The 144,179-nt window shown below is 45.1% G+C and overlaps 1 protein-coding gene across 4 annotated transcripts; it reads left to right on the top strand.

Moving 5' to 3' along the window:
• Positions 1-75,602: 75,602 nt before the first annotated feature.
• RHBDF2 (rhomboid 5 homolog 2) lies at positions 75,603-143,728 on the top strand. 4 transcript variants are annotated; one of them, XM_040435513.1, is made up of 20 exons: positions 76,035-76,100; positions 85,039-85,134; positions 107,755-107,857; positions 114,871-114,986; positions 116,302-116,426; positions 117,465-117,660; positions 119,391-119,603; positions 119,757-119,885; positions 119,978-120,102; positions 120,896-121,099; positions 124,657-124,768; positions 127,219-127,293; positions 129,565-129,726; positions 131,819-131,925; positions 134,225-134,288; positions 134,366-134,460; positions 135,024-135,099; positions 135,332-135,432; positions 136,414-136,567; positions 140,581-141,000. In XM_040435513.1, exons 4-20 carry the CDS (start codon positions 114,873-114,875, stop codon positions 140,998-141,000), a joined length of 2,472 nt encoding a protein of 823 aa, XP_040291447.1. In that variant the 5' UTR covers positions 76,035-76,100; positions 85,039-85,134; positions 107,755-107,857; positions 114,871-114,872. The 4 variants fall into 4 exon arrangements, with proteins under 4 accessions (XP_040291449.1, XP_040291446.1, XP_040291447.1 ...); XM_040435512.1 differs by lacking the exon at positions 85,039-85,134 and having other exon boundaries at positions 75,604-76,100; positions 140,581-143,728; XM_040435515.1 differs by lacking the exons at positions 85,039-85,134; positions 107,755-107,857 and having other exon boundaries at positions 75,603-76,100.
• The last annotated feature ends 451 nt before the right edge of the window (positions 143,729-144,179 follow it).

Here is a 144,179-nt window from a genome sequence, read left to right as displayed (position 1 = left end):
AAGATTTTAACAGAGCATGTTCGACCAGCTCCGTGAGACGGACAAAAAATAAGGAAAAGAACAAACAGCAGGTGGCGCTATACAGGTACATTTTATTGAATAACTCACTGGCTATACAACATTTTTTATTACATGCAATTACAAAAGTATTCAGATTCAGGTTGCTGGTTTGAAAATGTAGAATCTGTTTCATGACACAACCCCTTTAAGCTTTATTATTACCAGAGTGCTGCACCGTAACTCTCAGCCAGGGGCGTAACCATCGCGGTTGCAGAAGGTGCGACCGGGCCCGGTGGGGGGAGGGGGCCCGCTGCGCTCACATGTAAGGCTACTTTCACACTAGCGTTCGGAGCGGATCCGTCTGATGTTTCATCAGACGGATCCGCTCCTATAATGCAGACGTTTGCATCCGTTCAGAACGGATCCGTCTGCATTATAACTTAGAAAATTTTCTAAGTCTGAAAGTAGCCTGAACGGATCCGTCCAGACTTTACATTGAAAGTCAATGGGGAACGGAGACGCTTGAAGATTGAGCCATATGGTGTCATCTTCAAGTGGATCCGTCCCCATTGACTTCCATTATAAGTCTGGACAGATCCGCTCGCCTCCGCACGGCCAGGCGGACACCCGAACGCTGCAAGCAGCGTTCAGGTGTCCGCTCACTGAGCGGAGCGGAGGCTGAACGATGGCAGGCTGATGCATTCTCAGTGGATCCGCCTCCACTGAGAATGCATTAGAATGGGGGGGAATGGGGGACACTACTGGGGACATTATTGCGGGCAGTGGTGAACACTACTAGGGGCTGTGGGGGACATTACTGAGGGCAGTGGGGTACACTACTAGTTATGGAATAGGCACATTCATATCAATGCTGCTGTCCACATGTACTTTGTCCTATAAACACCCTGTTGATGTTTGCTCGTCACACAAAGTGTACCTTGCACCTGAAGAACTTGCACAGTGTTGGCTGCACTCGCTGAAATGACTTAATAAATAATTGACTACAACTAGGGCCGTCTAGATCAGCGATTCTCGACTTGTACTGGGAATTATATAACATTATATCAGTTCTGGCACGTTCCAGCATCGGTCACCTTATAGTAAAACTAGGCCGTATTACCACCGCAACAGGGTTAAACACTAACCCACAGACACAGTTACTGCATAGAATACGGTCTTCTTTGTAGGTACAAGGCTGATTACCAGCCCTCTTACAGACTGTCATGATATGGGCTTGTGGGCTTCCTAGGAATAGGGACCAGTTGTGATCGTAATCTCATCAATGTCTAAGGCTACTTTCACACTTAGAATAAAAGCACAAAATCTCTGTATAGGAAATAAGTCCCCTCAAGCGCTGCAAATCCTAAGACAATGTGGGAAAAAAGTCAGTTGAACAAAATGATAAAAGAAAAGATTGCGCTACTAGAGAAGATTCTTTTGAATGTTCCTATTTTCTTATATTCGGAAAAATCTTCAGTTAGATGGACCACATTCAATCATTAGTTTTCAACAGTTGCATGGAAACCTGAAAAGCAGTGAAAAAAACGCACTATGGTGTAGTATGTTCTTAACACCTGTCGCATCGGATGTATGCGATATACTCACAAAGATCACTCGTAATGCGCATAGAAAGAGACCGGTAGTCTTCAATCAAGGGGCTCTAGTTGTAAAGCAGGCAAGGACCAGGAACCGTCAATTCAGGAGATCTTAGTCAGAACAACGATCCTACCAGGAGAGCGTCACTTCGAGATATAATCCGTCTCACACTTCCATAGGACTCAGAAAGGAAGGAAGGCGCAGAAATAGTGAAGTACGTAACGATGGTTGCGGATGAAAATGGTTTATTGTACTTACAAAAATGCAGGAATAAAATCGTGTTAAAAACAATGTATGTTGCCCGACCCGGGTTTCGCCATAATGCTTCGTCTGGGGCGTTAATTGCTGAGTGGAAACAGCTGAATTTAAGTTCACAGAGGTACCTCCCTTCTAGTATACAGCACCGTAACCTCTCAACATATTTTAAAACATTTCATTGTGATTCATTGAAAAAGGGGGGGGGGGGGGGGAAGGAAACCAAAAGGTTCCAACCACACATATACATACAAAATCGGACAGCGATTAAACTGGGACTCCGATCGGAACTCTCGGCTGCCACCAATGATGGGGGGGATTTTAATTAGGGGGGGGAGGGGAGGCCGCACTGGCCACCAATGAGTTAAATACAGGGGAGGGAGGGAGGGGGGCCGCACTGGCCACCAATGAGTTAAATACAGGGGAGGGAGGGAGGGGAGGCTGCACTGGCCACCAATGAGTTAAATACAGGGGAGGGAGGGGGGCCGCACTGGCCACCAATGAGTTAAATACAGGGGAGGGAGAAAGGGGGGCCGCACTGGCCACCAATGAATTAAAAACTGGGGAGGGAGGGGGGTCTGCCCCCTTCTGCCTGGCAGCACCTGATCTCTTACAAGGGGCTATGATACGCACAATTAACCCCTCAGGTGCAGCACCTGAGGGGTTAATTGTGCGGATCAAAGCCCCCTGTAAGAGATCGGGTGCTGCCAGGCAGCAGGGGGCAGTCATGTACACAGTTCTTAGTATATTCTAACTTGAAGCGTCCCCATCACCATGGGAACGCCTCTGTGTTAGAATATACTGTCGGATCTGAGTTTTCACTATATAACTCAAATCCGATGGTATATTTTAACATAGAGGCGTTCCCATGGTGATGGGGACACTTCAAGTTAAAATATACCATCGGATTGGAGAAAACTCCGATCCGATGGTATAATAGGGACTCCTGACTTTAGCTTGAAAGTCAATGGGGGACGGATCCGTTTGCAATTGCACCATATTGTGTCAATGTCAAACGGATCCGTCCCCATTGACTTGCATTGTAAGTCAGGACGGATCCGTTTGGATCCGCACGGCCAGGCAGACACCAAAACGACTTTTTTCTTCATGTCCGTGGATCCTCCAAAAATCAAGGTAGACCCATGGAAGAAAAAACGGACACGGATCATGGAACTACGGAACCCGTTTTTGTGGACCGCAAAAAAAACGGTCGTGTGCATGAGGCCTAATTGAGAATGAAATAATGAAAGAATTGCCCACACCTGCCTATGAAAAAACAGCCTTTAAGTCAATTGTCCAATTACTTTTGGTCTGTTTAAAAACAGGGCGCCACATGTAAAGGAGCTGAAACTCCTAAACCCTTCATCCAATTTTAATGTAGATACCCTCAAATGAAAGCTAAAAGTCTGGACTTTACCTCCATGTCCATTATATAACTATAACTTGAATATGTTTTAGTAAACAGGTAATAAAAACAAAATTTGTCTCAATGTCCAAATATATATGGACCTATCTGTATGTATAATGGTGTCTCAACTTTCCCCCCACAATAGCAGACGTTGGGAGAAGAAGGGTCGGACATGATGGATTTCAACATGTCCTATTCTTTTGCTCTCACAGGTAAGAAGGTGTCTGACAGGGGCTGACTCCCCTCTGTTTACAAAGAATACATGCCGAAGAATAAACAGCCAAGCATGCATGTGTGGGGAGGGAGTGGGAAGTACATAGCCAGCTTTACACCTGCAGAGGTACATTGATAATCATGTCACAGAACAGCGATAAAGTGCAGTGTGATGTCACAGAACAGAGATGATGTGTTGAGTGATGTCACAGAATAGTGAAATTTGCAGAGTGATGTCACAGAACAGGGATAATGTGCAGAGCAATGTCACAGAACAGGGATAATGTGCAGAGTGATGTCACAGAACAGGGATAATGTGCAGAGTGATGTCACAGATCAGGGATAATGTTCAGAGTGATGTCACAGAACAGGGATAATGTGCAAAGCGATGTCTCAGAACAGGGATAATGTGCAGAGTGATGTCACAGAACAGGGATAATGTGCAGTGTGATGTCACAGAACAGAGATGATGTGCTGAGTGATGTCACAGAACAGGGCTAATGTGCACTGTGATGTCACAGAACAGAGATGATGTGCTGAGTGATGTCACAGAGTAGGGATAATGTGCAGAGTAATGTCACAGAACAGGGATAATGTGCAGAGTGATGTCACAGAGCAGGGATAATGTGCAGAGTGATGTCACAGAATAGGTATAATGAGCAGAGTGATGTCACAGAATAGGTATAATGAGCAGAGTGATGTCACAAAGCAGGGATAATGTGCAGAGCGATGTCATAGTACAGGAATAATGTGCAGAGTGATGTCACAGAACAGGGATAATGTGCAGAGTGATGTCACAGAACAGGGATAATGTGCAGAGTGATGTAATAGTACAGGGATAATGTGCAGAGTGATGTAATAGTACAGGGATAATGTGCAGAGTGATGTCACAGAACAGGTATAATGTGCATAGTGATGTCACACAACAGGAATAATGTGCAGAGTGATGTCACAGAACAGGGATAATGTGCAGAGTGATGTCACAGAACAGGGATAATGTGCACAGTGATGTAATAGTACAGGGATAATGTGCAGAGTGATGTCACAGAACAGGTATAATGTGCATAGTGATGTCACAGGACAGGAATAATGTGCAGAGTGATGTCACAGAACAGGGATCATGTGCAGAGTGATGTCACAGAACAGGGATAATGTGCAGATTGGACGCGGCCTAGGGTGTTTCATTTTGTAATGGAAAAAAATAAAATGTTATATTTTTGCAGACTGCTTATATTACAACCCGAGTCTCAGTGATGTAAAAGATATACAGTATATGCCAAATTTTAAGAAGATTGGATAATATTTAAAGGTTGCACACTTTGATCAGTTTTGTAAAAGTAGGCAAAAAATAAAAATTTTCAATGTTAAAGAAGACCTTTCACCCGAATAAAGTATCTAAACTGACTATATAGCCTGGCTATGAGCTGAGCGCTGCGATTGGCCAGCGCTACAGCATAGGAGAAGGAGACCGCAGCAGGTTCCCCTGGGTGGAGCCTAACTATGAACATACCGGAGGCTATAACCGGAGAACGGAGCGGCGCCCGGGGATAACAGTAAGTGCAGGGGGATCCCTGGGCGCCGCTCTACATGTCTATATAGTCTGTTTAGATACTTTATTCGGGTGAAAGGTCCTCTTTAATTACTTTTATTGGGAAAACTAGAAATCACAAAGTTAAAATAATATTAAAACTAGACACTAAGATTAATAGGTAGTATGATAGGCAAAACATGTGTTATATTAATCAACTTTGAACTAAGCAATCCCTTCTTTTGTTAGTTTGGTAATGACTTTTCTGTGATGCTCGACTACCCTCAACAAGAATTGTTTTTGTTGTTCGTCACTGACCGATTAGTAAAACTTTTTTATCAGAGCAATTCCTCTTTCTGGGATATCATTGACCACCTTAAGAGCGTTCACATGGCTTCTTAGAGAATCACTGCAGTATTCTGTCACGTCGTGGATCCCAAACAATTCAAACAACGTCTTTGTTTTATTAGTAACTAAATGGCTCAGGTCTTTTCCTTCAAAAAAACAGGTTTTTACCCTCGTTTCATTTCCTTTTTCTTTGCAGGTTTAGTTTCTAAATTTTTAGTCATATTTTCCTTAACAGCCTGAGTAATACGTTTGTCCAAAAAAGCCAATCTGACAGATACCAAAGGTGTCTCTTAGCAACTGTGAGAGCACTTTTTTTGACGTCTGCATCTGGGTAAGTGCTCAGAAGCTGTAGCATATCCAAATCATTCTTTGGAGCCCATTGACTTACAATTGCCTCGTGCAAAAAACAAACATATATGAGGCTGACAAAATGTGCAACCCGTTTCATTCCTTTTAATTCTCGTTCAGGAATATTCAACTGTTTAGTGAAGAGAAAAAACAGAAAATTGTCCTTTTACACAATCAAAAAAATGCATGTGGGGGTAGGACGCTAAAACAAAATAATGAATACTTTATTAATTTGTCTTGTTAAAATATAGGGGTATCTACCCAACACTGCAAAAAAGAAGCACCCCTATATTTTAACAAGACAAATTAATAAAGTATTCATTATTTTGTTTTAGTGTCCTACCCCCACATGCATTTTTTTGATTGTGTAAAACAGCCATGCTCAACCTGTGGCCCTCCAGCTGTTGCAAAACTACAACACCCATCATTCTCTGACAGCCTACAGTTATCATCCTACAGCAGGGCATTGTGCGAGTTGTAGTTTTACAACAGCTGGAGGGCCGCAGGTTGAGCATGGCTGGTGTAAAAGGACGCACACCCATTGCTTCTTTTTTGCAGTGTTGGGTAGATACCCCTATATTTTAACAAGACAAATTAATAAAGTATTCATTATTTTGTTTTAGCGTCCTACCCCCACATACATTTTTTTGTTTAGTGAAGAGGACAATTTTAAGTGCATATATTGCCTTTGCCATCCACCTTGCTTGATGCAGAGCCCCTGGGATCCTGAAACTGAAGTCGTTTTTAGACCAACCTCCTAGGTACAGGAGTGAGTAATAAAAGTGATCAATGTGTGCAACTCCTAAATATTATCCAATCTTCTTGAAATATGGCATATATATCTTTTACATCACTGAGACTCGGGGCGTAAACAAAGTCATATGAAAATCACATCTTTGGAAAAATGAAACACCCTAACGCGGCCGCTGAATTTCAGCACAGCTGTCCTCACCAAAATTTGGTGGAAAAATACGCCTTATGAACTGACCCTAAAAGGCTACCTGCACACCATGCAAATTTCAAGTTATGGCCAGACTGGGGGGCAAAGCCTTTAGAGGAGGCCATCATGAGGGGGGTTTGGTTCAGGGAGACCCCCGGGGGACAGGGATAGGCACGTGAAGTAGTGCATGCTTTACCTTTGAGATGGAGCAGCTTGAGGAGACCATTAGACAGCTGAGGGGGGCAGCGGAGGTTTGCAGTGTCGGCTGGATACAGGAGCAGGTGCAGAAGATGCTTCGGGGGGCAGCTGAGGCACCAGCTTCGCCTCAGCCCATTGCCATCCCACCGCGGAGGGCCAGGCAGCGGGCGCGCTACAGCCCACAGACTTCCCAATTTCTCCGGGCTAGCGCCGTATACGGAGCCCCTCCAGGGACCCTCCATGCAGGGGGTCTGCGGGTCAGCTTCCTCCCGTACTCCTCGGCGTGGGAAGAATCCTGCATGTAGGTGGAGCCTGCGAGGTGGCGGGGCTCGGTCACCTCAGTCTTCTGTGAGGAGCAGCGTGGGAGCAGGACCAGGTACGGCGGGCACCTTCCCAGGGCCGGGGGAGGAAGATGCCCCCCAGCGTGAACAGGACGTTAGGAGGAACGGGGCTGCTGCAAGTCCAGTGGTGGCATGCAGCAGGCCCCTATCACCATCATCCAGAATACAGCACGAAAGAAGCTCAGCCCCCTCTGAGCAAGCCCGGGAAGAGAGCAGATCTAACGTCCCTGACTTGTGCCTAGCCAGGGGACTGGATGGACATGCAGGGTCTGAAGCCAGAGGGTCATCGCAGAGGACCGGTTAACTGGATTCAGGATCTTCAGCTTATGGTGTCACAGCACGCAGGCAGCCAGGTGAGACCTCGTGGGGACCTTTAGCGCAGTTAGCGGCAGGTGCTGGGGTGGCAGGGGGCCCCCGGTGCATTTGGGCAGGGGTCTATGGCAGTTATTGGTGGCTTAGCGGGTTTGTTAGCGGGATGGGGTATGGGGGGGACATCCCAGTTGCTGGCATGGGGGGTGTCGGGGCCCCAGGAGGATCTGGTATGATTGGGGGGAGGCAGGTTAGGGATAGGGTCCACCGTGGCATCGGTACAAACGCAGGCTGGGGGCGCGGCGGAGGAGGAAACGGTGCGGTTGGATTACAAGGCGAGAGGGGAGGTTTATGTTTGTTTTGAGGGCTCGTTGGGGGCACATTTAAAGCAGGAGGTGAGGGAGTGGATTTGGAAAGGGGAATACGTAGAGATTTTTTCCTTGCTCCAGTTGGATACGTTTAATCTGGATAGGGTGCGAAGGGAAGAGGGGAAGAGGAAGGAGGAAGAGAAGCGGAGATATCGGTTGATACCGCGAACCTACACAAATTGGTTGCCAGCGTTTGCGATATTGGCAAGACCTGGAGTGCTGTTTGGCTCTGTTCTGTTACTTGGAAGCAATTGGCGAGGCCTATAGGGTGTATGGGGAAATAGCATGGTTGCGTTACGATGAACAGTTCAGGCAGCGAAAGGTGGTGCGTCCAGAAATGAGGTGGGACCATAAGGATATAACTTTTTGGTTGAAGGTGACTGCGCCTGTTAGGCCGGGCCAGTCCTTTCGGGGGGAATCAGGAGGCGGGGGGCAATCCAACATCGCGGCAGCCTCAGCGAAGGGTTTGTGCTTCGTGTTTAATGACGGGAGCAGCAAATTCGGAGCTAAGTATAAATTTAAGCACGAAGGCTCCATCTCATGGAGCAGCGCGGTGCTTTAGGGGCAATAGACAAAAAGGAGGGGACTGTATGCGAGATTATGGGGCGAAAGGGAGGAGTGGGGTTTTACCGTTGTTAGTACACATGGTTGGGTCTGTCCCGTTTTCAGTTCACAGCGGTTTTTTCAAAATGTTTGGATCATTTAGGGTTGGGTCATGTGGGGTATTCGAGTCATTCCTTCAGGATCGGAGCGGCGACGGAGGCGGCTAAGTGGGGGAAGGGTGATGAGATTATAAAGCGGATTGGGCGTTTTAAATCTTACATACGATTAACTTAGTTGTAATGGGGGAAAGTCGGAGTCGTGGGGGGGGGACTTTATTGGGATAGTTGGGTTTCTTAGAGCAGGATTGTTCTTTGTTTTGGTCTTCTCGTTCCAGGTGCAGTAACAGCCCTAGTGTGGATCCTTGGACATTCTCATGTCTTCTGGGGGGCTGTCCGGGCAGTGGTTCAGCCGGACGTCTGCAGTCAGGGTTTCCACGGTCGACGGCGATGGTAAGGTGGTTGGGTCGCAGAGGCATGGTTTGGGCCGGGGTGTTGCCGGAGATACATTGGTTTGTTAGGCAGAATAGGGCACCAATGTGTTAGTGCTGCATGTAGGTGGCAATGATTTGGCAGCACGGCCTTTTCGGGAGTTACTTCGGGATATTAAGTTTGACCTGCTGAGGCTATGGGTGCTGTTTCCTAAAATGGTGACGGTATGGTCGGATATAGTCCCGAGGATGGTTTGGAGGGGTTCCAGATCTGTGGAGGGTGTGAACAGGGTGAGAGTTAAGGTGAACCAGGCAATGGGTCATTTTATGGCCAGGAATGGGGCTATGGCAGTGAGGCATATGGAACTCGAGAAAGGGGTTTGGGGTTTTTGGAGGTCGGACGGGGTGCATTTAAATGCAGTCGGTTTGGATATGTGGAGTCTGGCGGTACAAGACGGCATCGAGACGGCCTTGAATTTATGGAGGGACGCGCAGACTTAAGGGGTCAAGTCTGTGCGTCGGTGGCGGGGGGAGGTCCTTGAAGTTGGTTATATTCACAGGGGCTCCATGGTTGGGGCTGGATTCCCAGTTGTGGCGGAATTAAAAGGGGCCATTCAGTGGTGCTTCCGAGCTTGTGGGAAACGACTGGAGGCAAGATGGCTCACCCCGGTGTGGTAATTTCAGTTGTTTGGGGCTTCAAGGACCTTCCCTTGGAGGGAATTATTATTTAAAAGTGTTTATGGTTTATATGTTTTTATGTTAATAAAACGTCTGCTGTGGCCGATTCATTCCAAACTGGTGTCCGAGTTTTATTATGATTAAAGGGAGACCGAACACTGGGTGGGGGAATTTATCGGTGGGGATGGGGTCAGATGAGGAGCAGGAGAGGATTAGAGGGGTCGGACGGAAGGTAACCAATACCTTCGTCATGTGTGTTTTCTGGCAGATCTGGAGCAAATACGCAACTAAATCTGCAAATAATACATGCAGATTTTGGTGCAGAAATGCACTGATACCTGCACAAAAATCTGCATAAATGACACTTCCGTGTGCATGTACCCTAAATAGCACATGGTAGGCTCGGGCCCTTGCGGTTAAGGCTACCTCTCTACTGTGCATGGTTTTCCGTCACACAGACTGGCAGTACATGCGGGCTTCTTAGTCTTCTTAAGGTTTCTTGAGCTATATCCAAGTTTATCTGCTTGCCCTAGCCTACTGGACTGGAATGACCGTGCACACAGTAGTGCGTTGATAACCTGCATATAATGGTGTGGATCATAACATAATCCTATCTTCATTCGCCACGATGCAGTATATATATCTAGGACAGAGGAGCCTGTAATAAGCTGCTGCGCACGTCCCTCGCTTGCCTCCCAGGCAGGTACACCCTCTGATCTGAGCCTCGTCTCCCCCTCTTGAGATTGTGTCTGTGTCAACAGCGAGGCCGGTAATTAATCCCTTGCTGGCAGAGCCGCATCATGCCAGTGTCACCTTCATGTCCCCTTCTCAAAGCATGATTAGAGGCAGGGAGAGGTATGCAGGGAGGGAGCGACAGGGACATATTTTCAAGGGCAAAATATAGCACAGACACATCTAAGAAGACATTCTTCTAGGAGGTTATCTACCGTTATATAGAGAGGTAGAGCGAGATAGATGTATTATTGCATAGCCTGGTCCTTCATGAGATGCTTTCCTCTGAAATACCGCCATAGTGCATAGGAGCGTGGGGAAGAATAATCCCAAACTGAGCTCAATTATGGAAAATGTCTCACGTGAGCAGCAAAATTATAATCACTATTCCCATGTCCCACTTCCATTATCAGAATGGTCTAGGTGGGAGTGACCTGACGATGGAGCAGAGGAGCCAACGGGTGAATAAATTCCTTGTGGCTCCCATGGTAGTCTTTTAGGACAGGCTTCGCCCCCTGCATGTACTTAACGTCTCTACTTACTGGTTTATACATGGGAGGCCTGAGCGTATGACCCTCTAGATGTCAATACACCCTAAAGGGCGATCTTCACGAGACGACCCTTTTATACTTGCATCGGCTCTGGCATTAGTATTCTTTTGGAACTATTAAGGGGGTTGTCTCATGAAGAATATGCACTGTTAAAGGGGTATTCCCATTTGGACATGTATGACATATCAATAGGTGAAGGTTCCGCCTCTAAGACTTAAAGGGAATCTGTCACCGGTTTTTAACCATAAGAATCATTGGCATCCTGAGATAGTTCTCCCCCACCCTAATCAGCTTAGGGTTTGTTTGTTTTTTAAACACCTCCAAGTATTTATTTTACAGTCCACTTTAGCTTTTTTCAAGTAATGTAAATTAAATACTTACCTCATCCCTTCCCATTCCTAACCCCACCTCCCGTTATAGGAGTGACAGATTCTAAAGATCCTACCCTCCTCCCGAACTCACGTCCCAAATCCCGCGCATGTGCAGAACCAGTCACCTCACCCACTGATAAAAAAAAGATCTAGAATATTCGCGATTACGAAGATATAGCACCACATTCTAGAACTTCGCGAATTCTCAAAGTGCCGATATTCGCAATAAAAATTCGCGGTTAGAATATTCACGATCAAAACTACTACTGATCATATAATATATACTGAGCGGCTGCGAGGCTTGGAAGAGAAGGGGTGGAGATGAGCAATCATAGACGGTGTGTCTTATTCGTTTGTGGCTGCACTCCAAGAGTCAGAGAACGCTGGACTCATCTCTGAAGCATGGAGAAGAGAGGACTCATCTAAGGTTAATTTACATATATGACGGGAACATTTATTTTAGGTTTTCCTCTGAACTGATAGTTCGTTCAGAATTTATTTTAATATAATTATTAATGTATTAAAAAGTATTTATAGAAAAGTGAGTCGATAAATAGGGTTAGAAAGTGATGACAGGTTTCCTTTAAAGTACATCTGTCAGCAGATTTGTACCTATGACACTGGCTGACCTGTTACATGTGCGCTTGGCAGCTGAAGGCATCTGTGTTGGTCCCGTGTTTATATGTGCCCGCATTGCTGAGAAAAATGATGTTTTAATATATGCAAATGAGCCTCTAGGAGCAACGGGGGCGTTGTCATTACACCTAGAGGCTCCGCTCTCTCTGTAACTGCTGCGCCCTCTGCACTATGGCTGACAGGGCCAGCCAGTGAAAATATCATCACAGTTTCATAGGTACAAAGCTGCTGACAGATGCCCTTTAAAGATATCAATATAAAGCACATCACACATGCGAGAGCATGGAAGTCCCACAGTAGCAAATGGAGAAAGCTGTGTAGACCGCCTTGTGAGAGCTGCATTATATAAGTGGTTCCCATTCTGGCGGACTTTAACCATTCTTGTATTACAAGGACATGTGAACGGCCGCCATGTGATACTACACTTCACCTGTAGTGGCCGTGCAGGGAAACTACCTAGCTTGCAAGGCTTCTCCTGGCACATTCACTGAATCTTTCGCTGGGGGTGTCGGGTGCAGGACCCCTGGCAAACAGATGATCACCCTGGGCCCGCATTGTCTTTGATGAGCTGTATCTTTTAAACAGGTTGTGCCACAAAAAAAAAAATCTGAATACTTTTGTAATTGCATGTAATTAAAAATTTTGTATAGCCAGTGAGCTAGTCAATAAAATGTATTTGCACAGCGCCACCTGCTGTTTGTTCTTTTTCTTATTTCTTGTCCACCTTAGGCCTCTTTCACACTTGCGTTGTCCGGATCCGGCGTGTACTCCACTTGCCGGAATTACACGCCGGATCCGGAAAAACGCAAGTGTACTGAAAGCATTTGAAGACGGAGCCGTCTTCAAAATGCGTTCAGTGTTACTATGGCACCCAGGACGCTATTAAAGTCCTGGTTGCCATAGTAGGAGCGGGGAGCGGGGGAGCAGTATACTTACCGTCCGTGCGGCTCCCGGGGCGCTCCAGAATGACGTCAGAGCGCCCCATGCGCATGGATGACGTGCCATGCGATCACGTGATCCATGCGCTTGGGGCACCCTGACGTCACTCTGGAGCGCCCCGGGAGCCGCACAGACGGTAAGTATGCTGCTCCCCCGCTCCCCGCTACACTTTACCATGGCTGCCAGGACTTTAGCGTCCTGGCAGCCATGGTAACCATTCAGAAAAAGCTAAACGTCGGATCCGGCAATGCGCCGAAACGACGTTTAGCTTAAGGCCGGATCCAGATCAATGCCTTTTAATGGGCATTAATTCCGGATCCGGCCTTGCGGCAAGTCTTCAGGATTTTTGGCCGGAGCAAAAAGCGCAGCATGCTGCGGTATTTTCTCCGGCCAAAAAACGTTCCGGTCCTGAACTGAAGACATCCTGATGCATCCTGAACGGATTTCACTCTATTCAGAATGCATTAGGATAAAACTGATCAGGATTCTTCCGGCATAGAGCCCCGACGACGGAACTCTATGCCGGAAGAAAAGAACGCAAGTGTGAAAGAGCCCTTACTGAGGCGGTCACACATGCTCAGTTTAAATCTTCAACTGCCACTATCCATATCTTGTTAGAAGCTGTGACAAAGAAAGGTAAAGAACTGCAGCAGAAAGGACAGCGGTCAGTCTGAGATAAATCTAGCAGAACGATAGGAGCAATGAATGGGGACATCTTTGGATCCATGTGAGGGCTGGTTATAGCTTTGTTAGAAAGGGATTGTCATGTACCATATGATGTCTGAAATTCATTTTTTGCATCAGTCAAGGCATAACCCCTTGAAGCCTACCATCAGACGGCAGGCATGACATGGAAGTTGCCTGGTGCCAAGGCTGCCCCGGTAGCTACAAAGATATTGTCTGAGAATTAGTGACTAGTACATGCATTTATAAGAAAACACACATGGAAGGGGACACCACATTCCTGAACCCAGAAGTGAACAGAAGTGCCAGCTCCTCTAAATTTCCTGAGTTAGATAACAGCTAAATGAGCTTCTCATGAGCGCCATACGTGAAGAAAAACAGGAAAGGTTCAGTGATGGAGGAAGTTATAACACGGAGGTAGGCTTTGTGAACCGTGTCTCTTGGAAGCAAAAGACTCAAGGTATGAAGATGGCGCCAAGACGTTGACGTGGCACAGTTAACTCTATGGAAGCTGCAGTAAGTGCCTACACCTCGTTTAATACGTGTGACATCATTCTGCAACTTTATTTCTAAGCTTGATACAAGCTGGGGTACGTCAGGTTGCCTAGCAACCACTTTCCCTCTTGCCTGAGTGACTACCATTTAAGAACGTGTAGTTACCTGTAAGGAAATGGTGCTACAGTATCTGCTGTACGGGAGACTTCATGCCACACAGTCTTTCTGTTTCAATAGTTTTTATTGAGTTTTTCATTTCAAACGGTTAAAAAAAATTGCCAGAAGCAACAATTCCCCTAATAAATACACAAAAAAATTGGACACCATGGTCTTCATCGAGGTATGCCACACAGTCTTTCTTTAGAAAGCATAAGATGTTTGAAGACATTTGGGGTCATTTATCAAACTGGTGTAAAGTAGAACTGGCTCAGTTGCCCATAGCAACCAATCAGATTCCACCTTTCATTTTTCACAGCTCCACTGAAAAATGAAAGGTGGAATCTGATTGGTTGCTCTGGGCAACACAGCCAGTTCTACTTTACACCAGTTTGATAAATTACCCAACTTGTGCCTCTTTAAGATGAACTAACGATTTAAAACTTAAAGGGGCTCTCTGATACCTGGAAACGCCTTGTCACGCAGCCAAGCAGAGTGTAGGGGTTAAATAAGACTCACCTGTCACCCGCGCTCCAGCTTCATCATGGAGCTCATTCTCCTCCATTTCCAGTCCCCGCTGGACCAGTATGATGCACATCACTGCTGCTGACCAATGAAGGGTCTCAGGGGTGGCATGTGCAGGTACAGCATGTGACCACTGCCACCTCTGAGGCCACTGACCAGCAGCGGTAATGTTTTTGTAGATGTACGTCACACTTCCAGTCCAATGGAAAGCAGAGGAGGAGGAGGAGAAGGAAACTGGGTACTGAAACCGGAGTGTTGGCGACAGTCTATTTTTTTCATGTTTGCACCCTGCCTGACCATATGAAAGGGGGTTTCTGGTCTTAGAAAGCCCCTTTATAGGAAATGTGTCACCAAAAATGTTATCTGCCAGTTAAAATCAAATAGTGACACATCTCCGTTTTTATTTTCTGATTGCAGAATTTTTTAATTCTATTTCTTGAACATGATTATGGGGGCGGCCATCTTGCCTTAGGTGTTCTTAACAGCATTTAGAAAGCATTAAGAAAATTGCTTTACGGCAGCCCCATTGGCTAAAGACACAATGGTCAGGAGGGGACTTCATTGACTTCTATGGAGAGTTTTCTGGCCATGCTCTGTGACCTGTGCAGAGGTCATTGTAGAAGGAAAGAGCAGATAAGATTTGATAATCACCCATTGTGAATGGAGAATCATGTCTTATCTGTACACAGAGGTGATATCATTACAGGCAGGATTAGAATGACAGATAAGCAGATAACTGCAGTAAAGTGATCTGTACATACCAAGAAATGGCGCCTATTAGACATAGTGGCCAGTGTGAAAACTGCAGGATTTTATAGTTTTTGTTTAGATATAGATACTGACATGGAAAATGAAATATAACATCACCAAAAATTATAAAAAAATATGTTAAACTTAAAAAAGTGATTTAAAGAACAGGTCATTTTCTGATGACACATTCCCTTTAAGCTATAAGAGAAACAAATCGACAGTTTCACACTTGTGTTGCAGCATTCCAGTTTTGAGATCTATTAGAGCAGGCATGGCCAACCTGTGGCTCTCCAGCTGTTGTAAAACTACAATTCCCACCATACCCTGCTGTAGGCTGATAGCTGTTGGCAGTCCGGGCATGCTGGGAGTTGTAGTTTTGCAACATCTGGAGAGCCTCAGGTTGGCCATCCCTGTATTAGAGGATCTCAAAACCCAAAATGGATCAGTTTTGTCTCCAATGACAATGAATGTGATCAAGATGCATTCTGTTCCGTTTTGTCACTTTTTTTTACCAGACACAAAACCACTGCAAACTGTGGTTTTGTGTCCAGTCTGCGAAACGGAACAAACCGGATCTGGCATGAAAATCAATGTAAGTCAATGGTGCCAGATTCGGTTTTAATGTAAGCAACAAAAAAAAAATGATCCAGCGCCTATTGACTTACAATGATTTTCATACCAGATCCGGTTTGTTCAGTTTTGATTTAATACAACCAGATCCAGTTTAAACGGATGCATCTAAATGTATTAAATGGCACAGATCCATTTAATTCCGGTTTTGAGATCCTCTGCCAGATTTCAAAACCGGAATGCCACAACACAAGTGTGAAACAGGCCTAAATGATTGTAGTCCTGAGCCATCCCAATGTGTAATCTGCGGTCAGGACCAGTAGAGTCTGTTGCCGCTAAGGCCCCATTCACACAACTACATTTTTTGCGGATCGGATGTGGACTCATTCATTTCAGTGGGGCTGCAAAAAATGCGGACAGCATACTGTGTTCTGTCCACGGCCGCATGTCTGTTCTCGCAAAAAAGATAGAACATGTCCTGTTTTTGTCCATTTTGTGAACAAGAATAGGCAATGTTACAATGGGTCCACACAAAAAAAAACGGATGCAACATAGACGTTCTCCGTATTTTTTGCTGTTCCATGTTTGCGGACAGAAAAATACTTACTGTCCAGTATGGTAGTGCTTCTTAAGACTTCATGGGCCTTAGGCCTCTTTCACACGTCCATGATGACATCTGTGACAAGATGTTCATGAAGAATCCATGTTTGGTTCATGTGTCTGTTTTTTTCCCTCCGTGTGTAATCCATACTCCACAGACACTGCTAGGTTGGAAATTCATTTCTAAAGCACCTCCTAGCAACGATCTATGAAAAACACGGACCAAACCACGGTCCGTGGTTTTGACCGACCCATAGACTATAATGTGTGTGACAGACAAAAAAAAGGCATGCTTCCCTGGCGTCACCATGGACCATGTGTAACACCCCAGAGTTGTGTTACTACACTCCTCTTTCCCGCTACTATCTCCTAGGAGCCTTTATACTGTCATCAGATATGATTTTGCTCATGTCTTCCACAAATGTGCATATAAATCTATGTTAAATGCATTTGTTCATGTAATTTGCCTGGCTACCAGTAGGTGGCAGCAACTCATTGGCAAGTACAGCTTAGTGTTTAGTGCATCTAAGCTGGAATGGTTTATTCCAGCTTAGCTCCCCCTCTGTGGAGAGGTGGGCTGGTCTCACATCCTGCAGTATGGGTGGAGAAAGAAGTTAGAGTCAGTGTACCAGCCACCCCTGTTGGGGAAGACTGTGTGATAGTGTTCAGGAGAACCCCTGCATAGGGAAAACAGAAAGGACCTAGTCTCAGCTGAGACTTGACCATATACCCAGCTTGAGCACCTTCAGCTCAGCTGGATGAGGAAAGCAGAAACTACAGACAATCTCCAGAGTTCCAGGAAGAAAGCATCCCCTGAGAATCCATCTGTGAGATAAGTCCAGTGCCTAGGAGAAGCCAATTCCTCCTCAGCTAGTCTGTCCCCACACAGCAGAAGGTACCAGATAAGTGCAGAAGCTAATCCTGCCACAGTTACAGAGCTACCAAGCAGATGTTTTTTCCTGCTGCCACTGCATTATAGTGGCGTCAGCGAACCCGTTCGTGATCACTGCACATGGAAATCCACTGATGTGTGAATGCACATATTAAAGTCAATGGATACGTGAGTGGTTCGTGGAGAACACGGACAGCACATGTCCGAGAGTCACTGAAGTGCGAAAGGGGCGTTACTGCTTTGGTGGCCTCTCGGTTTTTGAGGATGTACAGACCCTTCTCTGGCGGCAGCAATCTGCCAAACGGGAATTTGTTGGGCAGCTTCGTACATTTATCTTTATTTCCGCCAGCGAAGGAAGAAAATGAAATGTCATCCTTCAAATACACCAAATATATTATTATTAGAGAAGATCTGCCTGGGTTGTCACTGATGCCAAGCTATACATTGGATGTAGATCTCGCATGTCAACTATGTATATGCTGAAATAGCAATTTTTATATTCGCACGTCAGTTATGAAAAAAACAAACAAATGAAAGGTATGGATCTCATAGGCAGAAATCCATGCAATCTTCCATGCTAAGAAAATTGCATCACAGTCCAATTGGTCGCCTTGTTGGAAAACGGATGCCATGACCATAGTGCTGCAAAGCCTCTGTGCCCTCCATGGACCCCTATCTCAAGGGCCACGTATACTGCATCCCCAGCACTGTGAATACGAAGCAGGAGAGCACAGTAAGCCGGGATCTAATCCTTCTTATGTGTGCGGGGCCGGGCGCCTGTGGTTATATATAGATGTATATATTATATATATGTCTGTGCTTGGGGAGATCCTTGCACGTCTGAGAATAGCAGCTGAAGGAGGATGTGCGACTTCCTGAGACGTGGGTGCAGACAGAAGGAACGATCAGACCTCCCTCCCACCACAATTTGAGAGGCAGGTGCCAGGATTTTCAGAAAGTACGCTTCGAATTAAACACACAAGCTATGGATGGGAATTTAAGTGTTAACAGAACTGGGCCGGCTGCATTTCTCAGAATCCCATTAGTCCTGTAATATCCCCCCAACCCCATGTGGAATCACAGTGTTGCTCATCTCAAAAGCAATTTTCATTCCGAAGATGGATAACACGGCCTATTGGACAGAGATGATATGATGGAGGCGGGGGGCACTGAAGGGATATATGATGAATCTACCTCCTTCAGGTAGATGTGAGAAGAAAGAGAGAAAAAGAGAGAGAGAGAAGGAAAGAGAGAATAGATAGATAGATAGATATGTAGATAGATAGTTAGATAAGAGATAGATAGATAGATAGATAGATAGATAATTATGATAGATAGATAATGTTTATTTATATGGTGCTAACATATTTTGCAGTGCTTTACAATCAGAGGGTTCGTGTATTAATAAAATCATAGATAGATATGATAGATAGATAATAGATAGATAGACATATATGAAATAATAGATAGATAGATAGATAGATAGATAGATATGAGATAGATAGATAGATAGATAGATAGATAGATAGGACATATATGAAATGATAGATCGATAGATAGATAATAGATAGACATATAACATATATGAAATGATAGATAGATAGATGAATAGATAGATAGATATGAGATAGATAGATAGATAGATAGATAGATAGATAGATAGACATATAACATATATGAAATGATAGATAGATAGATAGATAGATAGATAGATAGATAGATAGATAGATAGATAGATAGATAGATAGATAGATAGATATAAAGTTTAATACTTTCTCTCCCGGACCAGGAGTCATCTCTCTCACCGCTCACACTCCCGTTTTACACTCATTTACTCAGTGTTTACTTCTCTGTCTCCGCTGCCAACATCCCCTGATGCCAAGATAGCACCGGGCAATCAGCAAGCTTCTGTGAAGGACCTCATTGTTTACTCCTTTTCCTTCCACTCCTATAAACAGAAACATATAAATTGGCTCCTCCAGCTAGGATGCCTGTGCGCCCGGCACTTGCACACTTCACAGCGTGCCGCTGCCCATTTTCTGTGAATCTTTAACTCCATCCTTCCTCCTTTCATGGTTTCTTCTGTATTTGCAGCAGCGCACCCCTTCCATACTGTCTGGTGACCGGCCGCCCCCCTCACTCCTTCATGTCTCCTGCTGATCCATGGTGACACAGGTCACATATTACTTTAATTAAGAGAATAAATAAGAAACCACACACTTAGCTTTGGATAAAAAGGCTATGTTGATTTATTCAGGGTTACCCAAATTAAATAAATAAATATTTAATGAATAAATAATGAATAAATAACCATCAATAAATTAATTAATCAATAACCAATAAAATATCGACCAATAAGTCCACCCAGCATTAGCTAGGTGACAATATCCCCCAAATAAGCAACACGACTATAAGGGCTCTTGCACACGACCGTATGCCCTTCGAGACATACGGTCTGTGAGCGGGCCATATGTCCCGGAGCGGCATACATCGTGCGCACGGGAGCGCACAGCATCATAGGTTACTATGATGCTGTGCGCATCGAGCCACCTGATGGACTACTGTCCTGCACTCATATGATCATATGAGTGCAGGACAATAGTCCCGCGGGCGGCCCGATGGGCACAGTATCATAGTAACCTATGATGCTGTGCGCTCCCGTGCGCACGATGTATGCCACTCCGCAACATATGGCCCACTCACGGACCGTATGTCTCGCAGGGCATACAGTCGTATCCATGACTGAGCCCTAAGGGAGGGAGGACGGGGCGCTGGTCCCAGTCTTCGTCAAACTGCAGTATCTAATGGCCATGCACTTTCTTTTAAACCCACAGGTTTCGCGCTGCAGAAGGCTTCCTCCAATCAGCTGAAGATCATCTTCCCGCTGCTGGACATCTGGACCAATGGACAGCTGACCCAAGAGAACTTGTCACTGGGCAGAAACAGAACCTGGACCAGATGTAACCTGATTTTCACTCCAGGTAAGCCCTGTAGCAAATAACAAGGGGGGAGGGGGGGAGAACACCACATACCACAACACAGACCAAAACAATAACCACCAAAAACCAAAGTGACCGTGTCTTCATGCGTCCTTCAAGCTGAACGCTCTGGGGGGCCCCTTCCATGGTGACACAGGTCACATATGTAACACCCCAGAGTTGTGTTACTACATGCCTCTACCTCGCTACTATCTTCTAAGAGCCTGTATATTGTCATCTGATGTAATTTATATTATGTCTTCACAAATGTGCATATAATACCATGTTAAATTCCATTGTTCCTGTAATTTTTCAGGTTCACCAGCAGGTGGCAGCAACTCTTTGGCAAGGTACTAGTCCCAGTTTAGTGTATCTAGGCTGGAATGTATTATTCCAGCTTAGCTCCCCTCTGTGGAGAGTGGGCTGTTCCAGGAAGAAAGCATCCCTTGAGAAATCATCTGTGAGTTAAGTCCAGAGACCTAGGATAAGCCATTCCTCCTCAGCTAGTCTGTCCCCACAAAGCATAAGTTACAGAAAAGTGCAGATTAGTTCCTGCCAAAATTACAAAGCTACCAAGCAGACGACTTATCCTGCAAGCTCACATTTACAGCAGAAGTATTTATTCCTGCCCATGATTGCTTAAACCTGCTGGGACTAAGAGACCAAGGCTGTATACTGCTTGGATACAAGTTACCTTCAATAAAGAAACGTTTGAACTTTATCTAAAGGTCTGGACATCATTTCTGCTGCAAAATTCCTCTATTACTCCTACTATCACTACACTCACATTTATTGCAAGTGAGCCAGGAGTCCAGCCGTACCCCAGTACGACACACCGTTGACACAATTATCACCACCCTACAGAGACATTATAGGTCATTACGCCACTTTGGCATTCCTAATCTGGCAGGTGCGTTATAACACCTTGGAAGGGCCCTGGGGTAGTACCCTTCGCACGCTGCAATTGGCGTCACGACAAATACAGAACTTTAACAACACGTATCCTGACCATTGAACATATTACTTCAATTAAGAGAATAAATAAGAAACCACACACTTAACTTTGGATAAAAAGGCCGTGTTGCTTTATTCGGGGTTACCCAAATGTAATAAATAAATAAATATTTAATGAATAAATAATTAATAAATAACCATAAATAAATAAATTAATCAATAAAATATCGACCAATAAGTCCACCCAGCATTAGCTGGGCGACAATATCCCACAAGCCATGACTCTAAAGAGGCATGGCTTCCTTCCCCAAAAGCAACACAGGCACTTTTCAAGGGCATTTTGCAAGCCCAAATTAAAGATATCTAAACTGACGTCTGACAAATGGACATTGTCAGACCTGTACAATTCAGGAAAGAAACCCTCAAGATCTATGTGCCTATAACTAAAACCACCTAGTATTGGCATGAATTTAGCCATGGCCCTGTTTAATCTTTTTCAAATTTTATCAAATACCAGGCACTCCTCAGAAGACCAAACCAGCCTCTGTACAATTTCAGAATAAACCCGAATAGTATCTGGAAATGAACACTTTAACAAGGCCATGTCTCTTTTCATTCTCCATAACATGTCTAAAGTCTTCAAACGACCTATATAGTTTCCACCAACATGAATAATTAATACGTGTGGTGAAGGCCATTTAAGTGACAACTTCTTAACTTCATTTAAAAGATCCTTCCATTTTAAACCACTGACCCCAAACCAAAATATATGCATTTTATTGGACTCAAAGGATAAGTTTTCAGAGTAATGTCTCTTCCCGGCTCCCTTCTGAGCCCAATAAACAAAGGAATATCAAATAACCCATACTATTAATTGGACACCTGAAAAACATAAAATATTAATCTAACAACAAATCTGGTCTACCGTATAATTTAAATCTATTAGAAGACCAGCGACCTATCCTCCTAATGATTGTATCCTCCAATCCCAACCTAGCTGCTTCAGTAGCCGCACCTATACGGAAAGAATAGGAGGATATCAGGAGATGACTCATTTGCAAAACATAAAAAAAAAATTTAAGCAAATAATTAAGTTTTCATTTTGTTAAAGGACTTAAATTACTATGAATTAAAAACGAACCTTGAGCATGTGGTCTGAGTTGCAGCCAAGCTATAACAGCTCTGACTGGACACAAAAAGGAATTCAACCAGCTGTTTAAATAAATAAATTGCCCACGACCCAAATGATCCAACTTAGAACGTCTAATTTTGATTTTTACCATACCCTTCACCACCATCACATCTGAAACAAGAAGATTAGAACCCAATTCACTGATCCTAAATGCCCCGAAAAAGGCTAAGATAAAAGCTGTCCTAAACAAATCAACTTCAATCTGATCCCTTGCAACATTTGGAAGGACACTTAAATTTTTTTCTAATAACTCCAATGAAATAGGACGTCTCAAATCCGAATTAAAATTGGCCTTGCCATGCCCCTTTAAACCTTGTTGAATGAGAAACATTCCAGACAAAAGTAACTGACCAAATAATTTCTGAAAAAACAAAACTCTGGCAACCGTCTTCGCAATATATGAAAAAGAAGATTTTTTAGCCAGGAGAAAAGAGACAAACAAAAGGCCTAAATTCTCTAAACCGCTAGACGGATCATATTGCTCAGACTGGATAAACGACAACCAATTATTCCATGCAGCTGCATAAGCAGCCCACGTTCTAGGAGCAACAGAATTGCGGATACTATCAATAATTAAGCCAGCAGCAGGTCCCATAAATGAGGAGAACAAGGTGTCCCTACTTGATCTGCCGATGGAACGAATTCCCGAAACCTCAACCACTGGAAACGAGACCAAGGGTCGGCTATGTCATTATTCCTACCAGCAATATGTTTTGCTTTTAACCAGATGTTAAAAGTCATACAACACAACACTAAATGTCTTAAAAGGCGCACTGTCCTATCACATTTGGATGATAAAGTATTAATGGCAAAAAAATCAGCTCTTTATTGTCTGTAAAAAGACAAATTCTCTTATTTTTTAAGTACGAACCCCAAATTACAATTGCCACTAAAACCGGGAATAACTCTAAAAGCACAATATTAGAAGTCAATTTATTCTCTACCCAAAAATCCAGCCAACTCTCTGCACACCATTTATTATTCCCGAAAGCGCTAAGGCCAAAACTAGCTGCTGCATCAGTATACAACTGCAACGAATCTGAATCTTGAAACTCTTCCTGCCAACAACTCCTGGCATTGAATTTACTCAAAAATTCTAGCCATATCTTCTTTCAAAGGTCTCGTTAATCTAAGATGAGCCTTAGGCAACCGCAGACCTCTTGTAGCAAAAAACAAAATTTTTGAAAAAAAAAAGCCTTTTGGAATAATTCTACATGCAAAATTTAATGAGCCTAACAAAGACTGTAACTCCCTCAGTGTGCATTTGCTTTTGGCTAACAAGGACACTAATAATAACCTTATTGAATCCAACTTAACCTAAGATAAACGAAACTCCATCTTAACACTATCAATAACTATACCTAAAAATTCTAAACTTCAACAAGGGTAAACTGTCTTTTCTTCTGCAATCGGAATACCAAACTGACTAGCCATACTAATAAAACACTGAAATAACTGAGAACACAATTTATAACCAACAAACAAAAAATCATCTAAATAATGTAGTACGCCACCTTCAGGAATATTAACTTGAACAACCCAATGTAAAAAAGAGGAAAAAGATTCAAAGTATGAACATGACATAGAAAAACCCATAGGGAGGCATCTGTCAAAATAAAACTTATCATCAAAACTAAAACCCAAAGAATTAAAACCCTGAGGCATAACCGGCAAAAGCCTGAATGCTGATTTAATATCAGCTTTTGCCAGCAAGGCCCCACGGCCAAAACGTTTCAGTAAATCCACTGCTTGATCAAAAGATGCATAGGAAACTGTAGCCTCCTCCTTAGAAACCTCATTAAGTGAACTATCAACAGGGAAAGACAAATGGTGAATTAACCTATACTTACCAGGCTCCATTTTCGGAACAATACCCAAAGGGGATACACGGAAATTCTCAAATGGTGGCGAATCAAAGGGACCTGCAAATCTACCACTATCTAGCTCCTTCTTAATCTTAGCGCGTACAACATCTGCAAATCTCAAAAGAGATTTTAAATTGTCAACTAGCAAACAGACAGAACCCTTGAATTCAGGTACTGCAAAACCTTCAGAAAACCCACCAATAATTAACTTGGCTTTCACTTGATCTGGATAATGCCTTAGCCAAGGCAGCATTTCTGACTTGACTGGAGTCCACGCTTTTGGAAAGTTGCTCCTTAACTGATGGTAATTGCAAATTCCCTTGACCACTCCGCTTAAAGCATTTTGATAAGGGATGAGTGCCCCCACAAAAGGAGCACTCATGCTTATAACGACAATTGGAAAACCATTTACATGTACTTTCATTAAAGGCAAAGCAAACCCCCTTTCTCATACCTTGAGGAGAAGAGGTCTGCTTAGGTGGAGCGGTTCTTTGTGGAAGCATCAGATTAATCCACAAATCAATATCCTTAACACCCCATTTCAAAGATGGGTGAACAGCCAATTTCTGTCTAAATAGTTCATCATAATGGAACCAAGCCATACCACCAAAGTTACGGGATGCCTCCAGTACGATGTCCAAGTGCTGGAAAAGACAACAGCACTTATCCGGAAACTTTTCACCTAATACTGCTGCATAAATACAGAAAGCCTGCAGCCAGTTGTTAAAAGAACGCGGCTGACTACGCCTTCTATATCCTTTTTATCATCACGTACTAAATGCTCTTTGTTGGAAGGTAATAATGCCATCAAATCAACAAACTCTAAACGCCAAATGCGTTCTTTAAAGTTTAGTTGTAAATAAAAGCCCAGAGGCAATACCTCACAAGATAACGCCTCTTTAACACAGGCTTCCAATACACCAAAACCCTTATCAATGACCGGAACATTAGAAACCAATTGACTTTCATTTAATGCCACTGGCTGGCTAACCCAGACCTCAGATGGCGATAAAATATTCCCCTTCTGAATAAAATCAGAAAAAAGGGGATACAGACCTGAAACAAATCGGACTGAACATTGAATTTCTCACCACTAGACGGAGCCTCCTGACCAGGACCAGAGGAATAAGGAACCTTCCTCTCCAGCTTCGTGGGATCCTCACAGCTGGCTTCAGGTAAGCTTGCAGAAGCTGCTGTCCCACTGAAGGCATCCTTGTTGCTGGCCGGTAGGCTGAAGATCCATTGTGGGTCAGCGTCTACGATATCCTCCGCTTCCTGCTGCCATTCTGAAGCTGCGCTCCTGCCACTCACCAGCGCTGCTTGTCGCCGCTGCCCTCTCTCAGATGCCGCCTTCTAGGCTGGTTGCCGGAGACGCCACCTTCTGGAGCTCGCCGATGACGCCACCTCTTCATCCGGCCTCTGTGGGCGGAGTGTAAGCGGGCCTTGCCCTACATGCTCTTTTGCTGTGCAGCACTTCCAACTCCGCCCCCATCAGCTGTTCATTCTCCGGCGCCGCTTCCTGCCCTTCCTCCGCCGGCAAACGCCGCTCCTCTTCCTCCGCTGCCGCTGTAGAAGCTTCAGGCTGGGTGAGGCATCGCCACAGCCACTCTTCTCCTCCCGCCGACTCGGCTCTCAGGATCAGCTGGCGCAGCATCTCTTCCATCTTCAGAGCTGGTCCCGGTCTTCTTCAAACTGCAGTATCTAATGGCCATGTCCTCACTTTCAAACCCACAGGTTTTGCGCCACAGAAGGCTTCCTCCAATCAGCTGAAGATCATCTTCCCACTGCTGGACATCTGGACCAATGGATAGCTGACCCAAGAGAACTTGTCACCGGGCAGAAACAGAACCTGGACCAGCTGTAACCTGATTTTCACTCCAGGTAAGCCCTGTAGCAAATAACAAGGAAGGGGGGGACACCACATACCACAACACAGACCAAAACAATAAAACCACCAACCATAACCACCAAAAACCAAAGTGACCGTGTCACCATGCGCGCTTAGCTAATTAGATGTGAAATGAACTTTCTAATGGCGTACAGCACCAGTGTAACCTTTCTCTAGCCCGCCTCTTTCTACTACACAATCTGATAGACAGGGGGTTTGCGGTAGGAAACGAATGGGCACACCCCGTGAGAAAGGACTCGCCTACTGAGCTGTGAGAAGAAGAGAGCCGCAGCAGAAAGAACACACCTCCCTGAGCTGGCAAGAAAATCTAGCAGAGCAACTGTAGTAAGGAATCGGGAGATTTGTGGCACACATTCCGGATATGGCGCGTGCGCAGGGAATTGTTCCTGCTGCAGCGTACTGTATAGGCGTTAAGGTATGTTCACTGCGCATGCGCCAGATCCAGTCACGTAGACATGAGATTTCAGTGGCAAGAAATATTTTATAAAGGGGCACTGAGCCATCCATTGGTAATAAAACAGCCAGGACACTTCCCCGGCAAGGCAATTCCCGGCGAACACTTGCCAGCTTATGTGCATACGGCGCAAGCCAGAATTCAACTAAGCAGGTTATTTACGATCAGAAATACCCAGAGGAGTGCACCTTATCCATAGGGGGTTCTGGGGTGAGCCGCTTAATTGTTTCTCTAGTCATTTACGATCAGAAATACGCCTATATTGAGCGTATTTATGGCACAGATTGCAGCGCAAAGATTATTTGCTCTGCAATCTGTGACTTTACGATGGGGCATGAAATAGGCGGGGATGGGCCGCCACGCCAGCGCAGCGGCTTATTATGACCCCCTAAGTGTTTTCAGGTATGCTACTGCAGTGTCCCACTTACGTGACCGTGGGCACCGTAAATGTATCTTAATTATGTATTCATGTCATGTAATATGCCTGCATTTTGTATTTTATCTCCTGTCATATTCTCAATGTCACAATGTGATTCTATATGCAAAGATCCTTTACACAGGCCTAGTCAGGGTGCACTACACTTGTTTCTCCACAAGATGGAGCAGTGTCAGTGTATATATAGCTTAGCTCAGACCTAAGTTAGGCAGTTGAGTTCAGTTCAAACCAGCTCAGGTCAATCCAAGTGAGAGTTCAGTTCAAAGCAGTTCTCTCATGAGCCTACTCAGAAAGCAACAGCCATGTAGCTGAATATCTGGAGGGAGGCCTCTTCCTAGCCTCTCTGCTCTGTCCCTGTCGGTTTCACAGTCCAGGGTTAAAGCCTGCAATTATTCTACCTAGAGGTGAGCAATCCACTACTATAGATCGCTCATCCAGGGTGACCAATGTCTAAACTGTATGCAGCAGAGTATCTAGGAAATTATCACGTTTATGCAAGACAAAGGATTAGCAAGATAGTCATTACCTGAGGACTTATTAAGCACCTTTGTAGTAGGTGTAGGAGACAGCAAGAAGCATCTACATCTTCAGTTCAAACTCTGAGGACAGTCAGGCCAACTGTCAGAACTGCATTGGAATAGAAGTTTCAGGATTCAGAAAAGCACCTTTTAATTCAAGGATTAGAATCACTTTCAGTTGTAAAATTTTGCAAAAAAAACGAGATCCATATAGAAATTTTGCTCTAAATTTATTGTTCTACATATCTTTGATTAAAAAAAAATGGTTTGGGTAAAAGTTATAGCGTTTACAAACTATGGTACAAAAATGTGAATTTCCGCTTTTTGAAGCAGCTCTGACTTTCTGAGCACCTGTCATGTTTCCTGAGGTTCTACAATGCCCAGACAGTACAAACACCCCACAAATGACCCCATTTCGGAAAGTACACACCCTAAGGTATTCGCTGATGGGCATACTGAGTTCATAGAACTTTTTATTTTTTGTCACAAGTTAGCGGAAAATGATGATTTTTATTTTTTTTTCTTACAAAGTCTCATATTCCACTAACTTGTGACAAAAAATAAAAAGTTCTATGAACTCACTATGCCCATCACGAAATACCTTGGGGTCTCTTCTTTCCAAAATGGGGTCACTTGTGGGGTAGTTATACTGCCCTGGCATTCTAGGGGCCCAAATGTGTGGTAAGGAGTTTGAAATCAAATTCTGTAAAAAATGACCTGTGAAATCCGAAAGGTGCTCTTTGGAATATGGGCCCCTTTGCCCACCTAGGCTGCAAAAAAGTGTCACACATCTGGTATCTCCGTACTCAGGAGAAGTTGGGGAATGTGTTTTGGGGTGTCATTTTACATATACCCATGCTGGGTGAGAGAAATATCTTGGCAAAAGACAACTTTTCCCATTTTTTTATACAAAGTTGGCATTTGACCAAGATATTTATCTCACCCAGCATGGGTATATGTAAAATGACACCCCAAAACACATTCCCCACCTTCTCCTGAGTACGGAGATACCAGATGTGTGACACTTTTTTGCAGCCTAGGTGGGCAAAGGGGCCCATATTCCAAAGAGCACCTTTAGGATTTCACAGGTCATTTTTTACAGAATTTGATTTCAAACTCCTTACCACACATTTGGGCCCCTAGAATGCCAGGGCAGTATAACTACCCCACAAGTGACCCCATTTTGGAAAGAAGAGACCCCAAGGTATTCGCTGATGGGCATAGTGAGTTCATGGAAGTTTTTATTTTTTGTCACAAGTTAGTGGAATATGAGACTTTGTATGAAAAAAAAAAAAAAAAATCATCATTTTCCACTAACTTGTGACAAAAAATAAAAAATTCTAGGAACTCGCCATGCCCCTCACGGAATACCTTGGGGTGTCTTCTTTCCAAAATGGGGTCACTTGTGGGGTAGTTATACTGCCCTGGCATTTTCCAGGGGCCCTAATGTGTGGTAAGTAGGTAAATGACCTGTAAAAATCCTAAAGGTGCTCTTTGGAATGTGGGCCCCTTTGCCCACCTAGGCTGCAAAAAAGTGTCACACATGTGGTATCGCCGTACTCGGGAGAAGTTGGGCAATGTGTTTTGTGGTGTCTTTTTACATATACCCATGCTGGGTGAAAGAAATATCTCGGCAAAAGACAACTTTTCCCATTTTTTTTATACAAAGTTGGCATTTGACCAAGATATTTATCTCACCCAGCATGGGTATATGTAAAATGACACCCCAAAACACATTCCCCAACTTCTCCTGAGTACAGCGATACCACATGTGTGACACTTTTTTGCAGCCTAGATGCGCAAAGGGGCCCACATTTATTTTATGAGGGCATTTTTAGACATTTGGATCCCAGACTTCTTCTCACGCTTTAGGACCCCTAGAATGCCAGGGCAGTATAAATACCCCACATGTGACCCCATTTTGGAAAGAAGACACCCCAAGGTATTCAATGAGGGGCATGACGAGTTCATAGAAATTTTTTTTTTTTTGGCACAAGTTAGCAGAAATTGATATATTTTTTTTTTTTCTCACAAAGTCTCCCTTTCCGCTAACTTGGGACAAAAATTTCAATCTTTCATGGACTCAATATGCCCCTCACGGAATACCTTGGGGTGTCTTCTTTCCGAAATGGGGTCACATGTGGGGTATTTATACTGCCCTGGCATTCTAGGGGCCCTAAAGCGTGAGAAGAAGTCTGGAATATAAATGTCTAAAAAATTTTACGCATTTGGATTCCGTGAGGGGTATGGTGAGTTCATGTGAGATTTTATTTTTTGACACAAGTTAGTGGAATATGAGACTTTGTAAGAAAAAAATAAATAATTTCCGCTAACTTGGGCCAAAAAAATGTCTGAATGGAGCCTTACAGAGGGGTGATCAATGACAGGGGGGTGATCAATGACAGGGGGGGTGATCAATGACAGGGGGGGTGATCAATGACAGGGGGGTGATCAGAGAGTCTATATGGGGTGATCACCCCCCTGTCATTGATCACCCCCCTGTAAGGCTCCATTCAGATGTCCGTATGTGTTATCAAAACAGCGTCTAATATACCTGTTAGGGGTTAAAAAAAACACATCTCCAGCCTGCCAGCGAACGATCGCCACTGGCAGGCTGGAGATCAACTCTCTTACCTTCCGTTCCTGTGAACGCGCGCGCCTGTGTGCGCGCATTCACAGGAAATCTCGCGTCTCGCGAGAGGACACGCCGGCGCGTCCACCCAGAAGAGCAGGGCCGCCGCAAAGACGCAATCCTGCGTACGGCGGTTCTGAGGAGGTTAATGGGGGATCTGGGGATGGCACTGTTAATGGGGGATCTGGGGATGGCACTGTTAATGGGGGATCTGGGGATGGCACTGTTAATGGGGGATCTGGGGATGGCACTGTTAATGGGGGATCTGGGGATGGCACTGTTATGGGGTGGAGGATCTGGGGATGGCACTGTTATGGGGTGGAGGATCTGGGGATGGCACTGTTATGGAGTGGAGGATCTGGGGATGGCACTGTTATGGGGGATCTGTGGATGGCATCCACAGATCCCCCATCCTATAACAGTGCCATCCACAGACCCCCCCATCCTATAACAGTGCCATCCACAGACCCCCCACCCCATAACAGTGCCATCCACAGACCCCCCCACCCCATAACAGTGCCATCCACAGACCCCCCCACCCCATAACAGTGCCATCCACAGACCCCCTCACCCCATAACAGTGCCATCCACAGACCCCCCTCCACCCCATAACAGTGCCATCCACAGACCCCCCTCCACCCCATAACAGTGCCATCCACAGACCCCCCTCCACCCCATAACAGTGCCATCCACAGACCCCCCTCCACCCCATAACAGTGCCACCCACAGACCCCCCTCCACCCCATAACAGTGCCATCCACAGACCCCCATCCTATAACAGTGCCATCCACAGACCCCCCTCCACCCCATAACAGTGCCATCCACAGACCCCCCTCCACCCCATAACAGTGCCATCCACATACCCCCCTCCACCCCATAACAGTGCCACCCACAGACCCCCCTCCACCCCATAACAGTGCCATCCACAGACCCCCCTCCACCCCATAACAGTGCCATCCACAGACCCCCCATCCTATAACAGTGCCATCCACAGACACCCCTCCACCCCATAACAGTGCCATCCACAGACCCCCCTCCACCCCATAACAGTGCCATCCACAGACCCCCCTCCACCCCATAACAGTGCCACCCACAGACCCCCCTCCACCCCATACCAGTGCCATCCACAGACCCCCCTCCACCCCATAACAGTGCCATCCACAGATCCCCCATCCTATAACAGTTCCATCCACAGACCCCCCTCCACCCCATAACAGTGCCATCCACAGACCCCCCTCCACCCCATAACAGTGCCATCCACAGAGCCCCCTCCACCCCATAACAGTGCCATCCACAGACCCCCCATCCTATAACAGTGCCATCCACAGACCCCCCCACCCCATAACAGTGCCATCCACAGACCCCCCTCCACCCCATAACAGTGCCATCCACAGACCCCCCATCCTATAACAGTGCCATCCACAGACCCCCCCACCCCATAACAGTGTCATCCACAGACCCCCCATTGCCGCTCCAGTACAGTTATAAAATGTGTAATTAAATGAATAATGATTCATGCTGCCCCCTCAGTAGTATAACTTTCAATATATTGTACTCACAGGGCTACTGTTATCGTAATGCAGGCCGGTCGGGCAGACGAGCGGCAGTGTCACTGACTGACGTCACGTGCCTGCGCCGCCTGCTTTATGAATGAAGTAGGCGGCGCAGGCACGTCACGTCAGTCAGTGACGCTGCCGCTCGTCTGCCCGGCCGGCCTGCATTACGATAACAGTAGCCCTGTGAGTACAATATATTGAAAGTTATACTACTGAGGGGGCAGCATGAATCATTATTCATTTAATTACACATTTTATAAGTCTCTACTGGAGCTGCGGGGCCGGAGCACAGTGAACGCACCGGCCCCCAGCTCCTCCTCCCAGTCCCTCCCCGCTGATACATCGCAGGCTGCGATGTCAAAAGGTGGCGGAACGCCGTTCCGGTGCGTTCCGCCAGAAAAAAAGCCCAGCAGACCACCAAGGGCACCTCGAACCACCATCTTGCCAGTGTCCCTTACACCAGAGTGTGCCCCAGAGAATCCTTGTGCCGTTCTCCTTTTCACTTATGCGAGCCTGCCCAGGGACGACGTAACCGTGAGTAACCAGAACTGTATTTACCTCGGCCCACCTATTGCCCACACCGTGACCTCACACAGAATTCCCCTGCAAGGTCTGGCATACCGCACTACCACTATGAATGCCAACATAGGTATGCATAGACTCGATGTTGTGTAACCTGTGCAGCGGTATGGGGTACGTTGTGTTTGACAGACAAATGGGATGGGGCCTTTATAACTCTAGGCCCAGGGCCTCTATTTGCAGTATAAGGGCAGGATCCAGGGCTACCTCCCATTTTCCAGTTGTTATTTTATTAGGTACGTTTGGTAGGCAATCGAGGGAGGATGTTTCGGGGAAGATGATAACATGAAAGTATAAATAATAAAGTCATAACTTACATTTTGTGGAGGGGGACAGAAGATTAATTGGAGTCTGCAGGAGCCATTTTGCATGTTATTACCTATTAAATTGGACCAACCAATTTTCCACAAGGCTAGTGCGGCATGTAATGATTGTCGAAGCGCTCATGTTGCGGCACACAATCTAATGAGCAGGGGGTGCACCTAGCCTTTCTGCTGCCTGAGGCGAAAATTGTAACAGCGCCCCAACCCCCAATGCCAATTTCTAAACCTAACCCCTTCCCTCCAGCCCTACTGTTGAAGACATACTTGGAAAACATTACATCTAGAGCTACAAAACATACAGGGTAATACACCGCCACATACTGTGCCCACTGTGCTTCCCAATACTATACTGGAGAAATAGACAACCCCCTTCTGCTGCCCCCCTCTTGCCCCTACCTGGTTCTGCCTGAGGCAATTGCCTCACCTCGCCTCATTGGTGGTGCACCCCTGCTAATGAGACCACGGGTGTTACCAAAAATCCTGAGCTGCCGGTCGCAGGTCACAAGATGCACACAGCTTTGCCATCGCAGACAATCTGGTCTGGTCTTTTTGAACGCCCATGTGCCTATGTTTTTATGCTGCCCTCGCCACTGGGGCGTGGTGGGGGCGTTGCCAAAGCAGGGCCATTAACCCTGGCAAATTCACTAACATTTGTGCTTGGCATAAATGACAACTGAAGTCTATTCCACCTTGGGGCTGCATCATAAATTAAAGGGGTTGTCTGGGAATTAAAGGGGTTGTCTCGCGTCAGCAAACGCCATTTATCATGTACAGAAAGTAAATACAAGGCACTTACTAATGTATTATGATTGTCCATATTGCTTCCTTTTATGGCTAGATTAATTTTTCCATCACATTATACACTGCTCGTTTCCATGGTTACAGACCACCCTGCAATCCATCAGTGGTGGTCGTGCTTGCACAATATAGGAAAAGGAACCAGCCTATTTGAGCATTGTCCTGGCCACCAGAGAGGCCTGCACTTTTTTTCTGTATTGTGCAAGCACGACCACCACTGATGGATTGAAGGGTGGTCATAACCATGGATACGAGCAGTGTATAATGTGATGGAAAACGGAGTCAAGCCAACAAAGTAGGCAATATGGACAATCACAATACATTAGTAAGTGCCTTGTATTAACTTTCTCTACGTGATACGTGCTATTTGCTGAAGTGAGACAACCCCTTTAATAGTCATGACCTGTCCTTAGGATATGTGATCATTATCAGATCAGCTGGGGTCCAGCACCTGGGACCCCCGCCGATCCGCTGTTAGGTCATGTGACGTCACCATACATCAGTCACAAGACCTAGTTGCAGCTCAGCCCTATTGAAGCACAGCCGCTATACAAGCTCTGTTGAGCGCCGCAACTTCCCGAAACAGCTGATCGGCGGGGGTGCAGGGGCTAGCCCTCGCCGATGTTATATTGATGATGACCTATCCTATGGATAGGCCATTAATATTATTTACTGGATAACCCCTTTAAGTGCACCCTCCTGCAGCACAGGGGATATCAAAGATCAACATAAAATGCTGGTCTTTGATAAATGACCCCCAATATCTTGCTCAGTTGGCGTCATTGACTTTCAGTCTTCCCTGTACAGACTGACTCATGTCTGCACCTTTAGCATAAGCAAGTAAACCTTTTCCTGACCCAGGGTTACGTAATATTTTCTTACTTTTTCTCATACAATCACTGGCGGCTCGATAATGAGATCCTTTTCCCCCCAGGCTGCTACGAAATTCGGCACATGATCTTAGCTTCTCTACAAGTTGATGCAGGTCATTGTAAAGGGCACGTTCCTCTTTGCCAAGCTTGTGTGGTGAACGCTCGTGGCATGATGAGACACAGCATTCTGGCACTCAGAGGTGATACTGACACAAACAAAATGATATGATGTAATACATACTGTACTTTAATGTGAATATCTACCGAGCAACACTATGTTATCTAAATAGGGCCAAAATTAAGTGCCGATTAATATCCTAATATATCATTATAATGGTCGGAACTCGGTTTCTCCAAATATACTACATAGACATAGAATTCCAAGATAAAATTTTGCATGCCTGCAGGCACCACTAGGGGGAGCTCACTGCAATGTTATAGGAATGATATACCTGTAGTAAGCTCCCACTCTCCCACTAGTGGCGGCAGGTTCGAACAAAGGGAACCTGTTGCCTACTTTATGCTTTCCCCACTGAGGACACTATAAAGTAGTGATGGACATGCCGAAATCAGCAGTCCATCTTTATCTGCTCCGACAATAACTTACCGTCACATGCTCCCAGAGTCTGGCTTATTCATGAGCCCGTCTCTTGATGATTAGGCCTCTCCCTAGGAGAAAACTGTCAATCATCAGCGGGTAGGTGGAGTGAGACAGAGCTCATGAATAAGCCGGACTCTTTCCTGGCAGCGCGTGACTCTTCTCCACCATTAGGCAGTAAGTTCTTAGCAGTAACTTTACATTAGCAGATAAGTGACAGATCATTTTTAATGGGAGGCAGCGTTGACGCGTTTTATCTTCCGCGACCACGCCAAGAAAGGACATGTGCAAAAACAGATGTGGATCCAAAGATAAATCATAAGAATGTCACCCCATGGTGCAACCAATGGCCATGTGACTTTGTGCTAAACTCATGGCTTCCCACAGGTGAGTGTGGCCTGTGGCAACGTGGGGGTCGCACTTTTACAGGCAGATTCTCCTTCTCTTTTGTGAATATACACCTGGTTTAGCCTCAAAAACTGCGCTTAAAAATGTGAACAAAAAGTGATCAAAACCTGAATGTGCGCAGGCAGCGAAAACATACTTAGGCTCTATTCACACTACTGCATTTTTGGGCCACATTTTTTGCAGATCGGATGCAGACCCGTTCATTTCAATGGGGCCGCAAACACGCGGACAGCTACAGCTCGTTTTGCATCCGTTTGTGTCAGTTCTGTCGGAGATCCGTTATTTTTGACGGGAGAAAAATCCTGACGGTTTAGAAGAGCGGAAAACAAAACACTAATTTGAATGACGCCTAAGGGTACATTCACACTAGTGTTATTCTTTTCTGGAATTGAAATCTGGTAATGGGTCTCAAACCCGGAAAAAATGCATCAGTTTTGTCCTAATTCATTCTGAATGGAAAGCAATCCGTTCAGTATGCATCAGGATGTCTTCCGTTCCGTCCCTTTTACGGTATTTGACCGGACAAAATCTATCCCACATTTATGGCATAAATGTCCCAGATGGGAATACCCCTTTACATAGCAACATTTCAGTATTTTCACACAGACGATGCCTTGCACATACACTCACCTAAAGAATTATTAGGAACACCTGTTCTATTTCTCATTAATGCAATTATCTAGTCAACCAATCACATGGCAGTTGCTTCAATGCATTTAGGGGGGTGGTCCTGGTCAAGACAATCTCCTGAACTCCAAACTGAATGTCAGAATGGGAAAGAAAGGTGATTTAAGCAATTTTGGGCGTGGCATGGTTGTTGGTGCCAGACGGGCCGGTCTGAGTATTTCACAATCTGCTCAGTTACTGGGATTTTCACGCACAACCATTTCTAGGGTTTACAAAGAATGGTGTGAAAAGGGAAAAACATCCAGTATGCGGCAGTCCTGTGGGCAAAAATGCCTTGTGGATGCTAGAGCTCAGAGGAGAATGGGCCGACTGATTCAAGCTGATAGAAGAGCAACGTTGACTGAAATAACCACTCGTTACAACCGAGGTATGCAGCAAAGCATTTGTGAAGCCACAACACGCACAACCTTGAGGCGGATGGGCTGCAACAGCAGAAGACCCCACCGGGTACCACTCATCTCCACTACAAATAGGAAAAAGAGGCTACAATTTGCACGAGCTCACCAAAATTGGACTGTTGAAGACTGGAAAAATGTTGCCTGGTCTTGAAAAATTGGTTTCTTGAACATGACAATGAGTTCACTGTACTAAAATGGCCCCCACAGTCACCAGATCTCAACCCAATAGAGCATCTTTGGGATGTGGTGGAACGGGAGCTTCGTGCCCTGGATGTGCATCCCTCAAATCTCCATCAACTGCAAGATGCTATCCTATCAATATGGGCCAACATTTCTGAAGAATGCTATCAGCACCTTGTGGAATCAATGCCACGTAGAATTAAGGCAGTTCTGAAGGCAAAAGGGGGTCCAACACCGTATTAGTATGGTGTTCCTAATAATTCTTTAGGTGAGTGTATTTTATGCTATGTGGCGTCTTATTTTATGGAGCTGAATGTAAAGTGGATTAAAGTTACAAAGCTCTTTCTTTTCTCCAGTCTTTTGACCTCATGTCTGTATCGGAATGTGGAACATTTCTACCGCCACATGTTCGGTGGCTGACCGCATCTTTCCCATTGCTGCTCATTTTTCGGTTTTGGTAAGTTGTAGTTATCTGTTCAATCATGAATCGCTCATGACAGAATGTGACAGTCCAGGTGCACCCTCTACTGGTGGTTGAGAAGAATGCAATGAACTAACTGCCCTGGATTTACACTGGATTCAATAGGTACAGATTTCATATTTGTACATCTTCTAATTAGAAATATACAAAACCTTTTCTCCAACAGCTACATTTTATATACTAATCCATATTAAAAATGCATGGCACATATATCTCTAGAGAAGAGCAAATCTTTCAAACTTGTAATCTCCAATATGCAGTGGCATAACTATAGGGGGTGCAGATAGGTGGCTCACCTACCATGGCGGCAGACCATGGCCCTGTTATGGCACCCATGGGGAGGAGGGGCCATGCACTAAACTACTCCTCCTGTTTCCGACATAAACCCATGCATTTTCCAGCAGCCGCAACTCGGGGGATATCAGTGCTCAAATTTTACAGCTTCCATTGATATCTGAAGTAACTGTATAAATTCCTATGCTCCCCTAGTAGTGGCTGCAGAAAGATAGTTTTATAATACACTAGCAGAAGGACCCAGCTTCACATGGGTATATTTCATCTATTTCATTTAATGTGTGTCATTAAAAGATATCAACAGTATCCCCCTTAACAGTGACCTCCAAAGACCCCCAACCCTTACCATTGACCCCCCCCCCCCCCCAGTGCCCTGCCTCCTTAAAATGGGACCTCCACAGCAGCCCACCCCCTTAACTTTGACCTTCACAGCAGCCTGCCCTTTTAACAGTGAGTTCCACAGCACTCCACCCCCTTGACAGTGACCTCCACAGGGATCCGCCCCCTTAACAGTGACCTCTACAGCACCCGCCCCTTAACACTAAACATAGGTTACAGTCCCCTTAACTGTGACCTCCACCATTCCCAGCCCCTTTGACAGAGACTGCCCCTTTAACAGTGACTGCCACAGTACCCTGCTCCCTTAACAGTGACCTCACAGTACCCCACTGCCTTAATAGCTGCCCCTTTAATAGTGGCCTCCACAGTCCCCTCCTCCCTTAACAGTGACCTCCACAGTGTCCTGCCCCCTTAACAGTATCATCCACAGCGCCCTCCCCTTTAACAGTGACCTCCACAGTGGCCGCCTCTTTATTAGTGACTTCCACAGTACCCTGTCTCCTTAACAGTGATTTCCACAATAACCCACCCCCTTAACAGTGACCTCCACAGTCCCCCGCCCCCTTCAGAGTAACCTTCACAGTGCCCGCCCCTTTAACAGTGACCTCCACAGCGCTGGCCCTTTATTTGTGACCTCCACAGTACCCAGTCTCGTTAACAGTGATTTCCACAATAACTCGCCCCCTTAACAGTGACCTGCACAGAGCTCTTTTACCTTAAAATGTGACCTCCATGACACTCCATCCCCTTAACAGTAACCTCTACAGCACCCTCCCCTTAACACTGACCTCCATAGCGGACCGTTCCCTTTACTGTGACCTCCACAGTTCCCTGCCCCCTTACCAGAGACCTCCACAGCGCCCGCCGCCTTAACAGTGACCCCCAGAGCATCCAGTACCCTTAACAGTGACCTCAACAGTGGCCTGCCCCTTTATTAGTAACCTCCACAGTACCCCATCTCTTTAACCCCTTAGTGAACACGCGCATTTTTAAAAATTGCATTAAAACAGCTATAACTTTTTTGTTTTTTCATCAATGTACAGTCATGGCCAAAAGTTTTGAGAATTACATAAATATTGGAAATTGGAAAAGTTGCTGCTTAAGTTTTTATAATAGCAATTTGCATATACTCCAGAATGTTATGAAGAGTAATCAGATGAATTGCATAGTCCTTCTTTGCCATGAAAATTAACTTATTCCCCAAAAAAACTTTCCACTGCATTGCATTGCTGTCATTAAAGGACCTGCTGAGATCATTTCAGTAATCGTCTTGTTAACTCAGGTGAGGATGTTGACGGGCACAAGGCTGGAGATCATTATGTCAGGCTGATTGGGTTAAAATGGCAGACTTGACATGTTAAAAGGAGGGTGATGCTTGAAATCATTGTTCTTCCATTGTTAACCATGGTGACCTGCAAAGAACCGCGTGCAGCCATCATTGCGTTGCATAAAAATGGCTTCACAGGCAAGGATATTGTGGCTACTAAGATTGCACCTCAATCAACAATTTATAGGATCATCAAGAACTTTAAGGAAAGAGGTTCAATTCTTGTTAAGAAGGCTTCAGGGCGTCCAAGAAAGTCCAGCAAGCGCCAGGATCGTCTCCTAAAGAGGATTCAGCTGCGGGATCGGAGTGCCACCAGTGCAGAGCTTGCTCAGGAATGGCAGCAGGCAGGTGTGAGCGCATCTGCACGCACAGTGAGGCGAAGACTTTTGGAAGATGGCCTGGTGTCAAGAAGGGCAGCAAAGAAGCCACTTCTCTCCAAAAAAAACATCAGGGACAGATTGATCTTCTGCAGAAAGTATGGTGAATGGACTGCTGAGGACTGGGGCAAAGTCATATTCTCCGATGAAGCCTCTTTCCGATTGTTTGGGGCATCTGGAAAAAGGCTTGTCCGGAGAAGAAAAGGTGAGCGCTACCATCAGTCCTGTGTCATACCAACAGTAAAGCATCCTTAGACCATTCATGTGTGGGGTTGCTTCTCATCCAAGGGAGTGGGCTCACTCACAATTTTGCCCAAAAACACAGCCATGAATAAAGAATGGTACCAAAACACCCTCCAACAGCAACTTCTTCCAACAATCCAACAACAGTTTGGTGAAGAACAATGCATTTTCCAGCACGATGGAACACCGTGCCATAAGGCAAAAGTGATAACTAAGTGGCTCGGGGACCAAAACGTTGACATTTTGGGTCCATGGCCTGGAAACTCCCCAGATCTTAATCCCATTGAGAACTTGTGGTCAATCCTCAAGAGGCAGGTGGACAAACAAAAACCCACTAATGCTACTTTCACACTAGCGTTCGGAGCGGATCCGTCTGATGTTTCATCAGACGGATCCGCTCCGATAATGCAGACGTTCGCATCCGTTCAGAACGGATGCGTCTGCATTAAAACTTAGAAAATTTTCTAAGTGTGAAAGTTGTCTGAGCGGATCCGTTCAGACTTTACATTGAAAGTCAATGGGGAACGGATCCGCTTGAAGATTGAGCCATATTGTGTCATCTTCAAGCGGATCCGTCCCCATTGACTTACATTGTAAGTCTGGACGGATCCGCTCGCCTCCGCACGGCCAGGCGGACACCCGAACGCTGCAAGCAGCGTTCAGGTGTCCGCTCACTGAGCGGAGCGGAGGCTGAGCGCTGGCAGGCGGATGCATTCTCAGTGGATCCGCCTCCACTGAGAATGCATTGGGGCCAGACGGATGCGTTCGGGGCCGCTCGTGAGCCCCTTCAAACGGTGCGCACGAGCGGACACCCGAACGCTAGTGTGAAAGTAGCCTCATTCTGACAAACTCCAAGAAGTGATTATGAAAGAATGGGTTGCTATCAGTCAGGAATTGGCCCAGAAGTTTTTTGAGAGCATGCCCGGTCGAATTGCAGAGGTCCTGAAAAAGAAGGGCCAACACTGCAAATACTAACTCTTTGCATTAATGTCATGTAATTGTCGATAAAAGCCTTTGAAACGTATGAAGTGCGTGTAATTATATTTCACTACATCACAGAAACAACTGAAACAAAGATCTAAAAGCAGTTTAGCAGCAAACATTGTGAAAACTAATATTTGTGTCATTCTCAAAACTTGTTTGAGGTCTTATTTTTTGCAGGACAAGTTATAGTTTTTAATGCGCCATTTTAAGTACATGTAATGATTGATTAAAGCAAGCTGTTTAGTTAAAACCCCCTTTGTTTACATCAGTAAAAAGGCGTATTAGTGGTCACTAAGGGGTTAACAGTGATTTCTACAGCAATCTGCCCCTTAATACTGACCTCCATAGCGGACTGTCCCCTTAACTGTGACCTTCACAGCACTCCGTTCTTTTAACAGTGTCATCCACAGCGCCCTGCCCCTTTAAAGTTGACCTACAGCAGTGAAGAAAAATGGCTAAGTTGTTATGAAAACCTGGTGTAAAACTGTGCGTATGTGGAGACTAAGGGCCTGAGAGCTTCTATTGGCTGATAAGGGTCATGTGACCAGGATTCTATTGGCTAAAGCATTTTTTTGGGAATATCTTAGGAACGGTACGTTCTACAGAGCTGAGACCCGGTCTAAAACCTTCCCGGACATCTGATGTACCTGTGTGCCAAATTTCGTGATTGTAAATGCGACAGTGCGTATTCCTTTAGCGGACATACACACATACACTCATCTTTAAATATTAAATGGTGTGAGGGTAAGCAGGAGACATTGGTGGGAATGTATCAGAATAGCACTTTTTAAGGCCCCTTGCAGACGAGCGAGTGTCTCGCTGTGGACTCTCAGCGCAGCTCCCGGCCTGAACTCCTAGTACTGCTGGGTTCAAATAGCATTATAGTGATTTATGATGCTATGTAACCCTTACAGTTCCGGAATGTATTGCATAACAGTGACATAATGCTGTCAGTGTCATCTAATACATTACAGAACTGTAAGTATTACATAGCATCATAAATCAATATATAACGTGGTAAGTGGGGCCCTTCTACATATTTTGTATCAAGGCCCTGGAGCAACTACCTGTTTTCTGCAAAATTTGCGGTTTTGGTGAGTTTTAGTTATCTGTAGAGATGGCCTTGCGGTTCGCCCAGCGGTCGTTTCACTGCAAACTTTGCTAGTTTGCGATTCGCCGAATATGCGAACATATGGCGAGGTTCGCATGCGCCATATTCTTTTGCATTGCGCTGAACTTTGACCCATGACACATCCATCAGGTTGGACAGGACAGCCAATTAAGACGTTTCAACACATGGACACACCCCCACCCTATCATAGAACCCGATCTGGCAGCCATTTTACATTCTGTGTTTTGCCAGTGTAGGGAGAGGTTGCTTTGTGGAGCAGAAACAAACTGTTAGGGACACCAAACGCTAACTAATAGGGCCCCAAAAGTCCATTTATCCGACTGATATAGGTGTGCTATCGATAGGTCTGATATACTGAAAGGTGTGATATACTTATAATATACTTTCTAACATAGAAAGTATATTATAGTGCATTTGTATTGTACAGCAGTTGTGTGCGGTTCTGCTGCGATACCGCAGCTATATAGAGGGACAAACGCTATTGCAATAACTAATTGCAACTGGTGTGATATACCTGTTGCCCCAAAACAAACTGATTGAGGAGTGTGATATACCTATAATATACTTTCTACCATAAAAAGTATATTATAGTGCATTTGTATTGTGCAGCAGTTGTGTGCGGTTCTGCTGCGATACCGCAGGTATATAGAGGGACAAGTGTTATTGGAACAACTATTTGCAACGGGTGTGATATACCTGTTGCCCCAAAAAAAAATGATTATGGTGTGCGAAATACCTGCTTCCACAAAATACTGATTAAGGGGTTTAATACACCTGCTTCCATAAAATACTGATTGAGAGGTGCGATATACCTGCTTCCACCAAATATTGATTCAGGGGTTCTATATACCTGTCTCCACATAATACTGATTGAGGGGTGCAATATACCTGCTTCTACAAAATACAGATTAAGGGGTTTGATATACCTGCTTCCACAAAATACAGATTGAGGGGTGCGATATACCTGCTTCCACAAAATATTGATTCAGGTGTTCTATATACCTGTTTCCACAAAATACTGATTGATTGGTGCGATATAACTCCTCTCACAAAATACTGATTGAGGGGTTTGATATACCTGCTTCCACAAAATACTGATTGAGGGGTGCGATATACCTGCTTCCACGAAATATTGATTCAGGTGTTATATATACCTGTTTCCACAAAATACTGATTGAGGGGTGCGATATATCTGCTTCCACAAAATACTGATTGAGGGGTGCGATATACCTGCTTCTACAAAATACGGATTGAGGGGTGCGATATACCTGCTTCCACTAAATACTGATTGAGGGGTGCGATATACCTGCTTCCACAAAATACTGATTGAGGGGTGCGATATACCTGCATCCACAAAATACCGATTGAGGGGTGCGATATAACTGCTTCCACCAAATATTGATTCAGGTGTTCTATATACCTGTTTCCACAAAATACTGATTGAGGAGTGCGATATACCTGCTTCCACAAAATGCTGATTGAGGGGTGCGATATACCTGCTTCCACTAAATACGGATTGAGGGGTGCGATATACCGGCTTACACAAAATACTGATTAAGGGGTTTGATATACCTGCTTCCACAAAATACAGATTGAGGGGTGCGATATACCTGCTTCCACCAAATATTGATTCGAGTGTTCTAAATACCTGTTTCCACAAAATACTGATTGAGGGGTGCGATATAGCTACTTCTACAAAATACTGATTAAGGGGTTCTATATACCTGCTTCCACTAAATACTGAATGAGGGGTGCGATATACCTGCTTACACAAAATAAAGATTGAGGGGTGCGATATACCTGCTTACACAAAATACTGATTAAGGGGTTTGATATACCTGCTTCCACAAAATACTGATTGAGGGGTGCGATATACCTGCTTCCACCAAATATTGATTGAGGCTTGCGATACACCGGCTACCACAAAATACTGATAGAGGGGTGCGATATAGATGTATCCACCAAATATTGATTCAGGTGTTCTATATACCTGTTTCCACAAAATACTGATTGAGGGGTGTGATATACCTGCTTCTACAAAATACTGATTAAGGGGTTCTATATACCAGCTTCCACTAAATACTGATTGAGGGGTGCGATATACCTGCTTCCACAAAATACTGATTGAGGGGTTCTATATACCTGCTTCCACAAAATACTGATTGAGGGGTGCGATATACCTGCTTCCACAAAATACTGATTAAGGGGTTTGATATACCTGCTTCCACAAAATACAGATTGAGGGGTCCGATATACCTGCTTCCACCAAATATTGATTCGGGTGTCCTAAATACCTGTTTCTACAAAATACTGATTGAGGGGTGCGATATAGCTGCTTCTACAAAATACTGATTAGGGGGTTCTATATACCTGTTTCCACAAAATACTGATTGAAGGGTGCTATACACCTGCTTCCACCAAATATTGATTCAGGTGTTCTATGTATGTGTCTCCACAAAATACTGTTTGAGAGATGCGATATACCTGCTTCTACAAAATACTGATCAAGGGGTTTGATATACCTGCTTCCACAAAATACTGATTGAGAGATGCGATATACCTGCTTCCACAAAATACTGATTGAGGGGTTGGATATACCTGCTTCCACAAAATACTGATTGTGGGGTGCGATATACCTACTTTGTTTGCCTTTGAATGCTTGGGTTTTGGCAGTTCATGTGCCAGGCATTGCTGATGGAGTGGCTGATTCTCTTTCTCGGCTACAGTTGGAGCGGTATCGTCAGCTGGCGCCAGAGACGGAGGGGTTGGAGTGTCCGGTTTGGCTCTGGGATCTCTTGGAGGTACCATAGCGGGTTTGTTTAGACAGTCGTTGAGTGCGGGTACGTGGTTGGATTACGGTAAGGCTTGGCGTTGTTGGGAGGAATGGTGTGTTAGTTTAGGAGTGGGGGTGGATGGGGGTGAGGCTCCGTTGGTATTGTTTTTGGGTCATATTGTTGAAGAGGGCTGGTCAGTGGCAAGGGTGAATAGGTGTTTGGCCGGTTTGGTTTTTGGCTTTAAATTGCGGGGCCTTCCGGACGTTACGAAGACATTTTTATTGAGGCAGGTGTTAAAGGGTTTTAGGCGTGGTGGGCGATAGGCCGACAGTAGGAGGCTGGTCTATTTTGATATGTTGTTGAGAATGGGGGTTTGTGTTGGTTCGGTGTGTAGGTTGGCAAGTAAGGTGCGTTTATTTCGGTTGGCGTTTTCGCTGGCCTTTTTTGGGGCGTTTCGTTTGGGTGAATTAGTGAGCAGGAGTGTGGGCAGTCCTGGGGGTTTGGGGGAGAGGATGTAGATTTGTATGGGGATAGGGTGGTGGTACGACTTCGGGTATCTAAGACTGACAGGGAAGGCAGGGGTTGTAGTGTGTCGTTGTATGCGGTGCCGGGTTGCTTGGTATGCCCGGTCAGTTGTTTGAGGGATTATAGGGTGGGTCCTCTATTACGGCATGAGGATGGGTTGTTTTTGTCAAGGTTTCAATTTGTGGCAGTTTTCAAAAAATGTTTGGCAGCGTTGGGAATGGACTCTAAAGGTTTCACGGGTCACTCCTTCCGGATTGGGGCAGCGACTGAGGCAGCACGACTGGGTTTGGGTGATGAGGTGATCAAGAAGATTGGGAGATGGGAATCTGTTTGTTTTAAGTCATACGTGCGTTTAGGGGGTTTGTAAAGCGTTGTTGTTTATTAATGCCGTGTCTTGTCCCCTTTTGCTTTTCTCCTTTATGTTTCAGGTGGTGCGGCTGCGTTAGTATGGATTCTGGGGCACTCGTTAGTTTTTTTGGGGGGCTCTTCGGTCAGACGTAAGGCCGAATGGGCGACAGTTGGGGATTCGGAGGGAGGCGGCGATCATAAGATGGATCGGGCATAGAGGTATGCTGTGGGGGAATGTTCCCCTGATATCCTGGTGCTGCATGTCGGGGGCAATGATCTGGGTGTTCGGTCATGTAGGGAGTTGATCAAGGACATCAAATTTGACCTTTTGAGTTTGTGGTCATTGTTCCCGGGTTTAATAACCGTTTGGTCGGATATTGTATATCGGAAGTCGTGGCGGGACGCACGGTCGGTGGAGCGTGTGAATAAGGCGCGGATTAAAGTGAATAGGGCGGTTGGTAAGTTTGTGGCCAGGAATGAGGCTGTGGTGGTTCGGCATACTGATTTGGAGGCAGAGGTTTTTGGAGGGCTGATGGTGTTCATTTGAATGCAGTGGGGATTGATTTGTGGTCCTTGGGCCTGCAGGGGGGTATTGAGAGGGCGCTAGGTGTTTGGAGGAACGCGCAGGCTTGAGGCGCATGAGTCAAGCTGCGCGTTGTTGGCGGTGGAAGGTCATAGAAGATGGTGGTATTGGATGGTATGGAAAATGGGAGGGCCTCCAGGATGGGGGGCTTGACTCTCATAGTTGAGGCATTTGGTTGGTTCAGAGAGGCGTCCATCAGTTGGTGTCTCCGAGCTGGAGTTTTGCGGCTGGAGGCAAGATGGAATTGCCGTGTTGGGGTATGTTACTGTCATTTATATATACTGTACATGTTATGTATTTATTTATTTATTTTATTAATAAAACGGCTGCTGTGGCCGATTTAATCCAACCCTGGCTGTGAGTGTTCTTTGGGTAGAAGGGTTGGGTTCAGGATATCTTACTTAGTGATGTGAGAGGCCCTGGGGAATAACCAATAACCCAATCATGTGGTCTAGGGCTGCAAAGAGGTCAGTGTGATAATTCCTTGGGTCTGGGGCAGTGAAAAGATTAGTGTCAGTATCCTCCTGAATGGAAAAGGATCCGCTCAGAATGCATCAGTTTGCCTCCGTTCAGTCACTATTCCGCTCTGGAGGCTGCCTGCAGCGTTTTGCTGTCCGCCTGACGAAGTGGAGCCAAAAGGATCCATCTTGACACACAATGTAAGTCAATGGGGGACGGATCAGTTTTCTATTGTGTCAGAGAAAACTGATCTGTCCCCATTGACTTACATTGTGTGTCAGGACGGATCCGTTTGGCTCCGCTTCGTCAGGCGGACAGCAAAACACTGCAGGCAGCCTCCAGAGCGGAATGGTGACTGAACGGAGGCAAACTGATGCATTCTGAGCGGATCCTTTTCCATTCAGAATGCATTAGGGCAAAAGACATAACACAACCGGATCCGTTCATGACGGATGCATGCGGTTGTATTATGGTGATGGAAGCTTTTTTGCAGATCCATTACGGATCTGCAAAAAACGCTAATGTGAAAGTAGCCTTATCTAAAACCGAGTTGCAGCTCCCCCGACATGTTTCGTCGCAGCGCAGGCGTCCTCAGGGGTTAAGGAGCTACTATCAACACGATCGCTTGGGTAAGTGGTGATTTAAATAGGTAAGGCAAGCTCTCCTTCATTTCTACCCTGTACTACATCCCCGCTCAAGTGATTGAAAGGAGAGAGAACCCATAAATCTCTTACTTGGATTCAAGCATATGCTGATTGCAGGATTGCAGATAGATCACTATGGACAGGTCTTCTGCGCTTGCGCTGGGACTTCTCTTTCATTTCATTTCATTACAATCAGAGCGCATGTCAGAGGACTTAGTTAAATTAAAAAATCCTTCCTAATATGATCTGCGCATGTACGTGGACTTTGATATTTATCCAGTACCCCTCTATGTGGATAATTGGCTGGACTATTCTTTCTTATAACTGATTTATCCACTGGATTAAATACCTTTATCTCAATGGTGGCCTGGACGTTTATCTTTATATCATAACTATTCATAGATTAGGTCAAAGAGTTAATACTTCTATACCCACAGTCCTCAATTATATAAAAAAATTATATATGTGGTATCATATGATAGTATGCCATTGTGTCAAGAGTCATTGTTACAAAAACTACAGTTGACAATTTTTAGTAAATATAATTGTTTCATAAATATCACTTATTAACATGGGAGCTTTAAAAATCCTCTCTATATCTCATGTTTATATTTTTTATTATTATTAATTATTTTTTTATTTATTTAAAAAAAAGGTTTATTAATTGATGGTATTCATCATCACACCATCTATACTAGAATCAACTAATATAATAATTCCTATTGTCAAACAATGTCAACAATTACAGTGAGGCCACCTTTAGGCTGGGTTCACACTTGAGCGTTTTACAGCGCGTTCAAACGCGCTGTAAAAAGCTCAACACATGAAAACCAATGCTTCCCTATGGCCCTGGTTCTCACTTGAGCGTTTTACAGCGCGTTTGAACGCGCTGAAAAACGCCATACGCTCAAAAAAGTTCTTGAGCTTCTTTGGGGCGTTTTGTCGCGTGTTTGCGGCCATAGGATTGCATAGGAACGCGCAAATATGTTCTTTTGCGCGTTTGTGACCAGAAAAACGCGCGTACGAACGCGCGTTTGGCACATAGCAACAGGCAATAAAAGGCCACACCCTAGTGAGAGGCAAATGTCATTTCATTGGACAACACTGCTGTCAATCACACAAACGCGCGTAATACGCGCGTTGACTATGGACAAAAATTGTGTGAACCCAGCCTCAGATATTTGATCTAATATAAATAGTTATCACAGTCAAAAAATCACTGCTCCCCATAGTAAAAGCCACATTCCTTCTTATCATTTTGATATATGTTATTCCCCTCTAAGAAATGGCCCCTAATTATATAATTAACAATTAGATATTAATTTTCATATTGTTTTACCATATTGACATCAACAATTTAGTAAAAGGAAGGGGAGAGGGGAGATAGCAGGGATACTTCTATCAATTATAATTAATGATAAGTCACCAGGCTATGATCCTTTGTTTTATAAAAGATGTCCAAGTATGGGTATGATCCCTCAAAAATGGGCTATCATTACCTTAATAAATCATATCCTAATATTCAAGAAAAATAGAGGGATAACACTTCTCCCTCCCACTCATTAGATAAATGCTGAAAAAGCTTTAATTGAGGCCTACCAAGCTCATAGTATTCAATCTATAAATCCACCAAGCCTCATTTTGCAATAATTTTTTGTCGAGATTGCCCCCCTTGGGTCCTAGTTTTATCCTCTCTATCCCGCAAAAACGTAACAAGTTCATATTTTTATCATGGACATATCTCAAATGTCTTGAGATCGATGGGTCCTTCTCGGTCTCTATAGCACTTAAATGCCCAGAGATACAACGTTTTAGTTCCTGTGTCGTCTTACCGACGTACAATTTCGGACATGGACATGCCGCTATGTATGTTACCCCTTGGGTTTTGCAGGTGATCAATTGTCTGATTTCATATTTTTTGTCATCATTAGGGTTAGTAAAGTATCATATCCGTTGGACATATTTACAAAAGGAACAGTCTTCACAAGGTGCTGAGCCTCTGTATTTCTCCTTGCCTCCTGTATTACCAGTTCGCGCATCATGGAAACAGCTGTGAACCAAATGATCCTTAAAGTTAGGACCCCTTTGGTAAGTAATACTTAGGTTTGGAGTAAAAACCTTCTCTATCCGACTGTATAACATGCCAATGTCTTTTGAGAATCTGATAGATTTTTTTGTTGTAACCATTAAACACACCAATACACCTGATTATGTTATTATCTGTTTTGGAAGGTGTTTTCAATAGATCCTCTCGTTTCACGGCTTTGGCTCTATTGAAAGCCTTTTTAAGGGGACGTGTGGGATAGCTCCTATTCCGAAATCTTTTAAAAAGTTCTTGGCTTTCTTTCAAGAATGACATCGCTAGAGCAATTACGTTGCGCTCTTAAATATTAGCCCATAGGTATCTTCAAAAGAGAGGGATGCCAACTTGTCCAATGTAAATAACTGTTGGTGGATGTGGGCTTTCTATAAACTTCCGTGCACAGATAGCCTTCCTCAGACTTAATTATTTTTAAATCTAGGAAGTAGATCTCCTTTTCTTGTATTTCAAAAGTATATTTCATTCCTATATTATTATTGTCTAGAGCTTGTGCAAAGTCATGAAAAAGGGATTGGTCTCCATCACAGAGGACGGAGAATGTCGTCTATAAACCTACGCTAAAAGAGAATGTGGCAGGTATATGATGACATCTCATCCGTAAACACCAAGTGATTCTCCCACTATTCTAGAAAGAGGTTAGCATAAGTCGGGGCACAGGCCGTCCCCATTGCGGTCCCATTTATCTGTTAATAAAAGCGACCTTGAAAGATAAGAAAATTGTGCGCCAAAATAAATTCCAACAATGACAAAACTAAATCGTTGTGCTGTTGAAAAATTATACTTTTTGTGCTCAAGAAGTATCTGACCGCGGGGGAGGAGCCTGACCTCTATGGCAGATTCTTGAAGAAAGCTCTCCCGCCATCAGTCCCCCATCAAGCCCTACTAACTGCATTTATCCCCCGCCATGGTGAAGAACAGCGGCAGAGACAAGTCACGGGACGTGAACGGCACCCCGAGAGTGAAAAGATCACAACCTGCCATGGAGAAGTACCTCCAGAAACAAGCGGCTAAACCTTCGGTGCAGATGTCCAAGATGGCGCCGCCGTGACAGGAAGAAGATCAGCTCAGTGAACCGTCCAACGCTGACAGCGCTTCTGAGGCTTCAGTACAGGGTGAGTCCCTAGCAATCACCCAGGGGTTTTTGCAATCGGCCCTCAAGAGAGCTCTAGCCCCGATCGCATCGGATTTGGCGGCTATAAAATCGGATGTCGGCCATATTGGGGAAAGGGTAGAAGTACAATACAATTGAAGCTCCAATGTGTATGGGCCTCACTGGTATTCCAATAGTTCAACACCAAAGGGCCCTCTGGGGGGGAAATACAATTATTAAAATATAACTTTTAATCCAATGTGCAGCTAAAATATACCACAAAGATGCATCATCAATACAAACATATAGAAGGGGTCCAAGCCTGGTACCCCAGTGTTGGTAGAGAATAGAAAAACACCTGCTCCACCTGTGAAGGTGCGAGCAGTCTTACCAGACCACGAAAGCTACTAGGATCAGCACGAATATCCTGGTGGGTCAGCCCAAATGAGTCAGGTATAAGCCGGATTCGAGGTCATATGATGGAAATGGCGTCTGTACAGGTAGTGCAGAGCTATACCCTATCTAACCCTGTGAGAAGGGGAAGGGGGCTGTTTCCATTCTGCCTGTCTACACAGAGCTCCTGCCCCGCAAGGGGCGACCCCGTCCGGATACCTGTCCCTATCCAGGACCTGATCCCTAGTGCTAAAAATTAATAAAGATTGCCAGTTTGAGTTCCTTATGACCTCCCGACGTGGCACGTTTCTGTCCGTGTCTACTCTTCAGGGGAAAAGACGGTGCAAAAAAGAAAAGAAGGACAACAAAAGGGACCGCAGGTATAAATCCTGCAGTGATAACTGGTACAAGTAAAGAGTCTTGTAGTTGTCACCCCTGGTGTTGGGATGCAACTCTGCAAAGGAAATGATAATCCAATGCCGGCTGATGTATAAGGTTATGATGGCCCTATATTAGGTAGGGTCCCTATGGTTGGGGGAAATAACATAACACTCTAACAACCGCAATAATACACTTATCTGTGGGGTTTAAATCATACTTGTAAGCGCCTTTCCTAGAGGACCCGCCCCTCCACCCTCGGCCCCGGCGTCTGACGTCACACGCGGACGCCGGGTGCAACGTCAGACCCAGGCGCCGCATCACGTGGTGCGGGTGGCCAATCCTCCGATACGGAAAGGCGGCACATATAGTTGCCTAGAAACAGGTAAATAGGAAACCACGTGGGACGTGCATAGGTCTAGCGCGTTTATGGTAACGCTGCAAACACGATCGCAGCATGTCTATTATGGCATTTCTTGCAGAACCACTAGGAACAGGGCTCCTGAAGGAAAAATCTGAAACAATCATATAGCACACCATATAAATTAGGTGCAGAGGACTTAAATGACCACTGTTGTAAACCCCCATTAATAAAATGTTAGGAGGGTGACAACAATATATTCAAATGAAGCAGCCATAATCGAGTCTCTCGTTCAGACCCAAGGGGGCGGATGTTTTGAGGCAGAATATCCAACGCGATTCGCACTGGAGAAGGCTCCTGTCCCAATCCCCTCCCCTAAATGGAGGTTTAACTAGATCAATGCCCAAAAACACCAGTTGGGCTCTGCCATTATGTTCTGTATGTATATGTTTTGACACTGGGGTGTCTCTTTTATGTGAGATATCTCCCAGGTGCTCGCCTACTCTCCTTCTAAATTCACGTATAGTCTTGCCAATGTACTCCATCCCACATTCACAACGGATGTGGAAAGGGTGGAAGCCCTGAAAAGCTCTCAACAGGCCTTAGTGGCCTTTGACGTGGCAATGAAAGATAAGCTGCTGGCACATTCTGCACATATTAATGAATCTATGCTCCTGCTGAAAGATTAAGAAAACAGAAGCCGCAGGAAGAATGTTAGAATACGCGGCATTCCTGAGGCCACCGATAAGGAGGATACGGCTGCAGTGGTGCGGCGTTTGTTTGCTGAGCTATTAGGAGCTGAAAGAGCAGAAGTCATCATTATTGAAAAGGCACATAGAGACCTACGTTCCAAACCAACACCTACTGAGCGACCCAGAGACATCATCTGTGGTCTCTTGTTATTCTGCGACACAGCAGACATTTTAGCCAGAGCAAGAGAAATAGGGGAGACACAGTTCGAGGGCACCAACTTGCAAATTTTCCAAGATCTGGCCTCATCCACTTTACAGAAGAGGAGACTCCTGAAACCCCTTACAGACAAGCTCAGAGCGGAGGGGACCCCATACAGTTGGTTGTTCCCTTTCGGGATCCTCATCACTCAAGGCAACAAAAGGCTGACCGTCAGGACACTACCACCAATGGACATCCCATCATGGCTGCCGCTACCCGAAAGGCCACTTTTCCCTTATCTACCTCCGTCCTCCATGTGGGAAGTGTCCAAGAAACAGAGAACACCGAAAGTCCGGAGGAATGGACCAAAAGATAACGCGACATGAGCCCTTAACTAAACACGTAAGGGCCTTATCTGAAATGCCGTAGATCTTATTGATGTTCGTCTTCCTTTTACACTGCCTTTTCTCTTGTTAAACCTCTCTATATATTGCTCATAGAGTTGTTCACATAGGGAGATAAATTTATTGCTTCTATTACCGGGCTTTTGGGATGGGGGCCTGATCAATCAGGCTACTTATGTTACATCATTCCTCCCTCCCTAAAAGCTCCATTCGGAGCTTATTGTTCAGAAGTCTTACTTTTTATGTCAACCACTATATGACATTATTCATGTATAGTTTTACACAGTTAACTGTTTTACCCTCTGTTAGGGTGCATTCACATCACCGTTTAGCTTTTAGTTCTTATGATCCGGCAGAAGAAGAGAGATAGAGAAAAAAAACAGGATCCTGTAAAAAAAAAACTGATACTGTTGCATCAGTTATGCATAGGATGTTTTTTTTTACAGGACGCAGTAAAAAAAAAAAAAAAACGGATCCTGTTGCATTAGTTGTCATCCGTTTGAGCCATTTCCATCTGAGATCCGTTTTTTTAGATGGAAACAAAAGTACTGCATGCAGTTTTTTCCCATGTAAAAAACGGATCTCAAACGGACATGGCTCAAACGGATGACAGCTGATGCAACAGGATCCGTTTTTTTTTACTGGATCCTGTTTTTTTTTTTTCTCTCTCTCTTCTTCTGACGGATCAGAAGAACGGAAAGCTAAACGGTGATGTGAATGCACCCTTATTTGTTTAATTATTAGAGTGAAGCCTTCTGTACTAGTTCTGTCAATGCACGTCAGCATGGCTAGATTGTGTATTGGCTTTACTTCCTTCAATGTAAAGGGAGACAACTCACCGGTTAAGAGAAGCTGTATTTTCCAATTGTTGAGAAAGACCAAGGCTGACATCGTTATGCTGCAAGAAACGCACTTTAAGACAGGGCATATTCCTAAACTTTCACATTTTCATTATGAGAAATGGTATCATGCGAGCTATGACAACTCAGCGTCTAGGGGTGTCAGCATTGGTCTTCATAAAAACGTTCCTTTTACTTTGTCCGACAAGTTTATCGATCCAGAAGGGAGATATCTTTTGCTTAAGGGCCACATTGGCAATAAAGAATATACCTTGTGTTACCTCTACACCCCTAATAATAACACAGTGAAATGGCTGAGGGAGACATTGGGTACTATATCTCTCTTTGCTTCGGGTCTTATTATTTTGGGAGGCGACCTCAACCTTACACTAAATCCGGTTGTAGATTCCTCTTCCCGGAAATCAGCAGTCTCTTATAAAGCCTTGGGGGGAGATCCAGCCTCATTTGCAGGACCTTCACCTGTGTGACGTCTGGCGAAACCCTTAATGCAGATGTCAGAGATTACTCCTTTTACTCTAATCCACACAAATCTTATCAAAGATTGGATTATTTTTTGATCAGCGGCAGCTGTCTCCCTCTGGTGGTCAAATCTGAGATACAAAACATTTACGATTTCAGATCACGCTCCTATAAATTTTACATTAGAGCTCCCAGAATTACCTAAAAGGATGTGGACGTGGAGACTTAATCCCACTCTATTAGACTCCCCAGACAGAGTACAAACATTCTCTGAGAAACTACAAAAGTATTTTGCAGAAAATGATTCTTCGCAAATACAAAAACCATCTCTATGGGAAGTTCACAAAGCGGTGATCAGGGGCGAATTCATAGCGTTAGGCTCCTTTTTGAAGAAACAGTGCTCCTCCCAGATTAGTTCCCTCCTCCAAAAGATAGCCAGACTAGAGAAAACACATAAAAGAACGTTGGCACTACAGGAATATGGAGAACTTACTAAATTACGAAATTCCCTTAAACACTAGAGCAGCCAAAGATTATATGAGGATAAAACATAAACACTACGCGCATGGTGAAAAAGGAAACACGATCATGTCCGCCCTTATAAAGAAAAGACTAGAACAAACCCACATAAAATCCATAAAAATAGTATCTGGAAAGACAAGTTTTGACACATCAAATATTGCCTCCAACTTCTCCACATACTACCAGTCCTTATATAATTTAAGGAGAAGGGAATCCCAGGCAGACTTTATAGAACGTTCCTCTCTCATTGAAAAATTTCTAGACCCTCTACACCTCCCCTCCCTGAAAAACAAGGACATCACGGCCCTTACAGCCCCACTACAATTAGATGAAATTAAAGCAGCGCTATTTTCCACTCCCTCTGGGAAAAGTCCCGGACCAGATGGCCTACCTATCTCTTATTATAAAAGATTCTTCCCTACGTTAGGTAACCGACCCTCGCCTTCCGCCTCCTGTATTGTGTCCGATGCCTCCCGCAACTCTTCCCCTTGCTCCTCACCGGACTAGAGCTCTCTTCTTCACCTCCGGTCGGCTGCACCAGCGAGTGTCCCACTCCTCCAGTCCGCAAGCGTAGCGCACCACACTTCCTCCACGTGCGCTACCTCGGGCAGATGTCACCCGTGCAGGGTAAGGTCTTTTGCAGGGCTCAATATGGAATCTGTTTTAGCCTAAATGGCTATGTGATGTCCAGCAGCGTTAGCCTCGGAGCTCTCCTTAGCTGCGTCCAGCCATCTTGGCTGCTGCCCCCCCATAATACATTTTTAATTATATGCAGGTACAAAAGTATTCAGATCCAGGTGCTGGTTTGAAAACTGTAGAATATTTTTCGTGGGGCAAACCCTATAAAATCTGTGAAAGAGCAAGCATTCAAAACTGTGAAGCTGACTCCAAACTCAAATGCAAACATTTCCTGTTGTTGGTGAGTGTAAATAGCTTACGTCTGCGCAGTTTCCTGGCAAAAAAAAGATTGAGCTCTTTGAGGAGGCCACCATGCTCCAGTGAGTGCTACAAGCACAGCGCTGCACATTGCTTAGTGGCTGTGATTAGTATTGCAGCTTATTCACTTGGCCATGTGCCTAATGAACGTAACATCATTGGCCTTGGAAAAGGCCGGAGCTCTCAACGGAGTGCAACCGATCAGAAATTAATGATCTGTTCTGAGGATAAGTCATCAATATTTGACTCCAAGAAAACCCTATTAAGGTCCTTGACCCATTCACAAAAAATTAAACCGTGTGGTTGGGACAAAGGAGAGGTCTCAGCATCGGAGAGCGAATAGTGTGACAGAAGAATAATGTGTGAGGCATCCTCAACTGGTCTAACCACCTTTTCTATTCCTGTCTCTCTGGGAATAATGGGTTTGGGTCAGGCAAGGAGACCGAAGATAAGGAGGGTATAGAGGGTACCACATCGCAAAAGGGTCGGAGGCAAGTCACAGTTGCATGGGTTTTGCATTGTGGTCTATAATAGCAAAGTCGGGTGCAAATTGCCAGCAAATATCCAACAGTTTTGTTTTTTTTGTGACCCCATCGGCAATCATTAGATGTGATGTTCCAAAGTGAAACAAGTAGCTGTTGTAGCCCCATCCTAAAGGCACTGGTATCACTAACAGCATGATTGTCAGTGCCCGAAATTTCTAGGTGGGCATCACTTTCAACTGTATGTGCATCATCAGGATGTGGATACAGTTGAAACCAATGGTAGAGTGCACAGCCAAAGGCTCCTTACTCTGCCACATCCTATCTCATAGACCACAGGCCTACATCGGTGCCCTTGTTTCACACTGGTGATGAACATTTGGTTTTATGCATTTCTTTAAAAGACTTATTCCATTGACACACACATCTTAAACACTTCTCATTCTTGTCAGACGACAAGAGAATTGGCTGGGTGTACAGTCTCAGGGCTGCCAGATAATTCTGCTGACATTTGTTCTCAGAAGTAACATGCAGACAACCTGTTCAGGAAATCAAATGTATTAAAAAGTAAGAACAGTCCTGAAAATTAGCAAGTTATCACAAACGGATGATAACAAGGTCCTCGAATCATGGAGACATCAGGAGCCATTGGTTCACTAAAGTTACTGGGGCACATTTACTGATAGTAAGTTGTGTGTGAAGGTCATAACCAATAGAGATGCAGTACCCCAGAGGACTGCTGCAAAGGTTTAACGAATGCTAAAAAGAGTTTTCCAATATTTTCTCTGGATAGGTCTTCAGTATCTGTTCGGTGGGGTCTAATACCTGGGGACCCCTGTCGATCAGCTGTTTGAGAAGGCAGCGGCGCTCCTGTGAGCACTGCTGCCTTCTCCGTGCTCACCAAGCACAGCGCCTTATGTTGTATAGTGGCTGTGCTTAGTATCACAGGTAAAAAGCTAAAGCAAAAGCTTAGAAAACGTTGTTTTATTCCCTGCCGGCGCGCTTATCTAGACATGCTTGAAGTCAAGGTGGCAGCGACCTCCTTGCTTCAAGTCAAGGTAACTGCAACCCCTTCCCTGCCCCTTCGCTGTGACTGACAGCCGGCAGTTTGGCTGGCTTTGCCGAACTCTCTGCATAAGCGCTATCAGTCACAGCGAAGGGGCAGGGTATCTTTAGTGTTCCAAAGAGGTGCCTAATTGTGCAGAAAATGAACTTAGAGTCAAGTAGGAGCTGCTGGCAACAAGTCAGTAGGCCATGCCAGTGTGTCTGCTTGTGTTGGTGCCTGCAGGGAAGGCAAGGTGTACCTGCAGGTTCACTGCTGTCTGAACAAGCCCTTAAGGCCAGCACTGGTCATTGAAAAATATCTAAGTAATCTACGGCATTAACAGTAGATCAAGGACAGATTAGAAACTTGGAGAAGTCCCATCATCTTCGAGTTTCGAAAGAAAATTGGCCAAATAAAATGCCATAAAATAACTAAATGGCCTCCCAAGAGCTGACTCTCTGGTGTGGAGTAATGAAGCAGCAGGAAAGATTTTAGGTGAGTAATGTTATTTTTGATGCTTTTTTATAGCATTTCCACTTTTTTGACACTTTTATTTTTTACAATCTCTGATTTTAAGTACAGAACTGTGGCGGTATTAACAATGGGGCAAAAATTCATAGAGTCAATAGTAAACTCAGAAACCGTGATTGTAGCTGAATATTTGACCTTCATTGCAGCTCATGGTATGATTCGTCCAGACACAATGGGTCGGTTTCTCACCGAGATAGCGACTCGGTCACAATTTAGTCAGTCTCTGGTGGAGCCCATTCTCCCAGTCTTGAACTCTTGCCACCCCCCTGCAGCAGCCCTGCTCGGCTTTTGGCAGCTCTCGCCCTGCCCAGCTATCAAATTATCTGTCTCCTATAATTTGAGGCTTGTATAGTTCATTAGTAAAACTGGACTTTGTATAGTATGTTTTATTCATTACCAGTATGGTGATAATATTTAATCCCTGTTGGGTCTGGTAAGGTGGTACCATATATATATATACAGTATATTATATATATATATATATATATATATATATATATTTTTAAAAGGGGGTCATATTCCTTGGGGCTTGCGTCACTGATCTTTAAGGACTGTAAAGAAGCTGTAGCTGTCCAGTTTATGGGGACACTATATACGGTGGGACTATTTGTGTATATTATACAGTGACATTATTTATGTCCAATACGCCCATGTGCATGAGACCTTACGGGAAGAGATTTTGGTTTTGGCGGGGCCCAAGTTGAACTTTTGCACTAGGGACCCATGAGTCTTTAGCTTCGCCTCTGCCTGCAGCTCTGAAAAGACATGTAGCAGTGGGAAGATTTCGGACATGTCTTCCGGTCAGAGCACTGGATTTACATACTATAAAACGTGAAACGTCTCTACCACATTTTATGATTCTAGACAGGCCTTAAATAAATAATGGTCTTTATTAATGATTTATATAAAACATCATCCAAATAGAGACAGAAGTACATAAATAAAGTGCGGTAAGTTCTCATAAATACAATTGTCAGAGAGGCCGGGTTACGCAGCTGATCACTTGACTGGCCATCGGGTGTTCGGCGTCTGCTCACACAGGTATACATGGTTATTTATATTGTACACATGAGGATCCGCTTAATGTAATTAATTGCTGACTATTGATTGGTGGGCTGAGCATTTAAATGAGTGCACTCTCCAGGTAAATCGTGCCCCCAGATGAAGGTGTTTCTGAAACGCGCGTCGGGGTGTGCGGTTCTCCTGAGGTGACTTCTCTATTAATGGGTATGTGATTGATTAATGTTATATCTTTCATGAGGGGTGCTTTCTGTGGACTATTCCATGTACTGTGATACACTAGCATTTATTTTTTTACATATTGATTATTTTTCTCTTTGTGGATATGGGATGTTTTTCATCCCCTGTACTTTATCCCCCTCTCTATGACAATTGTATTCATGTGAACTTCCCTCAGGTGTATACCGCACTTTATTTATGTACTTCCGTCTCTTTCTGGATGATGTTTTATATATATAATTAATAAAGACCATTATTTATTTAAGGCCTGTCTAGACTCAGCTTTTTTGTTTAGGTGCATCTGTTTCATGTTGAGTAGGCTATTTTTGAGGGGTAGTAATGTGGCCCGTCACTGGTTTTGGGCCTCTATTTTATGTAGTCGTGAGTAACCTGTGTTTACTACACATTTTATGATTCATCTGCAGTAACTGCCTGTAGCTATTTACCATGGGGCAAAAGGAAAACAGCAAATATCACTGGGCCTTTTGGTTTCGGGCTCCGACTAATCATTTCCTATATATCTGCTTGGTTGTTATTTTCTATAAATTACAATTTGCCTCATTTCCTGAGTGTGCCCTGTGACGACTTCTAAACCACACTGTAAAAATTCACCGAGAGGTAATTTTATTAACTCTTGAAAAATATTATATTAATATAATATAATAATATATAAGACTAATATAATTTTATAATATAGTATATATCATATTAAATATATAATACAATTATATATATATATATATATATATATATATATATACACACACACACACTGTATTTAAATAGATAGATATAAATGTGTGAGATTATTCATCATGAAATCTAATATATTATTACATGTTGCAATGAAGCTACATTGACAGGTTGCCATGGTAGTCGGGGGTCTAACAAAGTTAATATTCCAATCAGGTTATTACTAACAGGGACAGGCAATAATGCTTTGCTACAACTAGCAAATGAAAACTCTCCAGCTGTTGCAAAACTACAACTCCCACCGTGCCCTGATCGCCCCAAGCTGGAACTCTACATGGAAAATCTGCAGCGTTTACAGTAGCAGCTTTCAGTGGAAATTCTCAGCTAAAGAATTCCCACAAAAATTGACAAGAGGTGCAGATAATAAAGTTTTATTTTACTGATGACCTATTCTCTGCATAGCTCATCAGTATCTGATCGGTGGGGGTCCAACATCCGAGACCACCAATGATCATCAGTTTGAGAAGGCACCAGCACTCGCAGTAGCACCGGGGCCTTCTCCCTGCTCACCGAGCACAGCACCGTACATTGTATAGCGGCTGAGCTGTGCCTAAGCCACGTGACCAGTGAACATGACATCACATGGCCTAGGAAAAGCTGGAGAAGAGAGCAGCACTACTGCGAGCACCGATGCCTTGTCAGTAGAGTTGAGCGAACACCTGGATATTCGGGTTCGAGAAGTTCGGCCGAACTTCCCGGAAATGTTCGGGTTTGGGATCCGAACCCGATCCGAACTTCGTCCCGAACCCGAACCCCATTGAAGTCAATGGGGACCCGAACTTTTGGGCACTAAAAAGGCTGTAAAACAGCCCAGGAAAGAGCTAGAGGGCTGCAAAAGGCAGCAACATGTAGGTAAATCCCCTGCAAACAAATGTGGATAGGGAAATGAATTAAAATAAAAATTAAAAAAATAAAAATGAACCAATATCAATTGGACAGAGGTCCCAAAGCAGAAAATCTGGCTTCACGTCAGCAGAGAATCAGTCTCTTCATGCCATAGCAAAGAATCTGGCTTCATGTCAGCAGAGAATCAGTCTCTTCATGCCATAGCAGAGAATCTGGCTCCATGTCAGCGCAGAATCAGTCTTCATGTCATAGCAGAGAATCAGGCTTCACGTCACCCACCACTGGAACAGGCCACTGTCACACATTTAGGCCCCGGCACCCAGACAGAGGAGAGCGGTCCCGTAACAGAGAATCTGGCCTTATGTCAGCGCAGAATCTGTCTTCATGTCATAGCAGAGAATCAGGCTTCACGTCACCCACCACTGGAACAGGCCACTGTCACACATTTAGGCCCAGGCACCCAGGCAGAGGAGAGAGGTCCCGTAACAGAGAATCTGGCCTTATGTCAGCGCAGAATCTGTCTTCATGTCATAGCAGAGAATCAGGCTTCACGTCACCCACCACTGGAACAGGCCACTGTCACACATTTAGGCCCCGGCACCCAGACAGAGGAGAGCGGTCCCGTAACAGAGAATCTGGCCTTATGTCAGCGCAGAATCTGTCTTCATGTCATAGCAGAGAATCAGGCTTCACGTCACCCACCACTGGAACAGGCCACTGTCACACATTTAGGCCCAGGCACCCAGGCAGAGGAGAGAGGTCCCGTAACAGAGAATCTGGCCTTATGTCAGCGCAGAATCTGTCTTCATGTCATAGCAGAGAATCAGGCTTCACGTCACCCACCACTGGAACAGGCCACTGTCACACATTTAGGCCCCGGCACCCAGACAGAGGAGAGCGGTCCCGTAACAGAGAATCTGGCCTTATGTCAGCGCAGAATCTGTCTTCATGTCATAGCAGAGAATCAGGCTTCACGTCACCCACCACTGGAACAGGCCACTGTCACACATTTAGGCCCAGGCACCCAGGCAGAGGAGAGAGGTCCCGTAACAGAGAATCTGGCCTTATGTCAGCGCAGAATCTGTCTTCATGTCATAGCAGAGAATCAGGCTTCACGTCACCCACCACTGGAACAGGCCACTGTCACACATTTAGGCCTCGGCACCCAGGCAGAGGAGAGAGGTCCCGTAACAGAGAATCTGGCCTTATGTCAGCGCAGAATCTGTCTTCATGTCATAGCAGAGAATCAGGCTTCACGCCACCCACCACTGGAACAGGCCACTGTCACACATTTAGGCCCCGTTACCCAGGCAGAGGAGAGAGGTCCCGTAACAGAGAATCTGGCCTTATGTCAGCGCAGAATCTGTATTCATGTCATAGCAGAGAATCAGGCTTCACGTCACCCACCACTGGAACAGGCCACTGTCACACATTTAGGCCCCGGCACCCAGACAGAGGAATGCGGTCCCGTAACAGAGAATCTGGCCTTATGTCAGCGCAGAATCTGTCTTCATGTCATAGCAGAGAATCAGGCTTCACGTCACCCACCACTGGAAAAGGCCACTGTCACACATTTAGGCCCAGGCACCCAGGCAGAGGAGAGAGGTCCCGTAACAGAGAATCTGGCCTTATGTCAGCGCAGAATCTGTCTTCATGTCATAGCAGAGAATCAGGCTTCACGTCACCCACCACTGGAACAGGCCACTGTCACACATTTAGGCCCCGGCACCCAGACAGAGGAGAGCGGTCCCGTAACAGAGAATCTGGCCTTATGTCAGCGCAGAATCTGTCTTCATGTCATAGCAGAGAATCAGGCTTCACGTCACCCACCACTGGAACAGGCCACTGTCACACATTTAGGCCCAGGCACCCAGGCAGAGGAGAGAGGTCCCGTAACAGAGAATCTGGCCTTATGTCAGCGCAGAATCTGTCTTCATGTCATAGCAGAGAATCAGGCTTCACGCCACCCACCACTGGAACAGGCCACTGTCACACATTTAGGCCCCGTTACCCAGGCAGAGGAGAGAGGTCCCGTAACAGAGAATCTGGCCTTATGTCAGCGCAGAATCTGTATTCATGTCATAGCAGAGAATCAGGCTTCACGTCACCCACCACTGGAACAGGCCACTGTCACACATTTAGGCCCCGGCACCCAGACAGAGGAGAGCGGTCCCGTAACGGAGAATCTGGCCTTATGTCAGCGCAGAATCTGTCTTCATGTCATAGCAGAGAATCAGGCTTCACGTCACCCACCACTGGAAAAGGCCACTGTCACACATTTAGGCCCAGGCACCCAGGCAGAGGAGAGAGGTCCCGTAACAGAGAATCTGGCCTTATGTCAGCGCAGAATCTGTATTCATGTCATAGCAGAGAATCAGGCTTCACGTCACCCACCACTGGAACAGGCCACTGTCACACATTTAGGCCCCGGCACCCAGACAGAGGAAAGCGGTCCCGTAACAGAGAATTTGGCCTTATGTCAGCGCAGAATCTGTCTTCATGTCATAGCAGAGAATCAGGCTTCACGTCACCCACCACTGGAACAGGCCACTGTCACACATTTAGGCCCAGGCACCCAGGCAGAGGAGAGAGGTCCCGTAACAGAGAATCTGGCCTTATGTCAGCGCAGAATCTGTCTTCATGTCATAGCAGAGAATCAGGCTTCACGTCACCCACCACTGGAACAGGCCACTGTCACACATTTAGGCCCAGGCACCCAGGCAGAGGAGAGAGGTCCCGTAACAGAGAATCTGGCCTTATGTCAGCGCAGAATCTGTATTCATGTCATAGCAGAGAATCAGGCTTCACGTCACCCACCACTGGAACAGGCCACTGTCACACATTTAGGCCCCGGCACCCAGACAGAGGAGAGCGGTCCCGTAACAGAGAATCTGGCCTTATGTCAGCGCAGAATCTGTCTTCATGTCATAGCAGAGAATCAGGCTTCACGTCACCCACCACTGGAACAGGCCACTGTCACACATTTAGGCCCCGGCACCCAGACAGAGGAGAGCGGTCCCGTAACAGAGAATCTGGCCTTATGTCAGCGCAGAATCTGTCTTCATGTCATAGCAGAGAATCAGGATTCACTTCACCCACCACTGGAACAGGCCACTGTCACACATTTAGGCCCAGGCACCCAGGCAGAGGAGAGAGGTCCCGTAACAGAGAATCTGGCCTTATGTCAGCGAAAAATCTGTCTTCATGTCATAGCAGAGAATCAGGCTTCACGTCACCCACCACTGGAACAGGCCACTGTCACACATTTAGGCCCCGGCACCCAGACAGAGGAGAGGTTCATTCAACTTTGGGTTGCCCCGCAATATAATGGTAAAATGAAATTAAAAATAGTATTGAATGAGGAAGTGCCCTGGAGTAGAATAATATATTGTTAAGGGGAGGTAGTTAATATCTAATCTGCACAAGGGATGGACAGGTCCTCTGGGATCCATGCCTGGTTCATTTTTATGAACGTCAGCTTGTCCACATTGGCTGTAGACAGGCGGCTGCGTTTGTCTGTAATGACGCCCCCTGCCGTGCTGAATACACGTTCAGACAAAACGTTGGCCGCCGGGCAGGCCAGCACCTCCAAGGCATAAAAGGCTAGCTCTGGCCACGTGGACAATTTGGAGACCCAGAAGTTGAATGGGGCCGAACCATCAGTCAGTACGTGAGGGGTGTGCACAGGTACTGTTCCACCATGTTAGTGAAATGTTGCCTCCTGCTAACACGTTCCGTATCAGGTGGTGGTGCAGTTAGCTGTGGCGTGGTGACAAAACTTTTCCACATCTCTGCCATGCTAACCCTGCCCTCAGAGGAGCTGGCCGTGACACAGCTGCGTTGGCGACCTCTTGCTCCTCCTCTGCCTTCGCCTTGGGCTTCCACTGGTTCCCCTGTGACATTTGGGAATGCTCTCAGTAGCGCGTCTACCAACGTGCGCTTGTACTCGCGCATCTTCCTATCACGCTCCAGTGTAGGAAGTAAGGTGGGCACATTGTCTTTGTACCGGGGATCCAGCAGGGTGGCAACCCAGTATTCCGCACACGTTAAAATGTGGGCAACTCTGCTGTCGTTGCGCAGGCACTGCAGCATGTAGTCGCTCATGTGTGCCAGGCTGCCCAGAGGTAAGGACAAGCTATCCTCTGTGGGAGGCGTATCGTCATCGTCCTGTGTTTCCCCCCAGCCACGCACCAGTGATGGGCCCGAGCTGCTTTGGGTGCCACCCCGCTGTGAACATGCTTCATCCTCATCCTCCTCGTCCTCCAGTAGTGGGCCCTGTCTGGCCACATTTGTACCTGGCCTCTGGTGTTGCAAAAAACCTCCCTCTGAGTCACTTTGAAGAGACTGGCCTGAAAGTGCTAAAAATGACCCCTCTTCCTCCTGGGCCACCTCCTCTTCCATCATCGCCCTAAGTGTTTTCTCAAGGAGACATAGAAGTGGTATTGTAACGCTGATAACGGCGTCATCGCCACTGGCCATGTTGGTGGAGTACTCGAAACAGCGCAACAGGGCACACAGGTCTCGCATGGAGGCCCAGTCATTGGTGGTGAAGTGTGTCTGATCCGCAGTGCGACTGACCCGTGCGTGCTGCAGCTGAAACTCCACTATGGCCTGCTGCTGCTCGCACAGTCTGTCCAGCATATGCAAGGTGGAGTTCCACCTGGTGGGTACGTCGCATATGAGGCGGTGAGCGGGAATTCCGAAGTTACGCTGTAGCGCAGACAGGCGAGCAGCGGCAGGGTGTGAACGCCGGAAGCGCGAACAGACGGCCCGCACTTTATGCAGCAGCTCTGACATGTCGGGGTAGTTGCGAATGAACTTCTGCACCACCAAATTCAGCACATGCGCCAGGCAAGGGATGTGCGTCAAACCGGCTAGTCCCAGAGCTGCAACGAGATTTCGCCCATTATCGCACACCACCAGGCCGGGCTTGAGGCTCACCGGCAGCAACCACCCGTCGGTCTGTTGTTCTATACCCCGCCACAACTCCTGTGCGGTGTGGGGCCTGTCCCCCAAACATATGAGTTTCAGAATGGCCTGCTGACGTTTACCCCGTGCTGTGCTGAAGTTGGTGGTGAAGGTGTGTGGCTGACTGGATGAGCAGGTGGAAGAAGAGGAGGAGGAAGCTGAGTAGGAGGAGGAGGAGACAGGAGGCAAAGAATGTTGCCCTGCGATCCTTGGCGGCGGAAGGACGTGCGCCAAACAGCTCTCCGCCTGGGGCCCAGCTGCCACTACATTTACCCAGTGTGCAGTTAGGGAGATATAGCGTCCCTGGCCGTGCTTACTGGTCCACGTATCTGTGGTTAGGTGGACCTTGCCACAGATGGCGTTGCGCAGTGCACACTTGATTTTATCGGATACTTGGTTGTGCAGGGAAGGCACGGCTCTCTTGGAGAAGTAGTGCTGGCTGGGAACAACATACTGTGGGACAGCAAGTGACATGAGCTGTTTGAAGCTGTGTGTGTCCACCAGCCTAAATGACAGCATTTCATAGGCCAGTAGTTTAGAAATGCTGGGATTCAGGGCCAGGGATCGAGGGTGGCTAGGTGGGAATTTACGCTTTCTCTCAAATGTTTGTGAGATGGAGAGCTGAACGCTGCCGTGTGACATGGTTGAGATGCTTGGTGACGCAGGTGGTGGTGTTGGTGGTACATCCCATGTTTGCTGGGCGGCAGGTGCCAACGTTCCTCCAGAGGCGGAGGAAGAGGCCTAGGCGGCGGCAGCAGCAGAAGAGGCCGAGGCAGCAGCAGCAGAAGAGGTAGCAGGGGGAGCCTGAGTGACTTCTTTGTTTTTAAGGTGTTTACTCCACTGCAGTTCATGCTTTGCATGCAGGTGCCTGGTCATGCAGGTTGTGCTAAAGTTCAGAACGTTAATGCCTCGCTTCAGGCTCTGATGGCACAGCGTGCAAACCACTCGGGTCTTGTCGTCAGCACATTGTTTGAAGAAGTGCCATGCCAGGGAACTCCTTGAAGCTGCCTTTGGGGTGCTCGGTCCCAGATGGCGGCGGTCAGTAGCAGGCGGAGTCTCTTGGCGGCGGGTGTTCTGATTTTGCCCACTGCTCCCTCTTTTGCTACGCTGTTGGCTCGGTCTCACCACTGCCTCTTCCTCAGAACTGTGAAAGTCAGTGGCACGACCTTCATTCCATGTGTGGTCTAGGACCTCATCGTCCCCTGCATCGTCTTCCACCCAGTCTTGATCCCTGACCTCCTGTTCAGTCTGCACACTGCAGAAAGACGCAGCAGTTGGCACCTGTGTTTCGTCATCATCAGAGACGTGCTGAGGTGGTATTCCCATGTCCTCATCATCAGGAAAAATAAGTGGTTGTGCGTTAGTGCATTCTATCTCTTCCACCCCTGGGGAAGGGCTAGGTGGATGCCCTTGGGAAACCCTGGCAGCAGAGTCTTCAAACAGCATAAGAGACTGCTGCATAACTTGAGGCTCAGACAGTTTCCCTGATATGCATGGGGGTGATGTGACAGACCGATGGGCTTGGTTTTCATGCGCCATCTGTGCGCTTTCTGCAGAAGACTGGGTGGGAGATAATGTGAACGTGCTGGATCCACTGTCGGCCACCCAATTGACTAATGCCTGCACCTGCTCAGGCCTTACCATCCTTAGAACGGCATTGGGCCCCACCAAATATCGCTGTAAATTATGCTGGCTACTGGGACCTGAGGTAGTTGGTTCACTAGGACGTGTGGCTGTGGCAGAACGGCCACGTCCTCTCCCAGCACCAGAGGGTCCACTAACACCACCACGACCATGTCCACGTCCGCATCCCTTATTAGATGTTTTCCTCATTGTTCCCGTTCACCACAATTTTGAGAATGGCAAATTTGGGAATGGTTTTTCAACCCAGAAAAAAAAGTGTGCTTTTACGGTCACTACAAATAACTTGACCAGCTAAAACAGTACAGATTTGGTTAAATAGAGATGTGAGGCCTGTTTTTTTTTGCGCTGTGTGACAGGTATAGGTTTAATCACAGAATCAGATTTCTATCAGCACGCTAGCGTGTGTCTTAGGTTTTTCTGAATGACACTATCAGTACCTTCAATGTAAGATATTCTTTTTGGGATAGATTTCAAGTAGGCCTCAAATACCAGAAACTAGTTATTTTGAGAATGGTAAATTTGGGAATGGTTTTTCAACCCAGAAAAAAAAGTGTGCTTTTACGGTCACTACAAATAACTTGACCAGCTAAAACAGTACAGATTTGGTTAAATAGAGATGTGAGGCCTGTTTTTTTTTGCGCTGTGTGACAGGTATAGGTTTAAACACAGAATCAGATTTCTATCAGCACGCTAGCGTGTGTCTTAGGTTTTTCTGAATGACACTATCAGTACCTTCAATGTAAGATATTATTTTTGGGATAGATTTCAAGTAGGCCTCAAATACCAGAAACTAGTTATTTTGAGAATGGCAAATTTGGGAATGGTTTTTCAACCCAGAAAAAAAAGTGTGCTTTTACAGTCACTACAAATAACTTGACCAGCTAAAACAGTACAGATTTGGTTAAATAGAGATGTGAGGCCTGTTTTTTTTTGCGCTGTGTGACAGGTATAGGTTTAATCACAGAATCAAATTTCTATCAGCACGCTAGCGTGTGTCTTAGGTTTTTCTGAATGACACTATCAGTACCTTCAATGTAAGATATTCTTTTTGGGATAGATTTCAAGTAGGCCTCAAATACCAGAAACTAGTTATTTTGAGAATGGCAAATTTGGGAATGGTTTTTCAACCCAGAAAAAAAAGTGTGCTTTTACGGTCACTACAAATAACTTGACCAGCTAAAACAGTACAGATTTGGTTAAATAGAGATGTGAGGCCTGTTTTTTTTTTTGCGCTGTGTGACAGGTATAGGTTTAATCACAGAATCAGACTTCTATCAGCACGCTAGCGTGTGTCTTAGGTTTTTCTGAATGACACTATCACTAGCTTCAATGTAAGATATTCTTTTTGGGATAGATTTCAAGTAGGCCTCAAATACCAGAAACTAGTTATTTTGAGAATGGCAAATTTGGGAAATGGTTTTTCAACCCAGAAAAAAAAGTGTGCTTTTACGGTCACTACAAATAACTTGACCAGCTAAAACAGTACAGATTTGGTTGAATAGAAATGTCAGGTCTATTTTTTAGGCGCTGGGTGACAGGCTCAACTTGCCCCTGATGTAATATATGGCCAAAAAATAACCACACTGTTGATGGTTAAATGCACTTGGGTGACACAGGCTCAGCCTGCACCAGATGTAGTATATGGCCAAAAAATAAGCAGCCTGTCGATGGTTAAATGCACTTCGGTGACACAGGCTCAGCCTGCAGCTGATGTAGTATATGGCCAAAAAATAACCAGACTGTTGATGGTTAAATGCACTTCGGTGACACAGGCTCAGCCTGCAGCTGATGTAGGATATAGCACAAAATAACCACACTATCGATGGTTAAATACACTTGGTGATAGCTTGTGCTGGCGCACCACAAGTCACAAAATGGCCGCCGATCACCCCAGAAAAAAATTGATCTAAAAACGCTCTGGGCAGCCTCAAAAAAGTGAGCAAGTCAATAATAGCACTTCAATGATCCACAGCTGCAGATCGATCACAGAATGAAGTCTTTTGGAGGAGTTAATCTGCCTAATCTCGCCCTAACGTCGCAGCTGCAACCTCTCCCTATACTGATCATAGCAGAGTGACGTGCGGCGCTACGTGACTCCAGCTTAAATAGAGGCTGGGTCACATGCTGCACTGGCCAATCACAGCCATGCCAATAGTAGGCATGGCTGTGATGGCCTCTTGGGGCAAGTAGTATGACGCTTGTTGATTGGCTGCTTTGCAGCCTTTCAAAAAGCGCCAAGAAAGCGCCGAACACCGAACCCGGACTTTTACGAAAATGTTCGGGTTCGGGTCCGTGTCACGGACACCCCAAAATTCGGTACGAACCCGAACTATACAGTTCGGGTTCGCTCATCCCTACTTGTCAGGTGTCAGACTCCCACTGATCAGATACTGATAATTCCCTATCCAGAAGATAGATCAAAACCTGACATGTGTCACTTTATGTGGTGATAACTTTAAAACGCTTTTACTTATCCAAGCCATTCTGAGATTGTTTTCTCATCACATATTGTACTTCAGGACAGTGGTAAATTTGAGTCAAAATATTAAATTTTTAGGTATAAATTTTTTTAAATTTTTTTTTGCAAAAATCTTGAAAAATTAGCAATTTTCAAAATATCAATTTCTCTGCTTTTAAAACAGATAGTGATACCTCCTAAAATAGTTATTACTTTACTTTTCCCATATGTCTACTTCATGTTTGGATCATTTTGTAAATTACATTTTCTTTTTTTGGGACGTTAGAAAGCTTAGAAGTTTAGAAGCAAATCTTGAAATTTTTCAGAAAATTTCTAAAACCCACTTTTTAAGGACCAGTTCAGGTCTGAACTCACTTTCTGGGGCTTACATAATAGAAACCACCCAAAAATGGCGATGGCGAAAATGGAGATGAAATTTCTGAATTTCACTTTTTTGGCAGATTTTCCATTTTAATCCATTTTTCCAGTAACCAAGCAAGGGTTAACAGCCAAACAAAACTCAATATTTATTGCCCTAATTCTGTAGTTTACAGAAACACCCCATATGTGGTCGTAAACTGCTGTACGGGCACACGGCAGGGCGCAGAAGGAAAGGAACGCCATATGGTTTTTGGAAGGCAGATTTCACTGTGATAATTTTAAGTTGCCATGTCACATTTGAAGCCCCCCTGATGCACATCTAGAGTAGAAACTCCCAAAAAATTACCCCATTTTGGAAACTACGGAATAAGGTGGCAGTTTTGTTGATACCATTTTAGGGTACATATGATTTTTGGTTGCTCTATATTACACTTTTTGTGAGGCAAGGTAACAAAAAATTGCTGTTTTGGCACCGTTTTTTTTTTTTGTTATTTACAATGTTCATCTAACAGGTTCGATCAGGCATCCTCAAACTGCGGCCCTCCAGCTGCTGTAAAACTACAAACCCCACAATGCCCTGCTGTAGGCTGATACCTGTAGGCTGTTCGGGCATGCTGGGAGTTGTAGTTTTGCAACAGCTGGAGGGCCGCAGTTTGAGGATGCCTGGGTTAGATCATGTGGTATTTTTATAGAGCAGGTTGTTATGGACGCGACAATACCAAATATTTTTTTGGTTGTTTGTTTCAGTTTTACATAATAAAGCATTTTTGAAAAAAAAAAAAAATTTATGTCTCCATATTCTGAAAGCCATAGTTTTTATTTTTAGTTTTTGGCGACTGTATTATGTAGGGGCTCATTTTTTCTGTATTAGATGATTGTTTGATTGGTACTATTTTAAGGTGCATATGACTTTTTGATCGCTTGGTATTACACTTTTTGTGATGTAAGGTGATAAAAAATTGCTTTTTTGACACCGTTTTTATTTTTTATGGTGTTCACCTGAGGGGTTAGGTCATGTGATATTTTTCTAAGGCAGGTTGTTACGGACACGGCGATACCTAATATGTCTACTTTTTTTTGTTTATTTAAGTTTTACACAATAACAGCATTTTTTTAAACAAAAATAAATCATGTTTTAGTGTCTCCATATTCTGAGAGCCATATTTTTTATTTTTTTTGGGCAATTGTATTAGGTAGGGTCTCATTTTTTGCGGTATGACATGACGGTTTGATTGGTATGATTTTGGGGTGTGTATGAGTTTTTATTCGCTTGGTATTACACTTTTTGTGATGTAAGGTGATGTAAGGTGTAGCACAGTTTTTATTAATTTTTTTATGGTGTTGACCAGACGGGGTGGATCATGTGATATTTCTATAGAGCAGGTTGTTACGCACGTGGTGATACCTAATATGTCTGTTTTGTTTTTCTATTTTTTACAATTTTATATGTCTCTTTTTATGCGAAAGGGGCTTTTTTTTTTATTGAAACTTTATTTTTTTATTGTTAAAAAAAAACCTTTTTTCCCTTTTATTATTTTTTCTTTTTGTCCCACTATGGGACTTCCAACATTACAGGGTCTGATCACTGTTTCAATTGGGCCTCATAGGCCTCTGCTCACGCTGGGCCCCGAGGCCTTGGAATGGCTTGGGGCTGCCATGACAACCATCGGGTCTCCGGCCACCGCAGCACGAGGACCCGATGGCTAAGAAGAGGGCTCGCTAAACCTCCCATATGCCACGGTCAGCGCTGACCACGGCATCCACCGCCATCGGCGTTATCACTGATTCTGGTGGATGCAGCAGGGATCTGGCTGTCAGTAACAGCCGGATCCGTTCTGCTGATTGCCGAACCGCACATGGGGGGGGGGGGGGAGGGAGGAAGGACCGCAGGACGAGAATGCGCAAAGTACCGGCCATTTAGGATGAGCATTCTCATCCTGGGTCCTTAAGGTGTTAAATCTGTACCACGTCAATTCATGCAGCGTATTTACCCCTTTGCAATGCAGAGGATGAAATCTGCAGCCAAATGTACTGGGCTTGTTTTTTGCGGGACAAGCTGTACTTTTCAATGGCACCATTTACTATTGCATACAATGTACTGGGAATCAGAGGGAAAAAAATTCCAAAAGGGGTGAAATTGAAAAAAAAAACATTCCGCACAGTTTTATGGGTTATGATTTTACGGCGTTCCCTATACGGTAAAACTGATGTGTCAGCTTCATGCAGATCAGTGCAATTACAGCAATAAAGATAAATCTCCCCCATACTGTTTTTCTCATACACTCCAATGCTGATGCACTGGAGTGTTTGAGAGAAGCAATCTAATGATTGCTTGTTACAGTTCACTTTGGGAACCATAAAAAAAAAGTATTTAAAAAGTTTTTAAAAATAAATGAAAATTCTATTAACCCCCTTTTCCCCAAAATAAAAATACATAAACAATAAAAAAAATAAACATCATGGGCATCGCCGCATGCAAAAATGCCCGTACTAGTAAAATATAAAAATATTTACCCCATACAGCAAATGGCGAAACAGGAAAAAAGTCAAAATGGCCGATTCGCTGTTTTTTGGTCGCTTCACCTCCCACAAAAAACGGATGGTGCCTTTGCATTGGCGACCACATATGTGCATGAGCCCTTAATGTGCGGCAGCCTCGTGTCACTCAGGAGGACTGAGGCTGCTCCGTACTATATCTGGTTCCCCTCAACCTCGGGGGGGGGGGGGGTGTTGGTGCACGGCAAGGAGTGCAGGCGTTCACGTTTTTTATCCTGACAGATACCGTGGTCACATTTAACCACGGCATCTGAGGCGTTAAATGTACGCAATTGACGTTATTGTCGATCCCATACATAAGCTCCAGGTGCCTGCTCTTTAAAACACTTGCGAGTGGGCGCCATCTTTAAAGTCTAAGCCGCCGTGTATAGTCGTATGGAGGTTGGGAAGGGGGTTAAAGAGCATCTGTCACCAGGCATGCTGGTTCCATTCCGCAAATAAAATAAAGCATGTCCTATTCTTGTCCTTTTTGCAGACAAGGATAGGCATATACAATGGATCCGCAAAAAAAATAAAAAATAAAAGATGCCATACGGACGTCATCCATTTTTTTATTTGCGGACTGCAAAATACATATGGTCGTGTGCATGTAGCCTAAGGGCGAGTTCACATTTCCTTGTCAATTTGATGTCCGTGGAAAAAAAAGGATCGGTCTTTGGTCCGTGTCTCATCCGTATTGCACGGACGCTGCTCAGCTGAAAATTAATTTCCAGGGCATCTCCTATCAGTGGTCATGAAAACCACAGATGGATGGAGTAGTGTCAGTGGTTTTTCGCGGATCCATAGACTTTAATGGGCGTGTTTGGTCCCCATCATGGACTGCATGCTCCCATGATTTTTCCACTGGTCAGTGATGTATAAACAAACACATTAAAATCAACGGGTACATGTGCTGTCCGCGGAAAATTCGGCTAGAACAAGTCAGGTTTTCCGGTAATAATAATTTCTTTTTAGCAAGTGCTTGTAAGCTGCCCCCATAAGCAAAATATTCCTACTTACCTGCTCCAGTGCTCCGCTTTCTTCATCCTCTGGTCCCTGCACTGGGCATGGTCAGCGGAGAGAAGGAAAGGAAGCCAGAAATTGCTCAGCACCTGTGGGAACCCCTTCAAGACTGCTGGACAACCATTCCATGAAGCTGAGGGTACAGGACACAAGTCGAGTGACATTTCATATAACGTATTTCAATGGTGTTACAATGCGACATGCGGTGAATCGGCAGTCGCAAAAAATCCATCCAAGTCGGAATTTTTTGCAACTGTTACGTATGTTGCCATGTGACACCATTAAAATACCGTTATGTGAAACGTCGCCATACCCTTTTGTGCTGCAAAACACATGATGCCATGTAGCTGCACACTGACGGAGAGAACGCCAGAATATAAGGCCACTTTCACACCAGCGTTCGAAGACAGCGGTATTTTTCCGGCTGGATCTCCATTAAATTATAGTTTATCGGGCCGGTGGGCCTTCAGGTGTAGAGAGCTCCGACAGGCTGTTCCCTGCCAGATCTCTGAATGCTGGTGGAAAACCAGCCTAAATAATGGTTTTGGGTGCGGAAAGAAGGGGGGGATCAGTTATTCACACGTCTGTGATGAAATCTGTGACAAGATGGTCACTGATATGGAGAATCCGTGTTTTGTCGGTTTGCTGTCCGTGTGTCATCCGTGTTACCTGGACACTGCACAGCTGAAAATTCTTTTTCAGATCACCTCTTAAAGGGGTCTTCCGGTTAAAGTTAGGGGATAACTATTAGATCGGTGGGGGTCCTTCCACTGATCACAAGGACAAGGGGGTACCCTGTACCCCCTGCGATGAGCGGAGCAGCCGGTCACACACGTATGCGGCTGCTCCATTCATTTCCATGGGAGTTCCGGAGATAGCGAAGTACAGCGTTCAGCTATCTCCTGAATTTCCATAGAAATGAATGGAAAGGCCACTCCATTCATTTCAGAGGGGTACGCCGCCATTCTCATGTTCAATGGGGGGTCCCAGCAGTAGGAATCCCACCAGTCCTGTGGATAGGGGATAACTTAATCTAACCAGAACACCCCTTTAATTTTCAGAGCATCTCCTCTTAACGGTCTATGAAACATGGACCCGTAGACTATAATGGGAGTGATGGATCAGTAAACACGGAGAATATAGAGCACGCGTCCGTGCTAAAAAAAACGGATGTGCGAACACACACATTAAGGCTACATGCACACAACCGTCTGTGTTTTGCGGTCCGCAAAAAAAAAACAAAAAACGATGACGTTCCTTATGGCATCAGTTTTTTTTGCGGATCCATTGTAATAATGCCTATTCTTATCCGCAAAATAGAAAAAAAATAGGACATGCACTATATTTTTTTTTTGCGGGGAAACGGAACGGACATACTGATGCGGGCAGCACACAGTGTGCTGTCCGCGTTTTTTGCGGACCCTTCGAAATGAATAGGTCCGCATCCTATCCGGAAAAAAAAAAAAACGGAACGGATGCGGAAACAAACAACGTTCGTGTGCATGAGGCCTAACACGAATGGGTATGCCAACTGTCCCTAATATGGGTGAGGTTGACTAACTCCACCCATAAGTGGGCGGTCCCATGACAATCCCAGGGGTGTGGTTTTCAATCTCCCGATTTTACCAACCTAACGTTTGTAAGTATGACAGCACGCGTCAGCGAATCACTGTGTGAATAAGGCCTTAGGCTACTTGTTTGATCGGAATTTACGGGGAAATAGGAGACAATATGTCATCTTTACTTTTCGCCCAATAACATAAAACAAAATGCCTGCAAAACATAAATGATAAAAAAAAACTAACTTATAATTATGCTTTCCTAAAAAAACAAAACACACCCATCCATAAAAAATAGTGTGTGAGAAGCAGGCCTGAGCATATTGCGGGGGGGGGGGGGGGGGGCAAAGAAAAGAAAGTGTCCCTGTTGCCCATAGCAACCACAGCTTGAAAGCCACAAGGACACTCCTTTTCTATCTACACCCCAGCGTGAATTCTGGTTGCTATGGGCAACAAGACTGCTTGTCCTCTCCAGATTGACTAAACTTTATTTATAGCAACACAAAAGAACGCTGAAGAAATCCGCCCGCTCTGTTTAGTGACGTCCCTGCCCGCAGCCCTTTCTAGCGATGAACTTCCAATGCTACGAGTCCAGACAAGTCCCAGGAACTCCCAGCCTCCCCCTCACTGTACACGTCCCGTTAGGCACAGGCCGGCGGTCCGTGGGCAGGAAACCGAGCCAGAGCGCGGCCAAACCGTCCCCGTGCCCTCACGTGACCGCCTCTCTCCCCCGGGTTCTCGAGTCCTGACTCCTGACTCATTTCCCCACCCACGTGTCTCCCGGTTAACCTTCTTCCGCACTTTTCGGTCACGCCCACAGCCACAGGACCACGCCCACCCAGCTGGCTCGCTGCAGCCACGCCCAGAAAGTGTGTTTGTTCTGGAGCGAGTGGACGGGAAGCGCGCTGAGGAGGAGCAGCAGAGTGTGTCCAGGTGAGTGGCCCCCTGGGCTGGAGGTGTGCAGGGGCCCCTGTGGTGTGCCTTTGTTTGGACCATGAGTGCTATTGCTCTTAAAGGGACAGCCACCTCCAACTCTGGTCCTGGACAGTTGTATGTACTCTATTGTTTCCTGTTATCAGCCATTTCAGTCTCTGACCAGACTGGTGACCACAGTGTCTGACCGGTCACATGACCCTGGAGCGTGTGGTACACCTATGTGGCAGCACTTCTCCGTGGACTGGCCCCTTACAGGCTGCCTGCTTTGAACTTTTTGTTTCCTTCCTCTGGGATCCAATCCTGTTATCATTCCACAGGAGACCGTGGACCTCTCCGCCCTCGTATGATCCAGCCCTTTAAGAGATTTGTTTTCCCGTCGGTCTCGCCAATGAGGAAGAACGCGCTTTGTAATCTGTTCACCATGCAGATGCTTCTTGCTCCAGTCCTTATGTTGTGATGTCATGCTATCTCTGATGACATCACGATGGTCATTTTGCCGCTTTACCCATTATAGCGCACTATCCACCCATGCCCATTGTCCCCGACACAATCCTCTGATGTCACTTCATTGCCCTACCCCACGCTGTCAGGACCTGGCAAAGGTGGAAAATCTGAAAATCTTATTACAAAGTAATTTCTTGTTTTAAATGGGGCATGCCCTCTTTTTCGGAAACCCATTTATTTTAGTGGATTACACTAATTAATATATATATATATATATATAATGCAGCTACATGCAAGAGCAGTGTAAAGGCTCATTCAGACCGCCGTGTATATTTTGCAGTCTGCAAAATGCGGATACCGGCCGTGTGCGTTCCGCGTTTTGCAAAACGCATGCGGCCACCCCAATTATAGAAATGCTATTATTTGACGGACAAGACTAGGACATGCTCTATTTTGTGGGACCGCGGAACGGATGTCGCGTGTGCTCCATTGAAATGAATGGGACCGCCTTTTGCGGAATGGATGCGGACACGTAAATAGGGTCGTGTGAATGGAGCCTAATCGTGAGATATCTCTAGGGAACTCGTATATGCTGTAGGTAGAATACATGGGTCCGCAGCCTCCTGCCCTCCAACTACAACTCCCAGCATGCACACTTGCTCAGCTGTACTTAGAACTCCACAAGGCGTGAGTGGAGCATGATGAGAGCTGTAGTTTCACAACCACTGGAGGTAAACGGACCCTGTGAACGGTAGCCTGTATTCTGCTTTCGGGAATGGCGTGCTTGCTCTACTTTGCCTTGGACCATGTTTACGAGCGGCCTCCATAGGCCGTGCCGTTCCCGGCGTGTCAGCATGTTGTATACTGCTGCATCCTGCTTCTGCAGTTCTCCTTCTCTACATCCTGTCACTTGTCCTTTGCGTCTTTTATTCTCTATTTCCTCTTAAAGGGGTTGGTCCATCTCGCACATTGGTGGCATATCTCTAGGATCTAACACCGATGTGGGACCCTCACCTATCTCTGTGCAAACCGGGCAACCCTCCATTCACTTTGAAAATAGACAAGCGCCTGCTCAGCTATAATGGAGAGGTGGCCGCGCTTGCGCAGTGCACTCTCCATTGCCTTCTATGGGAGTTCCAGAGTGCAGTTGCTCTGCTCTTTTCGGAACTCCCATTGAAGTGAATGGAGTGCGTGCGCCACGTGCTCCCCTTTCCTTTTGGGGGCCTCGTTCTAGAGATAGGGACTGAACTGGACCCAGTATTCCAGATGTGGTCTCGCTAGCGCTCTATACAGCGGGTTCACGATCAGGTTGTATACCGCGCTGGATGGCAGGGATATACGTATGTACGTGATAAGTGTTCCCGTCGTCCCCGCAGCGTCTAATTCTATATGGCAGCAGTGTGTTGATTATGAACTGGAGCCGTGTTCCTATATAGTATAGTCAGTGACTGCTATACATTAGGCTTCAGGACATGTCAGTGTCTTTTCACCCTCGGTGATCTGCAATGGTCAGTGAAAACCAGATGGCATCAGTGTGCTGCCCGTGACCCATTGGATGGAATGGGAACGTTCTGTCTGCAAAATGACCAAGATTAGCGCAAGCTCCCTTCCACAACAGTCCACAGAAAAATAACGGACATGCCTATAGAATTCAAGAGATCCGCGTGCTGTGCCTAGAGAACACTTCACGCAAACCATACGGATTGTGTCGGGATCTGTTCACAATCTGTCACACAACACTATTCACTATTAAACAGGCTGACATTATACATGTGCAACAGTCGGTGGCGTGCCGAGGGTGTTTGGCACCCGGGGGGGGGGGGGGGGGGGGTCCTTGTCCTTTCTCTGGCACCCCCCCCCCCCCCCAATACTTGACCACATACCGCTTACATCCAGGGACATCTCCTGTCTTGTAGACCTTCTCTTTCCTCTTCTCCTTCGTTAGACCGCCATGAGAAATTCTTTCAGCCGCATCTCGTCTCTACAGAGTTTGTTACACAGACATGTTAGATTTCTCAATTTTTCCATCAACCTCCTCATCCTGGTGTCCTCAGTGTCATCCTGCTGCCACCCCCAATACTGTGCCTGTTGTGCCCCCCCCCCAATGTCCCAGGTACTATACTGCTGAAAAAATTGTGCCCCCAGTAATAACACCCTATATTGTGCTCCAGGTAATAATCCCTCTATAGTGTCCCCAGAAATAATAGAATGGCCCCTACAGTGCCTCCCCAATAGCAACGTCCCCCACGCTCCCCCCACACAGTAGTTTCCCCCCACACTGCCCCAATATAGTAATTTGCCCCACACAGTAGTTTCCCCTACTTTGCGCCATATAGTAATTTGCCCCCCACATAGTAACTCCCATAATTATTGCCCCCACAAAGTAATCCCACCATAATATTTCCCCCCCCACACGTCCTCCTGTGCGCCCATGTCCCCCAAAGTTGACACATAAAAAAAAATAAAAGCGGCCGAGGTTCTCCCCGCCTTGTGGAACATGTCTGTGCCGTACATGGTGGGGATCCGCGGTGCCTCTTTTGCGGGCATAGAGGCGGTGGGACCCATCCCTAGGGGTGGTGATCGCCACCGCCTCTTGCTGCAGCGGGAGGCACGGTGGATCATAGAAAACCGTAGCTACTGGCCCGCATGGTTTGAATGATAAGAACGATATGGCGGTGTTCTTATAGTCTATTCTGCTAGCCTACTCCATCCCTCTATTCCCACTACTTGTTTGTGCTCGTTTTTCTCAATCGTTATTTGTTTTGGCTATATTAGTGCCTGCATGTATCGTTCTGCTCTTGTACATGTGTCCTCCTCTTACTTTGTTTCTGTCTATGCACGGAGCGTCCTGCCGCCACTATGGGGATGGTTGAGGCGACGCCTATTTGTAGCACGTCTAGTGCGCAGAGAAGTCATAGCGGTCCGACGAAGCGCTAGTCCAGCGCGAAACGGCCGTCACCGCCGATCCTCAGTGAATGGCTTGCTCCGCTCCCCTGCTTGTCTGTTGTTCACACATGAAGGAATAAAGCATGAAACTGTTTTCACTACTTGGCGAGTGCCGCATCTTCTTTCTCTTATTACTTTAAATACTTACCTATGTCCAGGCGCTTGCTCGCAGAGGAAGGCGCGCACAGTTCTCTGTGCTGCTCCGTCCCGGCACAGGGGCGCGCAATGACGTCATCACGCACGCCTACGTAGGGATTTCACTACCGCATAGGCCTCGGGCCTACTAGGCCTGAAGCCTATGGGGGTGATTGGCGGCGGGGCAGGGAACTATGCCCTCCGGTGCCCTGCAACAGTATGTGGGCGTCAGCGCTCCAGCAATGAGCGCTTCCATCTGTATTGATGGAAGCGCTCATTGCTTCCGGCACCCGGGGAGGACCACACCACCCGCCCGCCACTAGGCAGGCCACTGGCAAAAGTCACCTGAATTTAACTCTGCTATTGTTTTTTTTTGTGTGCCCCCGTTTTTGTTCAATTATAACTTTTATTATACACAAATTAGCCTCTAGGAGCAGGGGAGGGGGGGGCGTTTTGCTCCCTGAAAATAGTCTAAGGCATACCAATACGCCTTAGACTTTTCCCTGCTTTTCATCAGTGCAGTGAGTGCTGTGGCCTGCACGGGCAGCGCAGAGATGCTGCCCGTGCCTGCAGTAACGGAGCTCCTTACAGCAAGGAGCTTTGTTATTGGTTAGTTTGGGCGGGCTGCCGGAGCGGTACAGGCACTTGCAGCAGGGGAAGATGGCGGGAGCTGGAAGTAAGAGGGGCTAGCTCTTGGGGGTGACTGTAGTAAGGATAGCCAAACGCGCTGCGCAAGCACCCGGAAAACATGACGGCGATGGAGCTGAAGATTACAGCCCGGACATAAAGATGGACATACAGTACAAGGTGACAGCAGCAGCAGCGTGTGATGTATTGATGTGTGTGGTGTATGTAGTGTAGGGCTGAAACGATTACTCGATTGAATCGAGTAATTCGACACAAAAAAATCTTCCATGCAAATTTTTTGCATCGAGGATTCGTTTGTGTCATGTGACCACGGAGAGGGAGTGAAGCGCTTGCTATTACTCACCGCTCCGTGGTCACCTGGTGGCCCGCAACGCGCTGCACTTTCCTCCCGACACATCGTCAGCTCATAGTGCACGTAAGCGCGCACTATGACCCGATGCTGTGTGACGTCAGGATGACAGTGCAGCGGCCGCAGAAGAAGATGGAGGAGCTGTGGAGCGGCGCCCCTACAGGAAAGGTAAGTACTGGCGCTGGGGACATGGCTAGGAAGTGGAGCTGGTGGCACTGGGGGGGCAGATGATGGCACTAGGGGGGGCTTTTATAAAGAAAAATGTTCTTTTAATTAGTTTTTTGTTATTGGAGTACTCGATTAATCATTGGATTAATCGATAGAATACTCGATTACAAAAATAGCCGATAGCTGCAGCCCTAATGTGGTGCAGTGTGTGATGACTGTAGTCATGTGTGTGTGTATGCAGAGGTCGCACTACATTTTTTCCGGAAGAGTAAAAATACTCCTCTTAACATTTTTTTGCAGTAATTCATATATATAGTGCACAGGCCCACATAACGTTACAAGGCGGATATTTCTGCAGGGAACCATTGCTAGTCTCCCATGCAGAAATAAATGTAGACAATTTTACATTTATCCAACATCCTACACTAAACATAAGACCACGCTGCCGTACACGGCACCCACCCGACGCTACTATATACATTAGAGTTGTTGCGATACCAACATTTTTATTCGGTTTCGATAACATAAAAAAGTATTGCGATACTCGATACCACGCAAAAAAAATAAAACAAAAAAAGGCACGTGCATTCCGCATTTAAAAAAAATGGCGAATCGCGCAAATTTTTTTAATTTTAATACAGGAGGCGGGTGCCGGAATCAAATAGCCGGCACCCGACCTCTATGACAGGGAGCTGCGATCCGCTGCAGTTAACCCCTCACAGCTCCCTGTCAGAGGCAGGATGTCGGCTATGCAATTCTGCTGCCGGCACCTGCCTCCTGTATTAAAAGTTAAAGATGACCTTATATGGGTTCGGACTTTCTTAAGCAGCAGGCTACGCAGAGCGGCGCCCAGCGATGTCCCAGCACTTACTATTATTCCTGGTCGCCAGTCCGTTCGCCCGCTGTGCGCCTGTGCCCCATTACAGTCTCCTGCACTCCTGCTCCATATGCTAATTACTATCGGAGCAATGTGGAGGACACAGCAGCTTCTCTAGTGGGCGTTCCTTCTCCCTGCGCTGCGATTAGACAGCGCTACAGCCAGAGGAGAAGGAACGCCCACTAGAGAAGCTGCTGTCTCCTCCCATTTGCTCCGATAGTAATTAGCATATGGAGCAGGACTGCAGGAGACTGTAATGGGGCACAGGCGCACAGCGGGCGAACAGAGCGGCGCCCAGGAATAATAGTGAGTGCTGGGACATCCCTGGGCGCCGCTCTGTGTAGCCTGCTGCTTAAGAAAGTCTGAACCCATGAAAAGTCCTATCATTGGTGGCGCAGTGCGCCCTCCCCTCTCTCCCCAATGGTGGCAGCGGCATCAGCAGCACAGGGGGAGGGAGAGACTGCTTCCTTCTCCCCTGTGCTGTTGAGGGAACATGAGTGCGCCGACAGCAGCGCTCTCATGTTCAGTGATACTAGACTGCGCAGAAGCGCAGGCCAGTATCGGAAAAAAATGGAAATCCCGGTATCGTATCGATGCCGGGACAAAAGTATCAATTGGGTATCGAAATTTTGATACCCGCAACAACCCTAATATACATATTACATACACAGCTCTACCACATGCCCATTACACAGTTTACTTTATACACATTGCACACACAGCTCTGCTACATGCCCATTACACAGATAGAACTACAGTGTGCACATTACACACAGAAAACTGTACAATAGACTGGTTACACTGACATAGCCCTGCTTTATACACACCTTCCATACATAAAGTACCTCTGCATTCTCCACCAGCACAGTCCTACAAGGAGCCTGTGTTCCCCTAACTCCTCCCGCACACATGGCTGATCACATGACTGTGACATCACCACAGGTCCTGTAACCACAATGTAGTGTTGAGTCCAGACTCTGGGGCTTCATGTGTGCCAGACATGGCAGCTTCTGAAACAACACTCCTGACTAGAAAAATAGTCTTTTCCAGGGAGTAAAATGGCCTGAACAGGCGTCTATGACGCTTGTACAGGCGTTATTGCGTGTGATGTATGTGGTGCAATCCGTAGTGAATGCACAGCAGGATATTATAGCCAAGTGATAAAGTACAGGGAAGAGCCACCATATAGGACTGTAATTTATCACTTCGCTATAATTGCCTGATGTTATTTAGACTAGTAATGGTTCCACTGTATACTCACCTCTTAGGCCCCGTTCACACCACTGCTATTTATTTCTGCTCCGTTAGATGAGCAGAGCAACACAAATAATGACCGTGCAGGATCGGGCATGTAAGGGTGGGTTTTTGTCATACGTTCACCGTATACATTAACGGACGCCTCAGACAGATGCCATACTGTGGCATCCGTCACCATAGAGTTCCATTGTTCAAAAAAAAAAAAATATACCATTTTTTTTGCAGAACTCTGTAGGATGGGAAGGCGTAGTGTACCAGGTTTTTCCATCCTGCAGAATGCAGCAAAAAAAATTTTATAGGCTAACATATAATTATTATTATTTTTTTTACAATGGAACTCTATGGTGACGAATCTGTCTGAGGCGTCCGTTATCATATATATATATATATATATATATATATATATATATATATATATGGTGACGGATCTGTCTGAGGCGTCCGTTATCATATATATGTTTTTTTGTGTACATTAAATGTATGGCAAAAATGTGATGTGAGCCCAGCCTGACTGACAGGGAAGAAGCTGAACAGACTCCACTGACTATGATGGAGTCTATTCAGTTTCTGTTCGGGATGCTGTCTTTTTAACAGACCAAAAAAGTCCTGCACACAAGGCTTTTTGTCCGGTCTTTCGACAGAATCTACAACAGAAGCTCCAAACGCAGATGTGAACAATTATAGGCCTACGTATTATCTATCTGAATTACCGCAACTTTCGTACTCCTCCTCGGGTAAAAATACTCCTCAAAAATAGTAAGGAGTATTTTTACTCTTCCGGGAAAAATGTAGTGTGACCTCTGATGTCACCGCTGCAGCTAGGAAAATGGAGCCAGGCCAGTAGAACTGGAGACAGGGTCTGTGAGGTAAGTACTTGTATGTTACTTATTTCAGGAGTATCCTGGACATCCCCCTTTAAGGGATAGCTGAAGTATCTGTCTTCGACTCAGCAATCTTCCATCACGGGGTGGGAAAGGGAACATGGAGGTTTGTCGAAGCCAAAATTACGTGATTGTGGGTGTTAACTGTTGTCTGAACAAGTTATGTCCAGCAGTGATCACATGTGGTGTGCCTTGGTTTTTTTGTAGAAACTTTGAAGGGGTTGGAAAGAATTAAAATAACAAAAGTTTGTTTCTTACCTCACCGATCCGCCGCCGCTGCTCCGATCTCTGCTCCTATCCACTTCGTGGCCGCAGGCTTGGCACACAGGAAATGGCTGGCAGTGCCCTTTCGGCCGATCACTGGCTGAGGGGGGGTCGTCAACCACTGTGCTAAGCCTTGTGCCAACATAGTCTTTTTAGGATGGTACTTCCAAGTAGCCTTATTCTTCAGGGCTCTACACAGGGCAGATAAACAGGATCCAATTTCTAAATTGATGTTCTCCAATTTTGGCAATCCCAAACTTAGGGTCCCTTGACAATAAGATGATGATGATAAAGTGCCCTTCTGTTCGGACCCCCAGCAATCAGCTGTTATCTGTGACTGTGGGGAAACCTTACCGTAAATTTTAAATTTCCCTGCAGCGCCACCACTGGACAAATGAAGCATTAGACCACTCAAATCAATAGGTGATGTGTGTAATACAGGACAGGTCCTCCAGAACAAGAGACCATCTTTGTAACCGATCTCCACTCTGAATAAAAATCCCAAGCAGAGGGACACCCCCCCCCCCCCCCCTTCCTCTTCCTTTTAACTCAAAATGTCCTTTAAATGGAAGACCCCAGACTTTTGTGGCTGGAGTTGCATTGCAGGCTATGTTGACGGTCTGTCTATAGGTACTCAGCATATTATTATTTTTTTTTTATAGAACAGTATGTTCATTATCATCTCGTGAATGATCAACATCGCCGCATGTTCTTTCCTGAGTTTGGGGGTTATCTTGGAATCCAAATGTCCTGTTCCTCCCTGTTTCCACGGTGACCCATCTGTTTATTTGCTGAAAATCTGTCACCTAGTATTCTGCTGACTTAACTCCTATGCCGCTAGTGGTTGTCAGTCGCACAAGCCTGCCATGAATATCTTCGTCGTGCCTTTATTGAAGGAGCGGCAGGAAGCGCTCTACCACCGAATTATTGTGGGATTGCAAGCGTTAACAAGGATCTTTTACACAGCCAGAAAGTGTTCTTGAAGATTTGAGGACTTTGTTTCTAGCATTGACTGCAGGATCCCCGAGCATCTCCGTAGTATCAGCCGCGGGAGGACAACAGGTCAGTCTGAGGACCATGATGGATGATAGTAAGATCTTCAGATGTCCACAGCATTGCTTCGGCCCTCCGGTTAGGCTTGGTGTAAGTATAGGGAGCAGCTTGGCGGTAGGAGGATGTGTTGCTCCCTACGCTTATACTTTGCTAACTATGCACTTGATTTTAACGGTATAATACGATTTACTAGGTGACTATACGAGGTTATGAAGATTGATTGATATATATATATATATATATATATATATATATATATATATCTCAATCAAATTTTTTTTTTTCTTCCTTCTTTTCCCCACTTCTTTATTTTCTACCACTGAGATATACATTTTTCCTTCTAGTCTAGGCTCCATCCCTGACCATGTACCTCCATGTACTTGCTCCCCGCCCCTCAGTTCCGTCTTAGGCTCTCTTCATTGCACTTCAGTCCCCACTTGTAAACTTCCACCACTGACGGCGTCACGTCCGTCTCTTCAGCCAGTGACTGGCCTCAGCAGTGACGCTGTCCCCAAACATCTCCTGACCCCACAGTGATGTACTGCTTTGAGGATGCGTTACAGCTGGTGCCAGTGATTGGCTGCAGCAGCACATGACCCTTTCTAAAATGCATGCCGGGGATTGGAAGAAGCAGGACAGGACCCTTGTCGGTGGGGAGCAGGTGAGTGACCCTTATCTACAGCTCTATCCCGAGCAGAGATGTAATTGTGATAGAAGCTGGACAACCCCTTTAAGGTGGTCATACACTCTAAGTCAGGGTTGCTCAACCTGCGGCCCTCCAGCTGTTGTAAAACTACAACTTCCACCATGCTCTGCTGTAGGCTGTTCAGGCATTCTGGGAGTTGTAGTTTTGCAACAGCTGGAGGGCCGCAGGTTGAGCATGCCTGCTGTAAGTGAATGTAAGCTGCACTCAGCAACCATCTAGTTTGTAAAGGGCTGTCCGATGGGAGTTGTCTTCTCATCCGTTTCTTTTTACCTGAGATAAGAGGTGTCTGGCAGCAGCTTTTTCACTTCTTCTCATTGAGAAAGCATGCATGGTCACCTCGGCTTGTGGGAGGGAAAGCTGTTGGCAGCAGCTGAGGGGTATGGGCAGGTTGAAGTATCTACTTGGCCATACATCTTAGATATACTGCTGGTTTCAGCAGGACCAGCCAACCATACATCTTGTATTGGAGGGGAGAAGGACTGGACATGTTTCATTTCAACTGCCCGATCATTTTGTTCTCAAGGAGATAAGTCGCTGCCAGAAGAGAACACGTGCCTGCTCTGCTGGGCATGCATGTGTATGAGGAGATTGAGAATGATAGTTGTTGTATGTGGATGTCCGCGCTCGGCGTGTCTTGTTGCGCACACGCAGTCTAATCAATGCTCTAGTCTGATCATTAAAGGGGTTGTGCTTTTTTTTTTTTCCCTCCCTTTTTCAGCCCCCCCTTACTCCCCATCATGGTCAGACCCGCAGTGAGAATCCTTCCTGATACCCGCTGCTGGCTTCCAGCTCCATCACTCCGCAGGTCTCCTGTTTGATGCGGGTCACTTGACCGCCGCAGTGATGCAGACTGCCATGACCCAGTGACGTGTCACATGGGTGACGTGTGCCCTGCGTCAGACAAGAGACCTGTGACCTGCTGTACCCAGGGGGGAGCAATGGAACCAGAACCAAGTGGCGGGGATCAGGTAAATATGCTCACACCATGGGTCCAGCCACACTAGGGGGGCTAAAAAAGGTTATACAACCCCTTTAAAGCTGCCATACTGTTATCGCTATAGTGTAGAGTGATGCAACCCACAGCGGGTCTGGGAACACTAGGGGGGCTGAAAAAGGGTAAACAACCCCTTTAAAGCTGCCAGTGTAAAGTGTTGGCAGCAGCTGAGGGGTATGGGCAGATTGAAATATCTACTTGGCCATACATCTTTGATACACTGCTCATTTCGGCAGGACCAGCCAACCATCCATTTTGTATTGTGGGGAGAAGGATTGGGCATGCTTGATTTCAACTGCCCAATCCTTTTGTTCTCAAGGAGATAAGCCACTTCCCTTTAAAGCTGCCATACTGTTATCGCTATAGTGTAAAGTGATGCAACCCACCGCAGCTCTGGCAACACTGGGGGGCTGAAAAAAGGGTAAACAACCCTTTTAAAGCTGCTATAGTGTAAAGAGATGCAACCTCTCCCTCCTCAGGACAGTATTTTGTTTGTATTACTTGTACATTGTATATGTGACTATATGCGGCCGTGCTCAGTTTTTGGCTCGTCTCCCATCATGTGCGCTGCGACCGTATGATGAAGTGTCAGATTCTTTGGCAGGAGAATACTGTTCTGTGCAGAACTTGACACTGAACAGTTCTCTGCTTCTTTCATATTTATGTTGTTGTTGGGAATCGAGCAGATCGAAATGAATTTTGGATAATCCTCTACAGAGCAGTGCCGCAGGAGGTGAGACCTAATATTTTTTTTTTTTTTTTTGCTGCTCTTCAGAATTTTATTCCTAGGACAGCCAAATGTTTTGTGAATTTCCTGTCGTATCGATGCCTTAAAAACTCTTATGTACAGAATGTGTTTGAGGTGTCCATTCATCTCACCATGTGACAGGAGTGGGTGAATATTAGGGGCTGTTATGTGCATGTTGATAACATGATTGCCCTAAATCTTTACATTCAAATTTCTTAAAATATTTTTTTGGTCACCTAACAGATGCGCAGACGGATCCCGCGTCCGCATTCTGTGCATTGGTGTCGATGCGTGTTCGCAGCCTCGGTCATCGCGTGGATGTAATGCCAGTAGTGACTTTTGTCAAGTGTCTGCATCACCAAAAGCCATCGGGCATATTGTGCCGGTTAATGATTTAAGTGCCACAATGTCATCAGAAAATTGTTAAAGGTTGTTTTTTTTTTTGTTTGTTTTTTCTGATTGTTAAACATATTTAAGAAATTTTTGGTGGTTGTTTTTAGTTTTCCATGTTAATTAAAAAAAAATATAAAAAAATCCTGCGGTTTTTGCATTGACCATATAGGTGCAAGCTCCAATGTGGAGCTGTGTGAGAAATGATCCACAGTCCCAGTGGCACTACAAATTGCTTGGTGCTCCTGATGAAGTGTCCCGCTGATAGGGGCACAGAAACGGGTAGAGTGCATGTAGGGCATTTGAATCTGACACTGATTGTTGCGGCTGCTAAGTAGTGCAGGGAGTGATAGTCCATTAGCCAGGCATAATAGCGCTCCGTCTTCAACAGATGCCTGGCTGCGACACGGTCTTCTCTCCCTGACGCCAAGGGGGCTAATATCTGTTCAAAGACTCAACCTGACATAGGGTTGTAGTGTCTAGACGGCTACCTTGTTGTGGGACCCGGTGATTCCACCCAGGTTATACAAGGAGCGTCTGACACTGATAGTATTAGTAGTACTCCCTTGTGGACGCACAAGGTCCAGTGAGCTTATCAATTACTACTAATTCTCCTTTAGGGCAGAGATACAGCGCTACCGCAAGGTACATGGGTATTGCGACAATCTATCAGCATACCTACTGCTCTGACCATTTGTAGTGCCAGTGGGACTGTGGATCATTTCTCGCACAGCTCCACATTGGCGCTTGTCCTCTTCTGCCTAGTCCTAGTAAGGGCATATGAGCTCAGTGATTTTAATACATTTCCTAATAAAGATTTCCTTTTTAACCGTACATTTAGGCAATGACCATACACATTAGATTAACATTTGCTGAACCGGCTGATTTCGGTGCAACAGACTCCTCATCTTATGTGTATGGGGGTCTCTGGATAGTGGGTAGGATAGTAAATGATAATTTAACCAATGGCTATCCAAGGTATATGGGGATTTTTATGTTTACAGATGGGGTTTAAAGGCTATGGACTCCTTTTGGGGGCACTTTTTTAATTATTACAATATACTCATTTTGAGCTAAAAATCATGTTTTTCAATTGGTCTTTATTAAAAAAATTCTCTGCCCGTTTTCTGTACAGGGGTGAGACTCTCTATTAACAGGCTCTTTGATTAAACTGTGTCCCGTCAGGGAGCTTAGCTGACGGCTCATGTGAAGCTTATCTACGATCTCCTGAGAGCTCATAAACGCCCATTATACCTTTAATTCTTAAAGGGGTTATCAAATTTCTCAAACAGCCCCCCCCCCCCCTATGTGCCGGGCCCCTCACAGGTATATAATATACTTACCCCGCTCCCTGCACCGCTCCTGGTCCCCGCACAACCTCTGCTGCTGCTTCTCCCTGTACACGGATGAAAACATCCGGTGTCGCGGGGAAGGGGGGGGGAGCAGCCAATGGCAGATGGGGACGAGCCTCCCCAGCGTCACCCGCGATGCTAGGGAGGCTCATCCCCACCTGCCATAGGTTGCTTCCCCCCCCCGGACATGTTTTCATCCGTGTACAGGGAGAAGCGGCAGCGGCGGTGTGGGGACCAGGAGCAGCGCAGTGAACTGGTTAAGTATATTACCTGTGAGAGGCCCGGCACATGGGGGTCTGTTTGAGAAATTGGGTAACCCTTTTAAGGCTATATTAGGGCTCTTTCACACGAGCGGATGCTGTGTGGGTAATCTGCTGCGTGAAAGAGAGCCAAGCCCCATTCCTGACAGCAGAGACACGGAGCAGTAACATGATTGATAATGCTCCGTGCCTCTCTGTGACCTTTTTACTACAAAATCACACTGAGATAAAGTTGTCACTGTGATTTTGTAGTAAAAAGATCACAGAGAGTCAAAGAGCATTATCAATCATGTTACTGCTCCGTGTCTCTGCTGTCCGGAACGGGGCTTGGCTCTCTTTCATGCAGCGGATTACCCTCACGGGATCCCCTCGTGTGAAAGAACCCTTACACTGGCTGATAACACCACGCAACACTAATTTTGCTACTGAGAGGAAAACATGTGATTTATACTAAAATGAGCGCGCTGATTCCAAATATGAGATCGGAATTTGCCTGACACGTCTAGATTTTAACCCCTTAAAGACTCTGGGATTTTCCATTTTTGCGTTTCCGTTTTTCACTCCCCGCTTTCCCAGAGTCCTAACTTTTTTATTTTTCCCATAGCCTTATGAGGGCTTATTTTTTGCGGGACAAGTTGTACTTTCTAATGGCACCATTTACGGTTGCATACCATGTAGTAGGAAGCGGGGGAAAAAAATTCCAAATGGGGTAGAATTGGGGGAAAAAAACTCAATTCTCATAAAGGTTTTTATTTTTATTTATTTTTTTACACTGTACACTATGAGGTAAAATTCACCTGTCTTCATTTTCCAGGTCAGTACAGTTACAACGATACCACACTTGTATAATTTTTCTTATGTTTTAGAACAATACGTTTTTTGTTTTTTTTTGGGAATACAATAAAGAAAGAAACGAGTATCCATCAATATTCTTACATTGAAGCACGTGCAAATAAACAATTCGAGTCTCTTTGACATTAGTTTTCACTGACTAATAAGTAAATATGTGAGAAGTTGTCATATTATTGGAGGTAGAAAACCTGCTGCATTACCTGTAAGCTCTAATTGCGCATTTGCTGCAGCAAAACTCCATCAGTCAGAGTATTTGGAAGTCAGTGCAAAACATATCGTCAAAGAATAAAGATGAACAAAAGAACAACTTAATAAACTACGTTGTTCACTCTCAGCTACACGAGAAGGACGCAAGATACTTTACTTGCTTGGAATAACCGCGTAGGTGGAGGACAACCATATTTTCCAATGAAGTATCAAATTTGGGGTAGGTATGGTTCATATAGGCCAACATTTTCTCATATGCACATGACGTATTCACCATTATTATCACTTCTTGTAGGGAGGGGATGGTAGGGCTCTTCCAATATCTTGTTAATACCAGTTTAGTAGGTAGCAGAACATGGCCTATAATGTTACGAAGGTGAGCTGGGTAATCCATGATATTGTGCAACAATAGGGCCAGTTCGGGGGAAGAGTAATACTTCTCCCCATGATGGAGAATAGGAGGTCAAAGCTTCCCTTCCATAAATGTTGAGAGATAGGATATGACCAAAGGATATGAAGAAGGGATCGCCTACCTCTCCAGCATAAGTGGGAAGTACCGGGATATATGTGGCTCAGTCTATCGAGTGTAAGGTACCATCTAAGCATTGTTTTGATAGCGGCCTCATAGTGAGATACACAAGTAAAAGTTTTAGATATAAAAGAAAGTGAAGAGGATCAGCTGGAAACAGAGAATTCCCTACCCAGTTCCTTTTCTTTTGAAATAAATGGAATAGATTTCACAAATACTTGTTTAGAGCTGAGGATAGCCTATAAAGACCGTAAGCCAGTCGATGTATGCTCTGTAGTATTCCAGGGTCAATAACCTCTTTACATGCTTTTATCTGCAAGGCATCTCTAGTATGTAAGAGATTGTGGATTCTAAGGTATATATAAACATTTTTATGGGATAATATAAAGTACTGGTCATGTAAGGATGGAAAACTGTTTCAACTGGTGTCCTTCAAAAAGGAGTACTACTGAAGAGAGTCCTTTGGACGCCCATGCTGCCATCTCGAGATCAGAGACCCAAAAGGCTAACGTCTCTAATGGTGCGTAGGCCCTAGTTGAAAACTGTACTTTAGGAGCTTTGGAATGAAAGTTTCTCCAAGCTGAGATGGAGAAAGAGGGAAAGCTTGGGAGAGTTCCAAGAGAGAGCGATGGGTCGAGGGCTGCTATAAGTAAAGCCTTTAGGTTATGTCTAGGAGAAATGGCTGTTTCTATATAAATCCAATGGTGTTGTAGATCACCTCTCCACCACTCTCTCAGGAAACTCAAGTGAGTAGCAATATAATAATCATAGATATTAGGGAGGCTTTCCTGTATTAATAATTTGCGGGCAATACGTGGACGTTTGGGGGTCCAGATAAAGGTATTAAATAGCTTATTAACGCGATGAAAAAACGAGGACTGGATAGATACAGGCACTGTCCTAAAAGTATATAGGATTTTTGGAAGAGTTAGCATCTGAAATGTTGCTATGCGACCCACCCAAGATATTTCTTGTTTATTGAACTGGATCAGATCCTTCTCCACTACCTCAAGCAGGGGGAGATAGTTAAGGCGGCATAGGAGCTTGATTTTATTAGTAACCTTGGTACCTAAATATTGAACGCATTCTGTTTGCCAGTCTAACTTGAATCTGGATTGTAGCTCTAACAAGGATGAAGGCTTAATGTTAATGGGGAGCGCCTGAGATTTCTTCTTATTTACTTTATAAAAGGAGTATTTGCTATACTGTTGGATGATTTCCATCACCGCAGGTAAGGAAAGTTCTGGAGAACTGAGTGTCAAAATGACATCATCAGCATACAATGAAAGTTTATGCGACCTTCCCCCAATATCAATACCATAGACCTCTTCAGAGTTATGGATAGCCTGGGCTAGGGGTTCAATGGAAAGGATAAATATGAGAGGGGGGAGATGGCATCCCTGTCGGATACCGTTGGTGATTGTGAATGGAGCTGAGGGGTTACTATATAGTGCTTTCACTGCACCTAAGGGGCCACACAAACCCATTGTTTGAAGCACAGAGAAGGAAAAAGGTCAGTTAATACGGTCAAATGCCTTCTCGGCATCTAGAGTGACTGGCACTGCTCCCAATCCTGACCCCTCAATGTGGTCAACTATGTTCATAACCCTCCATGTGTTACCAATTATTTGTCTCCCTCTGATAAATCCAGATTGGTCACAGTCTATTAGCGATTATAGAATGGGCGCTAAACGGGTGGCTAAGGCTTTGGCATGGATTTTTAGGTCTTAGATTTTTAGTAAGCAAATGGGTCTAAAGTTTTGCGGAGTGTCTGGTGGTTTCCCTGGTTTCGGAATGGTAACTAACTGCTGAGAGCATCTCCGATGGGAAGGAGCCACTAGAAAACCCTTTCTGTAATGCCTCCTACATGAAGGGAAGGAGGACATCTAAAAAGGTCTTATAATAATTATTAGAAAGACCATCAGGTCCAGGGGCTTTCTGGTTGGGAAGAGTCTATTTATTTTCTGAAGCTTATTTGTAGAGGGGGATACTCAATAGATCTAATTGTTCAGCTGAGATATGTGGAAGGTTGAGACTACTCAGGAAGGCCTTAATGTCTGCTGGGGAGTTGTAGGGGGCATTTGGGGAGGGGTCTAAGTTATAAAGAGAAGAATAGTATTCCATAAAGCTATCAGCTATACCCTGGGGATCCATAATTGTCGAGTTATCTTTAGAGGATCGTATGTAAGGAATCCTAGACTTAATCCTCTGAGATTTCAACCGCTGAGCTAACAGTCCACCTACTTTATTTTGAGAGTACTATTTAATCTTTTGTAGGTATTGTTCATATCTATAAAGGAGGCAATCTTTAAGTTGGAGTCTGAGGTCTTTTAAATGATCTGAGAATACTGAGGTGGATTTATTCTTATTCTCCATGTCCTTAGTAGAGGCCAATAGCTCCGAAATTCTTTTATCTCTGGCTTTCTTTGCAGTATGGCTCAGTTTAATAAAAAAAAAAACTCTAATGAACGCCTTATGGGCGGTCCACAGAATTAACGGACAAGAAACTGAACCCATATTATATTGGAAGAATTCACGTAGGACAGCCTCAAGGTCAGCCTTATATGTTGGGTGAGACAATAGAAATGTATTACTACGCCAAAGGCAAGGGTGTGTGGTTTCATAGGATTCCTGTAATGACAGCGTGATAGCTGCGTGGTCAGACCATTTGATTAAACCTATGGTAGAATCTGAGACTAATGGGAGTAGTGATCTGGATATCAAATACGGGAATAGAAATGATGCGCTGTAGAAAAATATGTATAGTCCCTTTCTTGTGGATGATGGATTTGCCATATGTCAAACAATTCTTCTGAATGTGCCCATTGCCGAAAATTGGTATTCCTATATCTAGGAGGGTGGGAAGTGTCTAGTTCTGACACAGGGGGCAAGTTAAAGTCCCCACATAAAAGCAAATTTCCCTGTTTTACCTTATTTACTTTTCTATAAAGTTTTTTCAGAAAGCGGACTTGGTGAGTGTTGGAAGCATATAGCGCCACAATGGTGTAGTGAACATTATTGATGAGGCAGACTAGGATAATATATCTACCTGCTTCCTTCAATGATGCACTTGATTTGAGTAACAGCAATAGTATCTCTAAAAGCTAAAATTACCCCCCCCCCCTTGTTTTTTAACATAATAAGATTGAATAATAACTGGAGATTTGGGATGGTGGAGTCTGTGGCTATCTTTCGCTATAAGATGAGATTCTTGGGCACACAAAATATCACCTTTTGAGATCTAGGGCCTCTTGCCATAGAAAGACTCTTTTAGGAGGGTTGTTAAGACCTCTGACATTAAGAGAGATGATCTTAAGAACCCTTGGAAAGGTAAAGAAAGCTTAACCTGACATATTCCAGTATAACACAGACATTTCGAGACTCCCCAGGGATAGAGCCGTCCCCACAATCTCTTTGAATGGATTCATGCAGCTGAGAGTGAAGAACATCCAACTGAAAAACAAAAAGAGAGAAGCAAAGAAACGGCATACAGCAATAATAACTAGGCAGCGAGCATAGCTGCTGCAGAATTTTGGGTGAAGTCCACACTTAGTTGCCAAGGCACATAGCCTCAGAAGTTCAGAAGCTAAGTTATCTGCCACAAACGCCCAAATGGAGTATCACATGGTCTTCAGTGTTTGGTGCCTCTTCCAGATTCCACCACACGCCAATCTTAAAGAACATGTTGAGGATCTTTGGGATTCCCATTCTGGAGGTTCGCCATGTAGATGTTCCAGGATGATATGAGGGCCTTCCCCAATTCCATGGAGCTGATGGCATGTAGGGTTCCATCTTTGTTGATCAGTAGCTTAACGTGAAACACCCAGCTGTAAGCAATTTTATGCTCACGTAAGGGTAAAGTAACTGGGGCCAACTGACAGCGTTGTTTTAATGTAATGGCAGATAAGTCAGCAAACAGCTTGATAGGTTGGAATGGAGACGGGACAGACCCCTTTTTCCTGGACGCCTCTAGGACTTGCTCTTTTACATGAAAAAAGTGGATCCTTGCGAGGACCGCTCTTGGGACTGTAGTGGGAAGATGGCTCGGTCTCTGCACTCTATGAGCCCTGTCAATTACCATCTCTTGAGCTGAGAGGGAAGGCAAAAGGGCCTAGAAGAGTGAACAAAGATATTGTTTGAGTTCCGTATTAGGATTGTCCTCTGGAATGCCCTGGAATTTGATATTATTCCTACGGGATCTGTCCTCAAGGTCATTTATTTTAGCTTTAATTCTCTCTAGATCCTCAGAGTTCATTGTGGGCATCTACTAGATTCTTATGAGAGGATGCAAATTCTCCCATCTTGTTTTCTATATGGGAGACTCTGGGTAGTAATCCCTGTATGGTAGATTTGATTGGGCCTAGCCAGGACTGTAAGTCCGCATTGAGCGATTTGCTCACCTCCAGTAGCATATCTTTAATCAGGATGTCCGAGGCAGGTTGCTTAGAGACCTGGAATTGTTCCAGATTTGGAGCTGAATAGGTGGGTGCTGAAGGGGTGAAGTGCTCTCTTACATTCTGAGGGGATGCCGAGGGCTCCTGGAGTCGTGACTCTGCTTCTCTGGGCTGCCTGTGGAGAACAAAGATGGTGTCCGCCACGTGGGTGAGCGCTCTGCAGGGCCGGGGCCTTGTCCTTCTGGCCGCTGCTTGCCTTGTTTAGCCGGCCTTTGTTTCCTCCCCTCCATAGCTGGCGGAGATGAGGGCATCTCGGGGCTCCGCTCTGCATCCGGAACCTCTGCGGGGGAGACTGCATCGGGAAGTGCATTGTTCGGCGTGGAAGCCGAGCCATGAGAGCCATGCTGGGACGCCGGGGAGGGAGGGCCGGACTCCTCTCTCTGTCTTTCCCGGTCAAAATAAAAGTCCAATTTGCCCTGCTGCTGCCTTGTTCTCTTCCCTCTGGTCATCATGCGGAGAGGTGGTGAGTAGGACCACTTTAAACTTCTATGAAGACTGCAGACGATTTTAATGTCGCTGGGTGCAGGAGCTCTTGCTTCAAGCGGCCATTAGCTTCGTCTGCCAAACCACGCCCTCTCTTCTTGCGTTTTAATACTGACATTTTTATATATATTTTTTTTTTTAACATTTTGAGGAAAATTTATTATTTTTTTTTTTTATAACCATATTCTGACCCCGTATAACTTTTTGTGTGAGGGCTCATTTTTTGCGGGACGATCAGTTTTTTTTCAGTGATACCAATTTAAAGTGTGTGTGCGATTTTTTTTTTTTTTTTTGATCACTTTTTTATTAAAAAAAAATTATTGGGTAGTTGAAGTGACAAAAAAATGGAAAATTGGCTGTTTTTATTCTTTTCCCGTTACGCCATTTGCCGTATGCCATTAATATTGTTATATTTTAATAGTATGGGCATTTTCGCACGCGGCGATGCCCATGATAAATTTTTTTATTGTTTGAGTATTTTTATTTTACGGAAATAAAAATACTTAAACAATAAAAAAAATTTATCATGGGCATCGCTGCGTTCGAAAATGCCCATACTATTTAAAATGACTTTTTTTTATTTGCAATAACTTTTTTTAACTTTTTTTTTTTTTTAAGTCACCTTGGGTGACAATAACTGTTAATCATTAGATTGCCTATTGTGTTCATTGATGTCTATATAGACACCTTTGAACACTTCATTTGGACTATACCAATACAATGCTGCCACCTAGTGTCCTGTATTGGTATAGTCATCTAATAGGCACCGAAGCCTGCTTGAGGCTTCAGCCTATTAGATCAATGTAACAGGTTCCCCGATCTCTGCCGGGGAACGATGTTACCGGAGCGGAAGTGCGTGACTTCTGCTTTCGGACTGCGCAGATGCCGTGGTCACATTTGACCACGGCATCTGAAAGGGAAAATAGCAGAAACCCGGCAGCTATGGCGCCCGCTGCACGTGCAAGCGGGCGCCATGTTTGGGGTCCTTAAAGGGTTAAGTTATATATGCAAAGCCTATTCAGTTAGAATATTAATGCATTATATTGGAGATATTCCAATGGACATGTCCAGACCTGTTTAGACGCACTCAGGCTGATGTCAGCAGTTAGTATATAAGGCAAGCTGGACAGCTTTTGATAGTGATCTCTTATAGTGCTATCAGTTTTGAAACTTAAGATGGATAAACGCAAATGTGTTAACGATCCAGACAATTTCTGCTACATATGTGGCAAATACACTACTTATAATCAGCGCAAGATTCTGACAAAGCGAGTGTGTCTTGCAGCTCGTGATGCATTTGTGCTAGTAGTGCAGAACCTCCTTGAGAACAGACGAGCTGCAAACTGCTGAATTAGTAGACAACATGCTTACAGCATATGAACAACTTGGCTGCCGAATGTCATTGAAAGTGCATTTCTTACATTCCCATCTTGACTTTTTCCCACCCAATTTGGGACACGTAAGTGACGAACATGGAGAGCGGTTCCATAAAGATATTTCTACAATGGAGAACAAGTATCAAGGCGGCTGGAATCCCAACATGATGGGGGACTACTGCTGGTTTTTGTAATGGGAAAATATGACCATTCACAAAGGCAAAAGCAGATGCCTGAAGCACTTCTAACAGTGCTGGGCCTTGCTCAAGTAAGACTTTTAAACTGAAAAACAAGACTTTTTGAAGTTTTGTTATTCCATTACATTTTCATACACTGTTTACTATGCAAACTTTGATGTAGATCAGGTAATTGTTGGAGTAAAACTTGTTCTGTTCAAAATTATTCAATGCTTTCCAAGTGCTTATTTAATTTAGGCATACTTATGCATAGCAAAATTTTGCGACATGTTACAACAATTCTGAGTTTGGATTTGTAATCCGCACACTCGATTTAGTATAGGACAAATGCTTTTTGCCCAGTAGCAGACGAAAAGTTTTTTTTTTTTTTTTTTGTTGCGTGGTGTTATTTTTAACAAGTGTTCGCATGAACACCTCATTAGCTAGCAATCGATTGCAGGGAGGGAATGCTTCCCTCCCGACAATCACTTGCTGATCTGCCTGCCTAATACAGGCTTTATCTTACTGATAACATTGTGGCTTACAGGGTCAGACTGGCCCACCAGAGTACCAGATGATCCTCCGATGGGCCCAGTCTGTAGAGCCATTTGGAGTTGCCTCTGGAACCAATCACTTGCCACTAAAGTCTATTTCTTCGATACAAAACCTGTTAGACTTTATTGATGATATAGCAGTTGGGCTCCGAGAAAAATTTCCTTTGGTGGGCCCAAGAAATCCCAGTCTGACGCTGGTGGCTTAAAGGCTATGTACACCTTTTTTAGGGGCAATTTTTATTATTATTATTGCATTCTGCTCATTTTGAGCTAAAAAATCTTTTTTTCAATTTGTTTTTGTTAAATATTTTGAACCACTGTCTTTGTGCAGCCTTGAGTTTCTCCTGTAGTAGGATCTGAATTTTCACTCTGTTCAGTCAGGCCTCTCAGCTGACGGCTCCTTATCTCTGATCTCTGACCTTTATAAACACTCATTATAGCGCAGTTCTTATCTTACTGATAGGAATGTGGCTTAAATAAATGTTTATGCCCTTTTAATAATTTAGAGATAAGGTTTATTAGATGACTGGCACAAAGTGAAAGTAAAAAGTACGATTCACACAGCTAGAGAAACGATTAAAGGGAACCTATCATCAACCTTATGCTGACATCACGGAGGGCAGCATAAAATAGTGACAGAAATGCTGATTTCAGCAGTATGTCACTCATGAGCTAAAAGTAAGTGGTTGCCGAGAACCAGAATCATAATCATTGCAGACTGGGCCTGGAAAAGAGTCAAATCTACCTGAGAAGAGTCCTGGTTATACATAGTCTCCTGCTCTCCCACCCATCTGCTAATGATTGGCAGTTCTCTCCTAGAGAGAAAGAGAGAAAACGAGGTAGAAGCCGGTCAGTCATCAGCAGGTGGGCAGGAGAGCAGGAATTCATGAATAACCAGGACTCTTCTCAGGTGGCCGGGACTCTTTTCCAGGCCCAGTCTGCAAGGATTGTGATGTTGGTTCTCGGCAACCACTTACTTTTAACTTTTAAATGACCGAACACTGAAATCAATTCACCTGTCTCTACTTTATTCTGCCGTTAGTATGGACAGCATAAAATTGATGACCGGTTTCCTTTAACCCTTTGTGACAGAACGGCTCACTATTTTTAAAAGGACCAATTGAAAAAATTATTTTCAGCCCAAAATGAGCAAAATGCAATCCTAAGGGAAAAAAATTGCCCCCGAATGTGTACCTAGCCTTCAAGTAAGTGTTTATAAGCTGTTAATAATTTAGAGATAAGGGTTATCAGATGATAAAAGTAAAACTTAATCCATTATGACAAAAAACAGTGGAAAACTTTTAATAAAGACCAATTGAAAAAATAAATTATAGCCCAAAATGAGTAAAATGCAATAAAAAAAAATTTTTTGGGCCTCTTATGGTGTCCATAGCCTTTAAATCCCTTCAGACATAGACATTCATATAGCACTGACTGGAACAGGCCTGGTGCACATTGCAGAGTTGTTGTCTGTCTGTAGTGGGTGATGCCATGTGGCTCTTTGTCTTTCCAGGATTCGGGCAGTGCCAGGGACACTGACTCCTTTCTGCCTTCCCCCGCTCCATATGTGCCCCTCCTCGCATCACACACTTGAGGGTGTGAATAAGAGACCTTTGTAAAGGAGGGGGATCTGACTTGGAAGGGTTCCCCAGTATGTGCTGGAGAACAGTCTGCTTTATGTGAGTCCCAGCTGGAGCATAAGGCATTGGCCTCTGAAGGGAGATATTGAGACAGCAGAGCACGACCCGGGTATTTTTATTTTAGTTTTATTTTCTCCAGACAGACTGACTTGAGCATCGTTCATGTTGTCTGGAGATAGAAGCGTGCGATGAGCTGAACTATTTTATCTGAGGCCAAGGAATAGCGATTGTGTTTTTTGCCGCCATTCAGATGGGCTTAACGGTTTGCAAAGGGGAGGATGGGTAGAGGGAAAAAAAATAAAAAATTAAGCAGTGCCAGTGCTTGCAGCAACTGTGTGTCATAGTTAAAGGGGTTGTCCCACGAAAAATATTCTACATTTTTTTCAAACCGGCACCTGGATCTGAATACTTTTTATAATGGCATGTAGTTAAAAATTTAGTATAGCCTTTGAGTTTTTTACAGAAAACTATGTGTATAGCGCCACCTGCTGTTTGTCCTTTTTCTAAATTCTCTGTCCAGCTCACTGTGGTTGACAATACAACTGACGCCAGCTGCAGCAGACAGGACACGCCCCCTGTCAAGTGCGAAATAAATCTAGCAGAGCAATTGTAGCAATGAATGCGAAGATCTATGGATCCATGTAAAGGTACAGGGCTGGTTCTAGCTTTGTTAGAAAAAGGCTGCCATGTACTCTTTACATTACTTATGGGATAATCCCTTTAATTGAGGGCAGGCGTGCTCGGAGGCAGGAGGATGAATGTGAAGATACCTTCTCATAGCGTCTGGATCACTTTGAGACTTGTATCGCTTAACATTAGTCCCCCCCCATCATGTAGTGTCTACAATGGTCCTACATATGTGGCCATTGGTTGCCTTATTGAACATTCACCCAAACTATTTACTCCTCTGTTACTCAATGATGGCACTTTACTCACGTAAAACTGGAAAGTCCCTCTCTTGGTCAGCGTCCCATGACCTCCCCTTCCTGTGCTGTGGCCTACAGAAGAAAGATTGTGTAATTCCAAAGACCTCTTCCAGTATAAAAACCTCCAAATTTCTGTTTTGTAGGAAGTGGAAATATCTACTGCACTACTGAATAAATGCCATGCCTTTGGTTACCAGCAGTAGTGCACCATGGTTATTAGGTAGGGTAAATGCTGTTGTGCATGGCGCGGCCGTTCTGATGAATGACGAGTAGGCTGGGTTGTCCAGCTTTATTTTATTTTTATTTGTTGTACCTGCGGAAGGATCCATACTCACCTGCTCCCTGCTGTTCCGTTCTACCTCCTTGGCTCCCTTTAGTGGTCTTCTGATGTCCGGCCTGCAAACTTCCGGACAGGATCACATGCGCTGCTGCAGCCAGTGACTGTCCTCAGCAGGGACCTGCAACTTGGGGGCACGTCATTGGCTGCAGCGGCTCACGTGACTCTCTGGAAGTTGACAGAGACCAGAAGACCATTGAAGGGGATGCAGTAAATAAAATGAAAAATAAAAAATCTGGATATGTGGATTATACATGAAAACTATTCAACATCCTTCAAACCAGGCCAGCGCCTAGATCTGAACACTTCTGTAATTGCATTTAATTAAAAATGTAGTATAGTCACTGAATTATTCAATAAAATCTATCTTTATAGCGCTACCTGCTGTTTGTTCTTTTCCTTATTTCTCTGTCCACCGTGCGGAGGTGGTTGCACATGCTCTGTTCCATCCTGCAACTGACACAACCATATGTGTTAGAAACTGTAGCAGTTACAGGAAGAGAGCTGCAGCACATGCCTCCTGAGCTGCCAGAGGAAGAGAGCTGCAGCACATGCCTCCTGAGCTGCCAGAGGGAGAGAGCTGCAGCACATGCCTCCTGAGCTGCCAGAGGGAGAGAGCTGCTGCACATGCCTCCTGAGCTGCCAGAGGGAGAGAGCTGCAGCACATGCCTCCTGAGCTGCCAGAGGGAGAGAGCTGCAGCACATGCCTCCTGAGCTGCCAGAGGGAGAGAGCTGCAGCACATGCCTCCTGAGCTGCCAGAGGGAGAGAGCTGCAGCACATGCCTCCTGAGATGCCAGAGGGAGAGAGCTGCAGCACATGCCTCCTGAGCTGCCAGAGGGAGAGAGCTGCAGCACATGCCTCCTGAGCTGCCAGAGGGAGAGAGCTGCAGCACATGCCTCCTGAGCTGCCAGAGGGAGAGAGCTGCAGCACATGCCTCCTGAGCTGCCAGAGGGAGAGAGCTGCAGCAGAAAGGGCATGCCCCCTCAGCTCTAGCAGATCTAGTTCAAGCTGGAAGTAATGAATGGGGAGGTCTCGGATCCATGTGAGGTGGTACGGGGCTGGTTCTAGCTGTGATAGAAAGACATTGTCAAGTACTATATGTCTGATTTGAATTTTTTTACATTTAATCATAGGATAACCCTTTTGCGGTTCCTGTACACCTCCAGGGCTTGTTTGGCTGACGGCTATCTCTCCTGATTCCCCCATGCCCTTGCGGTATGTGCCCGGCTGGGCATTGACTTGTTTTCAATGGGGACGAGAGGAAAACGTCACTGCCAGACACCCCTTCCCCGAGAGAACAAAAGGATTGATATTAAAATCCAGAGCACCCAATCCTTCTCAAATCGGGAGTTCCCCATACACGTTACACTGTCAGCCAGTCCCTTGGAAAAGGCAAGTATAAGGCTGGGTTCAGACCTGAGCGTTTTACAGCGCGTTCAAACGCGCTGTAAAACGCTCAACACATGAAAACCAATGCTTCCCTATGGCCCTGGTTCTCACTTGAGCGTTTTACAGCGCGTTTGAACGCGCTGAAAAACGCCCTACGCTCAAACAAGTTCTTGAGCTTCTTTGGGGCGTTTTGACGCGCGTTTGTGGCCATAGGACACTGCAGTCAATCACACAAACGCGCGTCAAACGCGCGTTTACTATTGCAAAAAACGCACATAAAAACGCGCGACAAAAACGTGCGTTAAACGCGCATATCAAATATGCTCAGGTCTGAACCCAGCCTAATGGGCACGACCTCCTCTAGGTTGTCCAGATACCGCAGTGAGGCATATGGTCAGGGGTTGGCTTCATTAAAGGGTTTATCTAATGATGATTATACAGATTGCTCTTGTATTATGCCAGGAAAACCATTCTTTTGAAATGGAAGACTCCCAAAATTCCCACTAAACAAAATTGGGTACAATTAGTCAACTCTCCGATCTAGAACTATATAAGCTTGTCTATGAGCATAGGGGAGTCCCTGACCGATTCCTAGTGCTCATACAGTACTACAGGGGGGTCGGCTGAATGTTTGATGTTTGCATGACTGATTGTGTTCGACGCAATTTTGTATCTCATACCTAGAACTTCTTAAAATGGTGCCATATGTGGTTTTTATCTTATTTTTTTTTATTATTTTTCTCTCCAATCCGGTATTGTGAGATGGCCTTGTTTCAGTAGAGTTCACTGAACTACACCGGTGGGTGTGTTGTATGTGAATTGTCATATCCTGGGTTTTGTTGTGCTCTTTCTTTAAAATAAATAAAAAGACACTATTAAAAAAAATTCTGTACTTTAGAGGATTTAATTATCGTCCATCCCGCCATACTGTGAATCGATGCTCTGTCTTGGGAGGAATGAGCTCACCAGGAACGGGGCAGTCTAAAGAGCGAGACATAAAAGCTCATTTTATCTTCTCTTTGTATTTGACTGTATGGCAGGAGGAGAAGTCCATGAGATGGCAGGCCGTGACCTTCCCCATGGCGGTTGTGAAATGATTGTTTTCTCATCGCATCATATGATTGTGTCATGCGTCTTTTTCGAGAAGTCACGTCTTCCATTGTTCAACCTGCAGAATTTCACTCAGGACATAGTAGAAATTGACACCGATTATTCCCCCCCAGCAGGGTGTGGATGAGATCTCTTAGAGGGGTTTTCCAGGATTTTGATACTAATGATCTATCCTTAGGAAAAGATAGAGCATGTCCTATTCTTGCTTGCAATCGCAGACAAGAATAGACATTTCTATCACAGCTGGTATCCGTGTTTTGCGTACCGCTAAGGGTAAATGCACACGTTCAGGATTTACGTGAGGGCAATCCTCACTGAAATCGGACCGCATCAATTGGTGCGGATTTTCCTGTCCCCATTGAAGTGAATGGAGAAAATAAATAAAATAAATTGACATGCTGTGGATTAAAAAAATCTGCACAGTAGGTCAAAATCCACATGGAAAAACTACCCATCATGTGCATGACCATTTCAAATTCTCTTAGAATACAATGTACATGACCTACGGTGTGGACTTTCCCGCGCAGGTGCGGGATCTCTTCGCCGATCAGGAGAAGTCGGACGTCACTCAAGAAGAGCAGGGCGTGCTAAACAGAGGACCTGGGCGGGATAAATGGTTAGTAGTCCGAGCCTCTAGGTGCTAAATCAACGCCCTCGTAGCACCTAGAGGCTCATTAGCATAGTGTGTGTTTTTAGGAGAACGGCGGCAGGGACAAAAGTATAAAGAACACTGTTATGTACTGCTGACATTAGCACATCGCTAATGTCTGCCAGCTACATGACAGAATTTCTGATAGAAACCCTTTAATACAGAATGCTAAGTATAATGTCAATTGAGGGTTAAAAAATAACTCGCCTCATCCACTTGATCGGGCAGCCGGCATTGTCTTCTTTCTGGACTCACAACATGGCGAGCGCGGTGACGTCAGCGCAGGTCCTGCTGATTAAGGGAAGATAGAAGATCCTTCTATCGTCATTCAGAAGGACCTGTGATGACGTCGCCACGTGGTGAGCGCAATTACGTCAAAGGTCCTTTTGCAGGTTCTGAAAGAAGACTATGCAGGCTGCGCGATCAAGTGAATGAGGTGAGTTATGTTTTATTATTTTTCAACCCCTCAAGGCACATTTTACTAAGCATTCTGTATTAACAATGTTATAGGGTAAAATAATACAGTGAATAGACTTTAATGGGATCCCGGGTTGCTCATCCCTATCATCTCCTAGCAACCATGCATGAAAATCACACTGCATCCGCACTTGCTTGCGATTTTTCACGCAGCCCCATTCATTTCTATGGGGTCTGCATTGCGTGAAAAATAAAATAAAAAAATCGCAACCTGTTCTATATTCTATTTTTATTTTTTTACGCAACGCACAAGTGATGCGTGAAAATCACCGCTCATCTGAACAGCCCCATTGAAGTGAATGGGTCCGGATTCAGTGCGGGTGCAATGTGTTCACCTCACGCATTGCACCCGCGAAATTCTCGCCCGTGTGAAAGGGGCCTAAGTTGTATACTTCAGGATTCCTTTTACTGTAAGTCCCATTCAGGAATCCTTCTCCTGAGAACATGGATGTGTCCCTGATTTCTGTTGAATTTCTAACAGATGGGGAGAGAAGATAATTTTTTAGTACATTAATCCACCCATTTGCTGGACCAGCTGCTAGGCATGCTGGGCATTGTAGTGTTGTCCTCAGAATCCGATGATGAGTAGACAATGCATTTAGATATGTCTGCTGCTGGCTATGCATATTGTGGAAGGGGAATAATCTTGGAAATCATAAGAAATATTTACAAATCTTCAATTTTAGCGGTTGGCAAGCCAATACCCACTGTACAGAGCGCCTTTCATTTCCCTGGTCACATGATTAGTCACCTGACGCGGCACAGCCCTAGCAGTGACAGTAGTCACCTAGCATAGCTGATTTCCCCTGTAACTGGGGCTGCCTGACAACAGACAGCGTTTTTGAAGTACAAAACCACAAAAAAGCCTGGGATTTATTTAAACCCTACACAGAAGTGGGGATATTTCAGGGGCAGGGATAAAATGTCCCAATTTGGGCATTTTAAATGTTTGTAAGTTGCAGTGAAATACGTATAGTGTAAAATAACAAAAACATAATTGATTAAAAATTAAGTAAAAAGAAAACTAAAGAAAATAAGTACAGATGTAAGGCTACCCCCAACCGGACATGTAGTATATCAAAATCAACAGTAGGTGATGACGAACAGAAATAAAAAGTGAATTTTTCTGCTAATCTTTTAATTTGACAAAGTAATATAAAAAAAATAAAAAAAAGAACCCTCAAGGTTATTTTAGGTTAATTATAAGTATGAAAGATTCTAATAAAAGCAAACCCTGCACTGGTTACAAAAAAGAAATGCAGCAAAAATGGCAGTCAACAAAGATCGTTATAACCCTGTGCAAAAAAAAGAAAAGTGACTGTTCTCCTGGGCTTGAAAAACATAATATTTCAAATGCGGATTAACTTGGTTTATGAAGAAATAATGCAGCACACAATGGGAAAGATTTATTATGGTTCTATGCCAGAAAAGTTTCAAGTTTTGTCTCAAATGCCGTTTTGCAACAGATTTGCGGCTTCTTAGACTTTTCTGACGCTTTCACCATCTTTCCAGACATCGGGCAGGGGGGGCTACATCTGAAATCTACTCCAGCTCCTGGCCGATGTAGGCTTCCGTCTAACGCACGGACAGCAGAAGATGTGACATAATAATAAAAGGCATGTGCATTACGGACTGGAGGCCTGCCCTTTCTGTACCGCGGAATGCACACGGCTGGTATCCGTGTTTTGCGGATTGTGAGCCCTTACAATGGGTTGGCAAAAAAAAAAGGATGCAACACTGACGTCATCCACATTTTTCTGTGCACCATAAAATACATACGGTCATGTGATTGCACCCTAAATCTCCCCTTTACTTCTGGAAGGCAGAAAACCCTCCAATAATAAGAATGGTAAAGGGGTATTCCGATGCGGTAAACTTGCATAAAATAGGATAAGAGAGAACAAAAATAACGTGAATCCTTCCCTTATCGATCTTCCTCTGCTGCGGTCCCCACTCCTCTCCACTTCCCCTTCTCGGGGTCATCCCATTGGAAACCGTTTTTCCTGTCCGCTCATCCATTCTCTGTGGCTAGTGATTGGCTGAGGGGGCAGGCCTAGCCATTTCCAGGGTGTTGAGCCCGCCAAGAGGAAGCAATGAGCAGCATGAGCCAAACTAGCGGATGAGCAGAGTCTGGGAAGTATTCACAGTTTTTTGCTCTTGTTGACCGCATTTTTTGAAATATTATGGCCCCAGAATACTCCTTTTAAAGGGATATTATAACTACAATTTAATATTGTAAGAAGCAGGCAACCTTATGGGGCTGATGGCCGAGTGGCTATTCAGGTGACGGCTGTCTTGCCGACTCCCTCACACTTGGCCAACAAGAAGTATAGAGGTAGCCACATGTTCTCGTCTCCTCTAGACCCATAACTCCCCTAGAATTTGTGTGATAGGGAAATGCACACCCACCTCTGACGTAGGTGGCTGTGATAGGCGGGCTCTGGGTCACAGAGTATGCCCACAACACTCTGCTATAGAAGTCATCTCCAGAAGTCTGGAAAATCTGGGTGGAAACCCCACCAGACCTCGTAATGGTGACTGAGATCCAAATGCAGATTAGTGGGGGGGATTTATTCATTTATTTTTTTTCATGCGTTTTTGAAAATAAAAAAAAAAACACAGGAGGTTGTAATTTCACTTGGAGCGCCCCCGACTCTTTCCTTCTGTGCGGAGTGAGGTGTATTTGCTTTGCCAAGTATTGACAGACTACAGCGCGCCGTCCCCTGGTACCATTGATCAGAACTGTACTTTGTCATGGATTTTGGGCGGCTCCGTGCAGTTGTATGTAGTCTGTGTTGTTCCTCTTCGTGGAGGGGGCGTTTTGGTATTCCATGTATGTGTGATCTAGTCACTCCCCCCCCCCCCCCCCCCCCACTGACCTTCCATTAAACCACATTGCCCTACTCCTTTCACCCTTTCAGTGCCATGCCCCTTGCTTAGAGCTGCAGTATGGGTTTTATCTTGTATGACGGCATGTAACTTCCTGTTATTACTCACAGTTTCGCCTTCCTCCTTTCAGCGTGGAGACGCCGGAGCCAAACCAAATTTCTGGACGGGACTGCAGTGCAATGAGAAGCCCCGTGGTCTAGAGCCAGATGATCCCGGGCCACACTGACTAGCAGGTACCCCTACCCTCTGCAGTCCTTCCGTAGTCCCATGGCACATCAATTACTACATAGGACCTGGCACCATCATTGTTTTTATGTTCTGCCATCTGTTCCACAAGATGTCTTTACTTATAGAGCCGAGCATTATATTTAATATCTGCAGAACAGATTAATAAACCTCATTGTGGATGACTGAATTCTTCTAAAGGGAATCTGTTACCTACTTCTACTGTCAGGGTTGTCCATCTTTCCAAAACCCAGGAAATAAATTGTGTTCGGTATTCTAATGAGGCTCAAAGTGCCTAGCGGGATGTAATCAAGCCCGTACCCGCTTCTTCATTTGTTCCTAGTAACTCCACTTGTGCCTTCCAATAAGCCCCCTCCTATGCTATGTCACTAGCTTCATTCAGATCTCCCGCCAGGTCATAGTCTGCCTGACCAAAATCTTGCGCAAGTGCAGAACAGAAAACTGAGGCTGACCTGGCAGGCAGAGTTGAATGAAGATGGAGACTTTGCAGAGGAAGGGCTGTCTGGAAGGTGCAATGGGAGGCACAAGTGAAGAGGCGGGCATGGGCTGTTGGAGGAGGTGGGCATGTGCTCCTGAAACCGTTGATGAAGCCCCTCTGGGCACTTCGAGCCTAATTAGCATACTGAACAAAGTTAATTTTCTGGCTGTCAGAAAGACGGATAACCCTGACAGAGGTATAGTTTTAATAATGGTAGACCGAGCTACAGTGCATTGGTTAAAGAGGACCTTTCATGGGTCTAGACCAGGGGCGTTGCTAGGCTTAAACATTCGGGGCCTGGGCCCCTGATGTTTTGTCCCAGGCCCCAAATGTCCTGCCTGCTAGATACAACTGTATTGCCATCCTCAGGACAGCAATACAATTTAATCTAATGCACTGCAAGATCTAAAGGACCTGTGATGACATCACAGGTCATGTGATCAGTACAGAAGTCAGGGGTTGAGAAGGACCTGCAATGTCACCATCATGTGACCAGTGCAGGAGAGGATGATCTTCAGCAGTGAGGAGGAAAAGCTGTGGTGATGTCTGCTACATCAGGAGAGGTAAGTGAAGGGAGAGGCAGAGCAATGCTGGTAGTTGTGGTTATTTAACTGGGACTGTATGTTAGGGCTGAGGGGAGGGATGTTATCATGGGACTAAATGTTCAAGGGTGATGATATTTACATGGGACTGTATATTGATGGTGGCTGTGGGAGTGGGTGATGTTATTTACATAGGACTATATGTTGAAGGCGGCTGTGGGAGGGGTGTTATTTACATGGGACTGTATGTTGAAGGCGGCTGTGAGATGTGGTGATGTTATTTACATAGGAATGTATATTGATGGTGGTTGTGGGAAAAGGTGATATTTACATGGGACTGTATATTGATGGTGGATAGGGAAGGGAGTGACGTTATTTACATGGGACTCTATGACGGAGGGAGGGAAATAGTGTTATTTACATGGGACTGTATGGTGGAGGGTCTGAGGAATTATAGTTTGTGAGCACACTAAAGGGAGGAATTTAACTACAGGGGGCACTGCAGGGGAGAGCATTATAACAGTAGGGGGCGATATAAATACTGGAGGCAATGTAGAGGCATTTTAAATCCAGGGGACATTAGGCGTTCTTATTACTACTGGGGGCTCTATAGGAGGGACTTATAGATCCGCCTTATTTCTTCTAAGAGCACTATGGGGGGGCTTATTACTACTGAGGGGTCTGTAGAGAATTTAATTACCACTGGGGGAACAACAGGGGGGCTTATTTCTACTGGGGGCTCTGTGAGGGCATTATTAATAAAGGAGGGTTCTTCAAATAATGGGAGCACTTTTGGGGAGCATTATCACTGTTGGGGGGGGCACTGTTGGGGGCAGTATTACTAATGAGGGCATTCTAGAAGGGAATTACTATTAGTGGTGCTTGGATGAGCACTATTACTATGGGGGGGGGCCACGCGCTATCTGTATGGCACTTATTTTTCTTCAGGATAGTATTTGGGGGTATTAGGGAGCACAGCAAGCAGCTAGATAACACTGTGGGGACTCCATGTTGGGGGATGATGATGATAGAAATGTGAGGAAGCCAGGATGTCTGTGTGTCACACTCTGCAGAGACAAGGCGCAGCTGAAAGATGTTTTCTGGACCGAGTGGAGAAGATGATGACCGAGAAGATCTACATCAGAGGAGACGTCACCTGGAGGCACTGGATGTGAGCGGTGTGTTCTGCTGTATAGCAAGTACAGCAAAATGCAGAGTACGAGGAGAGGGTCGACTTAGGCTACTTTCTCACTAGCAGTACTCTTCTCCAGAAGGCTGTACCGGCGGGGGAACAGCCTGCCAGATCCGTGCTACCGCTAGTGTTCCGGCCGCAGCACAGCAAACATGCCGAGAGGTGGGCTGAAAAACACTACAGCATGCTGCAGTTTTATTCCAGCCGCCTCTTGGCATGTTTGCCGTGCTGCGGCCAGACCTCCGGCCCGCCCCCATTATAGTGAATGGGGCCAGAGTGGACAGTTTTCCCGCCTGGTATGTAAATGAATAGCATCGGTACAGGAAGGAGGAGACTGCCCTGTTTCTCAATAGGCGTCTCCTTCTCCCTGGCTGTAGCGCGGTCCAATCGCAGCGGAGAGCGTCACAGCCAGGGGGAAGGTGAGCTTTTTCTTTCTCCCTGGCTGTGAATCTCTCTGCTGTACATGCACTACTTTATTGCGGTGCGGAGTGTCGGATGGGTCCTGTCTCCGCATATGGCGGCACTACGGTCGGTGCCCGTGCATTGCAGACTGTAATTTGCGGTCCACAGCACAGTCCTGGCCGGCACGTGTTTGCGAGCATGAGCACTAATGGATGCCGTTTTTGGTGTGGATTTGGGGGAGATTTATCTCCCTGCACCACTTTTTGGCTTAAGGTCGCAAACCTCGTGTTTGCGACTTTTTAAACGCTACTTGTGCCAAATTTTGTAGCTAGTGACGTTTTCACCAGTTTCTGAATGGTTGGCGAGGACGAGCGTGTCCAACATTTACTTCATTTGTGCCTGAAGATGGAAATCTATGGAAGCTCTGAGCGGCTGTAGATTTCATTCTGGCACACGGACAGTCGGCGTATGTGCTTAATTTATTATGAGGCCTGCTCCTCGTCATAAATTAGTCTCATCCTCCTGCAGTGCAGGAGATTTAAAAAACGAGTGTAAAACGCTGGTCTTTTTAATAAATCTTGCATGCCCCTATCAAAGTGCAGAGGGCACTGCAGTTAGACAGAGCAGAGCCTCTAGGTGTAATGACAACGCCCCCGTTGCTCCTAGAGGCTCATTTGTATATATTAAAACATCATTTTTCTCAGTAATGCGGACACATATGAACATGGGACCAACACGGATGCCTTCAGCTGCCAACAGGCCAGTCAGTTTCATAGGTACAAAACTGCTGACAAATGCCCTTTTAAGCTTTTGAATAGGAAAGGGCATTATCAGCCACCAACCTCCTCCAGGTCTGTTAGGTCATGCCCGATGTGTTACTTGTGCCTTCTCTGTGTCACGCCTTTTACCCTCTGCTCTTCTTCTCCCTGTGGAATTGCATCATAAATTATTCCCGAGAGGCCTTTACCCACACAGTCCCGACAGACACGTAGTGAAGGAATAGTGGCGTCATTGTTTCCACACTCTTCCCAATTTCTCAGCGCTCCATTTTCCTCTCCACTTCTGCATTTGTGAATTTGTCCTCCATTGCTTTCTCCCACTCACAGATTCGTGTGTGCAACACTCGGCCATCTGTTCCTCCCAGGAGACGCTGTATTGTGCACACAGACTCCATAGCTCTGTGTATACACTTCTCTGTCATATCGCTGTAATCCTTAGGGGTAAATGACTCCGGATACATGCACATGGTGCCCAGATTTTTGTGCTGCAGATGCGCAAAGTAATGCAGTAGCATAAAAGTCAATGAGCCCTCCCAAACCTCCCGTGCACATTGTGCAATATTTCCAGACGTAAATTTGACCTGTGGTGCGGATTTTACAATCTGCAGCATCTCGGTTTGTCGCGGATCTGTAGCAGATTTGAAGCAAAATTTCCCCCATTGACCTGGGAAGGTTGTTTTCTACACCAGATCCGCATAATATGTTTTTGATACAGATTAAATTTTTATTTTTTTTTTAAATCTACTTTTTTTTCACCCAAAAGTGGTCGAGTAAGTGCATTTGGCTATTTCCGAAAATCCCTTAGCAGAGAGTGGCTGCTCTCACTTCTAGGGTCCCATTCTGAAGATAGGAGGGGGTCCCAGGCGTGGGACCCGCTCCTATCGGACATTAATGGCACATCCTAGCAATATGCCATCAATGTCCCAGATGGGCCAAGCCCTTTAATAAAAAAAAAAACGAAACCAAATACTTGCTTCTCGTGGTGCTTGCCCAGTCACAGGCTGAAGCAGCCACATGGGACAGGGCATAATCGCAGGGGAAGTCCACAAGCAAACCCACACCAAAGGCGGCACGATTTGGCACAAATTTCCCTGGAGATGATTGACTGCAAGACACCTCCGACATTGTTTTCTGTAGTACGGAAGACCATGGTATCACATGGGCATGTTCACAAGTGATTTTAATGTGATGGTCTGTTCAACAGTATGAGTGATTGCACACTACTAACTAAATGGACTACATGTTCTGGCTGACTCCTAAAGCCTACAGTATTATAATATAAAGTGTAACCCCAACCCCTTCCTACAGTCTTGTGAAAAAATTAGGACACCCTTTGAAAGCATGTGGTTTTTTGTAACATTTTTAATAAATGGTTATTTAATCTCCGTTTCAACAATACAGAGAGATTAAAGTAATCCGACTAAACAAAGAAAACTGAAGAAAAGTCTTTTCAAGATCTTCTGTAAATGTCATTCTACAAAAATGCCTATTCTAACTGAGGAAAAAGATAGGACACCCTTGCCCCTAATAGCGAGTGTTACCTCCTTTGGCTGAAATAACTGCAGTGAGACGGTTCTTGTAGCCATCTACCAGTCTTCGACATCGGTCTGAGGAAATTTTACCCCACTCCTCAATGCAGAACTTTTTCAGCTGTGAGATGTTTGAGGGGTTTCTTGCACGTACAGCCCTTTTCAAGTCACCCCACAGCATCTCAATGGGATTCAAATCTGGACTTTGACTTGGCCATTCCAGGACTCTCCATTTCTTCTTTTTCAGCCAATCTTTGGTTGATTTACTAGTATGTTTTGGGTCATTGTCATGTTGCATGGTCCAGTTCCGCTTCAGCTTTAATTTTCTAACTGATGGTCTCACATGTTCTTCAAGCACCTTCTGATACACAGTAGAATTCATCGTGGATTCTATGATGGTGAGCTGACCAGGTCCTGCTGCAGCAAAGCAGCCCCAAACCATGACACTTCCACCTCCATGCTTCACAGTTGGTATGAGGTTCTTTTCTTGGAATGCTGTGTTTGGTTTACGCCAAACATGTCCTCTGCTGTTGTGTCCAAATAATTCAATTTTGGACTCATCTGTCCAAAGAACATTATTCCAGAAGTCCTGGTCTTTGTCAACTTTATCGCTGGCAAATGTCAGTCTGGCCTCGATGTTTCTCTTGGAAAGCAAAGGTTTCCTCCTTGCACACCTCCCATGCAAGTTAAACTTGTACAGTCTCTTTCTGATTGTAGAGGCATGTACTTCTACATCAACAGTAGCCAGAGCCTGCTGTAGTTCTCGAGATGACACTTTAGGGTTTTTGGATACCTCTTTTAGCATCTTGCGGTCTGCTCTTGGGGTGAACTTGCTGGGGCGACCAGTCCTGGGCATGTTGGCAGTTGTTTTGAAAGCCCTCCACTTGTAGACTATCTTCCGGACAGTGGAATGGCTGATTTCAAAATCTTTTGAGATCTTTTTAAATCCCTTCCCAGACTCATAGGCTGCTACAATCTTTTTTCTGAAGTCCTCTGACAGCTCTTTTGCTCTCACCATGGTGCTCACTCTCACTTCAACAGTCAGGAGCACACCAAACTAAATGTCTGAGGTTTAAATAGGGCAAGCCTCATTCAACATGCAGAGTAACGATCTACTAATTATGTGCACCTGGTGTGATATACCTGTGTGAGATCTGAGCCAATTTAAGAGGGAATACATGTGAGGGTGTCCTATCTTTTTCCTCAGTTAGAATAGGCATTTTTGTAGAATGACATTTACAGAAGATCTTGAAAAGACTTTTCTTCAGTTTTCTTTGTTTAGTTGGATTACTTTAATCTCTCTGTATTGTTGAAACGGAGATGAAATAACCATTAAAAATGTTACAAAAAACCACATGCTTTCAAAGGGTGTCCTAATTTTTTCACATGACTGTATGTGACTGGTCTGTTCTATGTGTAGTCAGGAGTCCACTTAATGCCGTATGATCAGGACTGAAGCTTTGCGATGTGTTAAATTTGCGCATGGACCAGGAACTGGTCCTCCAGAGCCAGAGACAATCTTTGTAGGTGCTCTCGGCAGAAAAGGACCCCGTTTCTGAGCTTCTGATTGGCATCGTTCATGGGCAACTTATTACCTTCTCTCCACTCGGAACACATGTACGCCCGGTTTACCAGGCATGAAGTGGTCAGGAGGGATAGTGGTCGGGCCAACAGTTGTCTTTTGTGTATGGCTAGCCTTGAGGGTCCGTTCACATGGGCCAATACATAGGGCAATGATTGGGAACCAGCCTTCCGCGTGAGCCGCATTTCCATGCAGCCATCATCCCTCTGTATGATAAAGAATGATCGTTGCTTGGATCATTCACTACCGTACAGGTTCATTGTTGATGGGCTGATTTTATATGATCGGGTCAATGGACAAATCAGCATTTTGTTCATTTGATGGATGGTCGGCAGCGCCCGATCCTCGCCCGGTCTGTTTTCTTGCACAATTGTTTGCTTATTATATAATGCCCTTTTTATTATAATACATTTCACTTGCTTTGTACATTACGCACTGTGCAGTGCCCACTGAGGCTTTTGTCTTTTTACCATGATGTTTTTTTTCCTTTCTGCAGATATGGCATCCGTCAATAAAAACGGAAGCAGCTCGCGCCTGCAGAGCCGGAAACCTCCTCACCTCTCCATTACCATCCCTCCTACTGAAGCCGAGCGGGAAGCCAAGCAATTACGGGTACAAAACTGATGTAGAGGGAGATGATGATCGTGGTGATGAATACAAAGTTAAAAATATTAAATGATGGGGATGAAAAGCCTGGGATAACCATTATTTTACCGTAGTAAATGTATTACTTATTCTAGTACCTGAGCCATTTAGGAAGTGGCATTTGGAAAAATCGAGGAAGTTTGGCTGAAAGGGATCATGCCATGATTTAGAAACTGAAAATCAGACATCATATAGGACATGACAATCTCTTTCTAAGAAAGCTAGAACCAGCCCTGTACCTCACATGGATCCAGAGATCTCCCCATTCATTGCTCCAATTGCTCTGCTAGATTATATTCAGCCTGGCAGGTCAGTGGGCATGTCCTTTCTGCTGCAGCTCTCTCCCTGTAACCACCACAGCTTCTAACAGAACATATGGCTGGTTGCAGTTGAAGATTTAAACTGAGCACGTGCGACCAGCTCAGTGAGACGGACAGAAAATAAGGGAAAGGACAGAAAATAAGGGAAAGGACAAACAGCAAAGGGTGCTACTAGAGCAGGGATGGCCAACTTGTAGCTCTCCAGCTGTTGCAAAACTACAACTCCCAGCATGCCTAGAATGTCTAAAACTATTAGCCTACAGCAGGGGATGGTGGGAATTGTAGTTTTACAACAGCTGGAGAGCCGCAGGTTGGCCATCCCTGTACTAGAGCATCTCAGCTCTGTACAGAAAAAAAAGACATCATATTTTAAAAAAATATATGTTTAGCTCAAAATGAGTACAATGCAATAATAAAAAAAAATTGCCCCAAAGGTGTACATAGCCTTTAAGGCTGTATTACACTGGCCGATTTTTCGACAGTTAATGCTCGTTAGCGATTATCGATCATCTTGCCGTGCAAACGCTCGTTTATCGGGCAATTCTGTATTTTAAGCATGCTTTAAAAAACAATCTGCGCTTGCTGGTGTGGGGACGAGCGATGGCATAGCAATCTCTCCTCCCTATACTGCGGAAGAGATCGCTGCATGTAATAGCAGCAGTCTCCTCCGCTAGCTAGCAGGTGATTGCCAGGAGTAAGTGCTTCCTTACTGACAATCGCTTGCTCAATCAGCCTGTATAATACAGGTATTAATCTTTTTAAAGTTGAGTCCTGGGCCTACTGCTGCTTTCAGACACCTCTATATAATGGCTTCCATGGATGCCACACAGACATTGTTCACGGACATCACATACCAGGAGGATCAGCTTTTTAGGACCCAATTTTGACGTGAAACTTGACATGTGACCCTTGTACCTGACTACGTAAGATGTCCACATGTTTATTTCCCTGTTCTCTTACAGCCCCTTACCAAACCAGTGTACCAAAAGAGCGTCAGCCTGCAAGAACCAAGGAGGGTAGAAGACAGCGCCACAGGTGACAGGCCCGGCTTTAGAAGACAAACGTCGCTTTCACAAAGCATAAAAAAGTAAGTGCTGCGCCACTTTGTTTGTTGCTACCGTTTTTAGCAGGGCTATAATGAAGTGGCGAGGAGCCTCTCCCGCACTCCGGAATCGTGAGCGCCTCTGCTTTACACAGCTCAGCATAGCACATCCCTCCTCTGCCTGTGCCCGCTCTGCTAAAGCCTTTCATAGCACATCTATGCCAGCCTTTAGGAGATCTTCTCTGGTATTGACCGGAGCAGCGTGTGCTCCTGCTTGTACAGAGCTCAGGGTAATCCATACCGCCATATACAGCAGTGTACAGGAGGAGGGATTGCAAAGCGCTATAGTCATCTAAACTTCCCAAAAAATAACGTATATTAGAAAAAAAAATAGTTTAATGCATTTGCAGTAGGATTTAATGAACTAAGTTTAATGAATTAAGTTTAGGTACACTTTAAGTTGTATGAGACAAACCATTTAAACTACTCTCAGACAATGGCGGCATATCTCTAGGATTTACCCCCGCCCCCCTTCCCCCTTTGTCTTATAGGTGCGGGTCCAAACGCTGGGACCTGCACCTATATTGGGAACGGAGCCCCACAGATTGGTGGCTGGAGTACTCCAGTCTGGCCACTACCAAGCGCTATCGCCGTAGAAGTGAATAGGAGCGCACCACTCATGACCGTCCACCGCTCCCATTCACTTCTATGGGCCTCTACGGAAATAGCCGAGCCAGCGTTATTTTCGGCAGCCCCATAGAAAATGAATGGAGGGCGGGTGTGCAGTGCTCCGGCCACCACTTTCAGGGCTATGTTCTTAATATAGGTGCGGGTCTCAGTGGTGGGACCCGCAGCTATAAGACAATGGGGGAATATCTTTGCGATATGCCCCCATTGTCTGAGATGAGACAACACCTTTAAGTCCTCCTTTGTACATTTTTGTTTCTGCATTTTAAAATAATGTGTTTTAAGCATGCAGAATGTTTTTATAGACTGTAAAGTAACACCGGACAACATTGCTTACAAACTGCAGCAGAAAATGCAGGGGAAATGGGCGTAAAGCTGTTCTTTTTCTTCTCTCAGAGGTACAGCGCAGTGGTTCGGTGTGAGCAATGACTGGGAAGGAAAGAGACAGCAGTGGCAGCGCAAAAGTCTTCGTCACTGCAGCCTTCGTTATGGAAAGCTTAAACCCCAATACCAAAGGGATATGGAGCTGCCCAGCCAGGAGACTCCCTCCTTCCAGACCACGGAGTCTCCTGCCACCTGTCGGCTGCCCAAGGTAGGCTGGTAACATAAATTATCGCTGTGTACACTGGGTACCAAATCCCCATAAAATGCATGAACATACAGTTGTAAACTTGTCCACTTTTAACTTGCTGATAGAAACTCTGTACCCAGATGCGAAATTAGGAAATGATCGCCATCTTAGTATAAGAAAGCCCTGCTATTAATTATAATCACCACCTGAAAAGGGCATGATGACACCGTGCTTTATATGTGTCTTATAAAAGCAGCACATGGAAGTTCAAGTCCCCTAGTGGGGCAAAAGAAAAAGAAATTAAAGGGAGTTTGTAACCAGGAAATTCACTGTTAAACCAGACACATTGCCTTGTAGGACTAGCCCAAAAAAGGAAACACTAACCTGCTGTTTTTTCACCAGAAAGAGTGTTATCCAATAATCCTAAATCGGTATAATGCTATGCGACCCTGGCAGTGCTAGAAGTTCAGGACGGGTGCTGCACTGCGACTCTCTCGTCTGAAAGCAGCATTAAAGGGGTTGTCTCAGCTTGGAGCCAACAACCCCTGAGGGTCCTAACCTGTGCCCCTGAATATAAAAAAAACTTCACTCAGCTGTCCCAGGACCAGGAAGTAGTTTGGTCCCGGGACCACTACAGCAAATGATAGGCCGCAGTGTTCACAGCAGTGATGTTGCACTCAAGCCACTGTGACCGCTGGGGCCTGCGGCAGGACTGCAGACTGGAGAGTTGGGTTTTGTGTTCAGGAGCACACTTTAGGACCCCAGGAGAGGTGTCAGCTCCAAGGCAGGATAACCCCTTTAATAAAAGTTAATCAGTGAGTTATACGTATACCCCAAAATGGTGCCATTGGAAAGTACATCTCATCCTGCAAAAAACAAGCGGTGTAGATGGCAAAGAAAAAAAAGTTAAGGCTCTTACAATGCGACAATGAAAAAACTGGTTTGGTCCTTAAAGCTGAGTTTCCACAATGACTGCACAAATCTGCAGGGGGGAGGAGGTATTACTTTCATAATGGCATGGCTGCTGTCTTCTGTTGTATCATAGTAATGGTAATGTTTTATGCGGGTCAGATAATACCCCAGGGATCAGCAACCGTCAGCACTTCAGCTGCTGTGAAACTACAACTCCCAGAATTGTAGTTATAGGACAGCTGGAGTGCTAGAGGTTGCTGATCCCCGTGATACGCATTGTAATGATAGAGCTTTGTTCACATTGTCATCTGCAGTCTCAGCAGATGTGATGGAAAGAACAGGGCTGTATGCAATGCTATTCCTGGGTGGACTTCTTTGTAAGTCCGTACGGTCTGTGGGGCATTTGTGTTATTAGTCGCGGAGTGACCACACATTCACAATTCAAAAATCCCCTGTAAATGGAAGTCATGAGGCATCTCACCTGTAAATAACCTGAATGTTACTAACCAGAAATACTTCTATATAAGGCGTATTTCTGGCCCAGATTGCAACGCAAAGGTCCTTTGTGCCGCAATCTGCCAGGTCTAAAAAAGTGGGCTGGGAAGGGGACTTGCCGACAGGCTTGTCTCATTTACCATTTTATATGCTAGGAAGCTGTCTTACATTTAAAAGCGGCGGAGGATCCTCTACATAACTCCGGCAGATCCACAGCCAGCTATAGGGGATATTAAGACCGGCGTCTAAAACGCCGGTCTTAATAAATAACGCCCTATGTGTCTACAAGAAACTGTGCTCCAAAACACATCAGGAATCTAATTTCTGTTTCTGCCTTTGTCTAGATCGTGGATCCATTGGCACGAGGACGTGCATTTCGACATCCGGATGAGGTGGACCGGCCAAGAACCCCTCACGCCGGAGTTGCCCCAGTGACTCCTGGAGTAATGTCACTGACGTCCTTCACTAGCGTACGCTCGGGGTATACCCGTTTACCACGGCGCAAGAGGGAAAGCGTGGCACACATGAGCTTTCGTGCTGCGGCTGCTATTATTAAGGTACTACCATATTGTCCTGCTTCATCCACGCCTGTATCAAACACCCAGTTGTTAATGTAGCATGTAGTCCTCAGAGAAAACTGCTTCCATCTGCACACTGATGCATCTCTGTGTAACCCAGGACTTATGTCTTGTGTTCAAACGCGTTTGCAGGGTCGCCCCATATTAGACACCCCCCACAGCCGAAAAGCTGGGCAGAAATGCAGCTTTGCTTATCCTAGCTTCATGGATGAGGATACGGTGGATGCCCCGGACACTCTGGATTCCTCCTTCTTCAGTAAGGCAAGAAAAGTTTCTCTCTAATTTCAGGTAGCCGTTTCTTATTGCTCTGCATCATTCTTGTTTCTTCAACATGTTTTTTTTCCCTTGCCTAGGTTGACATGCATGATGAAACCTTCTCCATGCCTGATGATGTCTTTGAATCTCCCCCTTTATCTGCGACTTACAGAGCGCACATGCCAACCCCTGAACTTAAGTCAGAAGGACCCATAGCAACCGTGTAAGTGTCTACTTGGTTTCTTAATGGGGTATCCCGAATCTGAGACCTATGCCTGGCTGAAGGCATCAGGGGTCCCTCTGCCCTACTTTCTTCCAGGCGACGTGGCTGCTTGCTGGCGCTTATTTGGCTCCCATAGACCAATGGAAGCCGCGCACTTGTGCAGCCACTTCATTGTTCAGCCTGTGACTGAATCTGGATGCTGCACTGCCTGGCAGGAGTGGGGTAAGGGGACTCCCTGTTCTTCTGGTGGGGTGAATGTCTCTCATACGGGAGAAGCCCTTTAGGCATCCTAACTGTAAGTTATGATCTTAGGTTTGCACTAAGATTAAGGCCTCATGCACACAATCATATCTGTAAATCGCGGATCTGCAAATCCGTATCTGCACAATATGGATGCGGTCTGTGTGTTGTCCGGACCCATAGAATGTGTCTGTGGTCTGAATTTTGCTGACATGTTCTGTCTTTTTGCGGAACGGACATACAAATGCAGAAAGTACACAGATGATTCATGTGCTTTTTGCATCCATCGGTCCATTCCACAGAAGATAGAAAATGTCCTGTTCTTGGCCGTAAAATGCAGACCACGGGCGCATTAAGTTAGTCTGCAAAAAATGTGGTTGCAACATGGATGGTATCCTTATTTTGTGGACCTGCAATTTGCGGACCTCAAAATACATAGTCATGTGCATGAGGCCTAACAGATATTTTATACAATCTTTTATAGCTTTATGTTTCTATGAAAGTTCTGCTTGAATAAGAGGTGATATCCCAAATGGATCTTCTTTTCTGGCAGTAAAGAACCTATGAAGCCCTCTCCAACCCTGCCTGGACACCCACGTAGAGGGAAGCGCATTGCTTCTCAGGTGAAGCATTTTGCATTTGATCGGAAGAAGCGCCGCTATGGCTTGGGAGTGGTGGGGAACTGGTTAAATAGGACTTACAGAAGAAGTATCAGCAGCACTGTGCAAACCCAGCTGGAACATATCGACAGCCACAGGTGAGAAATGGCAGTACGTAGAGTATATAGAGCATCTGGCGAACAGGCAGATACATTCGGGTGTTAAAAAAAAACTCTCATGCGTGTTAAACTTGCAGCTTGATCTGCAGCCTTCATGTTATAGACTAGAAGGCGATGTGCTGGGCGTACACACACGTTTTATATATATATATATATATATATATATATATATATATATATATATTTGTGCCTGTCCATTTGTTTTAAGGTGCATTTACATGGCCTTAGAATCGGCCATGTAAATATGCCACCGATTACCCGATGAAAGAGCGAAACGTTCGTTCATCGGGTGATCCTGACGTTCATGCAGGCACCATCGATCATTGCTTCTGGCCAGCAGATCATGCTGTTTAAACAGTGATCTGCTGCTCAGTAACCATGATTCTGTATGAGGATGAGGCATCACAATAGCGATCCCTTGTCCTCATACAGAGAAATGTAAATGTCCCGACAATCGGCCGCTCATTTGGCCCGTGTAAATGCAGCTTTAGACCGAGAGCCAGATACAACTGATGTAGGTGTACTGCACTTCAGAGCACAGATCTGGGGTCTATAGACTGATGGCACCAGACCGAAAAATGTAGCATACAGCATTTTTCTATCTAGTGCGATTTGATATTCGGCACCATAAGTGATGCGTCGGATGTATGAGAACAATCCCATAGAAAACTAGCTCAGTTCTGGCTTCAGTTCTCTTCTGGGGTTTTCTGCAACACACACCGGAGAGGAACCGAGCCAGATGGCAGGATACATGTTAAGCGAGTCTCGCATGTAGATTTCAGAATAGATTTTGCTGAATGTATTACATATCACCAGGTATTAAAGGCCATCTGTCAGCAGATTTGTACCAATGACACTGGCTGACCTGTTACATGTGCACTTGGCAGCTGAAGGCATCTGTGTTGGTCCCATGTTCATATGTGCTCTCATTGCTGAGAAAAAGATCAATATATGCAAATGAGCCTCTAGGAGCAACGGGGGCGTTACCATTACACCTAGAGCAGGGATCATCAACCTCCGGCACTCCAGCTGTTCTGAAACTACAACCCCCACAATCCTCCTTTCACTTCTGTGCCAGTTGCAAGAACTGCCGAGTAAGCAATTTGCGGAACGCTACAGGAGGCCCATTATAGAAATGCCTATTCTTGTCTGCAAAACGGACAAGAATAAGACATGACTCATAATTTTTGCGGGGCTACGCAACGGATGCGGACAGCACACAGAGTGCTGTCCGCATCTTTTGCAGACCCATTGAAATAAATGGTTCCGTATACGGAACGCGAAAAACCCTCGTGTGCATGAGCTCTTAGAGGCTCTGCTCTCTCTGCAACTTCTGCACCTTCATTGCTTTAATTGACAGGACCAGGCAGTGAAAACATCATCATGCATGTTCCTATCAAAGTACAGAAGGCGCAGTAGTTTCAGAGAACTGATCCTCTAGGTGTAATGAATACCCCTCCCCAAAACATCATTTTTCTCAGCAATGCGGGCACATATGAACATGGGACCAACACAGATGTCTTCAGCTGCCAAGTGCACATGGAACAGGTCAGCCAGTGTCATAGGTACAAACCTGCTGACAGATGCCCTTTAAAGCTAACCTGTCACACTAAACTGTGGGCAGCATGCGAAACAGCAGAGTGAACTGAGATTGATAAATTTCCTCCTATACATCAAACTGGTGTAAAGTAGAACCGCCTTAGTTTCCCATAGCAACCAATAAGATTCCACCTTTCATTTTTGTCAGTTTCTATGGAAAATGAAAGGTAGAATCCGGTTACTATGGACAGCTAAGCCAGTTCTACTTGACACCAGTTTGATAAATTTCTCCATAGTTTTTTCGGTAAAAGATTCTGTATATTTTGTATTTTAGTCATTTAAACCCCTGCGTGTTGTGGGTTTAGGAGTCCAGTGGACAGTCGTACTCAGTAATTGATCTCCACCTCTATATGCACAGTCATACAGGGAAGGCTATCCATCATTGAGTGAGACTAACCACTTGACTCCCATGGGTTAAAATGATGTGCTCTATGAAAAGACATTTCTGCTTTGTTTGCTCTAATTTACTACAATTTTATGTTCTCTCCAGTTGTGGTGTGGTCACTCTCCATTAAAGAGAATCTGTCAGCAGGTTTACAGGGCCAGGTGGGAAGACAGATATGCCTGGCCCTGTCACTCATGAGGGGTAAGGTGGAGATGAGTCGGTGCTCCAGGAGGTTAGGCCTGCCCCTTAGTGCACTGAAGACCTCGTTAGCATATCCAATAAAACACATATTTGTCAAAAACAGGGACACAGAGTTAGGCCTATTGCACACGACCGTATGGCTTTTTCAGTGTTTTGCGATCCGTTTTTCACGGATCCGTTGTTCCGTTTTTTGTTTCCGTTGTGTTTCCGTTTCTGTTCCGTTTTTCCGTTTGGCATATACAGTATACAGTAATTACATAGATAAAATTGGGCTGGGCATAACATTTTCAATAGATGGTTCAGCAAAAAACGGAACGGAAACGTAAGACATACGGATGCATTTCCGTATGTGTTCCGTTTTTTTGCGGACCCATTGACTTGAATGGAGCCACGGACTGTGATTTGCGGGCAATAATAGGACATGTTCTATGTTAAAACGGAACGGAAAAACGGAAATACGGAAACGGAATGCATACGGAGTACATTCCGTTTTTTTTGCGGACCCATTGAAATGAATGGTTCCGTATACGGACCGTATACGGAACGCAAAAAACGTCCAGTAAACGGGAAAAAAAAACGTCCGTGTGCAATAGGCCTTAGGCTTCTTGCCCACGACCGTATGCCCTCCGAAATATACCGTCCATATGTCCCGGAGCGGCATTAATCGTGCGCACGGGAGCACACAGCATCATAGATTACAATGATTCTGTGGACGTCGGGCTGCCAGCGGTACTATTGTCCCGCACTCATGTGATCATATGAGTGCAGTACGATAGCCCCGCGGGGCGGCACGACGTGCACAGCATCGTTGTAATCTATGATGCTGTGCGCACGCTCAATGCCGCTCCGGGACATATGGTCCGCTCGCGGACCGTATATCTCGGAGGGCATACGGTTGTGGGCAAGAGGCCTTAAGCACAAGAGTGGTTGTGTCACTGAGCAGGATAATAATGATAATTTTTATATATTGTACCAACGTAATAATGCAAAAAATTTACCTCAAAGAGTCAGAAAGCCCCTTTTATGCGACTTTTTGAAGCCAGTTACTAAATTTAGTAACCCAACAAAACGGGTTCACTTAGTCTTAGTAAATAAGCCATAGTTACTGGTAAGTTGAGAGCATTAAGGATGCTATTACACATTCACAAGCAAACTACAAATACCAGATACAAGTACAGATGGCGCCCAGCAGTCAGAACGTATACCGACGCTCATGCAATAGCACTTCGAGGGTTTGCGTTGCAAACTAGACCACGTGTGTGATATGTACCTAAACTGTCCCTTTATTTCTGGAGACTATAGACTCCTGTACAGAAATCATCTTAATTGTAAGTTTTTGTCTTTCTTCCAGACCTTATTTCACGTATTGGATGACATTCGTTCATGTGCTTATCACTCTCCTCGCCATTGGTACATATGGCATTGCACCCATTGGATTTGCCCAGCACACCACCACAGAACTAGTAGGTTTTGATTTGCTGTAAGCTCTAAAATTCCACTGGTAATGGTAATTAGTGTTGGTCGAGCACCAAAGTGCTCATGTGCTCGAGTAGAACACTTCCCGATGGAAGTCATTGGGAGAACCCGAGCATTAAACCAGGCACTCCCTGCTCTGAAGAGGGGAGGGTGTCAGGACTCTAGTTCGGTTTAGGAGTCCCTGCTTTGACTCCATATATAGCTATGTCCATATATGAAGTCAGTGCTTGGGGACACCCAGTGTATTTAAATCTAATTTAGCCTCTCTTTCTGAAAAGTTTCTGGCAGGATTCGAACTCACAACCTTCTTCATTACAGCCAAGAATCTTAACCACTACACTATAGAGCTGCATGGCCAGTTACTTAAAAAAAAAAAAAAAAAAGACTTCTGCTGTATAGGAATACTTACTAGTTCCCACCAGAAACTTTTCAGAAATAGAGGCTAAATTAGATTTAGGAGTCAGAAAGGACTCCATGAAAACTCCTTAACCGTTTCCTCCACCATACATACAGTAGAAGTCGGTTCTTTAAAAATTGCAAACGCCATAACCACAGGTTGCCTGCAGTTTTAAACATCTGACAACTGGGGATAATGTCTGCGATCAGTTATGATGCCGATCACAGACATTTAACCACTCAGATGCTGGTAAAATGTCACGGCATCCGAGAAATAGAAACCTGGGCACACAGATTCCCGGGACTGGAACAGTTATCCCCAGCAGCATTAGGGGGAGCCATTGTTCTCTGGAGCAGCATCGGACCCTGCGATGGATCCAAGGTTGTTGCAGCTATGATCCTATGGAGGTCTGTTCTGAAAGTGCCATTGCCACTTTCTTCTGCTGCTTGGGAGCCCTGCAATCAGTCGTTTTAATATGAAATCATAAAAAACTTCAGATTATTCCGAACATTAGCAGTGAGCATACACAACTCTGGCTGGCCGGTCGTTCTTTCAGGTTCATAGTCAGTTGTCATTATTTGCACACTTTCATTGACATTTCCTATCCTAAAATTGAAAACTGATGGCAAAATTAGACGACCGATCACATCCTTAGTGTTTTAAAAAAACATGCAAACACAATGGTTCCTCTAATACACAGATGCTCAACCTGTGGCCCTCCAGCTGTTGCAAAACTACAACTCCCAGCATTCCCTAATAGCTGAACGTTGTCCAGGCATGCTGGTAGTTGTAGTTTTGCAACAGTTGGAGGGCCACAGGTTGGGCATGCCTGCTCTCACACTATGCCCTGCTTAGAAAGTAGAGGATAGTTGAACAGGGGGTGTCCCTTTTAGAACATGGGTTCTGCTTTCTTTACTGTATGTTTCGTGGATTACTAGACACGGGAACTGACGGCTTTTCCATTTAAGACACTGCAGTGGCGTCACTTCTTCACTTGGAGAGCATTTGTTACCGAAAGGCTGGGTTCACATCACGTTTTATGCCTCCGTTTGACGTATACATTAGAAAAAAAGGATGTGAAAACGCAGCACACCACGTTCTTTTACCCTGCACAGTCCGGACTTATTTTTTTTTTTTATAGTTTTTGTTTTGTTTTTTAAATGGAACTCTATGGTGAACAGATGCTACTGTATGGCATCAGTTTAACATATACGTTTTTGTATACGTTAAATGAATGGGAAAAACGTGATGTGAACCCAACCAAAGTTAAAACGCACCACGAATTCTAAACCCTTCCTCTTCTGTCAGGTTATAGAAACTAAGATGTCCGACAACCAGATGTGGCCATCATTTCGGGGGTTGTCGATTTCTTAGGCCTCATTCACGCGAGCGATACGGGTTGTGTCAGGATCTGTTCAGGGGAAAACTGATGGTTTTCGCTCAAGTTCAATCAGTTTATTTTTTTGCAGTTGTGTTCAGTGTGTACGTTTTTAGTTTTTTCCTGTCCCGATTGCATGCGGTTTTCTCGCTTGTGAAGAAAAACTGGAGAATAACCATCTACATTTCCCAGCAACTATCAGTAAAAAAAATTTTTTTTCAAAAACTCATTGCTTCCGGATGTCTCTGTTTTTCACACGAGCCCCATTCACTTCTCTGGAGCCAGCGCTGTGTGAAAAACGCTCAATATAGAAAATGCTGAGATTTTTCCTGAGCGCAGAAATGATTAGTGATCAACGACACTTATGTGCACGGACCCATTGAAATGAATGGGTCCGGATTCAGTCCGGATGCTACGTGTCAGGACGGAAAACTTTCTCGTGTGAAAGAGGCCTTAGACTTCTGGATGGCAGACATGCCCAGTTGTGCAGGGGTAAATGACTGGCTCCTGTAGGACCGAATAACATAGCAAGTTGTCAATCAGTAAAAGTGGCCTCCAAGAAATGGTTGATCCGTGTATTCAAAGACCTCACACGACCTGAGGATTTATATTTGCCTGTGACTTTTTTATGTGTTTTCTCCCTTTGCTCTTTTTACATGTAGGTCTTACGAAACAAAGGCGTATATGAAAGTGTGAAATACATCCAGCAAGAAAACTTCTGGATAGGTCCAAGTTCAGTAAGTAGAATTGTCATTGCTTTGGGTTTCCCTACTAGAACTGCATTGTGAGGCCATTTCACAAGTACGTAAAAAAAAAAAACGCATTTTAACGTTCTTCCTACACTAAGAGCCCATTTACACAAGGTGATACAAAGGGCGATGGCTGGGAACAAACTGTTCACCTGCAGCAATCATCCCCTCTCTATTGGGATGAATGATACTTCGCCCATAGAGTTTGTCCGGGTGCACACTGGGTGACGTGCTGCCGACTAACGGTGATTTTATTTGCTGCGGAAACTGTCGCATCACCCGTTACACAAGCATTTACATGTTGGTCAGGTGATCGGTGGCACATTTACAGGGCCAATTATCAGGAACGAGTCCGTATAAGGTTACTTTCACACACAGGTTTTGTCGGTGTCTTCTGCACGAGTGCCGTTTTTATCTATCTTTTTGGCAGAAAAACCGCCATCCCCAAATATTCGCCAAAGGTCTTTATGAAACGCAGGCCACAAAACCCTTTCCTTTGCTCCTGGCTTTTTTGTTCATTAAGTGCTGTGTTTTCTTTTTCTGGCCTCTTTTTAAAAACGCGGTGTGCTGGAGCTTTTTTTTTTTTCTCAACGCCCTCTCTGTAGGGTTAAAAACCCCGTAATGAAAATGGCTTTGGTTAAGATACACTTGGGGAGATTTAGCATGCCAGTCTTGATATGCCCTGCCTTAAGGGTGTTCTCCGGGCAGCAGTGAGCAGGAATAGAGAAGGGAGACGGCACGTGCGCAGTGCGCGCCCCGTCTCCTCATACAGCTGATCGGCGGTAGCGCCGGGTGTCGGACCCCCGCCAATCTGATATTGATGGCCTATCCTGAGGATAGGTCGTCAATAGTAAAAGCCCAAAAAACCCTTTACCCACCTAACTGTTTTGCCCAAGTCCAGCTCGGGCAGTGGGAAAAGTAGCTAACTGGAGGGGGAGGGCTACTTCTGATGCTATCATCTCCTGACTGGTAGCGGGTAGAAACATGCAACTGGTCTTGTTTGAAAGCTGACAGTCTAGGCTTTCATAAAAGCAACAAAGGAGAAATCGCTGTTAGAAATAGAGTGAGGAATAATCGGGGGTAAAAAATCTGTTTTTACTTTCAGCTGCATTCACAGTATGCCAATTTCTATCAGTGATCTCTTCCCCTTTAATGAACATATTGCTGTCATGGTATTGTTTGAAAGCTTGGAATGTCAGCTTTCAAACAAGAAAGTTGCATGTTTCTAGCTGCTAGCATTCAGGAGATATCACCATCTAAAGCGGCCCTCCCCCCTCCAGTTAGCTACTTTTCCCACTGCTGGAGCTGGACTGGGGCAAAACAGTTAGGGGGTTAAGATATGGTTAATTTATGACAAGTTACCGTCTTCATTTACCATAGAAAAAACTGTAGTAAAATAAGATAAATGTGTTGTGACGATGTCCTCTCCCTGCTCTCGCTACATGCCCTTCTCGGAAAGTGGCCAGGGCAGCGTAGAAACGCCACTTGAAACTAAATTTAGTTGCACTAGTGTTTAAAAAGTCCCAACTTTTTTTTACCAAAAAATTTGCTTATGGAGATAAATCTCCCCCTCTTTGTGTAAAAAACCCCCATAAAGCACCAGGAAAACTGCCACAAAAAGAACGGCAAATCCCAGGTGGCTAGAAATACTGACCGTGTCAAATTCATGTGTGTAGGGGCCCTAAAGGGATTTTAAATCCTTGTTACGGCTGCAGTGTTCAAACCTACTGCAGCTCACTGGAGCAGGACCCTATGATGATCCAGTTTTTATTCAGTAGAATCACAAGAGCTCCAGGTATTCTCTCTCTGTCTCGCACTCTCTCTCTGTCTTCCAATTAATTCTCTGTTCACACCTTGTCAGATCCTTATGTTGGCGGTATACGTCTGGAGTATTGCCTGACTTATACTGCCGACAGAAGGCTCAGACATATGCCACCTATAGCCGTACAATAACACGTGTCATCCATTGACAACAGTGGAAAAAAATGCATACTGCCAGCCCACTATATGGGAAAGTGCAGTCTGCAGCACATTGGTATACAGCAATCTAAATTGGAAAGCCAAATATATTCCAACCCGACATAAGGGAGACCCTTTCAGCCTCTGTCCGATGAAATGGGGCCTATGGCAACATTGGGCATCTGCACAAGGACCTATCCCAGCGTATATCTGCAGAATGTGTTCACAGACCTTACCTATGTGGCTTTCTTCTCCGCAACCTGACTGCTAATGACGATAACGGAAATCCTGCGGTTTCAGATATCTCTCATCCACTTGGGAGCGAAGTTTTCCCCTTGCATACGGAGAGATGCCCAAATCGAGAGCCTGATTAAAAAAGAGCACGACCTAGAGCGAGTGTCCGGCTGCTGCGTTCAGAACGATAATTCGGGCTGTGTACAGACACAACGTCGAGACTGCTCGGTAAGACCACAGCCTAATGTAATATATGTTTTCTTCCATCTTCAGCCTGCTCCCAATATTGTACCAGTAGGTGGCACTCATTCACCAGCAGATGCTAGTTAGGTTTTGCCCAGTTATGCAGGTAATAACCTTCAGTTTAATACTGCTTATAGATTAGTTAAAATAGATCTTTATGGGTAAATATCAATTTTTCTTAAAGCGGATCTGTCCGTTTAATATGCTAGTTAGGAACAGCATATTATATGTTCAAATTGAAAGGGCGATAGGAGAAATGATGGTCTAATAAAGAATATGCAAACAGGTTCGGTCCTTGCCTCTGCCCTAACTACTCAGACCTGGACATATGCTTTGTCAGCAGTTCAGCTTTAAATGGGTTATCTAGTTCTTTAAAGGCTATTTACTCCTTTGGGGGCATTTTTTTGGTATTGCATTGTAATACTAAAGATAAGCCATCAACTTTAAAGGCTTGCATAATCCCTTTAAAGCTTGGGTTCACACGGGCGTTGCGGGAAAATGCGCGACTTTTCCGCACAAGTGCAAAGCGTTTTAATGCGTTTTGCACGCACGTGAGAAAAATCGGCATGTTTGGTACCCGGACTTCTTTACAGAAGCTCGGGATCGGTGTTGTGTAGATTTTATTATTTTCCCTTATAACATGGTTATAAGGGAAAATAATAGCATTCTTAATACAGAATGCTAAGTAAATTAGGGATGGAGGGGTTAAAATAAAAAAATTCAACTCACCTCATCCACTTGTTTGTGCAGCCCGGCTTGTCTTCTTTCTTCTTCTTTGAGGACCTGGGAGGACTGCGTTTATCTCATGGTCCACCACCATGCTTCACTGTAGGGATTGTATTGGGTAGGTGATGAGCAGTGCCTTGTTTCCTCCAGACATGACGCTTAGAATTGAGGCCAAAAAGTTCAGTTAGTTTTTTCTTTCAGACCAGAAAATCTTGTTTCTCACAGTCTGAGTCATTTAGGTGCTTTTTTTTATTCTTATTTTTATTTTATTTTTTGTACACTCCATACAGGCTTTCATGTGTCTTTTACTGAGAAGAGGCTTCTTTCTGGCCATTCTGCCATAAATCCCAGATTGATGGAGTACAGCAGTGATGGTTGACCTTCTGGAACTTTCTCCCATCTGCACATAGGATCTTTGGAGCTCAGCCACAGAGACCATAGGGTTCTTGGTTAACTCTCTTACCAAGGCCCTTTTTCCCAATTACTTAAGCCTAATTTACACATCAGTGATTGTGAGCCAAAATCAGGTTTGGAGCCTATACAGACTTGGTATAGGGTATAATGGTAAGTTTTGTACCTGTTCTGTTTGGTGCCACACCTGGTTTTGGCTCGAAATCGCTTACCAAAACACTGATGTGTGAATGAGGCATTAGTTTGGTGGGGCGGCCAGCTCTATGAAGAGTCTGGGTTGTTCCAAATTTCTTTCATTTAAGAATTATGGAAGCTACTCTGAACTCTTCTCTAGATCTGTGCCTCCACACAATCCTGTCTCTGAGCTCTACAGGCAGTTGTTTCCTCCTCATGGCTCGGTTTTTTGCTCTGATATGCATTGACAGCTGTGAGACCTTTATATAGACAGGGCTGTGTCTTTCCAAATCAAGTTCAGTCAACTGAATTTACCACAGGTGGACTCCAATCAAAGTGTAGAAACATCTTAAAGATGATCAAGCGAAATGGGAGGCACCCAGTGCTAAATTAAGTGTCATAGCAAAGGATCTGAATACGTATGTCCATGTGAAATTTTAGCTTTTCCTTTTTAAATTTGCAAACATTTGTAAAATCCCCTTTTGACTTTCTCATATGGGGTATTAAGTGCAGACGAATGGAGGGAAACCTTTTTTTTTTTTTTCTTATGACAAGAAGCAACATAAGAAAATATAAAATAAAAAAAAGTGAAGAAAAAGGGTCTAAAGTCTTCCTGAATGCATTGTATATAAATGTCTGCAATAATAATAGATTTTCTAAAGTTACAGAATGTTTGCACTTCACTTTTGCAGCTTTTACAATGTCCGTCAAAAGGTTTTTCATTATTTTTTTTTTTTGTTTATTTGTTTTTTGCTTTTTTTTTTAGGAAACCTTGGCTTCTTTCGTAAAGTGGCCAGAACATAATGCTCCTTTACTTTTTGAGAAGGACGGCGAGAAGAGAGTGTCAGGGGCAGTGTGTCATCAGGACCCCCGGTGAGTTTATATGTGATAAGAGTCAGATGTAACGCAGGCGTATTTTCTGTATTACATCCGCAAATCCTGGCGCAAACACTGGTCTAATGACCCAAAGGAAAATGACCCAGCAGATTTAAATGGCATGCATGGCAATGTGGGAACATATGAACATGGGACCAACACAGATGCCTTCAGCTGCCAAGTGCACATGTAACAGGTCAGCCAGTGTCATAGGTGCAAATCTGTGGACAGATGCCCTTTAAATACAAAATGTCAGTTTCTATTATACACTTTATTTCGTTATTCTCTCCATAGTCGTGATCTAACTGCAGTAACATGAACTTCATTTCCACACTGCTGCCTCCAGTGGGCGCCCTTGTAGCTGCAACAGACAGTCTATCCAATTCCTGTTTTTGAGATCAAGCTTGTTGTCAGGGACTAGAAACCTCCACGGTTGACATTCAGAGGCTGAGACCCCGGTCTTATCCCACTCAAGAGAGCTTAAGAATAGCCGTGCTCTTATCGTGGTTTCTAGTGATTAGGATGGGAAATGTTTTTACGTTTTGACAGCAAGCAGAGAGATTACCAAGATGGTGAAGAATTAATATATAGATTGTTCAGGTCCCTATAGGTGAAATGTAGAAGAAGAACGTATTGACCACAAGGTAGCCGCTCCTACATTTCTGCCGTGCAGAGGCACGTTACTGGTGGGCCAGCCGCCCCCCATCCCTCGTCTCGGATTACTAGGACTACTTAAGTAAAGCTGTCTGCTTGTTACAGGATGTATTATTCTAAGTTAAGATCGGCTTCCTCACCACGTGTTGTTCTCCTGTCCACGCTGGAGTGGTGACATGCTGGCTTAACTATAGGAATAGGAGTTATCACTGATCCGACTGCCAGAGTCTATTAAACTCAAAGTAACCTGCTGCATACAAGCGCGCCTCCAGGTGTGCACACCTCCAGTCTACCTCCTTTCTATATGCAATCAGTGTGTATTCCTATATATATGATGGACGTTATACAGTCACTTGAGTGAATGCACAGCATCAAAATAGAACATAAACCACAATACAAAAGTCCTTGCCCATCTAAGTGCTAACTATACAGTGGGTTTTCTTCACCTATTCTCTCGGCATAAGGGCTCATACACACGGCCATGCCTGTATTGTGGCCCGCAAACAGCGGGTCCACAGTATGTGGGCACCGGCCGTGTGCTCACCACATCATGGATGCGGACCCATTCACTTGCACTACGTAGCGCTTTTGTCGGGTTTCTCTCCGTGCCTCTGTTCTCCAAAAAAATAGAACTTGTTCTATTTTTTTGCGTTGCGGACGGATCACTTGAATGGGTCTGTATCCGTCTGCGGAATCCGCATGGATGTTGCCTGTGCATTAAGCACTGCAAATTGTGCTCCCCAATGCATAGAACAGCCGCGTGCATGAGCCCTAACACGGGAGATTAGGATTTACCCAGCCAACAGGTCATGTAGCTTCCAGGCTTCAGACCCAGAATGAGCATTTCAACCCTGCATTTACCTCACCAGCAATGAATCCAGCAGCTACACCTGGGTTTGCCTCAGGCTAGAGGAAAATGTTGTACTGGAGTGGGAAGGGAATAGCACATCCCACTACAAAGACCTATATGCCAGTCTATAAAAATCCAAGCCCATGAAACACTCACTTTGGCACTTTGCTGAAACCATCCAGCTTTCCTCGATTATTTTACCTCACCCATCTGAGCATTCTGGGTTAGCTATACACCCCCTCCAGTACTTTTACCAGCTACAGTGCTTTTCGATAATACATACACATACATACATATATATATATATATATTATTGTACTGGATTGAAAGAATTGCCAGAATAAAACTTATGCCCTCTACACAGTCTGACATTATCCAATCAGTGCTGCTAGTGTCAGACTGTGCAGGGACACTCCCAACTGGTAACACCCAGCCGGACCTTCATTGCAAGCAGCTAGCAGTTCATTCATAACTTCTAGTAGGAATATTTGAGGAACAGCACAACATATTCATAAGAGTAGGTGCTCCAGAATTTTTGTTACAATTTTATTGCTAAAACAGACATGTCAGAAGAGGTGACGACTCCTCTTTAAGTCAATCTCTAGTGAGGTTCATTGTCTGATAAGACACCTGGAGAAAAGCCGCACAAGCAGAAGGGAAACATACAGACAAGGCAAACATCATTCTGATGGCACATACAAGAATTTTATCATAAATAGAACCTACTGGATGGGTAATGTATCATTGTCTTGAATTTGGTTGTGTAAATTTTCATTCTTTTGTTTCCACCAGGACCTGTGAGGAGCCCGCCTCCATTACACCCCATGTCTGGGCTGATGACATCACTAAGTGGCCAGTAAGTGCCATTCAGCGCGTTACTCTGCCAGTGTAAACTGCTACCTGGCTGATCTAAAGGTTGTCTCTTTTCTCTAGATTTGCACTTACCAACCCAAAAACAACCACACTGGCTTTAAACACATGGACTGTGAAATCAAAGGAAGACCGTGCTGCATCGGTACCAAGGGAAGGTAAGAACACCGACCAGTGATTAATATAAATAGGCTATGCCGAGGATTGGTCATCGGTATTTAAATCTCGGAAACCCCTTTTAATGCTATCGGTGTACATACGGCAGCAGGGACTTGGGCAATCCTACTGCACGCGCTGAACCATCACGTGTCTGATATGGATGAACTAACAGCATATCCACCGTATCCGATATACCCCAGGGCCCTTGCACATGACCGTATGTCCTCTGAGTTATACGGTCCGTGAGCGGGCCATATGTCCCGGAGCGGCATTGATCGTGCGCACGGGAGCACACAGCATCATAGATTACAATGACGCTGTGCACGTCGGGCCGCCCACGGGGCTATTGTCCCACACTCATTTGATCTTATGAGTACAGGACAATAGCCCCGCGGGTGGCCCGACGTACACAGCATCCTTGTAATCTACGAAGCTGTGCGCTCGATCAATGCTGCTCTGGGACACATGGACCGTATGTCTCGGAGGGCATACGGTCGTGTGCAAGGGCCCCGAGGAAGAGGAAAATATGTCACATTTTACAGTTTTCTTTTCTTTTTCTCAGTTGTGAAATTAGCACAAGGGAGTACTGTAACTTCATGCACGGCTACTTCCACGAAGAGGCCACGCTTTGCTCACAGGTCAGTCAGTGTTTGTCAAAAGCTTTTGGACAATGGCTTATAGCCTGCAGATCGCTGGAAGAATAGAGCGGCCTCTGGGGAACCTTAGCTCTTATTAGGGAATTGCTTTATTAGCAATACTCTGATGTCTGCTTCTGCTACCCAGGTTTTACAGGCAAGGACATTTTAGATTATTGAGCAAGGCAGCTGTGGTCACATGGATGGATATAAGTGATGGTCTTCTCTCCTGCAGGTCCACTGCCTGGATGAGGTGTGCGGCCTGCTGCCTTTTCTAAATCCCGAAATTCCTGATCAGTTTTATAGACTGTGGCTGTCGCTTTTCCTGCATGCTGGGTAGGTATTTTTCCGCAAGGTTCCCTATAAGGTTCCTTTCAGACGTCCGTAAGTGGTTTGCGAAAACACAGATACCGGCCCGTGTGCGTTCCACAATTTGCCCTATGGCAGAAATGCCTATTCTTGTCCGCTGCGATTGTCCGATTGCGGCAAGCATAGGACATGCGGAACTACAGATGCGGACAGCGCACGGTGTGCTGTCCGCATATTTTGCAGCCCTATTGAAATAAATGGGTCCGCACCCGTTCCGTAAAATTGCGGAAAGGATTGCAACCCAGAGCTACAGATATGTGAATGGACCCTAGTCAATTCTTATTACCAATAATAACTAAAAGAAAAAAATCTGTGTGTGTTGTCCTGTTATTTGTCCTAGAAATAAGTGACCACATTGACAGCTGGGCGAAACCAGTTGGGGGGGGGGGGGGTTGTCCCATTTAAGGTCTGACATTCTCCAATCAGTGCTGACCGTGTCAGACTGTGTAGAGACATACCCACTTATCATTTCATTCACAAATATTCAGGGGGAATAAGAGAGGAACAGCATAACTTGTAGGCCTAAGAAAAGATGTTTCAGAAGAACTACACGTATTTAGTAAAACATGTCGGGAAAATAAAAAAAAGTCATACTGGGCCCATTCACTGACAGCGAGCCGTGATCTTGAAATATGGTGAGGAATTGATGCACAGCATTGAAAAGTTGCATACCTCCCCATTATACAGTGATTAGGCCTTAATAACGTACCAGAATCCCCATTTAAAAAGCTCTTCCAAGTGCAGGCTTGCAAATATATATTTTTTTTCTTGGAGTTTATTAAAAAAAATTGTATATAACCGAGAAATTGGACTTGTTGCCCAATAGCAACCCATTACAGTGCAGCTTTATGAGAGCGAAGCTCTGAAGGGATTCTATGAGCAGCTTTTCTGTTAGTCTTGTGGTGTTGATGTGCTTAGCTGCTATATTAATTTTCCTCCCTCTTTCAGGATTATCCATTGTTTGGTATCAGTGATTTTCCAGATGACGATCTTGCGTGACCTAGAGAAGCTGGCAGGCTGGCTTCGTATCTCCATCATCTACATACTGAGTGGTATTACAGGGAACCTAGCCAGTGCCTTATTCCTGCCCTACAGGGCCGAGGTGAGTCCTTCGGGGACATGCAGTAGAAATATACAGATTACAGATATTCTGCATGTGATTCGTAGTGAAGCTCCTCTCTTGCTACACTGCAGCTGGATGTGGACATTTGTTATTGAGCACAATGCCAGATAGGTTTGGGTAAAGCAAAGTGGCTAGATGGTGTTTGTGTTGATACAGGTCAATGTTTTCACATTATGTTATTACTATCATCAACAGCGTCCTTACCTAATCAACCTCCATGGTCTGATGGGCACGTGAATTCCCTTCTCATGTTACTTACTTTCTAGCTTTCATATGCTTATCCAGAGATTAGCCGTCTGGCCACTCGCCTGTCACTAATCCACGTACTCAGACAGCTCTCTCTCTAACTCTCACTGGGTCAAGACACTTTGGCTAACCTCATTTTAGTCTCTCACTAAGACGGGTATATCTTAGCCTTTAAAAGATAATTCTACAAAACGGGTGTGACAACAGAGAGATCTCCAAAGTGCCTCGCACATCATATGACACAAGAGTCCAGGAAGCTGAGATATGGAGTGTTATTTAGTGTAGCACTAGTTTAGCTTTTCAGAAGAGACCAAGTGGTCACGTTTCTTTCCCTGATAAAGTAGTGGCTCTGAAGGGTTGAACATCTAATTTTTCCCGGTCAGCTCTGCAAAACCCCATATTTTGCTAGAGAGAGAAATACAGGTGACCATCTTGTGCCCTGTGTGTCATTGGTGGGTGTAGAGAAAGTTAGACACGTTGCTGTGTAAGATTCCTGGACAGCTTTGAGTATACACCATGGGAGAATGACAGGGGTTAACTGGGTTTAAATGGCCTCTAACTTTTCAACAAACGTTTCATAAATCAATAGTACAGGTGAATATAAGAAATTTTGTAATATATCTTATCATAGAAAAATGCCTCTTTTTTCCTTTATCAGGCTCTATCCTCCGACTTGAAGGATACAGTTGGAGCGTCAGCCCCCATAATTTTATGGAGAGGTTGAGGGGGGAGTTGATAGTCCCTCTCTATTTCTAATGTGTTAGTTTAGGAGTTGGGGTGGTAGCATGATAAGTAGAGAGGCATTTTTCTCTCATAAGGTATATTACAAAGTTTCTTATATTTGCTTGTGCTATAGATTTATGCAAAGTTGTATTAGTGACCATTTAACTCCTTTTATATTGTGTACTTAGGTTGCCTTGGGGTAACCTTTGATTCTGCTCTGCCCTCCAAACTGCATATCCAAGCCCTTTCCACCTCCTGCCGCCTCCAACTCAAAAATATCTCTCCGATCCGCACATTCCTTAAAGGGGTTATCCAACATCATACAATAGCCCCCCATGTGCCGGGACCCTCAGAGGGAATATATTTACCTCGATCCGTGCTCCCTGCGCCGCTCCTGGTCCCCTCACCACCGCTGCTGCTTCTCCCTGTACACAGATGAAAACCTCCGGTGTCGGGGGGGGGGGGGGGGGGGGGGGGGGGCAGCAGATGGGGACGAGCCTCCCTAGAATCGTGAGTGACGCAAGGGAGGCTCACCCCCATCCCCGCCTGCCATTGGCTGCTCCCCACTGACACCGAAACGGCGGTGCGGGGACCAGGAAGGGAGCGGGGTAAGTATATTCCCTCTGAGGTGCCCGGCACATTGGGGGGAGGGTTGTATGACGTTGGCTAACCCCTTCAAGCCAGAGTGTGAAAAAATGCTTGTACATGCTCTCAGCATCTCCTGCCTAGACTACTATTATACAGTGGGATACAGTGGGATGCAAAAGTTTGGGCAACCTTGTTAATCGTCATGATTTTCCTGTATAAATCGTTGGTTGTTACGATAAAAAATGTCAGTTAAATATATCATATAGGAGACACACACAGTGATATTTGAGAAGTGAAATGAAGTTTATTGGATTTACAGAAAGTGTGCTATAATTGTTTAAACAAAATTAGGCAGATGCATAAATTTGGGCACTGTTGTCATTTTATTGATTCCAAAACCTTTAGAACTAATTATTGGAACTCAAATTGGCTTGGTAAGCTCAGTGACCCCTGACCTACATACACAGGTGAATCCAATTATGAGAAAGAGTATTTAAGGGGGTCAATTGTAAGTTTCCCTCCTCTTTTAATTTTCTCTGAAGAGTAGCAACATGGGGGTCTCAAAACAACTCTCAAATGACCTGAAGACAAAGATTGTTCACCATCATGGTTTAGGGAAGGATACAGAAAGCTGTCTCAGAGATTTCAGCCATCTGTTTCTACAGTTAGGAACATATTGAGGAAATGGAAGACCACAGGCTCAGTTCAAGTTAAGGCTCGAAGTGGCAGACCAAGAAAAATCTCGGATAGACAGAAGCGACGAATGGTGAGAACAGTCAGAGTCAACCCACAGACCAGCACCAAAGACCTACAACATCATCTTGCTGCAGATGGAGTCACTGTGCATCGTTCAACCATTCGGCGCACTTTACACAAGGAGATGCTGTATGCGAGAGTGATGCAGAGGAAGCCTTTTCTCCGCCCACAGCAGAAAATGTGCCGCTTGAGGTGGGCTAAAGCACATTTGGACAAGCCAGCTTCATTTTGGAATAAGGTGCTGTGGACTGATGAAAACTAAAATTGAGTTATTTGGCCATAACAAGGGGCGTTATGCATGGAGGAAAAAGAACACAGCATTCCAAGAAAAACACCTGCTACCTACAGTAAAATATAGTGGTGGTTCCATCATGAAGTGGGGCTGTGTGGCCAGTGCAGGGACTGGGAATCTTGTCAAAGTTGAGGGACGCATGGATTCCACTCAGTATCGGCAGATTCTGGAGACCAATGTCCAGGAATCAGTGACAAAGCTGAAGCTGCGCCGGGGCTGGATCTTTCAACAAGACAACGACCCTAAACACTGCTCAAAATCCACTAAGGCATTTATGCAGAGGAACAAGTACAACGTTCTGGAATGGCCATCTCAGTCCCCAGACCTGAATATAATTGAAAATCTGTGGTGTGACTTAAAGAGAGCTGTCCATGCTCGGAAGCCATCAAACCTGAAAGAACTAAAGATGTTTTGTAAAGAGGAATGGTCCAAAATACATTCAACCAGAATCCAGACTCTCATTGGAACCTACAGGAGGCGTTTCTGCAAAAGGAGGATCTACTAAATATTGATTTCATTTCTTTTTTGTGGTGCCCAAATTTATGCACCTGCCTAATTTTGTTGAAACAATTATAGCACACTTTCTGTAAATCCAATAAACTTAATTTCACTTCTCAAATATCACTGTGTGTGTCTCCTATGATATATTTAACTGACATTTTTTATCGTAACAACTAACGATTTATACAGGAAAATCATGACGATTAACAAGGTTGCCCAAACTTTCGCATCCCACTGTAACATCCTCCTCTGTGGCCTTCCATCCAGCATCTAGTCTATCCTCAACTCGGCCACCTGACTAATCCTTCTCTTTCCCCGTTATTCTCCTGTATCTTCTCTCTCTGACAATTCCTTCACTGGCTACCATTTGCCCAGAGAATCCAGTATACTAACGATGACATACAAGGCCATCTAAAACTTGTCCCCTCCATACATCTGTGACCTAACATCCAGATACCTTCCCACATGCAATTTATGATCCTTACAAGACCCCCTTCTCTTCTCTCCTCCTCCCACAATTGCCTCCAAGATTTCTCCCGTGCATCCCCTACACTCTGGAACTCCCTATCACTCACTCACATACAGTGGAAACCTTCAAAAGAAACCTGAAAACCCACCTCTTCAGACAAGTTTACAACCTACAGTAATCCTGCTGCCTCTCTATACCGCCATGACCAGCTTTATCCTCACCTACTTTATCCTTCTCCCAACCCTTGTACATGGTTAGCCCTTGCAGGAAGGATCTTCTCTCCTGTACCAGTTTGTAACGTGTCTTGTTTATGCTTATTGTACTTGTTTTTTTTATGTATGTATACCCCTTTTCATATGTACAGAGCCATGGAATGAATGGCGCTTGTATAATAAATAATAATGTCTTCCCTTCCAGGTTGGACCAGCCGGATCTCAGTTTGGTCTTCTGGCATGCCTTTTCGTTGAACTTTTCCAGAGCTGGCAAATCTTAGCCAAGCCATGTAAGGCACTCTTCAAGCTTTTTGGCATTGTTCTCTTTTTGTTCCTCTTTGGACTTCTTCCATGGATTGATAACATAGCCCATATTTTTGGCTTCATCAGTGGTCTTCTGCTCTCATTCGCCTTCCTCCCATACATTACGTTTGGCACAGCTGACAAGTACCGCAAAAGAGTTATGATCATTGTCTCCATGATGGTTTTTATAGGTCTTTTTGCCTCTCTAGTGATCTGGCTCTATGTTCATCCAATCAACTGGCCTTGGATTGAATATCTTACCTGTATTCCCTTTACCAACAAGTTTTGTGAGAAATATGACATAGACCAGGTGCTTCATTAACATGCCAGCCTCCAAACCATGGCAGCTACTTGAAAGAAGAACATAAAGATCCTGAAGATCTCAGAAGACTGAGCTCAGATTAAAACATGACCCGGATTTTGATATTAACTTGAACATGACCACTCTGGGCAATATGTACTTGAATTTTTTTTTAATGCCAGTTGTGAGCTTTGATAGATCTGAGCCAATTCTCAAGTCAGTCTAAATCTCTGTGCCTGCTCATGGATCCACTGGTTTGACTATGGAGGTTATTTGGAGAAGCCAAAGGAGGGTGAATGAGCTTTGCAAAGACTGGAAGACCTCATCAGCTCAGGAATCTCCCCCTAACTTATGCATTATCAACGTTAAAACCCCTGACTGCAGAGGTAATGGGAAAATATCCTGCATGGCTGTATTTAAGAAGCTGAATGAATGGGAACATTTATAGAAAAGAACCTCACGTTCTCATTCCAAGTTGCTTTTTTTTTTTCTTCTGAAAACGCTGTCTCTGATGGACACTGAGACTCTCTTCAGTTTACAGACTAAACTCTGGGATAGCGAAAACCCTAGGGGTTAAACACTAGGCCCTGCCCTGTGAGGTTAGGGGCACTTAGCCATTTCTGCAAAATGAGCACACGCTACTTAATTTGGGCCAAAGTATGGTCCATTTTCAGCCTTTTCATACACTCCAGCCCTATTCATTTACATTAACCTCGACCTTCTTCCAACCCATATTTACATCCTCCACCTTTTGTAAAAAATAAAATAAGCCGTCCTTTTAAAGGGTTTTCCAGGCTACAGATATTGAACACCTATCCTCAGGATAGGTCATTAAATATCAGTTCGGTGGAGGACCCCAACCAATCAGCTGTTTTGGGCAGCCACAGCACCAGAACTTTTCAGTGTATAGAGCAAGAAGCAGAGGGTTCTGTCCACTGTGCCAGCACCAGCATACTGCCGCTCAACTCCCAATCACTGGTGGACAGAACCTTCTGCTTCTACACTGTATAGCTTCTGACCACTACCCAAAACAGCTGATTGGTAAAGTGCTGTGTGTCAGACACCCACCCATCTGATATTGAAGACCTATAGGTCATCAGTACTTAGTCCCAGAAAACCCCTTTAAAGAGGACCTGTCGGTGCTTGACACCTGCGTTTTAATAAATATTTGCAAGCCCTTAGTTGTGCCTTTCCCCTCTTGTTCCTCCTAGTCATTTATGAATTAATTGACAACTGGGTGTTTCCAACTGGGAATGTGTCCCTGCTTGCTCTGATTCTATTCGATCGGTGCTGACTGCCAGCTGTGTAGACACAACCCCCAACAAAGGGAATGGTATTGTCCAGCTATCAGTTTATTCGTAAATATTCAAGAGGCGTAAAAGAGGAACAGCACAACACAGATTTATAAGAAAAGATGCTTCAGAATTGTTTTTCCAAGGGCAATACCGGTATTTACTAAGACGGATGAAGAAGAGGTGACTGATCTAGTCAGATGGATGTCTAACTACTTAACATCCATAAGGACCTTATCCTGTGAGTCCAGGACTGACCATAATTATTATGGTTCCACAGCTCTTGAAGATTTGAGAAACTTTAAAGGGGTTGTTCACCTTTCAGTAGACCCCTGCTCATGGCCAGACCTGAGAGAGGAAATATACTTACCTGCTCCCTCTCTCCCCTGCCGCCACTCTCTGGTCCCATGCTGACAACATCCAATTTGACACTGCTGCAGACAATGACTGGCCGCAGTGGTGACCTGTCCCCTTGCCGTCGCATGACCAACTGACATCACGCAAAGGGTGGCGGGTCACTGCTGCGGCCAGTTATTGGCTGCAGCCGCTTCGAACCGGATGGGGTGAAGTGATGGAGCCAGTTAAGTATGCTTCACAGGTCAAGCCATGAGTGGAGGTCTGCTGAAAGACTTCTTGATGATGAGCAACCCCTTTTAAGGGACATTTATTTTTCCAACCCCATCTTCCCCATACCTTGGCCCTGAACGAAGTCACCTCCAGCATAACCTGTGATTTCCAGATAAGAGCATGTCTGGATAGGCAGGCACCTTCTTCGTCTTCTTGAAATGAAGCTGAAGTTATGACTTCTGTCCGATAAACCTGTCACTTCCAGACCTGCAGCCCTTTCCAGATAACGGCGAAGAGGGACACGATGTTCCCCACCTCTCCAGTCCTAAGCAAGGACATCAGGGATCTCCTGTACCTCACATCAGGTTAAAATTCACGTATATCAGGGACACAGTGTTCTCTGTTTTTGCATTAATGGACCAAATTCATGCTCGGTGAATTACAAAGACAATCGCTCTCACTGTGCAAACGTCTGCAAGATGAATCTACTGAAAATGAGAAAGGGCTTTAGTTTTTGTTTTTTTTCCAGAGAGAGTAGAATATTTTTTAACATAAGACTTTTGCATGGAACACTTGGATTTTAAATGAACCCTTTGCTGCGCAACAGGGTCGGCTCTGCAAAGTGTTGCCAACCATTTATGGAGTGAATGTTGATTTTGTACTAGCGCTGTTCTGATGTCACGAGACATATGCAAATCAAGTAGTTTTTGCTGCACTTTTTTTTTCTGTGAAATGTTTATATTTAATTTATTTAAAGCGAGACTTCACCAGCGTTCTCTCCCCTTTACAGCAGAGAGGATGGGGGTTGTAATACAGCAGCTGTTACGGGTGCTTCATGACTGGGTTAACCCAGGAGCACTGAACAGCCTTTGAAATAAAACACTCATTATGTTTCCACTTCCGTGTCCTGTGTATGATTGGAGACAAAAAGGTACAAAAAAAGACTTTCTGCAGCAAAATGTGTTTGCTCTTGACCCAGGAGCCAAGCTCCAATTCCCAGTGGTCTCCTGGGCTGTAGCTCATGATACTATGACCTTCTCGGTCGTGTCACTGTGACACAGCAGAGACGCCGTGCTTTGCATAGTGCCAAGTTTCTGCAATGCTATTCTAACCTTGGTAACGAGTGCCACTGACAGCGTGCGCTTTGGGACCGCCGGAGGTAACGAACTCCCTTTACCCCTAGAGAGTTTGATAAGAAATTACATTTGGAGACACAAAGTTGAGACAGCTATACTTGTTAGATGAATGTCAAGAGGACCAGCCAGCCATCTTACACCCATTGTGGTGTCTCCAAACTCTTCCCCTGTGGCAGACGCCGGGGGGGGCTTAGAAGGTTTGGCA

This window comes from Bufo bufo, chromosome 6 (genome assembly GCF_905171765.1).
Source record: "Bufo bufo chromosome 6, aBufBuf1.1, whole genome shotgun sequence".
Lineage (NCBI taxonomy): Eukaryota > Metazoa > Chordata > Amphibia > Anura > Bufonidae > Bufo > Bufo bufo.
Note: the sequence above shows the minus strand (reverse complement) of the source record. Positions and strands in the feature narration are given on the sequence as shown.

Bases quoted from the DNA above. Each gene is read 5' to 3' on its own strand.
- RHBDF2 (XM_040435512.1), top strand. From the start codon at position 114,873: ATGGCATCCGTCAATAAAAACGGAAGCAGCTCGCGCCTGCAGAGCCGG. The intron at 117,661-119,390 runs GTAGGCTGGTAA...GCCTTTGTCTAG, and splicing joins CCACCTGTCGGCTGCCCAAG to ATCGTGGATCCATTGGCACG. The intron at 131,926-134,224 runs GTGAGTTTATAT...TGTTTCCACCAG, and splicing joins GTGTGTCATCAGGACCCCCG to GACCTGTGAGGAGCCCGCCT.